We start from the raw sequence: 144,179 nt of genomic DNA on the forward strand, positions 1-144,179 counted from the left end.
AGCTTCTTTCAGGGTTTCTCTTTGTCTCTGAGACATGTAAGTTTTACTATTAGATGGTGGGGTGTTGACCTATTTTTATTGATTTTTGGGGGGATTCTCTGTGCCTCCTGGATTTTGATGCCTGTTTCCTTCCCCAAATTAAGGAAGTTCTCTGTTATAATTTACTCCATATACCTTGTGTCCCTCTCTCTCTTTCTTCTTCTTCTGTGATCCCACTTTTTCTAATATTGTTTCATATTATTCTATCACTTATCTCTCAAATTCTACCCTCATGATCCAGTAGTTATTTATTTCTCTTTTTCTCAACTTCTTTTTTTTCCCATCATTTTGTTTCTATATCACTAATTCTCTCTTCTGCCTCATTTATCTTAGCAGTTAGAGCCTCCATTTTGGATTGCCCCTATTAATAGCCTTTTTGATTTCGACTTGATTAGATTTTTAGTTCTTTTATTTCTCCTGAAAGGGTTTCTCTAATACCTTACATGCTTTTTACAAGCCCAGATAGCATCTTTTTTAATTTTTTTTATTTTTTTAAGATTTTATTTATTTATTTATTTATTTGAGAGAGAGAATGAGAGAGAGAGCATGAGGGGGGGAGGGTCAGAGGGAGAAGCAGGCTCCCCGCTGAGCAGGGAGCCGGACGTGGGCCTTGATCCCGGGACTCCAGAATCATGACCTGAGCCGAAGGCAGTCGCCTAACCAACTGAGCCACCCAGGCGCCCCCAGATAGCATCTTTAAAATCATCATTCTGAACTCTAGTTCCAATATCTTACTAATGTCCATATTGATTAGGTCCCTGGCATTTGGTACTGCCTCTTGTTCTTTTTTTTAGGTGATTTTTTTTCTGTCTTGTCATTTTGTTATTTGGTACTGCCTCTTGTTCTTTTTTTTAGGGTTTTTTTTTTTTCTGTCTTGTCATTTTGTCTAGAGGAGAATAGATGAATGAGAGAACAAAATACTAACAGGGTAACAACGTCCCCAGAAAATATACTCTAAAGAAATCAGAAAAGACCTGAAACCGGGGGTAAAGAAAGGGAAAGAAAGAAAAAATAAAAGAGAAAAAAAGAAAAACAAAAAGATAAAAACAAAAACAGAACAAAACAAAACAAAAAACAAAATATGATCAAATACGATCAGGATGGTGCATAGATCAGTGCCACACACTAGATTTTGGGTGTATTTTGGTCTGTTAGAAAAAAGTGGCTCCCAAAATTTTATTTTATTTATTTTTTTTATTTTTTTAAAGATTTATTTATTTATTTTGAGAGAGTGAGAATGAAAGAGAGAGAGAGAGTACATGAGAGCAGGGAGGGTTAGAGGGAGAAGCAGGCCCCTCGCCGAGCAGGGAGCCCGATGCGGGACTCGATCCTGGGACTCCAGGATCATGACCTGAGCCGAAGGCATCTGCTTAACCAACTGAGCCACCCAGGCGCCCCACCTCCCAAAATTTTAAAGAAAGAAAAACTTACATATGTACAAAAATAAGGGTCAGTACAATGAAGGGATGGAATATGACTGTAAAGGTGAAAATTATAAAAGATTTTATAAAAGGAATTGAGAAAATAAGAAGTTGTTTGAAAAAAAGAAAGAAGAGGATTTTTTTAAAAAGGGGGGAAAAAAGGGAGAGAATGTAATCAGGCAGGAGACTAGAACAAAGCCATACACTAGAGATTTAGGGTATATTTTGATCTGTTAGAAGAAACTGTATCTCAAAATTTTAAAGAGAGAACAACTTATATATATATGCCAAAAATAAGGGTAACTACTCTGAACGGATAGAATATGACTCTAAAAATGAAGAATAAAAAATATTTTTTAAAAAAGGGATTGATAAGAGGTTGGTTGAAAAAGGGAAAAAGAAATTCAAAAAAAAAAAGACAGTTAAAAAAATTAACTTTGAAAGACTAAAGAATCATGGTAAAAAAGCCATGAATTCTATGTGCACTATTCCCCTAGAGCTGGAGTTCTGCCGTTCTTATTGATTGGTAAACTTGGTTTTGGCTGGCAGTTCTTGCAGATCTTCTGGGGGAGGGGCCTGTTGCCATGGTTCCCAAAGGTCTTTGCCAGAGGCGGAATTGCCCTGCCCTTGCCAGGTCCGGGCTAAGGAACCTGCTCTGGTTTGCTCTTGGGAGCTTTTGTTCCCTGCAAGCTTTCTGTACAGCTTTGAAAGACTAGAGTGAAAATGGCAATCTCCTAATCTCCACCCTGGAGGAGCCAAGAACTTGGGGCCCCACTCTTTAGTGAGCCCCCTGAGAAAAGCAATCAATCACTCCCGTCTCCCCGGTCTCCAGCCACACTGCATGCTCACTCAGGCTGTGACCTAGTGTTTCTCTCTCTGGCACACGACCCCTTGTGGAGTCTCCAAACCCAGCAGAATCCTGTGGTGTGCTCCCGTGCCACTCCTCCCGGGGGAAGAAGGGGAGTCTCCCTAGATCTGTTGCTTGTTGTGTCCCTGCTGGAAGAACAGTGGCCCAACTGTGTCACAGATCATGGTTTATGGCAACCCTAAGCTGAGAGCCCACTCCTCAGCTCCGTCTCCGCTCCAGCTTCCTTGCTCTGATACCGGGGAGCTCTGCTGCACTCAGGCACCCCCAGTCTTTCTGTGACCCTGAGGGTCCTGAGACCACACTCTCCCAGCAAGGGTTCCACCCCCCGCTTAGCCACTGGAGTGATGTCCCTCCGTGGAGCAGACTTCTAAAAGTTCCTATTTTGTGCTCCGCTGCTCTTATCACTTGCCAATAGCTGCTGACGGAGGCCCCTTCCCCCACCTTCTATCCTCTTGAATATCACCTCGGATTCACTTCTTTGCATGTCTTACCTTCCAGAAAGTGGTCACTTTTCTGTTCAGAGAGTTGTTGCTATTCTTTTCTTTGATCTTCTGTTGAGTTCAGAATGGTGTGATCCCTATCCAGCTGAATTCCTGGGACCAGACGAAATCCAGGTCTCCTACTCCTTCACCATCTTGCTCTGCCCTCCAAAGCTTTCAACACCCAGTGTTTTAAAAATGCCATTTACAACCACTCAAAATAAATGAAATAGTTATATATGTGCCTATTAAACTTGTATAGAACTTAATATGCTGAAAACTACAAACACTAATGAAGGAACTCAAAGAACTAAATAAATTGAGGGGCATGCCAAGTTCAGAAATTGGAAGATTCACCATGGTAAAGAAGTCAATTCTCCCCAAAATGATATACAAGTTTGACACCATTTCTATCAAAATCCCCAAAAGATATTTCTGTAGATATAGACAAGAGTATTCTAAAATTTATATGGAAAGGCAAAGGAACTACTAACATAATTTAAAACTAACATAATTTAAAGAAAAGAGTAAAGTGAAAGTAATTGGTCTACTTTGTTTTAAGACTTATTACATAGGTACAGTAATAACTGTGGAATTGGCAGAGATATAGACACATAGATTAATGAAATAGAACAGAGAATCTAGGAATAGATCCACACAAACAGTCCAAAAGATTTTCAAAGAGGTGCAAAAGCCATTCAATGGAGGAATATAGATTGTTCAACAAATGGTGCTGGAGTAATGGGGCATACATAGACAAAAATAAACCACAACAACAACAAAAGAACAACAACAACAAAAAAAAACCTTGACCTACAATTTACACTTTATCCAATAATTAACCCCAAATGGATAAATGAATCATTGGACATACATGTGAAATGTAAAACTATAAAACTTTTGGAGAAAAAACATAGAAGATCTTTGGAATGTAGGGGCAGAGGAAGAATTCTTACTCTTGACCCTAAAAGTATCATCAATCAAAGGACAAGTTGATAAAAAAGACCTCATCAAAAGGCAAAATTTTGCTCTGCAAAGATACTATGAATACAACAAAGAAACAAAATATAGAATTGGAGAAAATATTTGCAAGCTATATATTAAAGGGCTAAGATATAGAATATTTATATCTATAGCTATAGATAGAGATTGATGATATAGATTAAACAGACATAGAGATATAGATATCTCAATACAGAACAGTTGGAAAACAAACAATTCCCTGAGAACATTGACAATAGGCATAAAGAGACATTTCACTGAAAAGGACCTACAATTGGCAAATAAGCACATTAGAAGATGTTTAACATCACCAGCCATTAGATAAATGCAATGAAATATTATTACAGACCTATCAGAATGGCAAAATTAAACAGTAGGACACCAAACGCTGGTAAAAATGTGGAGAAACTGGATCACTCATATATTGCTGGTTGGAATAAAAATGGTAGAACGACCCTGGAAAAGAGGTTGGCATTGTCTTCAGAAAGTCAACATGCAACTACAGGGGCACCTGGGTGGCTCAGTCATTAAGCGTCTGCCTTCAGCTCAGGTCATGATCCCAGGGTCCTGGGATTGAGCCCCACATCAGGCTCCCTGCTCAGCAAGTGGCCTGCTTCTCGGTCTCCCACTCCCCCTGCTTGTGTTCCCTCTCTTGCTGTGTCTTTCTGTGTCAAACAAATAAATACAATCTTAAAAAAAAATAAAAAAATAAACACGTAACTACTATATGACCCAGAATTGCACTCCTGGGTTTTCTTCCCAGAGGAATGAAAACAAGTTCATACAAAAACTGGAACATGAATATTCATAACAGCTTTACTCACGATAGCCCAAAACTAGGAGCAACTCTGATGTTCTTCAATGGATGAATGGCTAGATAAACTGTTAATGATTAAGTATACTTATCATATAATACTACTCAGCAATCAAAAGAAATAAAGTATTAGAGCAGGGGGTCTGGTTCAGGGTATATGGTTTAACTGCAGGTCAAAAGACATAAGGTATTGGTATGTGCAAGAAACTGAATTAGTTTCCAGAGCATTATTTTAAGTGGAAAAGCCAACCCAGGACGGTTGCATATTATATGATTATATCTATATAACATTAATGAAATGGCAAAATGAGAGGAATGGAGAAAAAATGGTGGTTATTTAGGGATGAAGGCAGGTGTGAAGATGGAATGAAAGTAGGTGTGACTATAAAAATACAATGGAGATTCTTGTAGTGATGTTCTGTTTCCTGACTCTATCAATGCCAATATTCTGCTTGTGGTATTTTATCACAGTTCCAAAGGATGTGCCATTGGGGAAATCTGGGTAAAATATGCCCATGTACTCTATGTCTTATTACTGCATGTGAATCTACAGTCATCTCAAAATAAAAGTTTAATTTAAAAAAGTAAAGTGCTTTAATCAGGAAAGGATGCTGTATTTTGTCAAATGCTTTTTCTGCATCAATTGAGAGGACCATATGGTTCTTCTCTCTCTTCTTATTAATGTGTTCTATAACACTGATTGATTTGCGAATGTTGAACCACCCTTGCATCCCAGGGATAAATCCCACTTGGTCGTGGTGGATGATCCTATTAATGTATTGTTGGATCCTATTAGCTAGGATTTTGTTGAGGATTTTGGAATCCATATTCATCAGGGATATTGGTCTGAAATTCTTTTTTGATGGGGTCTTTGCCTGGTTTGGGGATTAAGGTATTGCTGGCCTCATAGAATGAGTCTGGAAGCTTTCCTTCTGTTTCTATTTTTTGAAACAGCTTCAGTAGAATAGGTATTGTTTCTTCTTTGAATGTTTGGTAGAATTCCCCATGGAATCCATCAGGCCTTGGATTCTTGTTTTTTGGGAGGTTTTTGATCTCTGTTTCAATCTCGTTACTGGTTATTGGCCTATTCGGGTTGTCAACTTCTTCCTGTTTCAGTCTTGGAAGCTTATAGGTTTCCAGGAAGGCATCCATTTCATCCAGATTGCTCAGTTTATTGGCATATAGTTGTTGATAATAATTTCTAATAATTATTTCTCTTTCCTTGGTGTTAGTCATGATCTCTCCCTTTTCATTCATAATTTTATTAATTTGCATCCTTTCTCTTTTCTTCTGGATAAGTCTGGCCAGTGGTTTATCAATCTTCTTAATTCTTTCAAAGAACCAACTTCTAGTTTCATTGATCTGATCTACTGTGTTTCTGGTTTCTAATTCATTGATCTCTGCTCTAATCTTAATTATTTATCTTCTAATGTGTGACTTGGGCATCACTTGTTGCTTTTTCTCTAGTTCTTTAAGGTGTAGAGTTAATTGGTGAATTCAGGATTTTTCTATTCTTTTGGGTGAGGCTTGGATGGCTATGTATTTCCCCCTTAGGACCACCTTTGCAGTATCCCATAGGTTTGGGCCAATGTGTTTTCATTCTCATTGGTTTCCATGAATTGCTTAAGTTTTTCTTTGATTTCCTGGTTGACCCAAACATTCTTGAGCAGAGTGGTTTTTAGCTTCCAAGTGTTTGAATTTCTACCAAATTTTTTCTTGTGATTGAGTTCCAGTTTTAAAGTACTGTGGTCTGAGAATATGCAGGGAATAATCTCAATCTTTTGGTATTGGTTGAAACCTGATTTATGACCCAGTATGTGGTCTATTCTGGAGAAAGTTCCATGTGCATGCAAGAAGAATGAATATTCTGTTGTTTTAGGGTGGAATGTTCTGTATATATCTCTTCAGAGTATAGGGATAGAGGGAACATTCCTCAAGTTCATAAAATCCTTCTATGAAAAACCCACAGTGAATATCATCCTCAATGGGGAAATGCTGAGAGCCTTTCCCTTAAGATCAGGAACATGTCAAGGATGCCCACTCTCACCACTATTGTTCAACATAGTACTAGAAGTCCTAGCAACAGCAATCAGAAAACAAAAAGAAATAAAGTGTATTCAAATTGGCAAAGAAGAAGTCAAACTCTTTTCACAGATGACATGATACTTTATGTGGAAACCCAAAAGACTCCACCCCCAAATTACTAGAACTCATACAGCAATTCAGTAATGTGGCAGGATACAAAATCAATGCACAGAAATCAGTTGCTTTCTTATAAACTAACAATGCAACTGTAGAAAGAGATATTAGAGAAATGATTCCATTTACAATAGCACCAAAAACCATAAGATACTTTGGAATAAACTTAACCAAAGAGGTAAAGGATCTATACTCTAGGAACTACAGAACACTCATGAAAGAAATTGAAGAAGACACAAAAAGATGGAAAAATAGTCCATGCTCATGGATTGGAAGAATAAACATTGTTAAAATGTCCATGCTGTCCAGAGCAATCTATACCTTCAATGGCATCCCAATCAAAATTCCAATGACATTTTTCAAAGTGCTGGAACAAACAATCCTAAAATTTGTATGGAATCAGAAAAGACCCCAAATCACCAAAGAAATGTTGAAAAAGAAAAACAAAGCTGGGAGCATCACGTTGCCCGATTTCAAGCTATATTTCAAAGCAATGATCACCAAGAAAGCATGGTACTGGCACAAAAACAGATATATAGACCAATGGAACAGAAGAGAGAGCCCGGATATGGACCCTCAACTCTATGGTCAGCTAAACTTCGGCAAAGCAGGAAAAAATATGCAATGGAAAAAAGACAGTCTCTTCAATAAATGGTGCTGGGAAAATTGGACAGCCACATGCAGAAGAATTAAACTCAACCATTCTCTAACACCATACATAAAGATAAACTCAAAATGGATGAAAGACCTCAATGTAAGACAGGAATCCATCAAAATCCTAGAGGAGAACACACCCAGGAACCTATTTGACATCGGCCACAGCAACTTCTTTCAAGATACATCTCCAAAAGCTAGTGAAACAAGAGCAAAAATGAATTTTTGGGACTTCATCAAGATAAAAAGCTTCTGCATAGCAAATGAAACAGTCAATAAAACAAAGAGGCAACCCACAGAATGGGAGAAGATATTTGCAAATGACACTACAGATAAAGGGCTGGTATCCAAGACCTATAAAGAACTTCTCAAACTCAACACCAAAAAAAAAAAAAAAAACCCACAACAAATAATCAAGTCAAAAAATGGGCAGAAGACATGAAAAGACACTTCTCTGAAGAAGACATACAAATGGCTAACAGACACATGAAAACCTGTTCATCATCATTAGCCATCAGGGAAATTTAAGTCAAAACCACATTGAGAAACCACCTTACACCAGTTAGAATGGCAAAAATGGACAGGGAAAGAAACAACAAATGCTGGAGAGGGTGTGGAGAAAGGGGAGCCCTCCTACACTATTGGTGGGAATGCAAGTTGGTATAGCCACTTTGGAAAACAGTGTGGAGGTTCCTCAAAAAATTAAAAATAGAGCTACCCTATGACCCAGCAACTGCACTCCTGGGTATTTACCCCAAAGACACAGATGTAGTGAAAAGAAGGGCCATACACACCCCAGTGTTCATAGCAGCAATGTACACAATAGCCAAACTGTGGAAAGAGCCAAGATTCCCTTCAACAGATGAATAGATAAAGAAGATGTGGTCCATATGTACAATGGAATATTACTCAGCCATCAGAAAGGATGAATACCCAACTTTTACATCAACATGGATGGGATTGGAGGAAATTATGCTAAGTGAAATAAGTCAAGCAGAGAAAGTCAATTATCATATGGTTTCACTTATTTGTGGAACATAAGGCATAGCATGGAGGACATTAGGAGAAGGAAGGGAAAAATGAAGAGGGGGAAATCGGAGGGAGAGATGAACCATGAGAGACTATGGACTCTGGGAAACAACAGGGTTTTAAAGGGGAAGGGGGTGGAGGGATGGGTTAGCCCGGTGATGGGTATTCAGGAGGGCACATACTGCATGGAACACTGGGTGTTATATGAAAACAATGGATCATGGTTCACCACATCAGAAACTGTTGATGTATTGTATGGTGATTAACATAATATAATAAATAAAAGTAAAATGCTCAACGTCTGTCTCTTCCCCCAGACCCATGCTCTATGAAGGACCACATCTTCCTTTATATTATCACATACTGCTAAGAATGTAGCTGCTAAGTAAGAATTTGTCAAATGAATCTCTGCAGAGTTCTACCCTTTTTTGTTTGCTTACCAAATTTGAGTAAAAAAACTTGAGGGACAAATTACCAAAGTCCTGACAGGAAAAAAAGACAGAGCGGGAGAGAGAAAACACAAACAGACAATTCACATGCACACACACACATACACACACAAGCATGCATACACACACAAATATAAAAATGGCTCTTAGCATTTCAAAAATACTTAAAGTTACAGTTAGATAAATGCAAAATAAGGTAACACTGAAAAATGATGTTTGGTGGAAATGAAAAAGTATGACAATATAGCCTGTTTGCATGGCTGTGAAAAATTAGTACTCTCTATATATTGCTGACAGAAATGTAAAAAGCATAACCATTGGGGAGAGGAATTTGTCAATACTTAACAAAACTATAAATGCACTTCCATTTTGGGGGCAGAGCAAGATGGCGGAGGAGTAGGAGACCTAGATTTCGTCTGGTCTCAGGAATTCAGCTGAATAGGGATCAAACCATTCTGAACACCTACGAACTCAACAGGAGACCAAAGAAGAGAGTAGCAACAACTCTCTGAACAGAAAAGTGACCACTTTCTGGAAGGTCTTTTCTGATTTGTATACAGTATATTTGCTGGGGACGTTGTAAACCTGTTAGCATTTCGTTCTCTCATTCATCTATTCTCCTCTGGACAAAATGACACGACGAAAGAAATCACCTCAGCAAAAAGAACAAGAGGTAGTACCTTCAGCCAGGGACCTACTCAATACAGACATTAGTATGATGTCGGACCTAGAGTTCAGAATCATGACTTTAAAGATACTAGCTGGGCTTGAAAAAAGCGTGGAAGTTATTAGAGAAACCCTTTCTGGAGAAATAAAAGAACTAAAATCTAACCAAATCGAAATCAAAAAGGCTATTGATGAGGTGCAATCCAAAATGGGGGCACTAACTGCTAGGATAAATGAGGCAGAAGAGAGAATCAGCGATATAGAAGACCAAATGATGGAAAATAAAGAGGCTGAGAAAAAGAGAGAGAAACAACTACAGGATCACGAGGGCAGAATTCGAGAGATAAGTGATACGATAAGACGAAACAACATTAGAATAATTGGGATCCCAGAAGAAGAAGAAGAGAGAGAGAGGGGGGCAGAAGGTATATTGGAGCAAATTATAGCAGAAAACTTCCCTAATGTGAGGAAGGAAACAGGCATTAAAATCCAGGAGGCACAGAGAACCCCTCTCAAAATCAATAATAATAGGTCAACACCCCGACATCTAATAGTAAAACTTACGAGTCTCAGAGACAAAGAGAAAATCCTGAAAGCAGCTCGGGAGAAGAGATATGTAACCTACAATGGTAGAAACATTAGATTGGCAACAGACCTATCCACAGAGACGTGGCAGGCCAGAAAGGACTGGCAAGATATCTTCAGAGCACTAAACGAGAAAAATATGCAGCCAAGAATACTATATCCAGCTAGGCTATCACTGAAAATAGAAGGAGAGATAAAAAGCTTCCAGAACAAACAAGAACTAAAGGAATTTGCAAACACGAAACCAGCCCTCCAAGAAATATTGAGAGGGGTCCTCTAAGCAGAGAGAGAACCTAAAAGCAGCAAAGAGCAGAAACGAACACAGACAACAGACAGTTAACAGTCACCTTACAGGTAATACAATGGCACTAAATTCATACCTTTCAATAGTTACCCTGAATGTAAATGGGCTCAATGCCCCAATCAAAAGACACAGGCTATCAGATTGGATTAAAAAACAAGACCCATCAATATGCTGTCTGCAAGAGACTCATTTTAGACCCAAAGACACCCCGAGATTGAAAGTGAGGGGGTGGAAAACAATTTACCATGCTAATGGACACCAAGGAAAGCTGGGGTGGCAATCCTTATATCAGACAAACTAGATTTTAAAACAAAGACTGTAATAAGAGATGAGGAAGGACACTATATCTTACTTAAAGGGTCTATCCAACAAGAAGATCTAACAATTGTAAATATCTATGCCCCGAACATGGGAGCAGCCAATTATATAAGGCAATTAATAACAAAAGCAAAGAAACACATTGACAACAATACAATGATAGTGGGGGACTTTAACACCCCCCTGACTGAAATGGACAGATCATCTAAGCAAAAGATCAACAAGGAAATAAAGACTTTAAAAGACACACTGGACCAAATGGACTTCACAGACATATTCAGAACATTCCATCCCAAAGCAACGGAATACACATTCTTCTCTAGTGCCCATGGAACATTCTCCAGAATTGATCACATCCTAGGTCACAAATCAGGTCTCAATCGGTACCAAAAGATTGGGATCATTCCCTGCATATTTTCAGACCACAATGCTTTGAAACTAGAACTCAACCACAAAAGGAAAATCAGAAAGAACTCAAATACATGGAGGCTAAAGAGCATCCTACTAAAGAATGAATGGGTCAACCAAGAAATTAAAGAAGAATTAAAAAAATTCATGGAAACCAATGAAAATGAAAACACAACTGTCCAAAATCTTTGGGATACAGCAAAGGCAGTCCTGAGAGGAAAATATATAGCAATACAAGCCTTTCTCAAGAAACAAGAAAGGTCTCAAATACACAACCTAACCCTACACCTAAAGGAGTTGGAGAAAGAACAGCAAATAAAACCTAAACCCAGGAGGAGAAGAGAAATCATAAAGATCAGAGCAGAAATCAATGAACTAGAAACCAAAAGAACAGTAGAACAGATCAACGAAACTAGGAGCTGGTTCTTTGAAAGAATTAACAAGATTGATAAACCCCTGGCCAGACTGATCAAAAAGAAAAGAGAAATGACCCAAATCAACAAAATCATGAATGAAAGAGGAGAGATCACAACCAACACCAAAGAAATACAAACAATTATAAGAACATATTATGAGCAACTCTATTCCAGCAAATTAGATAACCTGGAAGAAATGGGTGCATTCCTAGAGATGTATCAACTACCAAAATTGAACCAGGAAGAAATAGAAAACCTGAACAGACCTATAACCACTAAGGAAATTGAAACAGTCATCAAAAATCTCCCAAGAAACAAAAGCCCAGGGCCAGATGGCTTCCCAGGGGAATTCTATCAGACATTTCAAGAAGAATTAATACCTATTCTCCTGAAACTGTTCCAAAAAATAGAAATGGAAGGGAAACTTCCAAACTCATTTTATGAGGCCACCATTACCTTGATCCCAAAACCAGACAAAGACCCCATCAAAAAAGAGAATTACAGACCAATATCCTTGATGAACATGGATGCAAAAATTCTCACCAAAATACTAGCCAATAGGATCCAACAGTACATTAAAAGAACTATTCACCATGACCACGTGGGATTTTTTCCTGGGCTGCAAGGCTGGTTCAACATCCGCAAATCAATCAACGTGATACAATACATTAACAAAAGAAAGAACAAGAATCATATGATCCTCTCAATAGATGCAGAAAAAGCATTTGACAAAGTACAACATCCTTTCTTGATCAAAACTCTTCAGAGTATAGGGATAGAGGGTACATACCTCAATATCATAAAAGCCATCTATGAAAAACCTACAGTGAGTATCATTCTCAATGGGGAAAGGCTGAGAGCCTTTCCCCTAAGGTCAGGAACGCGGCAGGGATGTCCACTATCACCACTGCTATTCAACATAGTATTGGAAGTCCTAGCCACAGCAATCAGACAACAAAAAGAAATCAAAGGCATCCAAATCGGCAAAGAGGAAGTCAAACTCTCACTCTTTGCAGATGATATGATACTTTATGTGGAAAACCCAAAAGACTCCACCCCAAAACTGCTAGAACTCATACAGGAATTCAGTCAAGTGGCAGGATATAAAATCAATGCACAGAAATCAGTGGCATTCCTATACACCAACAACAAGACAGAAGAGAGACAAATCAAGGAGTCTATCCCATTTACAATTGCACCCAAAACCATTAGATACCTAGGAATAAATCTAACCAAAGAGGCAAAGGATCTGTACTCAGAAAACTATAAAATACTCATGAAAGAAATTGAAGAAGACACAAAGAAATGGAAAAACGTTCCATGCTCATGGATTGGGAGAATCAACATTGTGAAGATGTCAATGCTACCTAGAGCAATCTACACATTCAATGCAATCCCCATCAAAATACTTTTTTCAAAGAAATGGAACAAATAATCCTAAAATTTGTATGGAACCAGAAGAGACCCCGAATAGCCAGAGGAATACTGAAAAAGAAAAGCAAAGCTGGCGGCATCACAATTCCGGACTTCCAGCTCTATTACAAAGCTGTCATCATCAAGACAGTATGGTACTGGCACAAAAACAGATGCATAGATCAATGGAACAGAATAGAGAGCCCAGAAATGGACCCTCAACTCTATGGTCAACTTATTTTTGACAAAGCAGGAAAGAATGTCCAATGGAAAAAAGACAGTCTCTTCAACAAATGGTGTTGGGAAAATTGGACAGCCACATGCAGAAGAATGAAACTGGACCATTTCCTTACACCTCACACAAAAATAGACTCCAAATGGTTGAAGGACCTAAACGTGAGACAGGAGTCCATCCAAATCCTAAAGGAGAACACAGGTAGCAACCTTTTCGACCTTAGCCGCAGCAACTTCTTCCTAGAAACATCGCCAAAGGCACGGGAAGCCAGGGAAAAAATGAACTATTGGGATTTCATCAAGAGAAAAAGCTTTTGCACAGCAAAAGAAACAGTCCACAAAACCAAAAGACAACCGACAGAATGGGAGAAAATATTTGCAAACGACATATCAGATAAAGGGCTAGTATCCAAAATCTATAAAGAACTTATCCAACTCAACACCCAAAGAACAAATAATCCAATCAAGAAATGGGCAGAAGACATGAACAGACATTTCTCCAAAGAAGACATCCAAATGGCCAACAGGCACATGAAAAAGTGCTCAACATCGCTCGGCATCAGGGAAATCCAAATCAAAACCTCAATGAGATACCACCTCACACCCGTCAGAATGGCTAAAATTAACAAGTCAGGGAACAACAGATGTTGGCGGGGATGTGGAGAAAGGGGAACCCTCCTACACTGTTGGTGGGAATGCAAGCTGGTGCAACCCCTCTGGAAAACAGTATGGAGGTTCCTCAAACAGTTGAAATTAGAGCTACCGTTCGATCCAGCAATTGCACTACTGGGTATTTACCCCAAAGATACAAATGTAGGGACCCGAAGGGGTACGTGTACCCCAATGTTTATAGCAGCAATGTCCACAATAGCCAAACTGTGGAAAGAGCCAAGATGCCCATCGACAGATGAATGGATAAAGAAGAAGTGGTATATATACACAATGGAATATTATGCAGCCATCAAAAGGAATGAGATCTTGCCATTTGCAATGACGTGGATGGAACTGGAGGGTGTTATGCTGAGTGAAATAAGTCAATCAGAGAAAGACATGTATCACATGACCTCACTGATATGAGGAATTCTTAATCTCAGGAAACAAACTGAGTGTTACTGGAGTGGTTGGGGGTGGGAGGGATGGGATGGCTGGGTGATAGACATTGGGGAGGGTATGTGCTACGGTGAGCGCTGTGAATTGTGCAAGACTGTTGAATCACAGATCTGTACTTCTGAAACAAATAACGCAACATATTATAAGAAAAAAGGAAAAGAAGAAGATAACAGGAGAGGAAGAAAAGGGGAGTATGTCAGAGGGGGAGACAAACCATGAGAGATGATGGACTCTGAAAAACAAACTGAGGGTTCTAGAGGGTAGGGGGGTGGGGGGATGGGTTAGCCTGGTGATGGGTATTGAGGAGGGCACGTTCTGCATGGAGCACTGGGTGTTATGAACAAACAATGAATCATAGAACACTGCATCAAAAACTAATGATGTAATATATGGTGATTAACATAACAATAAAAAAAATTTAAAAAAAAATGCACTTCCATTTTGATCCAGCAACATGACTTCTTGGAATCTACACTAAAAGTACACCTTCAACAATGTGAAGGTACACATACACAAAGCTATTCATTGTGGAAGTGTTTTACTTTCAAAATATTTGAAAGAGACTAAATGTCCATACTTGGAAAAATAGTTAAATAAACAATGACACATCCACAAAATGCAGTACTATGCAACTGTAAAAAAAAAAAAAAAGATGTGGAAGTTCTCTTTGATGAACTATTGAATGAAAAAAGAAAAGTCAAGAAGAGTACCTGTATTGTGCCTTCTTTCATGTAAGAAAGAAGGGGATATATGAAAACTTACATGTGTCTCTTCATTTTGTGCAAAAGAATTGCAGGAAGGATAGATCAGAAATTAATTAAATTAAACTTAACCAGGATGTGGATGGAACCCAAACTGAACACCAGTTGTAACAAATGAATCTGTTTTGCAAATAAATCACATAATTACATAATCACAATGAAAGGAGGTGGCAAGGAATAGAACTAGCCTAAATAACTATGAAAAACAGTAGTTCAACTGTGTACTCTAAGGCTTATGACAAAAAGAACTGTACACAGTTAATATTTCTCAAAGGGTTAGTTTTACATGTATGTTAGTGTTGAACAAATACACAAATATATTATGGATAATAAAAACCAGGTGTCTCACTTGCAGAAAGATGTCACAATAGTGTAATATTGAATTGTAATAAAGTTTCAAATACTGAAAGGAGGAAGGTTATAATGAAACTGTGGTATTGGAATAGAGTCAGAGCTACCAGTATGGATTTATGGTTTAAATATATATGCAGATACATTGAGACAGAAATACAGATGTGTATATTATGCATGTGTTGAAAAACCACATACAATTCCCAGTTATTTCTACCAGGAAAGCCTAGACGCAATGATATTCCAACACTGCAACAAATACATCTTTTACCCAGATCTTGGTTTCTAAATATATGTCTAAATATCTGATCAAAGAAACCAGAGCTCCTTGTAGAAATGACTGGGTCTGAAACTGGGAAAGCAAAATATAAAATGAGCCCAAACATCATGTGCTATCTTAAAGTAAGGAAATGCTCAACAAATGACCAGGGCATATTGAAAGGACACAGAAACAACTTGAAGGAAGTTTCAGTGGCCAAAGCTGGAATAATCTGAGCCACAAAATAAACAGTGAGAGTATTGAATTATACCTATAGATAGAATAAATATCCATGACTCTATTACTGATGTAAATCAATATTTGAATACACATTTAAGGAGGAAAGGAGAGATCTTCCTCACAATAGAATCACAATGAATAAATAGAAGGAATGAAGAAAATGGGAAAATCACCATTATTCCAATACACAATAATAATTACTACAGACAAAAGTTATTAATGAATACTAGCATAAGTGGGTGAAAGCATGATAAGAAAAAGAGTATTTGCCTAGCCTCAGAGTATCGCCTCCTGAGTATTAATTCATTGCAAAAGTCAAGATGGTAGCTTCACAGTGGAGAAACCCTGAAAATATTACCTTAACCACGTGATGAAAGTTAATACCATCCCGTAATAAGCCATATCTATATCATGCCCCCTTGATGATGCAGTGAGAACATCTTGTCTGAACTACTCTTGCCAAAAATGTATAACTTGAACCTAATCATGAGAAAACATCAGACATAGCCAAATTGAATGATGTTCTACAAAATAGCTGACCAGTATTCTACAAAAAGTGCAAGATCATAAAAGATAAACCTAAAAACAAATATTGTTGGAGATCAAGGAGACATGGCAACTATGTGCAAGTGACATCCTGGATTTGGTCCCAGCTCAGACAAAAGGACATTATTGGAATACCCTGTGAACTTGTAAGGTTCTGTACATTACTTAACAGTATCAATGTTAATTCCTAGTTTCCATACTTGTGCCATGGTTATATAAGATGTTAACATTGGTGGAAGCTGGATGAAATTTATATGGAAATTCTCCACCATTTCTGCAAGTTAAAAATTATTATTTTAAAGGAGCTCATTTTATTTTTTTATTTTTATTTTTTCATTTCTAAATCTTTTCTTTTTTTAATTTTAATTTTACTTTATTATGTTATGTTAGTCACCATACAGTACATCATTAGTTTTTGATGTAGTGTTCCATGATTCATTGTTTTCAGATAACACCCAGAGCTCCATGCAATATGTGCCCTCCTTAGTACCCATCACCGGGCTAACCCATTCTCCCACCCCCCACCCCTCTGAAACCCTCTGTTTCTCAGAGCCCATAGTCTCTCATGCATCATCTCATTTTAAACAGTTTGAGTGAAAATGGCTCATTAAATATCCCAGCTAGATAAAATCACCCAGGTCAAGTATTAGATAAAGCTTGTGGCCTTCACATTCAAGCCCTATTCTTTTTTTTTTTCTACAGATTTTATTTATTTATTTGACAGAGAAAGACACAGCGAGAGAGGGAACACAAGCAGGGGGAGTGGTACAGGGAGAAGCAGGCTTCCTGAGGAGCACAGAGCCTGATGTGGGGCTTGATCCCAGGACCCTGGGATCATGACCTGAGCCACCCAGGTGCCCCTCAAGCCCTATTCTTAAGGAAGCCTTCATAAATACAGTGAGGTACACAGAAAAAGAAAAGTAATTAAAGAAAACATATATATTTATTCATATATATTCATATATATATGTACATATATTTGAAGATGTGATGGTGTATAGGACTGACTGGATACAAAAACACTGTACCCCTTCTAAGTTTTTTAGAGAAATGCATTGCCAGAGAAAGTATAATTCTGAACTAAAAAAGCCTATGATTTTTTGAAACTCTGATCTCAATTTTTCACCAACAGAGGAGCCAATAATGCTATGCAAGGCCCAAGGAAACCATAGGCCTACTTCAGATGTAGTCAAGCAAGGTGATGGAAAACAAAAGCAAAGGCAGAGCCAGAAGCTATGTGGAACATGGTACAATGTTCCTTTCAGAGAGAAGAATCGGGTCTTATCTGTCTTCAATCGTGCCCTCTCTTTATTCAAACTGTTCACTGATGCCTCACATGTCATGTCGGCTCCTTGAGAAGACACTTAGAAACAGCTTTATAATAAACACACTGAACATGTCAGGATAAGTTATGATCACAAAATATTAGTGGCTTGACACAATAAAGCTTTGCTTCTTGCCCATATCCCACAACAGCATGTGTTACAGGCAAGCTTCTGGGCTCCCCTCTTTCAGTGGCTCCACCATCCCCTAGGGCTATAGAGCCTTCTACTGGATCCCCTGAGTCTATCCAGAAGTGGGAAAGAGAGAATGGGTGGAGGATCCTGCAAGAGGTTTGAATGGCTCAAGTTGGAAAATGGTAAAGGGGATCTCTCCAGTATAATTCTGACCAGAACTCAAGTCACAGGGTCGCACCTCTCAGTAAGGACAACTGGGGAGTGCCATCTGCATGCCCAGTTTGGTGAGCTTCTACCTATCTTTCACACACACACAGACCCAAGGAGTTTTCCCAACCACTCTTCTCTTCCTGATGTTATTTACTTAAAAAACTAAATGCAATTTTTTTCTTTCAAAATTATATTTTGGAAATATATTTCTAGTAATACACATAGATCTGGTTCTTTCATGTAAACTACTATAAAATCTTATGGTATGAATACTACAGTTTAAGTAACGAAGCCTTTATAGGTGAGCATATTGGTTATTTTCAATTTGTAGCTATTACAAGAGAGGCTGCAATGAGCACCCTCTATATGTCTCTGTGTGCCCACATAGGAGAATTTCATTTATATAAATTAATGTACACATAAGAAAATACTACATAATATGCATGGATGCATACATGTATACTTCAAACATGCATGGTAATATCATACACTGATTTCTTAATAGCGCTTTGAGTAGAAAGAAAGGGATAAAGGATGGAAATACGGTGGAAGATTAAGCTAAAAATTTTAAATTGTATTTCTTTAAAAACACTAAACAAAATATGCCAACATGTTAGTGTATGTTCAATGAGCAGTGTATAACTGAGCATCTCTTATTGCCAGCATATTTAAAACATTTTCTCATTAGAAAGCAATGCTGCTATCTGAATTTTAACCATTTTAATCATTGCTGACCCTTTGTAATCTCACGATGATTTCCTCTCAGTCCCAGCCACCATCCCTCTCTTCGCCAAACTTCAAGGTCCATATTTCATTTGCAAATTCACATTGCAGCCTCTTGCTTGACCTTCAAAGCCAGCAAGACAGGCCAGAAGGAGTTCAGAGAGCTATTAATCAGCCAGGTCTTTAAATCTTGTGCCAGCAAACAAGCTTATAGGAGACATTTCCTAGTTCCTTCGATTTTTGATGCACACAGCTGGAACACACAAATTGAAATACCAGAATTTGGTTAATTGGGGGCACAACAGGTTTAATTTAATTGTGTGTTCAATTTTATAGCCTCTATTTTTAGAAGGCAAAAAAAAAACTAAATAAATATAAGCATAGATGCAGAGTAAACATCCTGTGATAATTTTACCCCATCATTTAATTATGAACATTTCAGTACAGCTTTCTCTTTGTCAGCCTTGAAACCCTGAATTTCATTATGGCAGCAACAAGAGTTTTCTTTTCTTTTTAATTAAGTTTACTTTTCGATTTGGAGCTGATCACACTGACAGATGCTTTAATTAACTTGGAGGTCCACATTTTACTTTGCATTTATCTCCTTCTTGCTTCTGGGAACTTGTACATAAGAAAATTGTCCAGGGATGGATGGGCTGCACACAAATGCTTAGGGGAATACCAGTGAATTAGATTTGATTGGGAAATATTTGCCTGCAGGCACCAGCCTCCCTTCCCCCATAGGCCAGAGATAGATTATTCTCAGAGGCTAACTCATCACTGTCACTTACCTACTTCCAGTGTCATATATTATATTAGAATCTCTATGTACATTTCCAGAAATCCTTATAACAACCATGCCTGGTAGATATTAATGTTTCCATTTTACAGATGAGGACATGGAGGCTAATGGATATTCAAGCTATCCCACCTAATACGCAGCAGAAACAACAGAAACACCGATCTGTCTGACTCTAAATTTGCCGTGCCCAACTCCACACATCATCTAGCATGTTTTAGGGGAAGTCGAAATAAACTTATTTTGCAACTAAGACAAGATAACCAGTGAATACAACATTAAATCTGTTCAAACCTTTGTTGAGCTTCCCCTAAATTAAGATTTATCCATCTTCATGCTAGGTGACTTCAACATACCAGGTTAACAAGTGATTTTTAAATATGCCCTGTGGTGTATCAAAGTTGGTTATTTCCTACATAGTAGAATTTCAGAGGTGCAAACCTCTTCTTACTCCTCCTTTTCTTTGCAGATCTGATTCATCAGAACAAGGAACAAAGCCTTTTGTTCTACAATGACAGACAAACATGCAAGCAATTTGGGGAGAAACAATGCAGATCATCTAACAACTGATCTCCTAACCAGGTTTTAGTGAAGGTGGTTGGGAGAGCAAAATAGCGCCCTCTCTTTTTGGGAAGAAGATGAAAAAATTTAGCATCCCTATAGTTTCATCCTCCAACGGCCTAAGAAGACTATCAGATTCTTCTTTTATATTAAGGTAAACATCTCTGAGGTCAGCACAGATCTATCATTCAGTGTCTCCACAGTCCACCACAAAAATACATACAAAGGGTTAAAATAACTTTGGTCTCTGACAGATGGACACAGAAAGAGTGTGCTTGTGCATGTGTGTGTGTGTGTGTGTGTGTGTGTGTAGTTGCATGTGCATGAGTGTGTCTGTATGTATAAACAGTCTTTATTGAACCTTTGAAGTCAGGGGATGTCAACAATCTTACCTCTGTGGGGAGAAGGCTGCAGACTCCAGGTGTCTCTCCACCAGCAGATGGAGTCAGCCAAAGGAATCCTGGCATGTGGTTAACATCTGGCTCTATTTTCCTTCTGTCTTCATCCATGTGTGTAGAGGCAAGATAACACCTATCATTGCAATGCTGCACAGGTCACCAAATGAAGAAAACCTGGATCGCCGACACATTCATTGTTGAAAGAATATACAAACATATAGGGGTAGGGTGGAGCCTCTGTCTTACAGAGAAGATATGCAAAGCAACATAATGAGATACTTCTAGCTAGTCCAGTCTGTGGTAGATAGTGTGGGAACAATCTCCCCTGCATCCTACTACTAAGACATTTTTTAAAAAATAACAAAATGAATAAAAAACAAGTCCTGAGGATCCTCCCACAATGTATCCCAGCTACCTTTTTGGCCCCATCAAACAACACCTCAGCCTGCCTTTTTATCCCAGCCAGTGCTCTGTCACTGAGTTGCACATGTGTAACCCTACAGGATCTCCCCTTAAGGGTACTGCATCTCTCCCACTTTTTGCCCATGGATTTTTCTATCTCTCTGTGCATTTCCTTCAAGGACCCCCTCAGCCATTATGACAAAGTTCAAAGTGGAAGGACCAGGGTGTTAACAACCCATGGGCTTACCCTTCACCAAAGGAGGATGGAAGTTAATACATGAGTACTCCCTATCTTCTACCCTTGTTGTCCTGTGACAGATACATTACTCCCAGCTCTCCAAAAAGACCCCATAGGAATAAAATCCCCATTGCTGACAGACCATGGTGATCAGCTCCATAATGTGCTCTTGGAGCTTCTTTCTCTCTTCTTTTATTTCACTCATCCCAGTACCCAATTCCTGTGCTTTAGGACCAAGTCCCAAAACAAGTCACCAGCATGGAAATTCCTGTGTCAAGCTCTGCTTTTTTTCCAGGAAACTAGGCCAGGACACCTGTCATATTGGACACATCATGGCTTCTCATTGCTCATATTTCTTAGTTTTGTTTTGTTTCCTTTTGGAAAGTTGAAGTAGGTGTCTTTTCAGTGAGAACCAGAGGTCATAACTGGCTAATTCTACTCTACTGAAAAGTTGGTGGTTGCAATTACTTTGAAGCTTCTTGCCTCCCACCCTGAAGGTAAATGTAAACATTTAACAATTTTGCCATATATTTAATGTTTTTGAACTGATGCCAGAATAAAAGCTTTCCAAGGTGAATTTCCTCCTTTATGTGTGTCTGCATTTACAACTTTAATATTGTGTTGTTGGGGTTTTCTCTCAACAATAAATTTAAAAATGATGTAACCATATGCCCACCCAGGTTTCCAAATGCACAGCTTCACATCAGAAACTTAGATCTTTGGGTTGCATTTGTATCTGCTTTTTCCTTGTGTCAGGCCATGAAATGGCCATCAGCAAACCCATCTCCAGGTGGCACTAGAGGAGTGATTAATGTCTGTTATTTCTACAATTAAGACTTAATGTTCCCTTAAGTGATTTACTCTGTTAGTTCTGGATGACTTACTTTTGTTTTTATACGTTCTCATTACTGATTTGTATTTTTGCCAACCTCCTTTAAAGGAGTGTAAAACAGAGCTGCCATAAAGCAAATTATTGGTAGACATTATTCAAATCATATCCTGGTGTGTATATTTTAATTTACAAATGAGAGGACAAAGATTCATGAGGTAGTTTTCATTGCATGGCCAAAATATCCTTGAATATTTGCAAAGCCAAATTCCTTTACTTATCTAGAGAGCCCTCCAAAGGAAGGAGCTCTGACACTTGACCTGTACATTCCCTCGGAGTTTTGTTGGGTACTTCTGGACTTCTAAATGGTCCATTATGCTGATGCATAAGATGCATCATTCCTAAAAGTAAAATGGGTACATTATCACCTGGTTCTCTCATGTTTCAGCATGGAATTGAAAAGTTCAATGCATCTTCTTCATCCTTGGAACCACTATTTCCAATGTAAAACTTTGCACTTGCATCATTACACTTTATAGAAATGAAATGAACGGATTTTAATATAATTACCTTCTAGAATAGTTGGATAAAGAATTTTTGCTAGCCTGGAAATGTGCACCTTCTCTATATTTATAGATAGATTTAAAGAGTTCAATTCTTCCTCTGCTTTGGAGGGTCACACCAATTCTCTGCTCTTCAGATTCTACAAAGTGAAGGACACCTTGAATAGAATAAAACTTAAAAAATGAAGGATACCTTGAGAAAAACATGTCAGTCTGAAATTCATCATAATATGACTCAGAAATGTTATAGTTTTTCTCATCATCTGCCATTAGGTATTCTTTTTTTTTAATTTTATTATGTTATGTTAATCACCATACATTACATCATTAGTTTTTGAGGTAGTGTTCCATGATTCATTGTTTGCGTATAACACCCAGTGCTCCATTCAATACATGCCCTCTTTAATACTCATGACCAGGCTTACCCACCTCTCCACCACCCTCCCCTCTAGAACCCTCAGTTTGTTTCTCAGAGTCTATAGTCTCTCATGGTTCATATCCCCCTCTGATTTCCTCCTTCATTTTTCCCTTCCTACTATCTTTTTTCCTTTAACATATAATGTATTATTCATTTCAGAGGTACAGGGTTGAATCACAGACCTGTGCCATTAGGTATTCTTGATTATATATGGCAGAGAATCCCAGAAGTTGTTATCACATTCAGAAGTCCCATGATAAGATATGTCATAATATCTAACTATTTATATAAAAATTCACTGAGACAGAGATATGAAGATGGATCTTCTGTCCGTTATCTATGTGCTTTATCTCAAGGCAATTGCAACCATATTGGACTAGCAAAGAAGGATGAGCAGTATGGATTACATAGGATCTTATCTAGAGATATAATTTCAACAGCAGGACTTGACTTCCAGCTGGAAGTCCATATGACACTAAAAAGAAGGCAAGGAGAACCAAAACTCATAATCAGAGCCAGCATCTATATGCAGAAGATTAAGATCTGGTGTATAACAGCAAGAGACTTTAGGAAATACTTCTATAAAGTGGTCACATTCAATGTCAGTGTCATGTCAGACTAGTGTTTCCCATATAAAGTGAGAAGAGTCCCATTTATAAAAGAACTGGAAATGCAAAAGCCAAGTACAATGTCTTGATCCTAACCAAATAAGCTGAGTCAAAAAAAAGGTTCTGAATCCAGAGATAAGTAGTAGATTAATCAGAAAATTAGGGGAGAAGCCAAGTAACGAGACAAAGTCAGGCCAAAGAAAGTGGCAGCTTGTTATGCATAGATACATCAGAACCCAAGAGCAGGGCAAACCAATCAAGTTCACAGCCAACACATACATTGGTCCAAGTTTTCTCAAACTCTGTCACCCTTTGCAAGTAATGTCAGGTGATATGCTTGGGGCTGAGTTTGCTTGGGACAATCTTTCCATGAGCTCCAGAGGTAAGTTTACAAAGAAGTCAATAAAGTTTAAATGTAGGGCTGCTCAATTGTATGGGTTAATTCCAAAGCCCTGTACCTATTTTTAAATATAAAACATATTCCTTTTTCACAAAAAGGGCCCTAAAATAAACTTCAGGCCTCACTAAACCTTGATCCACCTCTGCTGAGACCCTATCAAAAGCTTGAGTCTGCAGTCTTCAGGATTATCAGACCATACATGACCCTTCATGGGATCAGTTTTGCACATAGAACCTCCCTATGGAAGTTTTAACTTTTTACAACATACAAGGAATCTAAAGCCTCACAGGAAAAGAGCTGGTTCATAGCACTCAAAATAACAGATCTAAATATTTATCTCAGTTGATCAATCCGAAAGAAAGAAGCTATAAGGAGATTTACAAGGTATTTGCCTTTAAAAAAGAAGACAGTGCAATTTTATATGTAGATGGGTATTGAAATGAGTCACTCAAAACCTAGAAAATAGCCAAGTGCTATAATTGAAAACAGCTAAAAATTCCTCAATATCCCATCAAGTAAACTGTCATGGAACTGTTGCATACGCCTTGAACATTTAGTCAAGTGTGGTAGTCCTACTAAAGACTAATAGGAACATAATACAATGGAGGAAACCTAGATTGACAAGTTATCTGTCCTTAATGTCTAATGGGATGAGCAATAATAAGAGGGAAGAAAACAAAATAGTAAAAGTACCAACAAAAACAAAAAACTCATTAGCGGCAGCAAGCAAGGAAATTAGGTATAACACCATACTATCACTTTTAAAAGTTGTAACCAAAGAAAGAAGATTCCAGAATGACTCTGGGAAACTTGCAAATTCTCCAGTCCTCTCCCACACCTCCTCCCAGAATCAGAATAAGGAAAGAAGTTGATAAAACAAAAATCCTGAGAAACTGAACTAATACCCATCAACCCAGAGAAAAACTGGACTGAAATGGTGAGTAGGATTACAGGTAAATTAATCAGTGAAACCCATGAAAATAGAGGTCCCTCTAATCTCAGTATATCAGCTAAGATATATATAGGAATTAAAAACCAGCAAGGTTAGTCACTTTCAGTGTTTCATATTGAATTTGAGAATCATTTGAAGGCCAGAATTATTCCTTCATTAGAATAAACTCACCTCAAACTAGTGGCATTAACCCCATCAGAAAGAAATTAACCCATCTCAGGGAGAGAAGAGCACAGAGCCAAGAATGAAGGTGCATGCTGCCCAGTCAATGTCTCCTGGGCTCCTGACCTATAAGTTTATAGGGAAGCAAATAGAGCCCAAGGACACAATCTTCAAATTACAGTGTAGGGCAGAAGAAAAAAAAGCCTTAGACAGAAGGTGAAGACATGTCTCCAATCCTGTACCTATCAAAGTACATATTGTCTGAAAGGACATTAAGTATGAGCTAAAGAATTAAAAAGAAACACATAGCAACTATGCAAAAGCACTACAGTGGAAAGAAGGAAGAGGGAAGGAAGGAAGAAAGGAAGGAAGGAAGGAAGGAAGGAAGGAAGGAAGGAAGGAAGGAAGGAAGGAAGGAAGATGATAAGACACAGATAAAGAAGCCCTGTAAGAGAAAATGTGATGAAAGAATACACATAAAATTTACCATGAGTTATTTACCACAGAAAATAATTTTGAATAGAATTCAGTAAAATGTAATCTCAGAGACAAAAATGATAAAACAATAACACAAAAAAGATTTCAGAGCTAAGGGTTCAAACTGAGGATGAAAATGACATAAATACTGAGCTAACAAATACATTAGAAACATCAAGGAACAGAACAGATATGGCTGAAAAGCTGGACTTCTGATAGAGGTGAAAGCCTTGAGATAATCATGGTAGATGCAATGGGAAAAAGACAGCAATTAATGTAGTTAGAGAGAAGATAATATAAATGGACAGCAAAGATGACCCAATTTGTACATGGTAATTTCTCTGAAGAGAAGCCAACACATAGAACAGAAAAATATTTACATATGTAATAGCAGAAAATTTCCCAGTCACTTTAAGTATCCTGTTTAAGTGATCATATGTCAAGAACAAAGAAAGAAGTTTTTATGTATATTAATGCAAGATAAATCAATAAGGAGATGATGGTAATTGTGAGGAAGTATAGGGGAAATGAACCCAAGAGGTGTAGAAAAAAAGAACATGGGCACAAATTGCCTCCAAAGTAATGGTGCCACAAAACATGGAAGAAATGTCTATAAAGTCCTGAATCAAAAGAACATTAAGGAGATAGGAGTCATGGTCTAAGCCAGGGGCTCTCAACAAGTGGCTCTTGGAGGATCCCCAAGACCATTTCAGGGCATCCTCAAGGCCAAAATCCTTTTTATAATAATATGGAGACAGGATTTGTCTCCCCCTCCTCTGATGGTGCAAATTATGACATTTGTTTCCACACACAAAAAGGAAGGGGCTGCTTTAGAAAAGGAGGAGGAGGAGGAAGAGAAGAAGAAGGATAGGAAGAAGGAAAGGAAAAGGAAGAGGAGAAAGACGGGAGGAGCAGGAGAAGAATGATCTAGACAGTGTTTCTAGAGAGAAAGGTGCAGCACTGAAGAAAATAATAAAACAGAGATTTAGGGGAAGGGAGAGGTTGGCATGACTTTCATAGAGAAGATGAAATTCTTCTATCCCTAAATGAACATTCTAAATAAGATATGAAGAGAGAATAAAAAGGAAGAAAGGAGCAGATACAGGAGGAGATGAAGGGAAAGGAATGGAGGGTGAACTTACCTCCATCTTAGCTATTTAAATCCAGAACTAACTGTCCTCAAAGGCCTCTTTTGATCACATTTGCACCAGCTCTTAGAATATTGCATTTTTCGGGCCAACAGACACATGAAAAAGTGCTCAACATCGCTTGGCATCAGGGAAAACCAAACCAAAACCTCAATGAGGTACCACCTCACACCAGTCAGAATGGCTAAAATTAACAAGTCAGGAAACGACTGGTATATATATACATATACACAATGGAATATTATGCAGCCATCAAAAAATGAAATCTTGCCATTTGCAACAATGTGGATTGAACTAGAGGGTATTATGTTAAGCAAAATAAGTCCATCAGAGAAAGACATGTATCATATGATCTCACTGATATCAGGAATTCTTAATCTCAGGAAACAAACTGAGGGTTGCTGGAGTGGTGGGGGGTGAGAGGGATGGGGTGGCTGGGTGCTAGACATTGGGGAGGGTATGGGCTATAGTGAGTGCTGTGAATTGTGTAAGATTGTTGAATCACAGACCTGTACCTCTGAAACAAATAATATATTATATGTTAAAAAAAAAAAGAAGATAGTAGGAAGGGAAAAATGAAGGGGGGGGTGAATCAGAGGGGAAGATGAACCATGAGAGACTTTAGACTCTGAGAAACAAACTAAGGGTTCTAGAGGGGAAGAGTTTGGGGGGATGGGTTAGGCTGGCGATGGGTATTAAAGAGGGCACGTATTGAATGGAACACTGGGTGTTATACGCAAACAGTGAATCATGGAACACTACCTCAAAAACTAATGATGTAATGTATGGTGATTAACATAACATAATAAAATTAAATTAAAAAAAAGAAAAGACTGAAACTCTAATTATCTCTTTGTATATAGATGAGATGTCAGAAAGTTAGGGATGCAAAACAAATTTTCCACGTCACATAGCTGGTATGTAAGTAACCATTTTTGAATACAGGTATGTGTGGCTCCAAAGACTTGCATCCCACAAATGATCCCTTCTTTTAAATAAGAGAGCTGAATGCTTCCACAATCAGGTCTACAATTCTTGGTCATCACATGTTTTGGAGATCTCCTTTCTTCGACTAAGTTTATGATGTTAATTCTATCAACCTGTGGGAACAGCTGGATTCTTGTATTCAGTGGCAAAATCAAAACTTCCCTGTAAGTCAGAGGAGAAATAACAAAATGCTTATGCATGGTGCCATTTGCCTCTGCAAATCCCATACTGGGAATTTTGATTTAGAAGAACCCCTTGGGGTGCCTGTGTGGCTCAGTCATTAAGTGTCTGCCTTTGGCTCAGGTCATGATCCCAGGGTCCTGGGATTGAGCTCCACATCTGGTTCCCTGCTCAGCGGGAGGCCTGCTTCTCCCTCTCCCACTCCCCCGGCTTGTGTTCCCTCTCTCGCTGTGTCTCTCTTTCAAACAAATAAATAAAATCTTTAAAAAAATAAAGAAGAACCCTTTGATCTGCTTCTTCAGACAATCAAATTAAAACATATGGATTTTCATATATATATGAAAAAATATATATATAGGTTTTCATACTTACATACCTTACAGTATTTGTGGAAGAGGCATCTGACATTCAAACCACTCAGAAGTCAGCAGTATCTATCTACAATGTCATATTTCCTTTTTAAAATGCTATTATTTCAGAAAGTAGTTATCATACAACCCTGTCCATACTGATCCATCCTAGTATTATTTCCATGAATTTGCTAGATAGTAACAATTTTGGGTGGAGTAAAATTAATTCTAGAATTGAAAAACATGTCAGAAATTGTAATATATACCCAGTTAACTGGCATAATCTGTCATTTCTTTCAAGACAAATAATCAGGAAAATTTAACCAAGACTCCATATTGATTTTTTCAGGATTCTTTTAGAGGAATATTCCTTTTTTCTTTTCTTTTTTCTTTTCTTTTCTTTTCTTTTTTTCTCTTTTTTTTTGGTAGGCATAAACATGTTTATTAAATTAAATGTATCCTCTAGAGATACAAAAGGAAAGCCTGTATATAAATGAAGTTGTGGATTCAATTAGATAGAATTTATTCTGACTTGCATCAAACCACACAATGTGGTTTGAAGTCTTGTTAGTGTAATCTAAATGGACACTCCAGAGTCTATTTATGAATTGCATTGTAGGATCTCTACTTTCTACTTTCAAAAGGAAAGGGGATTGGGATGAGAGTTGTCACATAAGCTAATTTTCAACATATCTCAAGTTTTGTTGGGTCTAGGAACAAATACTGCCATTGATTAGTGTTCAAGTACATCAGTTTATCTTTCCTGTCTCTCTCATGCCCCACCTTGCCCTGGCATTTGGGTAGGGAGGCTGTTCATCCTTCAGTTGATGATGACTGGTTTTTCATCTCCAATTTTAATAGACATCTCCTCAAGGAGTTACTAAGTCCATCTTTAAGTTCAGTGGCAACAATCATAGTTTTGTACAAGTTAATTAAAATTAAAGACTGACTAGGCTGCATTATTTCCAATGGTGGACCTTTAACTACTGTAGCTCATTTTAAGGAACCTGTGGTTAAGCCTCATCACCACTCTGCCCCAACACCTTCAAGAAAACAACCAAAATGAAAGGATCGTGCAGACCTCTCAGAACCAAATAGTCCTATTAACCTATTATTGGAGTGATTTCTAAAGACTTGCCCTTAGACTTCTGAACCAGCCAAAGACTTGAAGAAAATTGGAACATATTCTTAATGTTCATTTTCCTGTATCTACTCACTTCACCTTTTTTAGCACAAGATTTAATACTTTCTAAAATTGAATCACCACTCTCTTACCCTCAAATGTCTAGAGAACAGTGGACTATAGTGGCACCTCCACAGTAGAGTTATTTCTACAGAATTATTTCTCTGTCAAGAGAATTTAACAACAGAAAAAAAATTCACAAGTTCTTATCAAGTTCTCTAAGATTTCTGAGTATTTGTGAAAACTGAAAATTAATTGAAACAATTACTTCTTGTGCAAGGGCTACAATAGTTTAAGAGAGGTGTATTAGCTGGGGCCATAGTGAGAAACAGATGATGTACTTATATTAGGATAATTCAAGGTAGGTTTAATAAGACACTATTTACAACAGTGTGAGCAGGATGCTTAGCTCAAGAGATAGTGCAGTAGCTCAAAACTAGTAATCATGGAAATGTAACCACCCCTACCCTCAAAAGGCTGAGAGGAGGGGACAGTTATTGGAAAGCATATGAGCATATGGAGAAAGTTTATGGACAGGAGTGTCTTGAGAGGGGCAGTGACCTTCATCAAAGGACTCATCAACCCAAAGCAACCCTGCAGGAATGGACCTAGGAGAAAATGTATCCTAGCCTCGCTCCCTTTCTTCCCTGATCTGCTGACGGTCCTTTGGTTGAATAGACTAGGAATTGGAAGACAAAAGAGCCCAGTCACGTATCCATCCAGTGGAGTCTTCCAGAGCAAAATGGGGAGCTAGAAGTATGGAGGGTGGATCTGGAGAGGCTAAAAACTGTGACTTCCTTAGTACAACATAAAGGCAGCCCTGTAAATGGACAATTTTTAAAGATTGAGCAAGAGGTGACAAAGATGTGTAGGATTAATATCAAGGCTCAGTCCTTTGGAGTTCCTGCCCTTGCCTGTGTTTGGGGTAGAATTACTCTCAGATAATAGTGTAATAATCAATCATTATATTGATAAAAACTTGTTTGATGCTTCTATTATTTAGTAATACCCTATCAAAAAAAAAATCCAGGTAAGCACTTGGAGGTTAGTTTGGTGCCGTCTCCAATCAAGAACAAACCACAGGGATCAGAACCTGACTCATTATGTTCTGACAATGCAGGGTGAAATGCAGAACAATTAGGGCCCAGGTTTAGGTCAAAAAGATCCAGGTACCACCTTTGTGGTCTGGGGCACCTGTGTGGCTCAGTTGGTTAAGTGGCCGACTCTTGATATCAGCTCAGGTCATGGTCTCAGGGTCCTGGGATTGAGCCCTGTGTCAGGCTACACGTTCAGTGGGGAGTCTTCTTGAGGATTCTCTCTCCCTCTTCCTCTGCCCCTCCCCCACCCCGCTTTCTCACACACACACTCTCTCTCTCCAAAATAAATAAATAAATCTTTAAAAATAAAAATAGGGGGCACCTGGGTGGCTCAGTCATCTGCCTTCAGCTCAGGTCATGATCTCAGGGTCCTGGGATCAAGCCCCACATCAGGCTCCCCGCTTGATGGGAAGCCTGTTTCTCCCTCTCCCATTCCCCCTGCTTGTGTTCCCTCTCTCGCTGTGTCTCTCTGTGTCAAATAAATAAAAAAAAATCTTTAAAAATAAATAAATAAAAACAGAGTCAAAAAGATGTCAATAATTACAGATCTACATATATATCTCTATTTACATATTCATAATATTAAACCACTAGATATATTAAATATCTTGTCATTGTGTCTCTTTAATCTTCCTTTATATCATTTATACAGAAGAGCTTACTTCCTTTATGAAATAAATTCTCATCACTCACATATATTTAGTCACATTTATTACATTTATAAGCCTGGGTATGCATGTGCTTTTTTGTCCTTTTGGATTTCAAATTGATGGAATTAACAGTTGGGCTTCTTTTAGATGCTAAGCTCGTTGAAGACAGAACCATAGCAAATGCATTCTATCTATGTCACCCATAGCAGTTCTGCACTTGCTGCACTGGGCTGCTCTCTCATGGCTGCACAATAAATTTCTACAGACTGACTTGTTTACTGAAACTCTCAGTACACATTTAAGGTATCCTGCCTGTTCTGGTTCCCAAATCCATCACTTACTTGATCTCTGACTTATATTTGTGACAGATGAGACAAGGTGTAGAAACCCGTTTGTTTTTACTCTAAATACAGTTCATAGGAAATGAAAAGATCAGAGTAAATGTTCTGAATACAAAACAAACTCCCAGAGGGTTAATACTCAGATTTTGTGCTGTTGTTGTTTGTATTGTTAAAGGAATAAATGCAGGTACAATAAGTCAAACTCTGAAAGAAGTGAAAAAGATCCTACATCAGAAAGATGTTTTTATCTTGGCCTGAGACATAGGAAGAATAGGTTCTAGCATGGCATTTTTCAATAACTAATTGTCTTACCTTGGGAAAATTGTTTAACTAGTCTGAGACTCTGTTTTTCTGATGCTAATTCAGAGGGGTAGGTAGACAGGTCGGTTGATGAGCTTTCATGTCATATTCAGCTCCAAAGTTGTGCTTGTAACATAAAAACATAAATCAACTGACAATAAGAGAAATGCATGACTGTAAAAATAAAAGGGGCCCAAAAAGCATTAAGGAATAGCACAAATTACTTAGTCACCAGATGTTAATAATGTTAGGATGCCATCCAGAGTCCTAGAATAAGGAAGTCATATGGCGAAAGCCTTGGAAACAGCAGCCTAAGGGAGCAAATGAATAAGATCCTTCCTGATGGACATCAAAATTCAAGCAATGAAAAAAACACTGAGTGATGGACGAGCCTGAAATAAAACCCAAGGTGATGTTGGACGAGATGACTAATGATGTGAATTTCTTCAGTTTGTGTGAGCTAAATGTCAGGGAAGCCTTGCTAAATAGATGGTGCAAGCGTGGCATTTAGAGCTCATGAACGATGCTGGAAAACAGACCCCCTGCCCCACACCCAATTCATTCGGAAAGGGTTACCATGAGGAAGTGTAAGTTGCTACAATGGCAATCGAAGTATGCTTTTTTCTTGGGGGCAGAGGGATAGAGAGTTGAAAGGGGGCAGGGGGTCTTGAGAAACCTAATTTTGTTCAGAAAAAGCTTCTCTTCCAGAGAAGGAGAAAGATGCCATTCCCAAAATGAACGCTTGACACATCTAAAGTCCCTATGATTTACCCAGGGATCAGAGTGTTAAGACAACAAAACAGATCAACAACCAAGATAAGTGGAGACTCAGTAATGGTTTTCTAAAAATCCACAGAGGGTATCTAGCTTCAGAGTCTACAGCAAGCCCCCAAAAATGTCCTTTCCTTTTCACCCACTCCTACCACATTCTTTTTGTTTGTTTGTTTGTTTAAAGATTTTATTTATTTATTTGACAGAGAGAGACACAGTGAGAGAGGGAACACAAGCAGGGGGAGTGGGAGAGGGAGAAGCAGGCTTCCCGTGGAGCAGGCAGCCCGACGCGGGGCTCCATCCCAGGACCCTGGGACCATGACCTGAGCCGAAGGCAGACGCTTAACGGCTGAGCCACCCAGGCGCCCCTCCTACCACATTCTGATACTATTTCATTCTACAAATTAAACCCCAAGACAGCACTTCTCCTCCATCCCTTTCCCGCTTATTCCCTTTCTCTCTGCTCTCAGCTACCTGGCTTGGAGTAACCTTTCTTAGGCATGAAAGAGTATCTTCCATTTAGGATGTGGGAGAGAAGGGATATTCCAGGGTTCTCTCTGATGGCTAGTGGAGGATGGAGGATGAACATCAGCCCTTTAACATTAGATTATGAGCAGCCTCAGCAGGACACATATGTCAACCCAAATGGTTCAAATAAAAAGATACTAATGAAATGACGAGACACTAGATATGGAAGTATGGAGCAGGTTCAAGGAAAAAACAAGGGGTGGGCCACCCAGGAACCAGCAGTTACCCAACCCTACCCTGAGCAGTAGTAGCACAGAGGGAGGAAATAGTTTTATTGGAGTACAGTGGTGGCTGGAATAGGGGCTGCCCAGCAGGAGCTGTAATCAAAGAAAGACCTAGCCACTGGCAGGGACCTTGAATCCATGCACACTGCAGTGGGAGAAAGGCACTTCAACCTCTTCCCTTGCTCATTTTTCTGCCCATTCTCTTCCCGGTGGCCAACTGGCAAGACAGCGCAGGTGACACTGGTGGGCACAGAGCCAGGACAGCAGAGTAAGGTAATGGGTGGAGGTGGAAACAGAGAATAACTGGCATAGTTATATATATATATCCCCTTCCTACTTGGCCAGAAATCATGGTTACTTCAATAATGGCCAGTGTTACCTGTCTAGTAAACTCCTTTGTTGTTGTTGTTCTTTCTTTCCTTACTATTCCTAGACTATACCTGGGCCCAGATCTCCATCTGAACCTGAAAACAAGCACCACAGGAATTGCTCTGAAGGAAAATACAGATGGCACTTCATATGCACCCTGGACTATGAACAACATCTCTGATGGTGACCACCTCCTTGCTCCCAGCAGCTGTCTGCTTGTCCTGCTGCCTGTACCTGGCCAGTGATAGAATGACTGCAGCCAGAGCCCTGGTGAGCCCCCAGGTATTTGCTCTATCTGCTTTTTTATAAGATTCCATCTTAAAACTCTACTGTGTTGCTGTGGAGGTTTTGTATGGCCCTGAATCAACTCCTTTGTCCTCTAGTGTTTATGGGGACAGTGCTCCCTGCTCAGACAGTGTGGGATTTCCATCAAGGATTAAGAGAGATTTAGGCTAAGGGCTCAAGGGTTTTCAGGGGTCACAGGGTCCCTAGCTTGAGGCTATGTTACATCAGCTCACTTTCATCCTACCATATGTATGTTAAGATTTGAGGGTATTGGCTTGGGTACCCCAACCATTATTCATAGTAAGATTTCTGTGGAAAAAGATGAATTCTTAGCTCAAACCAAATGACATATAAATGATGTTTTAGTTTCGGCATCACCTCCAGCTGGATGTAAAGCTGACTATCACATGTTCTAAGATAAAGAGGGCGAACAATTTAATCTGAAACAGTTAAAAAAAAAGTGAGGAAAAATGTTTAGGTTTCCTGAACCTGTTTTACTTGCTGAATCTTACTTTTAAAATCTCAAATTGGGCTCAAATTCACTAAAAATTGATTCATGAAAAGCATGGATTTTGCTTAATCACTTGAATTTTAAAAATGCCTCTTGTTATTGCATATATCAAATATTCTGATATTTGACAGCTAAAAAGAACCAACTGTGCTCTAGCACTTGGAAAATCCTTATGAAATACCAGGTGGCAATCCTGTGCTAATTCCTACTTTCCAACAGCAGATGCTCTCCTTAGCCTCAGCTACTTTTTTTTTTAATTTAAAATTATTTAAATATTAATTTAAATATTTAAACATATAAAACATATAAAAATATTTAAACATATAGTACATCATTAGTTTCAGATGTAGAGTTCAATAATCTATCAGTCGAATGTAACACCGAGTGCTCATCACATCATGTGCCCTCTTTAATGCCCATCACCCAGTTACCCCATTCCCTCCATCCACCTCCCCTCCAGCAACTCTGTTTGTTTCCTATAGTTAAGAGTCTCTCATGGTTTGTCTCCTGCCCTAATTCCTTTGATTTCAGTTTTCCCTGCCTTCCCCTATGATCCTCTGTGCTGTTTCTTATATTCCACATATGAGTGAAACCATATGACAATTGTCTTTCTCTGATTGACTTATTTTGCTCAGCATAATACCCTCCAGCCTCAGCTACTTTGAGTGGGTATTGTGTGAATTATCTCTAGGAATGTCCATCAGCTTTTCACCCTGCTAGATCCTGTGACAATTTTTAAAGATCTTTTTTCATTGTTTTGTTTTTGCTTATTTTTAAACCTTCGCAATCTGATCCTTCATGAAAATCTCATCTACATTGGCATTCTTCTTAGGTCGTCAACAACTCATGCGGACAACTCCTAAAGCTCACTTCCTCTCCTCCTCCTGTCTCTCATTCCTGCACACACACACCCAACTGCCCAGACCTTTGTTTGTTTTTTATACCCTAGCTTGTCCTCTGTGTTCCAGCCCCACCTTTCCCACATTTTGGGAATGTCATCATTACTTTCCTAGGCCTGCTGTAACAAATTGCCACGAATTGAGTGGCTTAAAAAAGGCAAATTTATTCTACTACTGTTCTGGAGTCCAGAAGTCTGTTCTTAGACTTCACCGGGTCTAAGGTTTCACCAGGTCAAAACTACCCACAGAGACCCTATGGAAAAATCCACCATCTTGCCTTTTCCAGCATCTAAAGGTGCATGCCTTCTATCCTGTGAACCATAGTTGAGCTCATGACCCCTTCTTGCATCTTCATGGCCCACAGCATAGCATCTTTAAATCTCTCTCTGCTGAGCCAGACTCACCCTCTAGCTTCGCTCTCCTGTGGGTGCTCCATCTCCTTCTGCCTGTCTTTTATAAGGACACACACATTACAGCCCATCTTGATCATCCAGGGTCTCATCTCATATCTCAATATCTGCCACTTAATGTCATTTACAAATATATTTTTTTCTTTTTTACTATATCAGGTACCATTTATAGGTTCTAGGATTTAGGATGTGGATATCTTTTCTTTTCTTCAAGTGAAGTATAGTTGATATACAATATTGTATCAGTTTCAGGTGTACAGCATAGTGAGTCAGCATTTATATACATTACAAAATGATCATCATGATAAGTCTAATTATCATCTGTCACCATACAATATCATTTCAGTGATATTGACCATATTTCCTATGCTTTACAATATAATCCTGTGACTTATTTGTTTTATGAATTGAAGTATGCACCTCTTAATCCCCTTCACTATTTCACCCATTCCTTTTCTGCCCTTTCCTCTGACAACCATCAGTTTGTTCTCTGTCTTTATGGGTCAATATCTATTTTGCTTTGTTCTTTGTTTTTTAGATTCCACACATAAGTAAAATAATACAGCATTTGTCCTTCTGAGTCTGGCTCATTTCACTTAGCTTAATATCTTCTAGGTCCATTTGTGTTGCAAATGACAAAATTTCATTCTTTTTCATGGCTGTGTAATATTCTATCGTGTATATATACTACATCTTCTTTATCCATTCATCTTTCAATGTATACTTAGGTTGCTTCCATATCTTGGCTATTGTAAATAATACTGCAATGAATGGTGGGGGGGTGCATATATCTTTTTAAATTAGTGGTTTTGTTTTCTTTGGATAAATACCCGGAAGTGGGATTGCTGGATCTTATGATAGTTCTATTTTTAATTCTTTGAAGAACCCCCCATACTGTTTTCCATACTGGCTGTTCCCATTTACATCTCACCAACAATGCACATGGGTTCACTTTTCTCCACATTCTCACCAACACTTCTCATTTCTTCTTTTCAGTACTAGCTATGCTGACAGTTGTGAGGTGTTACCTCATTATAGTTTTGATTTGCATTTCTTTGATGATTAGTAAGGTTGAGAAGTTTTCCATGTACTGTTGACCCTCTGTCTTCTTTAGAAAAATGTCTATTCAGTTGCTTTGCCTATTTTTTAATTGGGCTGTGTGTTATTTTGTCATTGAGTTGTAGGAGTTCCTTATATATTTTGGATATTAACCCCATATCAGATGTATGATTTGCAAAAATTTTCTACCATTCTATTGGTTGCCTTTTCATTTTGTTGATGGTTTCTCTTGCTTTTTAGTTTGATGTAGTCCCATTTGTTTATTTTTGCCTTTGTTTCCCTTGCCTGAGGAGATCTAAAAAAATATTCTCAAACTGACGTCTAAGAGTTTACTGACTGTGTTTTCTTTGAGAAGTTTAATGGTTTCAGGTCTCACATTTAGATCTATAATCCATTTGAGTTTATTTTTATATATAGTGTAAGAAAGTGATCCAGTTTCATTCTTTTTGCATATAGCTGTCCAGTTTTCCTAACACCATTTATTGAAGAGACTGTGTTTCCCCATTGTATTCTCACTGTTTTTTTGTATATTAATTGAATATCTAAGTGTGAGTTTGTTTCTGGGCTCTCTATTCTGCTTCATTGATTTATGTGTCTGTTTTTGTGCCAACACCCAATGTTTTGATTGCTATAGCTTTGTAGTATAGTTTGAAATTGCAGAGTGTGATATCTCCAGCTTTGTTCTTCTTTTTCAAGATTGCTTTGGTTATTTGGGGTCTTTCATGGTTCCATACAAATTTTCAGATTATTTGTTCTAGTCCTGTGAAAAATACCATTGGTCTTTTTATAAGGATTACATTGAATGTATAGATTACTTTGGGTGGTATGGACATTTTAACAATATTATTTCTTCCAGTCCATAAGTATGAGCTTTTCACCACTGAGTCATATACGGACTATGTTATTTTGAGATGTGTTCCCTCTATATCCACTTTGTTGAGAATTTTTATCATAAATGGATGTTAATGTCAAATGCTTCTTCTACATGTATTGAGATGATCATATGACTTTATGCTTAATTTTGTTAACGTGGTGCATCATATTATTTAATTTGCCAATAATTGAACCATCTTTGTGTTCCTGGAATAAATGCCACTTGATCAGGGTGTATGATCTTTTTGATGTATTATTGAATTTGGTTTGCTAATATTTTTGCATCTTTGTTCACCAGGAATATTGACCTGTAATTCTCTTCTCTTGTGATTTGTTGGTTTGGGTATCATGGATAGATTTGTAAGTGTTCCTTGCTCTTCAGTGTTTTGAAATAGTTTGGGGAAGATAAATATTAACTCTTCTTTAAATGTTTGGTAGCACTCACCTACGAAGCCATCTGGTCCTGGACTTTTGTTTGTTGGGAGTTTTTTATTATTATTATTATTACTGGTTTGTCTGTTCAGGTTTTCTATTTCTTCCTGATTCAGTCTTGGAAGATTCTATGTGTTTGGGAATTTATCTGTTTCGTCTATCTTTTCCAAATTGTTGGTATATAATTGTTTATAGTAGTCTCTTATAATCCTTTGTATTTCTGCAGTGTCCATTTTAAATTCTCCTCTTTCTCTTTTTTTCTTGATGAATCTGGTGAAAGGTTAATCAATTCTGTTTATCTTTTCAAAGAATCAGCTCTCAGTTTCACTGAAGAATGTGAATATCTTTGGGGAAGGCCATTTTTCAGCCTCCCAGGCTTCACTCAGGGTAGTTTGGAGCATCCCAAACTCAATGTGTATGACTGGTTTCACTGAAATCTAATTCTTTTGAAGACTTGAGTATTTCTACTAGTAACACTTCAGCCTCCTGGCTTGAAACCTCAGTCCCTCTTGCCCCATCTTCTTCAGTGCTCACATCCAGCACATATTTATTCCTTTCTTTCACAGTTTGCTCTTCTCACTTCCACTAACTTAGCTCAGGTCTCTAATCCTTCATTCTTGGCTCGCTTAGGTAAACTCTTACTAATGCTGCTGATGGTACTGTTCTCCATAGTGGATGCCACTACCAGACAAAATGCTTCTAAATCACCCCGTCCATCATGGCACAAAACAGACTTTCCAGAGCAACCTAACTGCTTTGAGCTTTATTTTCCTATAATCTGCCAAATAAGGTTCAACTCTCCTTCTCAGGTATTCAACCATCCTATTGTGTCCTTTTAATCCGTTATAAATCCACTCTTCTAGTTAAACCCTATAACTCAACCAAGGTGAAATTTCAATTTTCCAATTCTTGTCCGCCTTAAATAACCCATTTCTCATGACCCCTCCTCCTTGAAGTCTCCCCTGATTACTTAAGGAAGCAATATTTCCTCCTTCTCCTGAACAACCTAGTTCTTATTGACACATTTCTCATACTGCTTTGCACTTTAGTTATTTGTGTTGATTTCTTTTCTTCTCTTATGTGATTTCAAGTTCTATGGACAATTATATCATATTCTTCTAACTTCCACTGACTTCTCATAGAATGTTGACTTACATGTAGTAAATGTTTATTAAAACACTTGTTAACTAAACTAGGGAATTAGAAAATGAATGGTTTCCCCTTTGCCTCTTTCTAGCTAAATCTTAGCACCGTGTTTACTACTTTGGCCACTTTGGTCCCCGACATATCAATAAGGCTAAGTAAGGTTATCCTTAGAATTTCATTGAATATGGCCTTGAGTTCTTTAAGAAAACTCAAAAACAGAGTGAAGACACTTAGAGTTGCTTGACTTCATTTAGAAAGATTTGGGGGAACTTCTTTTTATTGATAGTTCCCTCATTGTTTGAATATTGCATCACTCCCCAAAAAACAGTTCATTGCTAAGTTGGGACATGCAAAAACTGCTTTTCAATTCGATGAACTTCAGCACACTTATCAAGGGTGATTAGTCACTTATGTGTGATGACACAGATATTGCATTGCTGTTCTTTATAAATGAAAGCACATGACCAGAAAAGGGGGCCATTACACAAGAATTATACTCCAGGCTGCATGTTAAAATCTAAAATCAAATTACAGTTTAATTGACTATTTTATAGTAATTGCAGCATTTTTAAAAAGCAGTGACATAATTATTTAGAAGAAAAGTGATACATAGAGGATTGATAAATCCAATATGTAATGTAGGGGAAGAAAGAAGGAAAAAAATATACCTCTCATTCCTTCTAACTCAGAAGTGACAAAAGCAGCAGTAATATTTGAATATGATTCCCCCTAGTCTCCTGTTGCCTCTCATGGTGAGACAAACAATTAGTTATTTTTACATGGAATTTTAAACAAATTTATGCCTATTCTACATAAATGTAGAATGAGGTGCTTGGTACAGAGTAAAGGACAACGGAATTTACCTTGTGTAATAGCCTAGACTTATGCTATTCACTACACATGGCTATGGAGCACTTGAAATGTGGCTAGTCCAAGTTGGGATCTTCTGTAAATGTAAAAGCACACTGGATTTTCCAGATATTGTACAAAAACTGTAAAGTATCTCATTAATATTTTATATTATTACTTTTGAAATGATAATATTTTAGATATATTGGGTGAAATAAAATATACTATTAAATTAATTTTACCTGTTTCATTTCTAATGTGCATCACATTATATTTCTACTGGACACCTGGCATGGACCATGCTCCCTTCATTTAAGTAGTCTACAGCATACAATTCTTGGTCTCACTAAATTATGAATTCATGAAGTACCCCAAAAACCATTGGAATGGCCCAAAATAAACATCATGATATGAGAATTAGATATCAGTACTTAGGTAAAACAGATAAATTTTTTTGAGTTTAACTGCATCCATTAAGAGCATTTCTTAGGTGACATAGCATATCCTTTCCATCTGATCCACACAATGTCACTAGTCAGGTATCCCCAATAAGCAGATGAAAACACCGAGGCTTGGTGAGGAAGACTGACAGAGGGTCACACAAACAAATGGCAAGGCTAGACTCCAAACCCAAATCTTTTTCTTCCAATTTTTTGTCTCTGAGTTCTTTGCAATTAGGTCTAAAATTTAATCACACACTATATCAGTCAAAAATCTCCAGTGGGCTCAGAGAAGAGTCACAGAGCTCTGTAAGAGTGCAGATAGTTCACCTAACAAATGTATTGTCATTGTTGTGGCGAATGGTGGATCCTCTGGATTCCTTCAGGTGGGTGACCAAGTATTACATGATAAATTCTCTTTAAAGTTTCAATCTCCCTAAGCCTTCGGCTAACTTCTGTTATAGTATATTAAGGTAAGTTTGTCATTCCAACTTAATTTAGCATAGGCCATCTTTTGGTCCATATTTCAGCCAACTAAACAAACAAACTGGCTGCAACATTAAACCTAGAATCTTTGCTTATACGCCCATATCAATAAATGTGATCTTATCCAACTTTGTATTTCTTCCACCATTATCCCACACCATTAATATCCATTCTTACTCATGTTCCTTGCATATCTGCCTATATAAATTGGAAAAATAAGGTAGTTTTTTTGGAGTATAGTGCACCTTCTCATGGATCATACTTTATACCTCACCTTTCAGAGCCTTTTGGGACTTCAGCCTAGTTATAGGTCTAGAAACAATGAGGGGTGATGGGGCAAGTTCTGAGGAGAATTAGCAGTGTTTTGCAAGGAAACTACCTCAGGTGAGACCATTACATACTCCTCAGGCAAAGCAGTATTAACCTGCTCAAACAGGAATGGAAGGGCTGTTTCTACTGGCAAAAAATGGTTCCACAGAATTTAGCAGATTCCTCAGTTTCATCAGGATCTTCTAAATATCCCCATTACAATTATCAGGATTCCATTTCATCCCAATCAATGCTTTCACTTTAATCATAGATACCTTGACAAGTTGAAAATGCAATCTGTGTTTTAAGTCAGCCACTTGTAGGATGAGACTCTAGGTCTGATTTCAGATCTGTGGTGATAGGATGTAAAGGTTTCTTTCCAGCAGACATAGAAATTTTCAAATCATTTATGCAGCTTTTGGGCTGGGAATTTGAGTCCCTGAGCTCATCCCTTTCTTTTCTCATTTTCTTCAGTTAAATCAGGAGCAACTAGCCAATCTCATTATGCTTGTTGGTTTGATAAAAATCTTCTAAGCTATGAAATGCATGGTCACTAAGAACCTTGCTTCTTGTGAATATCAAATTAAGAGTATCCAGTGGTGATACGTTGTATATATCTATTGCCACATCACACCATGGACTATCAGTGTTCTCTTTACTACTGGAAATAAAGTCATTAGTGTCATCAAATGTAATCAGATTAAAAAACAATTCCAGAAACAGACGAACCAATTCAGAGAACTCATCCTTTAGATTCTTTACTTCAAGAATAAATCTCAGTAAAATCTATATTAGTCAGGGTTCTTTAGAAAAACAAAAAAAATTTTTTTTAAAGAGAGATTTATTTTAAGGAATTTGCTCATATGATTGTGGGGGCTGGCAAGTCTGAAATTTGTAAGGCTAGTCAGCAGGCTGGAAATTAAGGTAAGAGTTGACATTGCAGTCTTAATTTTGAAGTGCACAGGGCAGGGCAACCAGACTGGAAACAGGCAGTGTTTCAGTCTTGAGACAGAATTGCTTCTTCTTTGGAAAATCTTGTTCTTTGCTCTTACAACCTTCATCCGATTAAATGAGGCCCACCCACATTATGAAGGGTAATCTGTTTCACTCAAAGGCCATTAATTTAAATGTTAACCTTATCCAAAAAATAGCTTCACAGAACATCTATACTGATGTTTGACCAAACTAGACACCATAGCCTTACAAAGTTGACACATAAAATGAACCATCACATAGGCCTTTAATGATACAAATTTAAAAGCTTATAATTGAGCATTTGTTTACTAGTTTTGAAAACAGTACCATAAATAGTGGACTTACTGGATTGTGATATTCTACACCCACTTAATAACCCACTTCCCTAAATTATGGTAGAGAACTTAGAAGCCTAAAGATAATAGTAACAAAACAACAACCAACATTAATTGAGTGCTTACTAGGTACCAGGGTTTATGTTTCATATTATATACTCAGTAATTAATTTTAATCCCCACAAAAACTCTATAACAGTTGTCTCTAATTTATAGAAAATGGACACACAAAACAGCTAAGGAAATTATACATAAGTCCTAAAGCTAGTAAGTGAGAGAGTTGAGAATCAAACCCAGGCAGTCTGATTCCTGAGTTGATGATCTTGGTGGGAGGTGGAGAGTTGTGGCAGGGAAAAAGGAGCATAATCATCCAAACTACCTGTGAGTCTATTGGGAAAAAATTCTCAGTATTCTCACATTAACCTTGATGGAATGTATGATAACTAATATTCAGGTGTTTTCATTTATAAAGCCAAATAAGAATTCAACTTTGGATAGCACATATTAAATCTCTGGAGTGGGAAAACAAAATCTTTTTTTTTTTAATTTTATTATGTTATGTTAGTCACCATACAAATGCATCATTAGTTTTTGATGTGGTGATCCACGATCCACTGTTTTCGTATAACACCCAGTGCTCCATGCAGTACGTGCCCTCCTTAATACCCATCACCGGGCTAAGCAATCTTCCACCCCCTCCCCTCTAAAATCCTGTTTGTTTCTCAGAGTCCATAGTCTCTCATGGTTCATCTCTCCCTCCTATTCCCCCCCCCTTCATTTTTCCCTTCCTTCTCCTAATGTCCTCCATGCTATGCCTTATGTTCCACAAATAAGTGAAACCATATGATAACTGACTTTCTCTGCTTGACTTATTTCACGTAGCATAATCTCCTCCAGTCCCATCCATGTTGATGTAAAAGTTGGGTATTCATCCTTTCTGATAGCTGAGTAATATTTCATTGTATATATGGACCACATCTTCTTTATCCATTCATCTGTTGAAGGGCATCTCAGCTCTTTCCACAGTTTGGCTATTGTAGACATTGCTGCTATGAACATTGGGGTGCATATGGCCCTTCTTTTCACTACGTCTGTGTCTTTGGGGTAAATACCCAGGAGTGCAGTTGCTGGGTCATAGGGTAGCTCTATTTTTAATTTTTTGAGGAACCTCCACACTGTTTTCCAAAGTGGCTGTACCAACTGCATTCCCACCAACAGTGTAAGAGGGTTCCCATTTTTTGACTTTATTATTTGTTTTTTTGGGTGTTGGGGTTGAGACGTTCTTTATAGATCTTGGATACCAGCCCTTTATCTGTAGTGTCATTTGCAAATATCTTCTCCCATTCTGTGGGTTGCCTCTTTGTTTTATTGACTGTTTCCTTTGCTGTGCAGAAGATTTTATCTTGATGAAGTCCCAAAAGTTTATTTTTGCTTTTGTTTCACTAGCTTTTGGAGATGTATCTTGAAAGAAGTTGCTGTGGCTTATGTCAAATAGGTTGCTGGCTGTGTTCTCCTCTAGGATTTTAATGGATTCCTGTCTCACATTGAGGTCTTTCATACATTTTGAGTTTATTTTTGTGTATGGTGTTAGAGAATGGTCGAGTTTCATTCTTCTGCATGTGGCTGTCCAATTTTCCCAGCACCATTTATTGAAGAGACTGTCTTTTTCCAACTGCATGTTTTTTCCTGCTTTGTCAAAGATTATTTGACCATAAAGTTGAGGGTTCATATCTGGGCTCTCTATTCTGTTCTATTGGTCTATATGTCTGTTTTTGTGCCAGTACCATGTCTTGGTGATCACAGCTTTGTAATATAGCTTGAAATCAGGCAACGTGAAACCCCCAGCTTTGTTTTTCTTTTTCAACATTTCCTTGGCGATTTGGGGTCTTTTCTGATTCCATACAAATTTTAGGATTGTTTGTTCCAGCACTTTGAAAAATGTCATTGGAATTTTGATCGGGATGCCATTGAAGGTATAGATTGCTCTGGGTAGCATAGACATTTTAACAATGTTTATTCTTCTAATCCATGAGCATGGACTATTTTTCCATTTTTTTGTGTCTTCTTCAATTTCTTTCATGAGTGTTCTGTAGTTCCTAGAGTATAGATCCTTTACCTCTTTGGTTAAGTTTGTTCCGAGGTATCTTATGGTTTTTGGTGCTATTGTAAATGGAATCATCAGAGGCTTTAATATCATCCTATTTGATGCCAGAATTCTGCTTACCATTTATTATTCATTTTTGCCAGTCTAGGTGTAAAGTAGGTTTCTTCTGCTCTAGCTAGCAGTGAATTCATTCAGCTGAGAAGTGACATTCTTTCAGCATCCACACTAAGACAGACACATTTGGAAACTACTGGGAAGGGATATTCAGAAGTGCCAAAATAGAGCTTTGCTAGTGTCAACAGAGGTCCCCACCCCCCCAACCCCAGCCCGGGGAGTTTGACTAGGAATCACATGTTGTAGCAGCCTAGATTGTTAAATAACTTATTATATATTAGATGTTGCAATCCCTTCACTAATTATCAAGAGACAATTTTAACACCCACTATAACCAGAGCATGTTACTCTAAAGAGCATTATAGGATTTCAAAGGTCTTTCCCATTTCTCTGCCTGATGAGAGTATTTAGCAATCTGGAGTCTACACAAATGGCATTTCCTATGTGAAATGATGTAATCCAGAAAAGGAATTCATTCTTCCCAGCCCTATTCACCCACACTCCTTTGCACATATCTTAAATATAACATTACCATTCGGTAGCATGATTATCACATAATGTCAATCTCACCAGTTATGACCATGTGTCACTTAGAAAACAATTCATAACCTAGTTATGTAGGCATTCCCTGAACTTAAGAGTTTGGGGGTTTTGTTTTCTCAATTTGATAAGAGTAGAATTCCATGTGTTTTTTTTTTAATTAATTGGAGCATAAATAAAGTAAAAAAGGGTAGAGAGGTCAAAATATGTGAAGGAAATTTTCACACAATACAATATCTAGAAAATATGTTATTTCTTTTCCTCAGGTATATTAATGTCCAACAGAGAAATAGGAGAACAAGATGTCCATCTTTGAGGAATTACAATCAGTAACAATAACAATGGTAAATAATAGCTAAAACTCATTGAATAGTTTCTAGAAGCTCATTATGTGGCTTATAATTAATGCAATTCCTTACAACCACCTTATGAGGTAGGTGTCATCATCCCAACTTAATGGGTAATAAACAAAGGCTTACAGAGGTTGATTTCGTCCAAACCTTAATACCTAGTGTGCAATCCCTGGCCTTTGGACCCAAGCCATCAGATGCCTTAAGCACTACTCTGGAATGTGGGAAGTTTCAATCCGTGTTTTGAATGAATTGCAGAATGAGAACATGTGAAACCTTTAGATGCATAGAAGAACTAAATGTTTATGATTCGTTCTTTCCTTTTTGGAGTGGGGGCAATACTACTGGGAAGGAAAAAGGTGACCTTGTTAAATCTAGGACAAGGCTAATGACAAACAAATTAACAGTGTTTGCTAGTAGGAAAGTCCTTATCAATGGGATGTTTTCATCAGGATGCACTTGGTTATGTAGGATTGCTAATAGTAAGGAACTGTATGCATTTATGAAACATAGCTCCCTGGAAAATGTACCTCTGAATATATCTGAAGGTAACTGCAACTATGCAGCTATCTGAAGGTATTTCATAATTTAAACATCTCTTATGTGTAAATGTTGTGAATGCACACATCTCTTAGAGACCATATATGTTAATCTGAGCCAGAACATGATATAATTCTACAAAAACCAAGATAAAATGAAACAAAAGCAGTAGTAGGAATGCTCTAGGAATCCCAGACTCTCCTTACTTCATCTTTGCTTTGCATTTACTTAAATTCCAAACATTATTAGTGCAGTGTGATATCAGGTAAGAGCTCTGGTTCATGTGAGTTTGATTTGATAACATGAGTTTTGTGTTATAAAACATGCACAACATTTATGAAGTACTCATTTGTTATGAGAACTTAAGTATGTTGCTTAGCTTCTCTATGGATTTGTCTAGTAGAAATAAATAAAATATATCTTTAGATACTTTTATGTAGACCATAGGTTGTCAACCGTGACTGAACATTAGAATCACTTTAGAAGCTTTAAAAAATATATGTAATCATTGAACTCATAGCAACTGTGACAGAACCTATTAGTTGCACACCAAGATCTGTCCTGCTCGGAGGGGAAGAATGAAGGGGAGTAAGTCAGAGGGGGAGATGAACCATGAGAGACGATGGACTCTGAAAAACAAACTGAGGGTTCTAGAGGGGAGGGGGTGAGGGGATGGGTTAGCCTGGTGATGGGTATTAAGGAGGGCACGTTCTGCGTGGAGCACTGGGTGTTATGCCCAAACAATGAATCATGGAACTCTACATCAAAAACTAATGATGTAATGTATGATGATTAACATAACAATTAAAAAATACCAAGAAAAAAAAATCTGTCCTGCTCTTCTTCCATAGTAATTATAGTCAGGTTATGGTTGAACAACAAAGAATTATACTTCCCAGCTTTCTTTGCAATGAAGTGAGTGCTGTTATTTAGTGGAATATGAACAGAAGCAGTATGTGTCACCTTGGTCCACTCATGCACTATGTCTCCTCAGAGTAATCTTTTTTTTTTTTGACTGACCAGAACCTGGACAAAGAAATCTAGCTTTGACTATGCAGATAATTAAAGGGGCATAGGTCCATGCTGTCCACGCTGTTCAAAACAGTAATTACTAACTACATGTGGCCATCTGAATTTTTATTTTTTTATTGTTATATTAATCACCATACATTACATCATTAGTTTTTGATGTAGTGTTCCATGATTCATTGTTTGTGCATAACACCCAGTGCTCCAGCAAAACGTGCCTTCTTTAATACCCATCACCAGGCTAACCCATCCTCCCATCCCCCTCCCCTCTAGAACCTTCAGTTTGTTCTTCAGAGTCCATCGTCTCTCATGGTTCATCTCCCCCTCTGATTTCCCCCTTCATTCTTCCCCTCCTGCTATCTTCTTTTTTTTTCCTTAACATATATTGCATTATTTGTTTCAGAGGTACAGATCTGTGATTCAACAGTCTTGCACAATTCACAGCGTTCACCATAGCACATACCCTCCCCAATGTCTATCACCCAGCCACCCCATCCCTCCCAGCCCACCCCCACTCCAGCAACCCCTCAATTTGTTTCCTGAGATTAAAAATTCCTCATATCAGTGAGGTCATATGATACATGTCTTTCTCTGTGGCCATCTGAATTTAAATAAGTTAAATTTAAATCAAATTTAAAATTTGGTTTCTCAGTCACACTAGCCATACTTTAAGCACCAAAGTGACACATATGGTGAGTGACTATCATATTGGAGAGCCTGAATATAGATTATTGCCACCATTGTGGAAAATTCTCTTGGACAGCACTGTTCTAGGATGTTAAGTAGCCACATGATAGAAGGAATCTGCTTCCATGAATCTCCATGTAGAGAGACTCATCAGATTATCTAGAATTTTGGACTTTATATGAATAGGAAATACTTTCTTTTATTAAACCACAATATTTGGGGGCCTATTTGTCACAACAATTTTGTCCACCTTAACATTCAAATCAACACAATCTAATTTTCTAGGGTTGGGGTCTGTACTTTAGTATTATTAAAATGGTAACTATAATGAGTAATACAGTATTTGTTTGTTTTTGTCATAGCTATCTGCATCCCTTCATGAGACATTGCAGTTTCAGGAGTTATTTCAGTTTCTTCTGCTTCTTTCTCTGCTATACCCACCAGGATAAATAGAGCAACACAGGGCTGCTCTCTTGGGTTTCATCACATTATAGTTTATTTTTATTTACTTGACTTCTATTCACATATAAAAATTCCTTTCAAGTTTTTATAATCACAAAATACATTATTAATAAATCCTTTCTATGGCAACTTTCCCTGCAAACAGGATTTCTTAAATACAGAAACTGCATGTAATCCAAAATATAGAGAATTGATGTCAGCAAATTGGCAAAGTAGGTAGCTCCAAGCTTCTGTCTCCACAAAACATCAAGAGAAAGGGAGAAAGAGAGAAAGAAAGAAAGAAAGAAAGAAAGAAAGAAAGAAAGAAAGAAAGAAAGAAAGAAAACAAAAAAGAAAGAAAAGAAGAAAGAAAGAAAGAAAGAAAGAAAGAAAGAAAGAAAGAAAGAAAGAAAGAAAGAAAGAAAGAAGAAAGAAGAAAGAAAGAAAAAAAGAAATGGTCAGAACCAACTTTTTCAGAAGTCTAGAAAACAGTCAGTAGTTTGCAGCAATCAAGAAAAAAGACTACTTAAAATGTTAGGACAGTTTAGTGACATTTTTATTTGCCTTTGCCCTGCTCTCATCCTTGGTTAGGTGGCAGTCATGAAGAATGTGCCAATGTATGTAGCACCTTGGTCTCTGGTTCTGGAAAGAGCAACAAAAATCTCATTAGCAAATTATTGTACATACCTATTATAACCTACCTAGGGACGACCTGAAGGATGGACACAAGGTTCTCATATCTGTGTCATCAAACCTGGAATTCACTGAGGCTGGAGAAGCTAGGGGCATTGCTCAAAAACCTTGAAGGCAGACTAGCAATCCACAGATGCCTGGAGCAAAAGATTATGGATGAGATGTAGAATAACCACTTAAAATCCTAAGGAACAGCTGGGGAGAGTTTCTTTGGTAAATTGGGACATTCAAAAGCCCCCCTGTGTACAAGAGAATTTAGAAAGCTATGCACATGCTCAGAAAAGCCCTAAGAAGATCCTAAGCTTTCAGATTGGGTCGATCCCTATGCTCTGCAAAACTCCTAATGTTGAAGGAGTGTCCCAGAACAAATTCTGAAAAAGATTGGGAGATGTGCTTTTTTTTCTTGTGTATATGCTTTTCTAGTTGTTGTTTGGTCTCTCTCTCTTTCTCTCTCTCTCTCCCCTTCCCTCCCTCCCTCTCTCTCACTAAAAAGTGTTTGAGGGAATCTTTGTCAAAACACTAGCTGAATATAAGCTAAAAAACAGACTTCAGAGATCACACATGACGAGGAACACAGTCTTTGCCAAATAGTTTGGAAAAGTCACTGAACAAATGAACTACCATAATTGTAAAGAATAAAAAATACAGCAAAACCAAAAGAAGGAGGAAAAGGCTGATTTACAGACTTAGCACATTATAATGTTCAAAGGTCCAGTTTTTAACCAAAAAAAAATCTCAAGGAAGACAAAGAAAGTATGAACCATTAAAATGAGTAAATCAAATTGTCCCTATGTATTATTTCAATAAATTAACAAAAACTGCCTCTGAGGAAGCCCAGATATCAGACATAGTCAAGTTTTTTAACTAGCTGTATTAAATATACTGAAAGAGCCAATGGGATACATGGATAAAGAACTACAAAAAATCCTAGAGGAGAACACAGGAAGCAACCTCTGAAAGGCAAAAATAAACTACTGGGACTTTATCAAGATAGTAAGCTTTTGCACAGCAAAGGAAACAGTCAATAAAACCAAAATACAAGTGACAGAATGGGAGAAGATATTTGCAAATGACATAGCAAGTAAGGGCTAGTATCCAAAATCTATAAAGAATTTATCAATCTCAACACCCAGAGAACAAATAATCCAGTCAAGAAATGGGCAGAAGACATGAACAGACATTTCTCCAAAGAAGACATACAAGTGGCCAACAGACACATTAAAAAATGCTCAACATCACTTTGTATCAGGGAAATACAAATTAAAACCACAATGAGATACCACCTCACACCAGTCAGAATGGATAAAATTAACAAGTCAGGAAATGACAGATGTTGTTGAGGATGCAGAGAAAGGGCAAACCTCCTACATTGTTGGTGGGAATGCAAGTTGGTGCAACTACTCTGAAAATAGTATGGAGGTTCCTCAAAAAGTTGAAAATAAAGCTATGACCCAGGAATTGCACTACTAGGTATTTACCCTGAAGATACTAATGTAATGATCTGAAGAGGCGCCTGCACCCCAGTGTTTATAGCAGCAATGTCCATAAAGCCAAACTATGGAAAGAGTCCAGATGTCCATGGATAAAGATGAATGGATAAAGAAGATATGAGATACACACACACACACACACACACAAATGGAATACTACTCAACCATCAAAAAATGAAGTCTTGCCATTTGCAATGATGTGGATGGAACTAGAGGGTATTACGTTAAGCAAAATAAGCCAATCAGAGAAAGACAATTATCATATAATCTCACTCATATGTGGAATTTAAGAAAAACACAGAGGATCATAGGGGAAGAGAGGGAAAAATAAAACAAGATGAAATTAGAAAGGAAGACAAACCATAAGAGACTCAATCATAGGAAACAAACAAAGTTGCTGGAGGGGAGGGGGGTGGGGGGATAGGGTAATTGGGTGATGGACATTAAGGAGGACACCTGATGTAATGAGCACTGGGTATTATATAAGACTGATAAATCACTGAACTCTACCTCTATAATTGGTAACACATTATATGTTAAAATTGAATGTAAATAAATAAGAAAATTTTTTAAAAATAAAAAATGGTTAAAATGGTAAATTTTATGATATATACATATGAAAGTTTTAAAAATTCCTTTGGAAATTTTTGTTATTATTATGAAGAATTTTATTTTTAGAGAAGTTTTAGATTCCTGGTCAAAGTGAAGGGAATGTGAGAGATTTCTCATATATCTCCTCACGCCATACATGTATAGTCTCCCACACTATCAACATCCCCCACTATAGTGGTACTTTTGTTAGAACTGATGAACCTACATCGACACATTATAATCACCAAAGTCCATAGTTTACATTACTATTCACTTTTGGTGTTGCACATTCTATGGGTTTGGACAAATGTATAATGACATGTGTCCATCATTATAGTATCATACAGAGTAGTTTCACTGCCCTAAAGATCCTCTGTGCTCCATCTACTCATCCTTCTCCCTACCCTCAACTTCAGACAACCACTGGTCTTTTCACTGTCTCCACAGTTTTGCTTATACCAGAATGTTATATAGTTGGAATCATGCAGTGTGAAGCCTTTTCAGATTGACTTCTTTCACTTAGTATGATGCACGTAAGTTTCCTTCAAGTTTTTTCATGACTTAATAGCTCATTGAAAACTTCTTTTTCACACAGATGAAGTTGGTCCCTATTACTAGTGTTAGGATTTATATGTTCATCCTAGGGGTGCCTAATATAATTCCTAACACATAACATGCTCTTAATAAATAATTGTTGAATTAAGTAATGCATAAATGCAAAAATATTGACTAAAATACAGATATACACATCTTGAATGTCAAAGGAGCAGCTTGTACTGGCCAAATCACCTCATACTATCATTGTTTCCTCTCCCTCAAACTCCTGCTCCTCACCTCTGTATCTGTCTCTGTCTCTCTAATACACACATATGCATTTTATTCCCTGCTTAATTCTTGCAATTCCATTTCAAGTATGACAGCAGTAAATAATAGGAAAAATTAGAAGAGTATAATTGGGCATGGAATAAAATTCTAAAACAACATTGTTATAAGTGTTTTAGAAGCTCAAGATGGAAGATGACCAATGTCCCAAGATCAAAGTTTACATTCAGGTAGAAATGAGAGAGCACGATCCCTTGCATTTGGCCAGAAAACAAAAGAGAAAGGAGAATGGATGTAAAGGTAGTGACTGTACACCTAGAAAGAAAAACTAAGAAGATTTAGAAAGCTATAAAGCTTAGAGCTGAGGGTAAAGTCTATACCACTCTATTTTAGTACTCAATCTATAAAATGCAGTCACTTATCATATACAAAAATAACAAATAGCTCCCAGAGATATAAAAGTAAATAGAAGGTATAAGATGAAATATTATTATATACTTGCAAAGTTCCAGCAAAACACTGAGCTCATAATAAAATTTAATAAATATTTGATGATTGATTGATGTACTAGTTCATGAATCCTTAGAAAGTGATAAAGCCATTCATTTGAGGTTAAAGTAAAGGAAAAGAAAAACGATCATGGAGAGAAATCACGATTTATACTGTCACTGGGTTTGATAGCACACCAGGGATGGAAACTGAGAAAGAGGAAATGTACAGGGGCCAGGAGAGAGAAGAGAAAACCATCACAGGATTCCTAAGAAGCCTAAAGAGGTGAGGCAGAGCCAGCAAGACCATCCTGAAGAATGAGGATAGAACTTGATGTTAAGAAAGCATGTTGAATAAAGTTAAAGCTGGAGTGGCTAAATCAATGAAATATAAAATTATAACATGTGCAATTGCCAGCAAACTACATTTTCCTGAAAAGAAGTTTGGGAATAAGACTGATGTATGCTGGCAAATGAGATCATCATGATATTCATAATATCATATATTATCACATAAATAATTATGAAGACCTTGAAACATAGGAGTTACTATTCTAGAAAGTGAGGAATATGCAGATTGAGAGTAAAATAGGCAAAAGTTTTACTTGTTTTGTTCAATAAAGAATTTATAATAATCTCTGTGCATAGATTCATAAGCAGTGCTGAACATAGATTATAATGAATTGGCAAAAAAACACAAATGGATCAGTATAACTAATGGCACTAGTTAAGAATATTGAATTAGAGCTTTTTGCAAAAAATACAGAAAACAAGTTATTACAGTGATTCCTGTGGCCTTTCTTTCTTTCTTTCTCTCTGTTTTCTTTTCTCTTGCTGAGTTTTTTTTTTTTTTTTAAGAAATATAACAGGTTAGGGGAAGGAAACTGGTGTAAAATTGAAAGAATGTCAAACCCTTGGGAATAACAATATGCTTCTAGAACACAATGCAGTCCTGGTGCAGGGCAGAATCAGGATGTCTTGAAATTGGATCCAAAAAATGATCTTTCTTAAAAAATATTTTTATATGCCTTGCTGGAAAAAGCTCTAAATACAAAATCATCCTGCAGTTATTCATGTTACTATTACTATAGTTTTGTTTTTCTTTCTGGTCCTTAGGAAACTGTGTTGTCAAACTCAGTGAAGGAGTCACGTGCTCACATTTATTTCATTTGGAAGAGCAAATGAAGAAAACCCGAGCTAATCCTAGGTTTGGATTTAATAGTAAAATTAATTTACTTGCATCTGAACTATGTAGAAGTATTCATTATAAAGTGAGCTCTGAAAGAATGTTAGCTTAGTAAACTAGACAAAAGTGTTGGGACTTTGGATTGTGCGTACCATAATAATTTAGGCAACAAATAAGAAAATCACAAACAAAGCCAAATCCAAGGAATCCAAAATCCATCCCTATGGCTGTCCACCAGTTCTTCATGAATACTCACAACACTTTGGAAACGTTAAGTAAATAGTATTTTGTAGAGGTACAATGATTAAATATCAATGAACTGCTTGATCATAAAACTGAAGGTGACGTGAGGCCGGGTGCAGATAATTTCTACAGCCATGTTCTGCCTTTACACACTCAACTCTTTCTTAAATAAAAGCATCCAAAATGCTGTAAGGCACCTTGGGGGAATGGAAACGATCCCCCTGAACCCAGACTGTTCCCTTATGAAATCCTTTGTATCTTGTGACATGATTTCTCTTCTTTACAGGAACTAGTAAAATCCATGGTCTCCTATGAATCTCTGTGTACAGCCTCTTGTCTTAAAACTACTTAAAATTACATCTCTACTTTGCCAAAAAGCAAAATCAGATGTTGGTGAAAGTTTAAGACAATATTTTCTGGAGAGATAAGACAGTAGCAATTCAAGGTCAGGCCTCCAAATTCCTGCTACTCCCACCCACAGGCCTAGAGGAAATCTATCCTGAAGTTTCTTTGATGTGTCATCTAGATTCATTAGGAAAAGTTTTTCATTTTTCAGCTTATGATGGAGCTACAATTACTTGTTTTTCTAATAAATCCCAAGTAAATTTTCATTTTTCATGCTATAGTTCTTGAATTTACTCATAAAACTACAGGATATGTCCAAGAACTGACTCTGCATATCTTATAATAAAATGAACCTAGTCATACCATAAGCCATTTTTATGAATTCAGAATGTAGCCAAAAGAACCAAAAAGTGCAACAAAAGAAAGAAGATTACTAGAGGTTAAATGACACTGCCAGGACATGATAACAACCTGTTGGTTTGTATTCTCATCTTTGTAAAAAGATATGTGCTAATCACAGAGCAGAGAGACACATTACCATAAAGAGTCTAAGAGATTAGCAAAGACTCATTCCAAAATAATTTGGAAAATATTTTCTTTATTTTTATGTTATGTTAGTCACCATGGAAAATATTTTCTTTGAAAAATCCTTTGCTATGTAACTTGAAATCCATTTTTTCATAGTGGTTAGATTTTCAGGTTCTTAGACCAGCTGCAGCACCCAACATGGCCTTCTTATTTTAACTACCCTTTGGGACTCCCAAAACGATGACTGGCCACATCTGACACTGGCTGTTTTTAGAGACACGGGGCAGGAACCCCAGTGCCCCAGCAAGGGCATCTGTCTTTGCTCCTCAGTGGGGTCAGTCCTCACAACTGTCCACCTAACCATCTGGGATCTGCTTTTTCTTGCTGTCCAGGTGATGGCTCATGTGAAACTCTTAGAGGAAAACATAGCATGTGTAGTTTCCACTACATATTATATTGCACATTATATGCGACTAATCTCTGAACATTTCACACTGTCCATTTATCAAAAAGAGCAAGAATCTACTGCCTGGTGCCATTTTACTAAAACTAGTGCATGATGTTATTGCAGTTGAAATTTTAGCATTATATGGAATTTTTAAATAAAAAGGACTTCTTTGATTCTTCTATGCCATATCACTGAGCCTCACTCACTTTTAGAATTTTCTTGGACTCAAGGCTATATCTTGATTTGAATTCTGCATAAAAAAAATCAGGAATCCAAATGAGTCAGTCAGGAGAGCAATAGAACTGCAATAAATCATTTTGGTTTGCATTTTGGTTTCACCACATGGGATTGCACTGAAAGAGAGCTTAATACACATTAAATTAGAGTGACTGGTGTGGACCCAGGGTAATTTAAAACTCTGTAAAATAGAAAATCTGAATTGGAGGAGATGAACAATTCTACACATCTCTGTGTAGAAGAGTGTGACAATAAATGCAACCCAGTTAGGCACAAGTTCCAGAACCAATATCTTGCTGTCCTCTATAAAACTGTGCTCAGTATTTTCTCAGTAATTTTGTACACACTGCTCTTGATGTGCATTTGTTGAGAAGAATTTTTAAACTTGGCTTAATTGTTTTTTAAACCAGACAAACCCGTAAGGATATATGCAAGAGAACATGAATTTGTGAAGAAAATAAATCTCCATGTATCAATGATGCTATGGGATTGAAGATGTCTTCAAATCTTCACAAATATTCCTTCAATAGGAATTCAATTAAAAGATAAACTGGACAGAGTAGACTTCTCCTTGTAGTGTATTAAATTGAATACCTGATTCCAGGGAGTTTAGTGTTGATGATGCCCTTAGACATGATCACACCACAGCCAGCTATGAAGAAGGAAGAACTCCATAAAGGGCGGTGCTGGAGAAAATGACAGGTTCCCTTTCATCTAATAGGCCAATACAAAAGTAGAGTTTATGGCTACATATTTCAAACCTTGATCAGTGGGAAATCTTGAGTCTTGGCACAAATATAAACACGGGCCATAAATTAGCCATTAAAAGGGCACTGTACTGTTCAGGATTTGGGGCCCTGTTTAAATTTACAAGCTGTTTGCAGAGCCTCTGAAATTAATGGATGAATAAAATATTCCAACCAACTAGGAAAATAAGTATTATGCATGATTGAAAAGAACAGTAGCTGACTGCTCTGATTAATGAAGGGTAAATTACTGTTAATGTTTGTAATAAATGTCACGGGCCATATTTCATGGGGCAGAAACCAGGGCACTGTACGGGCTCCAGTGATTTAAGAGGTATGGATGAAACAATGACTAATTAATCATTGGGAAGTTTTAGAATTCTGCAACACTGTCTGGCTAAAAGCAGAATGGCCTTTTATATGCTGCCTAGGGTGGGGGCCATTCTCCCCCCACCCAACCACCAAGGGCTAGGGGTGGAGTTTTCATCACCTTCTTGACTCTGATTTTGTTCTGAGGTCACTTATAATATGACCACAATTAAGGAAACCTACATCTCTTTAAGAAAAGGATGAAACTGAGTAATAAGTTGCCCTAATTCATTACAAGTTCAGAAGTCATCTTGACACCTACCGCCTGCACAGAATAAATCTGCCCTGATGAAGCCTGAATCATGGACCCAGATATAGCTGAGGCCTCTGAGCAGGGGGGCTCAACATAAATGAAGGAGGCATATGCAGAATGCCAAGTAATCAGGTTCCAGGAGCCAGTGGTGAAATCCTCCTTACTATTTCTTCCCCAGGAGAGCCTGGCTGGCTTAAGAAAGGTCAAAGATTGGTGGTGTGGGGTTTGGTGGAGGGAGGGGCGGGGGTGTCAGTGCAGACAATTGGGTAGGCAGAGGCCTGTTCAACAAGCCAAAATCAGAGCCAGGGCGGGCAGGGGAGGGTGAAGTGTCAAGACCCCATCCAATCCAGACAGTGATGTGTTTAATATACAGAGTCTTTTAGTATCTTATGGAGAATCTTGACAGCCCTAACCTAGGGTGTAGGTGTAGCCAAGCCTGTTGTCAGAGGTGTGGTAGAAAGTGATTGGGGCTACATTCACTGGGTTGCCAAGGAGCATCCTCCAAGGAAATGACCTGTGACCTGATATCTGATCCATAGGAAATCGGGCGCAGCAAGGACGGGGTGGGGGTGGGATTCCAAGCTGAAGGAAGAGGAACTATATAAGAGCAAAAGCATCTATAGAGCAACAAGATGAGTGAGTTCAAGGAGAGGTGAAGGACAAAAAGGAATTGAAGAGAAAATAGATTCAAGAGAGGGGCAGGAAGGATCATGAGACCTTCCACAGAGGAAGAAAGGGTGGGGGAGGATTTATTTCTTTGCTTCTCATCCTTTCCAAGACACCAAATAGGAGATAGGTTGAATGGAGGAGAGAGAACACAGGACAAAAGGGAGGGACATTCAGCACCTTTTATTTCAGTCACATATTCTGTGGCAAATTATGAAATACCACGTTAGTTTTTATATCATTTCTCCTACAAATGATGAATACTAATTTGATATAGTTGGAGATCACTGAGCTAAATACCACTAGCCCACCAGACAAAATACAATGTTAGTTTCTTTTTTTTTTAAGATTTTATTTATTTATTTGACAGAGAGAGAGAGCAGGGGAGCACAAGCAGTGGGAGTGGCAGAGGGAGAGGGAGAAGCAGACCCCCTGCCCAGCAGGATGCTCCATGCAGGGCTCTATCCCAGGACCTGAGCCACAGGCAGTTGCTTAACCACTGAGCCACCCAGGTGCCCCATGGTGTTAGTTTCTAGACCATCCTTCACTTCCTCCTTTCCTCCCCTGCCACCCCATCTCTTTAGAGGACATGATATGGACATTTTTCAAAGCCCTATATTGGCATTTTCTGCCAAATACTCCAATCAGTAGTTTATCTTAGTCTCTAGAAAAATGTTCTTGCCTACTGATCAAGTGAATTCCTTATTCCTTCAAATGTGTCCTGGACATCTTTTAGGCTGACTCTCTGAAATTACAGAATACACCAAAGTGGAAATAGAAATGCAACTAGAGTTGCTGGAAACATTCATTCAGCCTGTGCCTTAGACAGAGGCTCTTCTTACCTGTGTTGATATTGTTTCCATTCAGTTTCTAAATCCCCTAAATCTCAACTCCTTTAGTTCTCTGTTTTTATACTAATTAAGCTCACCTTTTCTCTTTGCCATTCATGACAGCCCTGGCTGTCTACCCTTGTTTGTAGAAGTTCCTAATGCTGAAGTGTCAGGAGCCAGAGAAGAAATCATGTAAAGCTATGCATGAAAGGGATCTTGTATGTTAATTTCAACCCATCCTCTAATTCTACAAAAGAGTAAAGTAGAATCCCAGGAGCAAGTGGTTTCCCTCCATGCTTTACTGTGAGGTGGTGACAGAACAAGGTTGAGGCCACCAAGACCCCAAATCTGAAGGTCTCCCCTCTTCAAACAGGATGAATGACAGGGGGTTATCTGCAGGGGAGTAGGAATGCAGGGAGCTGTTGGCAAAGTAAGATACTCCAAAGACAGGGGCTGTGCACACTCCAAAGACAGGGGCTTCCTGAAGGTTTTGGTCAGGCCATCAGGCCTGTGGGAAGTCAGGAGGTAAGCTGTGTAGAAATGAAGAGTAATTTTTTCCACTCTACAAAAGGTGGTCTTTACATTAGCCTGCTATTCTCTCTCCTTTCTGCTTGGTATTCTGGAGTATGCATACTTCCAGTCCTGTTCTGCTATGTGCCGTGGGCAAAGGGGATGCAGAACATGAAACCACAAGGGAAACCTGACTTATTTTTAAAGTCCCAATTTTATTTGATTTAAAGCAATTTAAAACATTACTACTAAAACAGGGTATATTGGGAAAAAGAATATTATATTCAATTGAATTTTTAAGATAAAAAATGAGACTTGAAAATAATTATTGACTTCAAGAGGGTCCCTTTGACCTACTTCCCTTGTACCCCATAACGTATGACTTCATTATCCTATGTAAGGGTTTGGGGGCCGAGAAGCAATAAGGAGAATGTCAAATAAAAAAATAATAATAATAAATTTAAAAAACAAATAACAGCTGGTATGAAATTATCTGATCAAACAAATAATATTCTAAATCACATTTCATAACGAAACATTTTGGATCTCAAAATCATAAAATGTATACATTCAAGGCATTTTTTAAACCTTATAATTGAAAAATAGCTTTTTGTATTTTCTTCAAAATCTCCTCTGGAGATGTGTCAGTTCTGACATTTTATAACAGCCTGCAGGGAAACCTTCCAACCTCCAGTCTGACAGCAGATCTGCCAGCCCACCCATCAGCCTTTTGACCACAGAAATGTCACACATGTGAAGAAGAGGGTCCTTGAGGAGTCAGAGAATGAGTAATAGGATGTTTCTCAGTTATGGGCCTTTTTTCTATTTTTAAATATACATTTATTCATGCAGAGAGTAAGCAACTAAATATTGAGAGAGCTTTTCTGATTCAAGTTAAGTGATTATACCTATCCATATGATTCTAAAATAATACTGAATACCTACTATGTACCAGCTACTGGGCTGAAAAGTTGCAGTACTGTATTTGTTCCTGAATCTTTGAAGTCTTTCAACTGCACAGAATATTTCCTATGAAAGGCTTTGAACCCATGTAGCAATTTAGCTTATTGGAATATACCCTATTATAACTAACCTGCTCTCTGCTGAGAAGACTAAAATAATTTGACCAAGGAAGGGAAGAGAAGAATGAGAAAGCACATCCTCATGAGACAATTGTCACTTGGAAAATATGACAAAAGTCCTTTATTCTAGGGTCCTCTTGGAAGACTAACAGGCAAACTATATATAGTAAAGAAATGCACTGGTAACATACCACTAGAAAAAAAAAACATACAGTCAAGCTTTCTTTAATAGGTCAGTACACTTATAGCTTGGTTTCAATAGACATCTGTCATTTTAGTTCAGCTCCTCCTTAGTCTTGCTGCCTTAGCATCCATTCTTTGTGGCCAGGGGGAGCCTGCAGGGACAGACACTGACACTAATGCCTTGTGCAAACTCATGCCCTAGACAAAAGCCACAGGGTCACATGTAAAGGTACGTTCCTGGTATGACTTTCCCAACAGCTCTGGTATCAAGTGTCCCCGCCTCCCAGGGCTTTCTCTTTCCTTGCACCTTAGATAAGACCCCCTGGGTCTTACCAAAACCCTGCTTTTTTGGTTTGTATTGACCAACCTGCCCATAGTCCAGGAGCCTCATGGGACTTTGCCCACAGACCTAATAAAGGCATGTGCCCCAAGTCCTGCCTTTCTATACTGTGTCTGTACTCTGCCTTGACTCCCCCTATGGCCTCTCGAGGTGTGCCATGTACTTTCTCCAGGACCTGTGAGTAATAAACTTCTCCGTTTCAATTTCTCTTGTTTGTTGTCAAGCTGAGACTCACCATCTGGCACCCTGTGCTCCACTTAATGAATATTAATTTAACAAAATCGGAACAGCATAAATTTCAGGTATTTTCCCAAAGCTACTGGAAGGAAATACTGAAAGTAGGAAAGAAGCAGGTATGAAATGCCTCAGTCCTTTGAAGGGGTGATTAAGAGAAAGTGGACACTGTGAGAGTGGAGCTATGAACGTGGATCAAAACCAAAATCTATATAACTTCTTAAAACTCTAACTACCAGCACTCTGACAAAAGCTAGAAGAATATCCAGTGTGGTCCCGTCCCCCTCCATTCCTGGGTTTAGTAGATTTCCTCATTATCATCATGAAGAATGAGAAAAATATTGTTAATAAAGTAACACTAGAAAAGATATGAAGTTACTGTTTTTGGTAAATGGATTAGGTTAAATTGTCTCATCTTCATAAACACACTCGTGTGACTTATCTGGTAATGCAATGATCTATAGCAACGCACAGCTTAGTAAATGTTATTTATCTATGAGGACCAGTTTCCTTAATCATAACAGATCGAACAGAAGTCAGCCAAAGGATCAAATTCATTACTTGAAACTTTTACAGAAAACAAACAGGCAAACATATGGCACTTTCATTTGTTCATTATTTGATGATTTTTCAACAAACATTTATTGAGCATCCACCAGGTACCTGGACATTGTACTAGGTACTGGAGCTGCAAAAATAAAAATCAGAGCCAGTCTGTACCCACAGGGAACTCACAAACTTTTGTAAAGGAAAGCATATGAAGAATAAATTTGTAGTAATATAAGACACATTATAATTAATGAACTGGGAGGGCACATAGGGGCACCTAATCCTAAATGAGGAGAGGGAGTCAATGGTCAGCAAGAACCTGATGAATGCAATTGAAGGGATAACCCTAGCTAGACCTGAGTCTTACAGTATAATTTGGAATTCTCCAGAAGACCAGCTAATGAGTAAGCCCAACCCAAACATAGTGGGTTCATAGAAGAAAGTGCCAAATAATGACAATAATAGTAATAATAAAGTAGGATAAGCAGCCAGATCCTAGATGGTGAAGTCTTTGTATGGAATGCACAAGCACTTTTGTGTGGCTGGTGGGGAGCCATGATGCCTTTTAGGAAGAAGGGTCATATCATCAAACTTACATTATTATAATGGTCCCCACATCCGGTACATGGATGATGACATGGAGGAGAGGAAACTCAAGGTCAAGGGACATTAGGAGGGCAGTGAAGTCTCGCAGAGGAAGAGGTGGACTGGCAGGAAAGCAGGCAGTGGCCAGAGGGAGGCAGTGCAGAGTCAGAGGCCAGAGGGCCCAGGAGATGGAAGCACCCAGGCCTGGTATACAATCTACTTGTGCACTGAAGAGATCATGAATTGAAAAACTTTAGGTCCAGGGACCTAAGTAGGCCAGTAACAATAGGGGAAATTAAAATGCTAATAAAAATTTACCACTATTATCCAAAAGGCACTGTTCTAGACAATTCTATGGGATATTTCTACCAAATTCTCAAGGAATTGGTTGTTCTCCCCTTACACAAATTGTTTTAGAAGATGGCAAGACACAAAACTTATTTTACAAAGTAGGTGTAGATAGGCACAATCTGGTTAACTACTAAAGCCCAACAAAAAGAAAGAAAAAAAACCGTTGGTGAATACAATTCATGAACATAGAAAAATGAAATAAGAAGGAAGAAAGAAAAGGAAGGAAGGAAGGAACATTATAATAGTAAAACAAATCAGTCTATATTTTAAAATGATAATATATCTTAACTCTTTAGTCAGGGTTTGGTATTATCAGTACCAGACTTACTCCAAGTTGTTAAAGCATTTATTATTTCTTTAGGAATTTACTAAAGGATATTAATTCCCAGAATTAAGCTTGGAATCTATACCACCAGGAGCAGTTCCAAAGTTATAATCAAAGACTGCTCCCCTGGAAAATATAATGCAGTCCTGGGCATGCACACTTGCAGTTGATACCAACAAGCCTGGGAGAAGGCCCCCACACACTGGGAACTCCACCACTACTTTCCCCAAAGGCTGATGTGCCATTTCTGACATACTCCACAGCCTCTTCTTACCCTCTCTGGTGACTGCATCTTCCCCCAGGTGCATGACTGGCTGAGTAAGTCATGTACCTGTGTCCTAGTTGCAAGGAGGTGACAAGGGTAACTTTCTCAATTCCATTTAGAACAGGCAGAAGCCATTGGTGAGAAGTTCCTCACAGGAATCGTGGTAGAAAGGTTTTGGAAAGCTGGAAAAACAGAAATGGAAGGATATTTCAACTTAGTAACTCTATTAACATACTTCACTGTACTATGATACTAAAGATGAGTCATGTGTCTAAACAGGAAAAATTAAAAATTACATAGATTGATAGAATACATTTGTATAATATATAACAAATGAGTAGATCCACAATTTAAACAACTCTTAAAAAATTAACAGAAAGACAAGAATCCCAATAGAGGAGTGAACAAAACAGGAACATGCAAGTCACAAACAAGAAGATTAAAATCGTCTTTTTATAAGCATATGAGAGAGATTAAAATTCATTAATGATAAAAACAAATATTAAAACCAGTAAGATAATATTTTTCACTCATTAGATTGGAAAAATTTAAAACTGATAATAAGTAGTGGGATGTACACAACTAGGTTCTCTTTTAAACTACTATGGATATAAATTAGAAGCAGCCTTACTTCATGGCAATCCAGCTTCAAAATCTCTTAAAGTGCACATACTATGATTCAGAATTTCTCTTCTTGGTATCTGTCCTAGAGAAACATTTGCATATGTGCACAATGAGGTATGTACAAGGATAATCGCTAGAGAACTGCTGAGAAAACTAATGCCTTAATACTCAGCCCTAAGGAAACAGTTAAATAAATGATCATTTATCTAGACTACGGAATAGGACTAAAATAAGGGAGAGAGACCCATATGTGCTAATTTTTTACAAAATGCAGTATTATTCAATTCATAATATGATTCATATAAAACATAGATTCTTACCTACAGACACGCATAAAACATTTATTCCATGGGTCCCTGCATATATTATGTGTAAATGTAAAGAGGGCAGAAACAATTCACAAGACTGATTACATTATTCATCCCTGGAGTAGTGGAGTGAGAACAAATTTGGGAGTTGCAGTCAAAGGAAAACAGTATGAAAATTAATTTTGAAATGGTGCTTAAAGATTAACAATCTTTCTGGAACTCATAAATCAATTTAACCTTCCAAAATTTCCCCAGTACGCACAATTATTCGTTTGTTTGTTTGTTTCGGTAAAAAGAAGACAAACTGCAGGGAGATGATTAAAGGCTTTGTTATTAACTAGCTGCACATCCTGACCAAGGCTCCATTCACCTCGTTGGACTGGATTCACCTCTTCAGTCCCCTAAACAACATCACAAAAGTCTATCAAAGTGATCACCTATAATAAGGCTCCTTCAGCCATATAATTTCATTTCAGGTGGCATCTATTTTGATTTTGTAAAAATTGTGCAAAGCTTGTACTCTTTGGTGGGGAAGGGGCTACTATTTCAGTGCCTTTAAATCAACATCAACAACACTGCTATAAAGATTAAATTTTAAGAGATAATATGTAAGACAGTATCTTCAATGTAAAGCTTATATAACTATCAAGGGATTTTTCTTTGCCTAAATTTAACCTGTTTCAAAATAAGTCCATTTCTTAAAGAACTGTAAAGTAGATTAGAGTACCCAAACTTCATATTCTGGCATATTTTTCATCTAATTCATAAATATTTTATGTTTGTAGATCTGACTATAAAATGCCTTAATATCTAAAGGTAGTGTTGTGAGATTTTCAGTTGAAAGAAACTATACATACACCTCACAATATTACAATTAAGTAAATATATTAATTACTCATTAAATTAATGTAAAGTTAACAGAATAAATAAAACTATAGAATACCACTACTTGTCAACCTTTACTTTTTTTTTTAATTATTGCTTTATCACAAATGAAACCAGAGGAAGTTGAAAAACCCACAGGAAGTTCACAGGATGAAATCTAGAAACATGAAGTGCTAACACCAATATTGTTTGAACAGGAAGGACAAATGACATCTAGTACTCAAGATTTTTGAAGCCTGATTGTATAGTCTGTATGAAAGAGAATTTTTGTCCCATCCTCTCTCCCCAGATTGTTCTCCTGAGACACCTTCTCTTGTCCTGTCATTGGTATGGGATAACACGGGGTCACCACTAACTGTTGCTCATGTGCCAGGATACAGGCCCTATTATCATACCTGTATGTGATTTCCCTTGGGGACAACAGCAGAAAAAGTTGACATTTGGATAATTTCCAGAATATCTTGGATTGCTTGTCACAGGCTCAGGAAATCACAATGTTAAAGTCAAACACAACAGAAGCAACACTACATCTGGCTATAAAAAAAAAAGTGAGTCTCATCTTTAAGAAAATAATTTCCTCATTATTGATTTACTTAATTAAATAATGATTAACTTTTATAATGCACAACTGAAGCCTTAACCACTTACTGGAATTCCTTTTTTTTGAGTATCTATAATTAGTACCTAAAGGAGTACCACAGAAAAGGTCTGGAAGTTAAGTATTTTGGAAGATTAGCATAAAATTTTAAATGTTTATGGAACAAGGTGAGAAGGAAGCTTTCAAGCATCACTATATCCCAGATTTTTCAAGTTACATGTGTGCTTTTGCTAGATGAATTTAGAGGTACCTCTGATGCAGAGGAGTCTCTCATTTACTTACTTCTAAACCCTTTTTGCTGGTTTATAGTAAGAAAGTTTTCAGTATACAGCTGACCCTTGAATAGTGTGGGGTTGGAAGCAGTGACCCTCCACTCCCATGCAGTTGAAAATTCTGAGTATAACTTCGGACTCCTGAAAAACTTAACTACTAATAGCCTACTTTTGACCAGAAGTCATTGACCAATGACACAAACAGCCAAGTAACACATATTTTGTATGTTGTACATATTTTATACTGTATTCTTACAATAAAGTAAGCCAGAGAAAAGAAAATGTTATTAAGGACATCATAAGGAAGAAAAAATACATTTACAGTCCTATACTGGGTTCATTGATTCCATAAGTTTATGTCATCTGTTTGTAAGATGAGTTGTTTGTCAGTACCTAGTCAATATTGTCTTATATGACACAAAACACTGTAGATGTTATACATATTACTAACACTAGACATCAAAAATGAAAAGATAATATGAAAAATTTCCTATTTATTTACAAACGTAACGATTTATGCATTGATCAAGAAGAAGCAGCAATATGATTGCTTTACAGTCACCTAATGTAATTGATACAATTGCTTCATGGTAGCCTAGACTATACACTAATAAATGTGTATTTTATGGCATACAGTATTACAGTCATATTCATAATATAGCATTGCAAACATTGTTACATTTAAAAAAACTCACCTGTGATGATGATAGGCTGATATGCAGTTTCTCCAACTTCAAGAGAGAAGGCATACTGTTGGTAATTCTTTGAAAGCAAAGTTATAAAACCATAAGAAACTAACACATTAATTTTGTATTAAATATCATTCACCTTAATGTTTATGTAAGGATCGCCTATTCTATTCCACAAAAGTCTTGCACAAGATGTTCTACAGGATGAATACTTAGGCCATGATGATGACAGTGACACAAAAGTGTCTCGTACAGCTCTTCCCATAGAGTCACACTACATAAAGATAAACATGCTCACCAGATAAGTTTGTTAACTACATAGCATGTTGATTATTTACCATTCACTAAGTGGAAGTGGGCCATCATAGAGGTCTTCTTTGTTGTTGTCCACTTGATTTCTGGCACTGCTTCTTTTTTTTTATTTTTCTTATTGTTATGTTAATCACCATACATCATTAGTTTTTGATGTAGTGTTCCATGTTTCATTGTTTGTGCATAACACCCAGTGCTCCACGCAGAACGTGCCCTCTTTAATACCCATCACCAGGCTAACCCATTCCCCCCACCCCCCTCCCCTCTAGAACCCTCAGTTTGTTTTTCAGAGTCCATCGTCTCTCATGGTTCGTCTCCCCCTCCGATTTCCCCCCCTTCATTCTTCCCCTCCTGCTATCTTTTTTTTTCTTAACATATATTGCATTATTTGTTTCAGAGGTACAGATCTGTGATTCAACAGTCTTGCACAATTCACAGCACTCGCCATAACACATACCCTCCCCAATATCTGTCACCCAGCCACTCCATCCCTTCCACCCCCCGCACCAATCCAGCAACCCTCAGTTTGTTTCCTGAGATTAAGAATTCCTCATATCAGTGAGGTCATATGATACATGTCTTTCTCTGATTCACTTATTTCACTCAGCATAACACCCTCCAGTTCCATCCACGTCGTTGCAAATGGCAAGATCTCATTCCTTTTGATGGCTGCATAATATTCCATTGTGTATATATACCATTTCTTCTTTATCCATTCATCTGTCGATGGACATCTTGCCTCTTTCCACAGTTTGGCTATTGTGGATATTGCTGCTACAAACATTGGGGTGCATGTACCCCTTCGGATCCTTACATTTGTATCTTTGGAGTAAATACCCAGTAGTGCAATTGCTGGGTCATATGGTAGCTTTATTTTCACCTGTTTGAGGAACCTCCATACTGTTTTCCAGAGTGGTTGCACCAGCTTGCATTCCCACCAACAGCGAAGGAAGCTTCCCCTTTCTCTGCATCCCTGCCAACATCTGTCGTTTCCTGACTTATTAATTTTAGCCATTCTGACTGGTGTGAGGCAGTATCTCATTGAGGTTTTGATTTGGATTTCCCTGATGCTGAGCGATGTTGAGCACTTTTTCATGTGTCTGTTGGCCATTTGGATGTCTTCTTTGGAAAAATGTCTGTTCAGGTCTTCTGTCTGGCACTGCTTCTTCTACATCTTCTTCCTCATTGTCCAGCACTGGTTTGGAGACACTCCTCACCATCAAGTCTGTTAATTCCTCTGATGTGGTATCTATTAGCTCTTGAATTTCATCAAGACCCATACCTTGAAAGCTTTCATCCCCACCTTTTTTGCCATATCCATAATCTTTTTTCAGGATTTCCTTGATTGGTTCTGTCATAAATCCTGTAAGGTCATTTGCAACGTCTGGACAGTTTTCTCCAGCAGGAATTCATTGTTTTGGGCTTGATGGCTTTCATGGCTTTTTCTATAATGATGGCATCTTCAATAGTATAATCCTTCCAGACTTTCATGATGTTCTTCCATAGCATTGACAATCCTTTCCACAAAGTACCATATGTAAAGAATCTTTATGATCCTTATGATCCTCAGATGTAGAGGCTGAGATAGAAACATTGTGTTTGGGGGCAAGTAGATCACTTTGATACCTTTATTGTTGAAGTCATGGGATTTTGGGTGGCCAGGGGCATTGTCTAATATCAAAACAACTTTAAAGGGAAGTCCTTACTAACAAGGCAATTCCTGACTTCAGAGAGCATCAGTGGAACCAACGGAAAAAGATTACTCATTGTCCAGGCTTTCTTTTTGTGCAGTCAAAAGACAGGCAGCTGATACTTACTTTTCCCTTCTATAACAGCATTATAGATAAGGGCAGTCCTGATCATAAACCTGACTACATTTGCACAAAACAGTAGAGTTAGCCTATCCCTTCCTGCCTTAAATTCCAGTGCTTGTTTCTCTTCCTTACTAATAAATGTCCTTTGTGACATTTTCCCCCCAGAATAGGGCACTTTTCATCTGCACTAAAAGCTGTTCAGGCAGACATCCTTTCTTCTCAATGATTTTCTTAATGGTGTCTGGTAACTCATCTGCTTTTAGCTGGCAGACATGCTTCTCCTGTTATCTTGACATTTTTTTAAGTTCAGTCTCTTTCTAAAATTATCAAACCATCCTTTACTGGTATTAACATTCCCCAGCTTTAGATTATTCACCTACCTTTTGCTTTGTCATATGACTTTGCTTTTCCTCAAATTATATTCAAGTCTATAGGTATGCCTTTTCTATAACAATTCTGCGCTGACAGAAAAGCTGAATTTTTAATATGAGATAAAAAATTATGTTGCAAAAAGTCCAAGGTTTTTTTACCTGCTGGTATAGCTGCAGTGACAGCTTGACAAATTTCCCTTTCCTTTTTTATCTTTTTTTTTTTTTTTACAGTGGTCCTTACTTTAGATTCATTTATTTTGAAATGTGGGCAACTGCAGTTACAGACCTCAATCTATGGTATATATCAAGCAATTCAACTTTTTCTTGTAATGTTGTGACTTTTCTCTGCTTCTTGAGACCACTTCCAGCACCACCAGTGGCACTTCATATGGGTCCCATAGTGTTACTCAAAGTTTACGATATTGTACTAAACACAATGAAAAATATGGGAGAACTACAAGAGATCAATTTTTACTGGGATATACAATTTACTGGAGAGATGAACTGCTCATGTAGAGATGATTAGTGTCACAGGGTATTTTAAGCAGATACTTGCAATACTTAAGCTCACTGAAATAGCAACAGGAGGTGGCTGCTAAATTATTACAGTAGTACAGTATGAACTACAGTTAATTTTATGCAGTTATGACTTAATACAGCATGTTTGCATTTCTCTAGACTTCAAATGGTGCTATTTAAGTCTGTGTTTGTGCACATAAGTTTTGATAAGCTAACTTTTTATATGGATTTGTGTATATTTTATGGCAGTAAATGATAAAATAGACTAGTAGCTACATATATTTTGTGCATTCATGACATATCTGACTTTTTCTTAATTTTTTGATATCCTAAGCTATGCAATTTGTGTGAGTTTTTTCAAATTATTTCAATTGTCCAAAATTATTTTCAGTATATTTATTGAAAAAACAGAGTTCAAACTCATGTTGCTCAAGGGCCAACTGTATATTCTTAAATTTGGTATGCTTGGAGACATGGAAGTATTACTGTCACTTATCAATTGGATATCTATTGTATAATGTATAAGCTTCATCCAAACACTAACACAATAGATTCTCCTCAATATAGAGGCATAGTTCTGGCACCTGGGTGGCTCAGTCTGTTAAGCATCTGCCTTCGGCTCAGGTCATGATCCCAAGGGTCCTGGGATTGAGTCCCACATCAGGGTCCCTGCTCAGCTAGGAGGCTGCTTCTCTCTCTCCTTCTGCCTGCCCCTCCCCCTGCTTATGCACGTGCTCTTGCTCGCTCTCTCTCTCTCTCTGTTAAATAAATAAATAAATAAATAAATAAATAAATAAATAATAAAATCTTTAAAAAATATAGAGACATAGGAATTATAGGTTATTTTAGTCTTCAAAGAATTTATAATCTAGGATATTGAAAAACATAAGATATTTTTCCCTTGTCATGCAAGCATTTCCTTGTCCTCTGTGAAAAGATAATTGGAAGAGGATATCCGTGGTACAAATACAATATGCTCAAAGACATAATATCCCCTGCATATTGGATCTTCTATCTGATATGGAACATATGGATATGACCTTCCCATGAGGGGAATTATTCCTAGCTGCTTTGTGGAGAAGTGATTGGGAGTTGGGCATGGTTTCTAGGTAAAAAGTGAAAACAACACCTACTAGAACATGGTTGTGCCTGCCTGGTGAATGTAAGCAATGGCTTGGAGTGGGGTGGGGTGGGGGGATGAAGATTGCTAGTTATGAAACATTTTGGAGGTAGAATTAGAACAATTTGTGTTTGTAAAAGACCTATAAAATGAGTGAAGGGGAGGGATTCCCAAGTTTAGGTTTTGAAAATCATGAAGATGGTGATACATTTTATTGTCAATGAGACTACCAGAAGGTGAGCTAGTTGGGGACAGAAGTTATGAACCTGAGAGCCCGACATGAAGTCCACAAATAATGAACTCAAGTAAAAGATTTGCTACCCCATTTAGGTCTTAGAGGAGAGGTCTGGATGAAGATGTATGTCAGGGAATTACCAGCATATATGAATGGATTTTTGAGGTTAAGAATAAGTAAGTAAGTTTAAAGAAGGAGTACATATAGATGTAAGAAAGAGCCTGGGAATGAGCCATGAGGACTCCAGGATGTAAATGCTACATAAAGAAAGAGAAACCAGCAAAGGAGTGGCATGTGAGTTAAAAGAAACTAGAAATGTACTGAAAAGAGGAGTGGTCAACACATTGAAGGCATTGTTTAGTGGGAAAATTTGGGGGGGGGGGAAATTATCTATAACTGATACACCTTGCCGGTACAGTTTGCATCACATATTTCTATGGACAGAAAAGAACAAATAGAAGCAAAATTCTTGCAGTCCTGCCCCCCACCAACACATGGCATTAGGGTTCATTGCTGTAGGGCCTCCTTGGCCATGGGAACAAATAAAAGGAAATTACTAACATTTTGTATGAACACTTGTTTTTCAATATGTTAGCACTTTTAAAGTTAGTAGTACTTTTATATTAAAAATCCACCACATCAAAAACTAATGATGTATTGTATGGTGACTAACATAACATAGTAAAATTAAAAAAAAAAAGAATCACTTCAAAAAAAATTTCTTTATTGGTATTTTTTTAATTGAAGCATAACTGACATCATATTAGTTTTGGATATACAACATAATGATTCAATATTTGTATATATTGCAAAATTATCACCACGATAAGTCTGGTTAACATCCATCACCATATATAGTTATGGAACTGCTTTATCTTATGATGAGAAATTTTAAGATCTACTTTCTTAGCAACTCTCAGATATACAATACAGTATTATCAACTATAGTCACCGTGCTATACATTACATCTCCAAGACTTATTTATTTTGTAACTGGATGTTTGTACCTTTTGACACCTTTATCCATTTCCCCCACCCTCCACCTCCCATCTCTGGCAAACACCAATTCATTCTCTGTATCTATGAGCGTGTTTTGGGTTTGTTTGTTTGTTTTTTTTAATTCCACATATAAGTGAGATCATATGGTATTTGTCTTTCTCTGTCTGACTTATTTCACTTAGTATGATGCCCTCAAGGTCCATCCATGTTTTTACAAATGACAAGGATACATTCTTTTTTATGGCTAAATAATATTCCATTGTGTGTATTTGTGTGTGTGTGTGTGTGTGTGTGTATCACATTTTCTTTATCCGTTCACCCATTGATGGACACTTAGGTCCATAACTTGGCTATTGTAAATAATGCTACAATAAATATGGGGGTGCTTATAAATGTTTTGAATTTAGTGTTTTTATTCCTTCATAGATACTCAGAAGTCAAATTCCTGGATCATATGGTAATTTTATTTTTAAATTTTTGAGAAACCTCCATGCTGTTTTTCATAATGGCTGCACCAATTTACATTCCCACCAACAGTACACAAGCATTCCCTTTTTTCCACATACTCGCCACCATTTGTTATCTTATGTCTTTTTGATGATGGCCATTCTAACAGGTGTGAGGTGATATCTCATTGTGGTTTTGATTTGCATTTCCCTGATGGTTAGTGAAGTTGAGCATCTTTTCATATACCTGTTGGCCATCTGCATGTCTGCTTTGCAAAAATGTCCAATCAGATCCTCTGCTCAATTTTTTTTTTAGTTGGATTGTATCGGTTTTCCAGTATTCAGTTGTATGAGTTCTATATATATTGTGGATATTAATTCTGTACCAAATATATGATAGGCAAATTTTTCTCCCATTTAGTATGCTGCTTTTTCATTTTGTTGATGGTTTCCTTTGCTGTGCAGAAACTTTTTAGTGGGATGTAATGTCACTTGTTTATTACTGTTTTTGTTGCCTTTGTTTCTGGTGTCACATCCAAAATTCATCACCAAGACCAATGTCAAGGAGTTACTCACCTACATTTTCTTCTAAGAGTTATATTGTTTCTGGTCTTACATTCAAATCTTCAAGTCATTTTGAGTTAATTATGTTTATGGTTTAAGATAGTGGTCCAGTTTCATTCTTTTGCATATGGCTGCCCAGTTTTCCCACACCACTTATTAAAGAGACTGTCCTTTCCCCATTATATATTCCTGTCAACTTTGTCATAGTTTAATTGACAATATAGCATGGGTTTATTTCTGGGCTCTCTATTCTGTGTTACTGATCTGTGTGTCTGTTTTTTGCCAATACCATACTGTTCTGAACATAGTTTTGTAATAGAGATTGAAATCAGGGAGTGTGATACCTCCAGCTTTGTGTTCTTTCTCAAAATTGCATTGGCTATTCAGGGTCTTTTGTGGTTCCAAACAAATTTTAGGATTGTTTTTTCTATTTCTGTGTAAAATGCCATTGGACTTTTGATAGGGATTACGTTGACTCTGTAGATTGTTTTGGGTTATTCAGACACTTTAATGATATTCTTTCTTCCAATCCATAAGCATGCAATATCTTTCCATTTATTTCTGTCTTCAATTTCTTTCATCAATGTCTTACAATTTTCAATGTACAGATCTTTCACCTATTTGGTTAAATTTATTCCTAGGTATTTCATTTTTTCAGTGCAGTTGTGATTGGAATTGTTTTCTTTACTTCTCTTTCTGATAGTTTGCTATTAGTGTATAGAAACACAACAGATTTTTATACACTGGTTTTGTATTTTGCAACTTTCTATAATTCATTTATTAGTTCTACAAGTTTTTTGGTGGAGTCTTTAGGATTTTTATATGTAATATCATGTCATCTGCAAATGACAGCTTTACTTCTTCCTTTCTGATTGATTGCCATTGATTTGTTTGTTCATTTAATTAATTAATTAATTTACCTACTTGCTCTGATTAGGACTTCCAAAACTATGTGGAATGAATGTGGCAAGAGTGGGCATCCTTGCCTTGTTCCTGACCTTAGAGGAAGAGCTGCCAGCTTCTCATCAGTGAGTATGACCTTAGCTGTAAGTTTGTCATATATGGCCTTTATTAAGGTGAGGTATATTCCCTCTATATCCAGTTTAAGAGTTTTTATATTAAATAAATGTTGGATTTTGTCATATGCTTCTTCTGCATCTATTGAGATGATCATATGATTTTAATCCTTCCTATTTGTTAATTTGGTGCATCATATTGGTTGATTTACAGATGTTGAAACATACTTGTATCCCTGGGATAAATCCTTCTTGATCAAGATATATGATCCTTTTAATGTATTGTTGAATTTGGTTTGCTAATATTTTGTTAAGGATTTTTGCATCTACTTTCATCAGAGATATTGGCCTTTAGTTTTGTTTTCTTGTGGTGTCCTTGTCTGGTTTTGGTATCAGAGTAATACTGGTCTTGTAAAATAATTTTGGAAGTGTTCCATCCTCTTTTATTTTTTGGAAGAGTTAAAGAAGGGTGTGTATTAATTCCTCTTTGAGTGTTTGCTAGAATTGACCAGTGATGCCACCTGGATCTGGACTTTGGTTTTTTGATTACTGATTCAATCTCCTTACCAGTAATTGATCTGTTCAGATTTTCTATTTCTTCATGATTCAATATTGATAGGTTGTATGTTTCTAGTAATTTATCCATTCTTTCTAACTTGTCCAATTTGCTGGCATATAATAGTTCATAGCAGCTCTTAGTTGTTTTGTATTTCTTTGATATCAGTTGTAATATCTCATCTTTCATTTCTCATTTATTTGAGGCCTTTATTTTTCTTGGTGAATCTAGCTAAAAGTTTGTCTTCTCAAAGAATGAGCTCTTAGTTACACTGAGGTTTTCTATTGTCTCCTTAATCTCTAGTTCATTTATTTGCACTCTGATTTTTATTGTTTCCTTTATTCTCCTAACTTTTGGCTTCATTTGTTCTTCTCTTTCTAGTTTCTTTTTTTAAATATTTTATTTATTTATTTGATAGAGAGAGACACAGAGAGAGAGGGAACACAAGCAGGGGGAGTAGGAGAGGGAGAAGCGGGCTTCCCATTGAGCAGGGAGCCCAATGCAGGGCTCGATCCCAGGACCCTGGGATCATGACCTGAGCCGAAGGCAGAAGCTTAATGACTGAGCCACCCAGGCGCCTCTCTTTCTAGTTTCTTGAGGTGTAAAATTAGGTTGTTTGAGATTTTTAGTTCTAGAAGTAGGCATTTATTGTTATGAACTTCCCTCTCAGAACTGCTTTTGCTACATCCCATGAGTTCTAGTATGTTGTATTTCCATTTTCATTTGTCTCAAGGTATTTTTTGTTTTCTCTTTTGATTTTTGCACTGGCCCATTGGTTGTTCAGTACTATGTTGTTCAATCTCTACATATTCATGAATTTTCCAAATTTTTGTAATTGATTTCTAGTTTTATACCATACTTGTGGTTAGAAAATATGGTTGATATGATTTCAATATTCTTAAATTTGTTAAGACTTGTTTTGTGGCCTAACATATGTTGTATCCTGGGTAATATTCCAAGAGCACTTGAGAAATATATATATTCTTTTGCTTTTGGATGGAATGTTTTATATATATTTGTTAAGTCCATATGGTCTAACATTTAAGGCCAGTATTTCCTTATAGATTTTTTTTTTGTCTGGATGATCTATCTACTGATGTAAGTGGGGTGTTAAAATTGTCCACTATTATTGTAGTGCTGATACTCACTTGAAGTTTGTTAATATTTGCTTTATATATTTAGGTGTTCATATTGGTATTCTTTTTAAAGATTTTATTTATTTATTTCACAGAGAGAGACACAGTGAGAGAAGGAACACAAGCAGGAGGAGTGGGAGAGGGAGAAGCAGGTTTCTCGCTGAGCAGGAATGCCATTAGTATCTCCATGACCTGAGCCGAAGGAAGACACTTAATGACTGAGCCACCCTGGTGACCCTGTATTGGTATTTTTTAAGGACAGAATTTTCTAATCTTTTGGGCACTGTCACAATGCTTCCTTTGCTAAAACAAACAAATCCCACCTTAACTTCTTGTCCCACCAAGATGGAATAACCCCATTTCTTTCAGGTCTTCCCATTTATAACTAAAAATGTTGAAACTGATACATCAGATGAGGATAGGAATAGGCTGAAAGGTGGAAAAAAGAAGATGGACCGAATTTGAGGAGCAACATGAACTTGAATTCCTTGAGTTTCCTTGTCACACCCATATGTCCTGGACAGGGGGCTACAGAGCTTCCAGCTGAAACTACCAATAGACAAAGACAAAACACCTCCAAAAAAAGAGTCTGTTCAAAGGGCTTGGAAAAGATGGTCTAACAACAGAGAACTTTTTTGTTTATGTCTGCCTTCTCCAGCCAAACACCAACAGTAAACCACATATTCCCACATGGTTTTAGTGGGACTGAGAAGAAAGCGCTCTTCCTCCTGATTCTCCTGACAGAGCAGGGTACTAGATGCCTCTGCCAGTGTGTTGGTGGGGCTGGGAAGTGCTATCTTTCTCTTTGGTCTGGTAAAAACAGGCAGTGCTCTGATAATCTAGCCAAAGGAGTATCAGCAGAGTGTGGGAGCCTGCAGCAAAGAGACATACTCAGGCTGTATGAGGTACTAGGCTTCTCACACTTCTCATGTCAGCAAAACCTTTGGGGGAGCTGAGCTTCTGTCCCAGCCCTGCAACAACAAAGTGAAGTGGCTTATGCTAGGCCCTTCCCCCTTCCTGGTGGCAGCTAGGCTCAAAGAGAAGTTATTCTTCATTAGAGCCAATGAGATGGTGTTGGTTGATGCTGTTTTCATCCAGAAGATGTCCAGCAGAATGGAGGAGGGAGATTAACTTCCACACACTTGTCTGCACTAAGGCAGCAGGAGTCTGTCCTCCATTCTGCTACGGTGATGTTGGCAAGGTCCAGTGGGAAACTGAAAATACACACCCACTGATCCTCACACTATAACTCAACAGAGATACTGCTCAAAAAGGGTTTAAATAACATCAGGATTCTCTCTCTTTTTTAAAAAATATTTTATTTATTTGACAGAGAGAGACACAGCAAGAGAGGGAACACAAGCAGGGGGAGTGGGAGAGGTAGAAGCAGGCCTCCCACCAAGCAGGGAGCCCGATGTGGGGCTCAATCCTAGGACCCTGAGATCATGATCTGAGCTGAAGGCAGATACTTAATGACTGAGCCACCCAGGTGCCCCAACATCAGGATTCTCTTAACATAATATTCAGTATGTCCAAATCACTTATCTGGCAAGGACTAGTATCTATTATATATAAAGAATCCTCAAAACTTAATAATCAAGAATCACCAATACACTGAAAATGCACTCATCTTACCAAGAACCAGGAAAACTACAACATGAATGAGAAAAGATAATCAACTGATACCAACATCAAGATGAATCAGATGATAGAATTCCAACAAAGATTTTTAAACAGCTATAAAAAAGCTTCAACAAGAAGCAAAGTTTTGTATGCTTCCAAAGTTAAGTTGCATCAATTCAAACTACATTACTAGAAGCTTAAGATGTTAATTATAATTTTCAGGATAACTACTAAGAAAATACATTTTAAAGTATACAGAAAAGGAAAAAAAGGAAGGAATCAAAATGGTACACAAGAAAAAAAAATCATTTAAACACAAAAGAGGACAGCAATGGGGGATGTGAGAAACAAAAAGATATGACAATTATATGGGGCACCCGGGTGACTCAGATGTTAGGCTTCTGCCTTCAGCTCAGGTCATTATCCCAGAGTCCTGGGATCAGGCCCCGCATAGGGCTCCCTTCTCAGTGGGAAGCCTGCTTCTCCCTCTCCCTCTGCCCCTGCTTGTGTTCCTTCTCTCACTGTGTCTCTTTCTGTCAAATAAATAAAATCTTTAAAAAAAAAAGATATGACAATTATGAAACAAAACAAAATGGCAAAAATAAGTGCTGTATGAATCAGGGCCCTCCAGAAAAACAGAAACAACAGAAGCTATATCTATAAAGAGATTTATAAGAAATTGGCTCATGCAATTTTCTAGACTGAGAAGCCCTAAGATCTGCAGACAAAGCATGAGAGACTATGGACTCTGAGAAACAAACTGAAGGTTCTAGAGGGGAGGGGGGTGGGGGGATGGGTTAGCCTGATGATGGGTATTAAGGAGGGCATGTACTGCATGGAGCACTGGGTGTTATACACAAACAATGAATCATGGAACACTACATCAAAAACTAATGATGTAATGTATGGTGATTAACATATAAAAAAAAAAGATCTGCAGTCAGCACAAACTCGAGCTTCAGGAGAGCTGATGGTATAGATTCTGGGATGAAAGGCAGCCAACTCACAACCCAAGAGGAGCCGGTGTTTCAGTTGGAGTCGGAAGACAGGAAAAGACCAATTTATGCAAGAATTATTTTTTGAAATTTACTATCTTGTCGAGTAATTTGTGAGACATGCTGAAGGCTACATAAAATTCAATGTTGAGAAACATGTAACCAGGATTTTTTATAAAAAGTCATGCAGCATCTTAAAATAATAGCAACACTCCCCCAAACAGCTTCCAGTGACATCTATACAAAGGAAGAAAATGAAAATTATTTTTCTCACCTTATCTTCTAGGTTTTCTCATAATGCACTTTTATTTTAAGCTTAGCTAATGCAAATAAGTGATTCACTGTTGAAAGGCTCACAAATATCCTTCATAAAATACTGCACTGATTTAGTATGAATCCTCTCAGCAATGTCTTCTCCCACCATGACTGAGTCTATTAAAAGTTGTTCAGGCTGACCTCTTACAAAGAAAATTACTAGGGAAGTAAGTCCCTGTGATAATTCATGTCTCTACGCATTTCTGAGAACTGTCATTTTCTCAGGCAAGAAAAAGGTATCCTGTCATCTAACAGGAACTTCCTATCTGAGAAGTGATTTCACAGCCTTTCTTTTCACAAATGTGCTAATAGTGGCTGGTCCCTGTGCACATTCTTAAATGTTTTAATTGCAGACAAATGATGAAAGGACATGATTTTCTTGTTTCCTTTTTCCAGAATGATTGGCACCAGTAACACATCCTGAAATAAGTGTATGTCTACAGGGTTACTGCAGGTTCATTCCTACCCATATGAAAGTCACTTGGATTTGCTCTGATTTCCAGTAACTTCCTTTAGATAAATGCCTGGAGATAAGCACCTGTAGACCTAGGTATGGTCTACATGGGAGTAGATATGATCAGTAACTTTGTCTTCCAGTGAACTCTGCCAGCCACCTCTACCTGCCCCTACTCTGACTCTAATCTGCACTGAAATCATGCTTTATGGTAAACAGAATTCAATTCCATAATTGTGCTCATGTTTAATCTTGTATTTAACAAAGAACTCTAATTTCTACAAATGAAATCCACATTATGAAAGTGGAAATACCTGTATCAGAAAAGATAATAATACTGGAAAACAAAGTGTGAGATTTTCTGACCTAGATCCTTTTGTTGTTATGATACGAACTAGAATGCCCAGTGGCCCCTCCACCTGCAAACTGGTGTTGATCAAAGGGGTGAATATAGCCAGTTGCTTCCATATTCTACCCCATTGTCGCCAGCCCTCCCAGCTGCCTTCCTTGTCAATTCTCTCAGTGGGTGCCACATGCATCAGCATCATTGTCCTGTCAAACTAATGAGAAAATTATCTCATAACCTCTGCCTGAGACAGGAAAATCAAGAGGATATCATCAACATCAGTCCTTTTAGACAGACACAGATTAAATAACTTAGTCAAAGATATAAAGTTCATCACAAGTGATGGAGGAATTCCAGAAACCAATTTGCCTGCCTCTTCACATTGTGTTCTTCTCAATTATGCCTGGTCTTAGCTGATAGCATCTTCTTTATTTCTCATGTTGTTATTTACTTTTCACTTTTCTTATTTCTAAACACACATATTTTATAGTTTCTGTCCATATTACTTTCATTATCTGTAATTGTTAGGACACAACGTTCTGTTATTTGTAGTTTGTGTTGATTCTTACTCACTGTAGCATGTGTACCCGTGTTTTATAATTTTGGATTGTGAATACATTTCCAGTAGGGTTGTACTTGTAGAATAGCATGCTACCTAGATTTAAAAAGTATGGCTCCAAATAAATTACTTATTTGCTTTTGTAGGCACCTCACTGGCTATTATGTTACTTTTTCATTTGGGAGATTTAGGATCATAAGATAATATAAACTCAAACTTTAAACCCATTTTTATGGGAGACCTGTGATTACAGACTTTTAGGGAGAGTATGGATAGCTTTATTGCACCGAGCCCATATAATGATAAACAATCTTTCACATTTTCTCCTTTCATCAATGAGCAATTTCTTTTTACTTAAGACTTCCACTTGAAGGCCAAGGCTTAATGCGAGGTTCTCAGTTCCAGTCCCCCATCTTGACTGTGTACATAATTTTCTTTTAATGGCTTCCTGGTTATGGAAATGATGAAATTTCCAGGGCAGCTGTGCTGGGTAACTGCTGACCATTGTTTGTCATTTTCTCCTTGCTTTGGGTCCTTGGGAATTTCTTTTACTTTCTTACAAGTTCAGCTCTGCCTTTAAAAGTATATTTGCTGGGGGTGCCGGGGTGGCTCAGTTGGTTAAGCGTCTGACTCTTGATTTCAGCTCAGGTAGTCCGATCCAGCCCATGTTGGGCCCCATGGTCAGTGTGGAGCCTGCTTAGGACTCTGTCTCCCTCTCTCTGCCCCTCCCACATCCCTCTCTAAAATAAATAAGTAAATCTTTAAAAAAAATAAAATAAAAGTATATTTGCTGCATCGCATCCAGCATTTCTAGGTGTCTTGATAGCAGGAATATTTCAGATTACCTAACTGGCCAACTTACTTATGTAGTGATCCTACCATTCTCCCCCACCTCTCCCTGCCACACACACACACACACACACACACACACACACACACACCATGGACCCACACTGTTGTGCCTTTACTCTGTGTTTTTTGATGGTAAGGTATCCCAGAAATAGTTTCTATTTACTCAATGATCAATCATTCCTCTTAGACATTATTTAGACAGCTCCTCCTTCTGTATATATTTCCATTTTATAGCTCACTGATACCTCCTCCAGAGGAATGGCAGAGAAAGGAATGAGATAAACACTGACAAGTCTCATTCTATCAGAAATAGTAAAAAAAAAAAAAAAAAGTAGCAGAACTCTTAACAACAGCTTGCCAAATTATCTGAAGATCAAATCATCTGGTTTCTCTATTTTTAGCTATAAATTGTTTAGAAATCACTAAGTCTCTTTAGCATAGGTAAGTCTTTCATTATGCTGTGTCTCTCTCTATTCTGTTCATTGCACCTGTCCAAGAAAAAAAGTCTCATTAGTGGACGCATAAGAGTAGCAAGCAGATTATCTTTGTTTTTCATGCATTGAGGGGAGGAAAAGCCACTGTTAACCTGAATTGCAAAGGTGTGCCTGGCCTTAATAGACCTGTAGAAATAAGGAAGTCCTTTTGCACTCTATAAAGTGACTGAGCCGGGGGGAAACGGCAGGGCACATGGCATGTGGTTGCACTCAGAATGTGTCATTAAAAAATAAATTTTCTCCTCAGGAAAGGTGAGCCCTGACCCTGATGGGCCCTGCTCCACACAGGTATAATCAGAGGGTTATAGAGGTCTGTGCTACAGAAGGAGAGACAAAACTCATCATGTTTCAGTCATAAAGAGCTTGGTTCTGTTATTTAGTTAACAAAAGGCTGCCTGTGTCATCTCCTGGCAGGTTCCTGAGAATCTTTGATTGTATTTTCATCCCACCTCTCCCTTTTCTCAGTACCATCAGTCCCTCTTCTAAACTTATGTATTCAACATTACCCCTCCTAGTCTTATAAACATCTCCTGGAATTTTAGGGCTTTTTATTTTGCTTTATTTTCTGATTTTTTTTATTTATTTCTCAAAATAGCTCTGGAAGTTCTAAATCCATGCCTGTGTTTTTCATTCAGATTTCTTTTTTATTTAATTTTAACCGTAAGCACCCCAGGCAATTCTGATGCAGATGGATCTCTAAAACAGTCTTTGAGAAACATTGCATTTCTACATGTCTACCTTGAAATAAAAATATCATTTTTAATTAAAAAAATTAACAAATTAACCAAAGCACTTCTTACTGTAAAATAATCATGAAATGTCACAAAGAGTATCATAACTGGTGACTGAAGGAGAAAGTATTGAAGTTCTGCATCTGGCTGAGTTATGATGAGAAACAAATTGCAGTTTTCTCCTCAGTATTAACTTGAAGTCACTGCCCAGAAGGCATTTCTAATATAATCACTGATTTCTAATATATTATATATATATCAGACTTCCCCTTGGATTGACAGGGAGTCAGGGATGGGACAGTTCAACCTTGTGAAGGAAATTCCAAGCAGCTTGGTTATAACCTCCATGTGATCCTCAGGAAAATAATTGTGATATTTACTACACGCCTAGAATGAGTTGAAGTTGTAGATAAAAAAACAATAATCATTACTGATCACGTGATATGTACCAAGGAGTATATTATATACTTTATCTCATTTACTGTTCACCACAGAACAAATAGCAATATCCTTGTTTTATAGATAATGACCATTAACAATTGTAAAACCCTCCATGTTCCATGTATTAACCCATTTATCCTTCATGACAACCGCATGGCATATTCTATTACTATCTCCATATTTCCAGGTAGGAAACCAAGGCCCAGAGAGGTTCAGCAACCTTCCCAAGGTTACAGAGCTAATAAATGGGGGAGGGCAGAGGGAGGGATTCAAACTCAAGCTCTATCTAGCTCCAGATTCTGTCTCTAGCTTCTGGAGTGGTTGTTCTCAAACTTAAGACTATGCTGTATCAGAAGTGAAGGGCCTGAGAAAGCACACAATGCTACTCTTCGTGCTGGGGTTTCTGATGCACGAGGCTTGGGTTGTGCCTGGGAATCTGCATTCCTAACAAGTTTTTAGATGACCCCGGTGCTGTTCCTCCAAGACCGACACTTTGAGAACCTCTCTACTAGACTACATTGTTTATCAGATTTTTTAAACCTGCCTTCTGAATTCTAGAGTGAAGGTGTAACTAGCTGAAATGACTTCTGACAATAAACACTTCCCAGGTTAGGATCACAGTCTTCCACAGGCCAGCCCTGCCTTCAGACCCGAGTCACCAGCTTGAGGTTCTCAGGGCCAACCTCACTTCTGACCAACAGGCTACAAATTTGAGGGTTCCCAATCACTGATGTCCAATGATTCACTAGAATGATACATGGGACTTTTTGTTACAGGGAAAAGGATTCAGTGTAGGACCATTCAAGAGAAGAGATGCTTACATTGAGGTCTGGGAAGCCCTGAACACAAAGCTTCTAATGTCCTCTTCCCAAGGAATCAGTACATATCACCTTCCTAGCACACCAATGTGAACAATACCAAAGAGTTTTATCAACCAAGGAAGCTCACCCGAGCTTTGTTGTCCAGAGTTTTGGGGTTTAATTATGTAAGTATGATTGATTGAATTATTGAATGATTGTACTGTTTCTTCAGCCCCTGCCTTTCCCCTGAGGTTGGGCTGCTATCATGTGGCTCAAAACCCCAGCCCTCAAATCACATAGCCCAACTTTCCAGCTGACCCAGCCCCTTCCTCAGGCACTTCCTGCAAATAAGCTACCAGGGTCCACCATGAATAACAGACATTTCTGTTGCTCAGTAAACTCCAAGGATTTAGAGGCTACCTCTCTCCCAGGAACAGAGGACTGAGGCCAGCCAGTCTTTATTTTACAAAACTAGCCAAAGTCAGACCTTTGGCCACAAGCTGAAGTCGCCCAAAGTTAAAACATGTTAAGTGCCGTGGGAATGACTTGAACCTGTGTTTCTCAGACATAAAGGCTGGGTTCATAGTTGTTATATTTTCTAATTCCTGTTATCTTTTTATTGTAGTGAAAAATGTGTCATAAGTTATTAACAAAGTAGGTGATGTTGAGAGTCTGGATGGCGAGGGAAGGGCAAATTTGGAGAATTATAAATTGCCCCTGCCAAGGCTTATGCTGAATTTTCTTTTTTAAAGCATTTCTTTCCTGTCTACCTCAGAGGATAAACCTTTCTCACTGCCTTTTTCCCCACTATCTGGGCAGCTCTAACAACACTGAAACTGGTTAGCACATTACCTGCAATTTTAATTAATATCATTACCACCAGCAAATATCCTTCTTGCCCTTTTTTGCAGCACTGCTATATATAAGTCAAGTGAAGCCCATCTGTGCTGAGTGGGCCCTCCAAATATTGGTACAATAGATTCAAGAGCTAATTATGAGTGGCCTATATCTCAGAGTGGCAGCAAGCTTCTCCAGTGCAATTATTTTCCCTTTCAGTGCCATGATAAAATATAGATAAAATATAAGGAAGTAATAAAGCATAACATTTATTATGTACTTACTATGTCCCAGGCCCTGTACTTCATATATCTTACCTCATCCAAAGATCACAACCACCTCAGGTGGGAAGTACTATCATTGTCCTCATTTTCCAAACAAGGAAGCAAAAGCACAGACAGGTTAAGAAGATTGTCAAAGTTGCACATCTTGTAAATAGCAGAACCAGGACATGAACCCACGTGGCATGGTCTGGAACCCACATTCTTAACCACGGTGTCTACCCTCTACACTAATATCAAGATCCCTATGCTTCCATTAGCTCCACAAACTAATTCTCTTCATATTTGTGCTGCATTGTTTCACTTATTATATTCTCTGTGGTGAGGAGGAGTCTATATAGAAAAGCAGTGGCAGGTGAAGAATGCAAAAAGAGAATCTGTCTGCTGATGTTTCTGGGAGCTAATATGGGTACAGTGTGTCTGCCATTACACAGGTGGGGAGGCAAGGTCAGATCCCTACGGTCAGTCCTAGACAGTAAATGCCAAGAGGACAGCAGCTGAACTATGTCCATCTCATCTGCTCCTTTTTCCAAAGAGCCAGACACAGTGCCTGTGAAGACAGACTTTGTTTTGATTACAAACAACATCATGAGCTGTGATGTTCGCCATGATACATGGCTGTCGTCTTTCTCATCTGCTGCAATGAGAAAATACCAGATGGGGGTGGGGGAGGGTGGGGAGTCTCACCAGCAGAAACTTACTTTCACAGTGCTGCAGGCTGAAAGTCTAAGACTGAGGTGCCACCTGACTGGTTCCTGGTGTGACCCTCTTCATGGCCTGTGGGAATGACTGCCTTCCTGTTACGTGGGGAGAGAGAGAGAGAGCGAGCAAACTTTCTGATATCTCTTCGTCTAAGGGCACTAATCCCATCCCGACTGACACCATCACACTGAGGGTTAGGGAATTTGACGTGGGGTCAGATTCCATCCCTAGCATGGTACTTTTATGTAACCTTTGTCCAGTGATTCCATATTCCCAGTGAGATGTGTACACCAAGGCTACAGTGTGGCTGTCACAGAAGACATGAAATAGGGGGTGTCCACCCCAGCTGCTGTGACAGACGAGGCATCCAAAAGCTACAGGCAGCCTCCCTGCCAGGAGCCTCTGTCTGCGTCCTCCCTCTGTGGCCTAAGGATGGTCAGATGGTCATTTAAATGCTCAGTGCCTCTTACGGGGAGAAGCTTTGATTTGGGCTTTGCTCTGGGAAGTTACTGGAATATATTAGTGTGTTGATAGGGAATATGCTGAAACCTGTCAAGAAACTCTACCCTGGGAAGTTTGATAAGGAGGCTGAATATAAGATGTAGCTCCTTGGAACTCTTGGGGAAAACACTAATGTGTTCATGGCTTATAAGGAAATCGTGCACAGCCACAGAGGGGTTTTATTAGCGGCCAAGCCTGCCAGGTAACTTTTTTTTTAAACAATCCTGAACCTGTGTTTATATTATCAAGTCATGATTCTTCTAACAACGGCACTTTATTAACTATTTATTTGAGTCTTCTGCATTAAGAATTCACTTTTGGCCTGTCAGCCCATGCCCATCCTGAGTTTGCCTTATCAAAATGTGAAGATGTCAGAAAAATGAAATGCTGGCACACTGATAATTAACATAAAGCTCTTGAAAAGCATTCGCTAATGGGGAAGTTCAGTAAATACAGCATGTGTTTTCTTTAAATACAGCAATCTGACAGTCACGTGCTCTATTCACTTGGTATCAACAGCATCCAAGTGTTTGAGATAAGGCAAAGGATTCCATTAACACAGAGAGAGGGAATCTGGTCCCATCACACCCACTCCCTCCTGGCAGGAAATCTGCAGAGGCTTCCCAATCAGGCCATGTCTCGGTGGCATGGTCAATGTGTCTGGCAGCTGAGCCATGCCCTCACATGGCCCTTGGCACTGCTTAATGCACTCACACCCTGTTGGACTCGCTGCCGGCTGGGTAACTGACCAGCGCTCACAACTCAAGTCAGATGCCCTATGCCAAAATAGCTGTGTGTTGACTGGTGAATACACACTTCTAGTTTGTTAATTACAGGTCACTTGCTTTAGCCAGTGTCATGTACAGTTATGTCATTCATCTCAGTCAAAACAGTGGGCTGAGTTACATTCTGAAGCATAGCCCCGTGTTTAATATTTAGAGAAGTCCCTATGACGAAAGCAGGTCATGAGTTGGCTATGTTAGCCATTAAAAGGAAGTTCCCCTCTTAATGTTAATTGTATCAGTTTCCAGATATAAACAACCAAGTGTCCTCACCGATGTATTTGATAAAAGTCAGGCCAGCTCTGGGATGGGTATAATTCATCCTGACAACCGTTAACCTTCTCAAAAAGGCACATACAATGATATGGCTTGTTAGTAAGTGTTACTTAAAATACATTTTCAGGCTTGCAGCTTCCTGAAATAATGGACCTTTGGTTTACACATAATACATATATAATTATGTGTTCACAAGAGTTCCTGGCATCTAGACTCCAATATGAAATGTCAATACTTGACATGGAGATGTGCAGAGTGAGAGGGGTGTTTGCCAGCTCCCAGGAGGACACACTGAAGCTTTAGCTCAGGGATACATTTCTGTGGGCTCACAGTTGTTCTTGCAAAGCACCTGACAAAGGGACAATTGTCCTGCGGAAACTCCATGTGGAGGTGTTCGCCCAGCTGAGATCAGCTGCAGGTAGGAGGTCTGTCCTCCAGGTTGGTGTCCAGAAGTGGCAGTCTGTGGGCTGCAACCTGGTCACAGCAGAACAATACACTTTGTGCAGCTCACCTGGGCCTCAAGCTTCTCGTGCAACCTGGAATGCAAAATAGAGGGCTTGGGCCCTATCATCTCAGCTATATCACCTACCTCCTAGAAATGTTGCCCTCACATGCAGCCTCTGATCACAGCAAATGCTGTCTATGTAGCTCAAGTCAAGAAGGAGGAGACCTGAAAACTGTGAGGAACCCACACACAGTCCTGACTCCTCATTTTCTGTGCCACAAGTAAGAGGCTAGTATATCTTTCATGTGATTCTCTGTCAGTGAGGGTGCCAAGCTGCTTGCTTCTAGAGGCAGAATGTGAGCATGGGAAGAAGAGAGAAGGAAGATGTTTCTGAGAAGGGAGGAATGGAAAAGAAGAGAGATAATTTATGGTGGGAAGCTTTAGCTTCTACAGAGGAGCCTAATTGTTACAAAGCCTTAGTGGGGGAAACTTTTAAAGATAAATGGTTTATTTAATTGAACTACACATAAAATCATGTCTGGAGTAGTCCTTATACATCTAGCTGAAGCTAGAGATCCAAGAGGAAAACAAGCACACAAAAAACATGTCCCTGGATGTCTATCGTGAAAGTGGGGAAATAAATTCTTCTATTCTGCCTATCAGAGTGGGTTAGAAGAATTTGGTCCTGGATATGTTTAAGAATAAAAAAAGAATTATAATTTCAAAGCTTCTGCAAGTTTTTCATATTGTTGCAAGTGGACAACATGTATTTTTAGACATACAAAGTAGGCCCAGAACATGAGTGTTTATAAGACACTATCTGATGCAGAGATAAGAGAAGGGAAGGAGGTGAGTCAGTAACATGGGGGTTACCAGGCACAGTGGAGAAAGGAGAGCCAGGGAGGAATGATGGGTAAGGATGAGTGAAGAACTTTCCAGAACAGTAGCATCAGGTTTCCATTGTAAGTTCTTTCTCTGGCTGTATCAGACTCCATCTGGCATTTTCCAAACCTTTGCCAAGAACCCACTACCACCATAGCACTGGGATAGAGATGCTGAGGGAGAAGGAAGCAGGGGGGTGAATGTCCAGCCTCCCAGGGAGCAGTGCAGAAAAATTCAGCACTTCTCCAACGTCCTCTCTACCCAACACCCCTCACCAGGTCCTCCAGCTCCTGGTCTCCTCTCGGCTTCTCAAACCCAGGACAGGGTCCTCTGCTCAGGAGTCTGATGTTTCCTGGACCTCTCAACATCCCAGGTTCCTCTCATATGTCACCTTCTCAACAGCACCCTACTGGAAGAGCCCACCTCAGCTCACTCCATGTCACCCGGTCTTATGCCATTATACCACTCGTCATTACCTGAAGTTTCTTTGTGTCTATGTTCTTTTTTATATTGCTCACCTCTGTACCAAAAGTGTCTAGTCTCATGCTCCATGGATATCTGCCAAATGAGTATATCCAGGAAGAAACATGACAGTCGAAAGCCAAAACTAGAATAAGAGCCTAGTGAGGTTACAGAGGCAGGCAACAGCAAGCAATAATTCAGCACAATTTAACCACTGTGAATATCCAGATGTTATATATAGGATGAAAATGCTATGGAAATCCATTAAAATATTAAAGAAAAGGCTGACCTCAGAAGACCAGAGGGCTTGGGGACACATGGGATGCATATCTTTCTTTTGTTTTAGACCTAGAGCCTTTTTTTTTTTAATTTTTGAGTAGACTCCACACTCAATGTGGGGCTTAAACTCACAACCCTGAGATCAAGAGTTTCATATTCTACTGACTGAGCCTGCCAGGTGACCCTAGACCTAGAGCCTTTTTATCTATCCAAGTCCTACTCAATTTCATCCAGTTCTTAATAAGAATGGCTATTTGCTTTTATTTTTATGTATGTATGGTTTCCTATAGTCACATTTATTTATTAATACTTGCATAGCACTTCTTATATGCCAGGCACTAAATACTTAATACTATTGTGTGCAGTCTTTATCATAACCCTATCAAGTAATTCCTATCATCATCCCTGCCTTATGGATGACAGAACAGATAAAAACAATATCTTGGCCAAGAACACAGGGCGAGGAAGTGGCAGAACAGGGTCCACACCAGGAAGTGTGGCTCCAGAGTATACGCTCGTAAGAATTTGGACACCTCTCCTATGGAATTATCCAAATGGCATCCAACCTCAAAGTGCATGATAATGTTAAAATGCATCCTCCCTTAAAGTACATCCCCAGAAGACACTCATCGCAGAAAAGTGCTGTGCATGAACAAGGCCCACACTCCTGAATATTCCATGCTGAAAGGGCTTCAGGATTCCAGGCAAGTCAATGATCCTAAAAAAAGTGATGGGTTGAATGTGGTGTGCAGTCTTAGGTGTATGTTTGTCAAACAAAACCTACAAATTGCTTCTGTTTTAATATGTGATGGAAATTGCTGAATATGTGTGACCCTCGGGGCTCTGACCAACATAATGTCTGCAGAGACTAATACCAAGGAAACCCCCAACGATGCCCTTAAAAGTAACACCATTAAAGTTAGTAAAGGGAACACATTTATTAAGTTGATGGCAGAGCTTAATTTAATGCTATCTAACTCTTTGACAAGACTATCAAGTCTCTTAACAGTGTTTTATCCTGCCATTAAATTGTTATAATTATTCAGTATTTGACCAGATGGCAAATAATTTCTAAAGTAAGACCAGGTGTTCAAGAAGCAGAGATAATCACAAAGCTGATGACTGTGGTGAAACTAATTTAAAATGCTGTCACTGTGGCACAGTGGTGCCTCCAGAAAGACTGACCAAAAAAAAAAAAAAGTAAGAAAAAAATCGATACTTCCTGAAAATGAAGCTAAATAAAGGCAGGCGTGAGAAAGGAGTATATAATTCCGCTGGTCCTAATGCTGAGTTTTATGTCAGTCAACAAATGCTTTCACAGGTGTAATGTCTATCTGAGCCTCAAAAAGGAGGGCTGGCAATAAACACTCAAAAGAGCTTAAAATTAACACCAGTGGCAGACAGTGCCAACCCAAATAACTATCAAGCTTCAATGCAACCTGACTTTTCTCACATCCTCATTTCAAGCATAGAAGCATGGATTTCATGGTCACAATTGGAAGTCACAGAGTTCTTAATTCATTTTCAAAGGAAGAGTTCCCACGAGGCAACCTTCCTAGCTTCCTATCCTTAGTCCCTGCAGGGATGACCTAAGCAATACTGGGATTGAACCAGAAGAGGGCTTGCTTTTTGATTGTCCAGAGTGACAAGAGTCCTTGGAAATATCGCATGATGCTCTGTTAGATGAAACTATTGGCAAACTATAGAGCACTTCACATTTTTGGTAAAGGATCATTTTAATAAGGCCATGGTTAGATTGGCTCCAAGGGCTGGCTCCAACCTGACCGGGTACTTGTCCAGCTCTGTGGATGTGGGTCCCTTGCCCAGAGACACACTTCAAAGGGCCCCATGCTCAGATCCAGTTCTCTGCTGTCACCATGCTGGAATTCTTAATAATTTTTTAACAAAAGACCCCACCTTTTCATTTGGCACTGAACCCTGCAAATTATGTAGCTGATCCTGATTGGGTGAGTTATTTAATCTCTCTGAATTACAGTTTCATTGTCTGTAAATTACAGAATAATTCTAGTACTTATCTCACAGAGATGATTTGAAGAAAAAATGAGGTAGTCAAACTCCTAGCACATAGTAAGCACTCAATAAAAGCTACTACAATTGAAGTTTGTCATTGTTATTTGTTGTTATTCTTAGTAGTAGTATTGTGAGTTTTTAAGGTAGAGGTAGCTAACTTGTCTCTCAAGAGCAATTGGCAAAGTCGATCACTCTCTCTTCCTAGAACCTTTGGCTACTTCCTTTCAGGACACCCCACCCCCCTGACTTTCTTCCTACATCTCTGGTCTCTCATTTTCAATCTCCTTTTCTGGTTCCTTCTCATTTCTTTAGCCTTTAAATATTGTAGGGCTTCAAGGCTTGTCCTTATTTCTTTGATATTTTCTTTTTTAAAAAGATATTTATCTATTTATTTATTTGAGAGAGAGAGTGTGTGTGTGGGGAGAGGGAAGAGGAGCAGTGTGGAAGGAAGAGGAAGAGTGAGAGAATCTCAAGCAAACTCCACAGTAAGTATGGAGCCCAATGCAGAGCTTGATCTCACAACCCTGAGATCATGACCTGAGCTGAAATCAAGAGTCAGACACTTAACCAACTGAGCCACCCAGGCACCCCTTTGCTATTTTCTATCTAAACCCATCCTAAATGGTCTTATCTAGTCAGGTTTTAAAAACCACATATGGTATGTCATGGGCTGAACTGTGCCCCCCCATTCATATGTTGAAATCAATCTCTGGTACCTCAGAATATGACCGTAGTTGGAGATAGGGTCTTTAAAGAGATAATTAAGTTAAACTGAGGTCATGAGGGTCAACAGATCAAGAAGTCTTGATCTTAGACTTCTAGCATCCAGAATTGTGAGAAAATGAATTTCTATTTCTAAGCCACACAGCCTCTGGTACTTTGCTATGGAAGCCCTAACAAGCCAATACAGCCCACAACTCTCAAATTTTTATCTCCAGCTCAGACATCTCTCCCAAAATCTAGATACATATTACTGTCTACCTGAAATCTCCACTTGCTGTCTGTTAGCCACCTCAAACTTAACATGGGTTCCTTAAACTTTGATCTGTACCTCTTCCCTATCTGAATTAATGACAATATCAGGCTTTCAGTTGGTTAGAACAAAAACCTTGGAATCATCCTTGGGTCTTCTCATTCTCCCATACTCTGCTTTGTGTCAGTCAGCAAATTCCACAGGATATGACCGCATACTGTATCCTGACCTCTTGGTACCACTTCTTCACTATCACTCACCTGGCTAATTCCATTTGTCCCCTCAGTCTAGTCTCATCACAGCAGTCTTAGATCATCTGAAAAATCTAAGGCAGATCATATAACTCCTATTTTCAGAATTCTGCAGTGGCTTTCCATCTCATTTAGAGCAAAAGCCTAACTCCTGATTGTGACCTTGAGGTCCACCACACTCCCATTATCTTTCTGACCTCAACCATCCTTGCTCAACCTGCATGGTGCCATTCCTCCAACACTCCACATATGTTTACGTACAAGGCATGTATACACTGTGTTCCCCTTGATATCCTCATGCCCTCCAGCACTTCCTTCTAGGTATTTACATAAAAATCAACTTCTGAATGGGGCCTTCCTGAAAGTGAGGACTAAATTTTAACCACTATCACCTAAACACTCCCATCTACTTTATTTTATATTTCCTCCCCAGCACTCACTATTTTCCAACAGACTATTTACTTATTATATTACTCATTGCCTTTCTCCTCTTGCATAATTCTAAGTTCCTTCAGGACAGGATTTTTGCTTGTTTTGTTTACTGTCCTATCCACAAGATCTAGTGTAGGATCTCGTACATACTACGTTGTCAATAAACACTTGTTGAAATAAATACTTGTAGATGAAAAATAGTAAAGGTACCTTCTTTTTTTGTCCTATACACTTAAACCACATTAGAAGTATAGTCAAACATGGGCATTAACATTATGCTTACATGATACCATTCACAACATACCGTCTCTCTTCTGGGCATGGTCAGTTTATTTTTTATGAAATTCTGTTGGCTTTTAAAAGATATGCTTTATTATCCAGAGAAAATGATGTATAATGAGTTATTCTGACCTTAAAAATTCAGTATCTTTTATTTATAATGCACATAGACTTAGTGTATGTCATTGTATCTATAACTAAGTACCAAACTATCTCAAAATTTAATTTTTATCACCCAAATCACAACAGGAGAGAGTTGGTTCTGCAGCAGCATAAAATGGGTAATTTTTCCTAGTCTTCAAATACAATTTAAATTGCCTGGATTTTCTCCTGAGCCTTCTCTGTGGCCAGCTCAGACTTCCTCTCGTGGCATCTATAGTCCAAGAAAGCAAAAAGGAAGACATGGCCTTTGGAGGTCTCAGCTTAGAAGGCTCTCAACATCCCATATCTTGTATTCTGTTGGTCCAAGCAAATCACAAGCTGGGCTCAGATCCAAGGAGGTAGAGGAACAGACTTTATCTTGAATAGGAGGTGGTGGATAGGGACCACAGGAACTTCTGGTCATACTGCAATTTACTATAGTCCACCATCTGTCCTAAATTATTCATGTTACTTCTGTCACAAAATGTTCATATCATCTCTGAGACTCCATAAGTCCCATCCCAATTATAGCATTCAACTCAAGTTGAGAATCTTTGCCCTGCAAAGATATGGATATGGAGGAAGTTCCTCAGGTGCAGTTCCTTAGATACATCCCATCTTGACTCAGAGCCTATGCACCAATTAGACATGTTATCAGCTCTCCATATGTGTAAGGAGTCAGGGAGAGGAAAACTACAGCAGGCATTCCCCTTCAAACTGGGGAGGAAGAGAAGCCCAAAGCTGCATTAGCTTATAGAAATTCTGAAGTGCAGCCCAGACACGTGGCCAGAGCCCACTTCTCTGGCCACAGGGAATGTTCCTTGAATGCTTCCAGTTCTGTTCCCTGAGAGTGACCCCCTTATACATCATTCCCCTGTGTTCTTTGGCTGTAGCCTCTGAGATATCGTTCTTATTCAAAAAATAATTATATGTTTGCAGTTGCAAAGCTTTCTCTCAGCTTCTTGCCCACGGAAAATTGGAAGTCCAGAGATCTCTTTACAGTTTTAAATGTTTCTGGACCTTTTTGTTCAAGCAATAAGGACTAGCACAAATATGCCTTTTTTTTTTTTTTACATTTTTCTAAATTTCTTTTGAAACTTATTAGTGTTGACTCCGTGCCCCAAAGCCACATCCACAACTCTTTGCAAGACTGATACCTGTTCTGGGCATGTCAGGTTATTGCAGGAAGCATATTTAAGATTCTTACAAGGCAGGAGCACCTGGGTAGCTCAGTCAGTTGAGCATATGACTCTTGATTTCCACTCAGGGCATGATTTCAGGATCATGAGATCTAGCCCTGCATCAGGCTCCACACTCAGTGGGGAGTCTGCCTGAGATTCTCTCTCTCCATCTCCCTTTGACCCTCCTTCCCCAGATCTCTCTCTCTCTCTCTAAAATAAATAATCTTTAAGAAAAAAAAAAGATTCTTACAAGCCATTTGTCTAGCTTAGCAGGCCTACTTGCCATGGACTTAAACCTGGCTAGGTCAGTGCTTCATAAAGCGTGGTCTTCAGACCAGCAGCATCACCTGAGAATTTGCTAGAAATGCAATTTTTCAGACCCCACTCTGAAACAACTTAATCAGAATCTCTTAGGAAAGAAAAGAGACCCTGTGTTTTAACAAGCTTTTCAGATAATTTTGAGGGACACTTACGTTTCAGAACCACTATTGTACATAAGGGTCTTACATCCACACCTTTGACTGGGTCCTTCTCAGAGAACATATTTTACAAGGATAATCATTTGCAAACTAGGCAAACTGGGGGTGAAAAGCAGTTTAATTTTCAAATCCAGCAAGTATCAGATACACTATACTCCCTCTAAATTCTACTTGCAAGCTGAAAATTTCCTTCTTTGATTTGTCTCTCTCATGCATTTAACAGACCACATGCAGGTAGAAGAACCTAACTGAGTTTTCAACATTCTGCCCAGAGAGCTGCTTAGCCAGATCTGCATGTTTTGTTAGGGACCTCTTCTACCATCTAAGTTCTTCTACAACTAAATGCCACAGGTTGCCCATTTTTAGCCTTCAGTAACAATTTTCTCACAGATTTTTCAGCCCCCATAATAGTTTGCCACTTATTTTTTTCTGTTCTGGTTAACAATTTCTTCACTATCTCTCTAGTCTTTGGTGTCCACCTTGACTACCGCTAAAGCAAAGGCCACATGTTTTCAGTGATTGGTACAGCAGCATCCTACTTTGAAGTACTAAATTCTGTATTCATTAACTCTTGCTGTGTGCCAACCACCCCAAAACTTAATGTTTAAAAAAATAACTTTGTATTTCTTCCCAGCTCTTCGGTTGGCAACTTGGGTACAGCTGAGCGAGCACCAGCAGATCTCTCAGGCACTTGGAGTCACTTGGCAGTCCTGCTGCTGGCTGGCTCAGAGCAGGTAGCCTCACTCATGCACTGACAGTAGGTTGGGGCTATGGGTGCAGGGGCTTCTCTTTCCCATGCTGTCTCAAGCAGGCTACACTGAGCTTTCTCACATGGCAACCAGGTACCAAGAGGGCAAAAATGGACACTTCAAAAACTCTTAGAGCTTCATAGCATCACTTCTGTTGCATTCCCTTGGCCACCACAAGTCGCAAGCTAAACCTAGATTCAAGGGAATAGAGAAAGGGACCACCTTTTGTGGAAAGGAGCAGGAAGATCACATTACAAGGGAGCCTACGTACAAAGACTAGAGAAACATGTAGCCATATTTTGCAGCACACCAATTATGCTTGGGAAAATTATTTACACAATAAGTTCAAAGCCAGTTTGAGTTAATGACCTTTCATATAACCTGGAACCTTGGTTTAACTACTGCAGTAGATTTTAATAATTCTCTAAACCAAGAGACCTATGAATAGCTTTATTAAAGGCATAATCTCAATGAATAATTATAAGCCAGTGTGTTATGGCACCAAACACGGCAAGAGGTGAACAAAGTGATACCAACGGTGACTTTCAAAATGGCAACTCCCAGCATTTCTTAGGGATCATATACCACTTGATTGATTGAAAATTGAAAGCCAAATAAAGTAAAGATAAGAGGGAGTTAAAAGAATATTGGTTAATATCCTGAAAAATATGATTAAATCAGAAGATGCACCTAATGAGACTGGAATTGCAAATATAATATGAAGAAGAATACATATATGTAGTCCCTGGAAATTATAGGATCTTCACATACTTTCACCTAAAATTAGAGGGGAACTAACCAGGAAGTGGTAGATTCCTACTTATTGGATAATGTGAGACACATGCCAGGGACACTATAACATAAAACCAGCAAATGAAATCAATTATAATGAAATGTGAAGAAAAGGGAACACCAAAGGAAAAAAAAAAAGAAGTATGAGAAGGAGAAAAAAGGGAGCTGGCAAAGAAAACAGAATGGAAAGAAGAAAGAACCTTTGGAACAATTTGCCAGGTCTATCCCAGTTGCAAGGAAGATCAGTTTGCTCCACAGACATATTCCAGTTTCCACCCTGAGCACACTCATGTGCATGTGGGTCTAGTAGCTTGAGAAATGCAACTTGGATCCATAAAGGTATTTCCATGTGAAGTACAGTCTCAGAGCTTCCTATGACCCCACATACTTACCCTTAAATATGGACAGACAAGAAATGGCAAAAACCTAACATTTCACCATTGCACTTGCCAAAACACAGCCAGAATGATGTTTCAGATGTACTTTTTTATTGTGTCAGTCCTCCCCTCCCAGGCAAGAACTGTTTCTCTTTGGTTCAGTCCTTTGTCCTGAGTCTGGACCAGAGCCTGACGGAGTAAACACTCCTTGTTCAATAAATGAACAAATAAATGAATGGAGCGTGCAAGTGTGTGGCAATCTGGTGAGTATGTATAACATTTGCTTAATTGTTTAATTCAAGAAATTACAAATTGTTATGTTAATTAAGTTATATTCATATCTATTCTCTCATCTGGATCCTGGAATAAATTCCCCTTTAACATAAGACTGAGAGTTAAAAATAGAAATGGAAGGAAAACTTTCAAACTCTTTCTATGAGGCCAGTATTACCTTGATCCCAAAACCAGACAAGGACCCCACCAAAATGGAGAATTACAGACCAATAGCCCTGATGAATATGGATGCCAAAATTCTCACCAAGATACTAGCCAATAGGATACAACAGTACATGAAAAGGACTATTCACCATGACCAAGTGGGATTTATTTCTGGGATGCAAGTGTAGTTCAACATCTGCAGATCAACCAATGTGATATACTGCATTAATAAAAGAAAGGACAAGAACCATATGATCCTCTCAATAGATGCAGAAAAAGCATTTGACAAAGTACAACATCCTTTCTTGATTAAAACTCTTCACAGTGTAGGGATAGAGGGAACATACTTCAATATCATAAAAGCCATATATGAAAAGCCCACAGTGAACACCATTCTCAATGGGGAAAAAATTGAGAGTCTTTCCCCTGAGGTCAGGAACAGGGCAGGGATGTCCACTATCATCACTGTTGTTCAACATAGTATTAGAAGTCCTGGCCTCAGCAATCAGACAACAAAAAGAAAAAAAAGGCATCTGAATTGGCAAAGAAGAAGTCAAACTCTCACTCTTCACAAATGACATGATAATCTATGTGGAAGACCCAAAAGACTCCACCCCAAAATTGCTAGAATTCATACAGGAATTCAGCAAAGTGGCAGGATATAAAATCAATGCATAGAAATCAGTTGTACTTCTATACACTAACAATGAGACAGAAGAAAGAGAAATTAAGGAGTCGATCCTGTTTACAATTGCACTAAAAACCATAAGATATCTAGGAATAAACCTAACCAAAGACGCAAAGGATCTGTACAAAGAAAACTATAGAAAACTCATGAAAGAAATTGAGGAAGACACAAAGAAATGGGAAAGCATTCTCTGCTCATGTATTAGAAGAACAAATATTGTTAATATGTCTATGCTACCTAGAGCAATCTATATATTCAAAGCAATCCCTATCAAAATACCAACAACATTTTTCACAGAGCTGGAACAAATAATCCTAAAATTTGTATGGAACCAGAAAAGACCCCAAATAGCCAAAGGAATGTTGAAAAAGAAAAACCAAAGCCGGTGGCATCACAATTCCAGACTTCAAGCTCTATTACAAAGCTGTAATCATCAAGACAGTATGGTACTGGCACAAAAACAGATCAATGGAACAGAATAGAGAGCCCAAATATGGACCCTCAACTCTGTGGTCAACTAATCTTTGACAAAGCAGGAAAGAATATCCAATGGAAAAAAGACAGTCTCTTCAACAAATGGTGCTGGAAAAATTGGACAGCCACATGGCAGAAGAATGAAACTAGACCATTTCCTCACACCATACACAAAAATAGACTCAAAATGGATGAAAGGCCTAAGTGTGAGACAGGAATCCATCAAAATCCTAGAGGAGAACACAGGCAGCAACCTCTGTGACCTCAGCTACAACTTCTTCCTAGACATGTCTCCAAATGCAAGGGGAAAAGGCAAAAATGAACTACTGGGACTTTATCAAGATAATAAGCTTTCGCACAGCAAGGGAAACAGTTGACAAAACCAAAAGACAACCAACAGAATGGGAGAAGGTATTTGCAAATGACATATCAGATAAAGGGCTAGTACCCAAAAATCTGTAAAGAACTTCTCAAACTCAACACCCAAAGAACAAATAATCCAGTCAAGAAATGGGCAGAAGACGTGAACAGAGATTTCTCCAAAGAAGATATCCAAATGGCCAACAGACACATGAAAAAATGCTCAGCATCACTAGGCATTAGGGAAATACAAATCAAAACCACAAAGAGATACCACCTCACGCCAGTCAGAATGGCTAAAATTAATGTCAGGAAATGACAGATCTTGGTGAGGATGCAGAGAAAGGGGAAGCCTCCTACATTGTTGGTGGGAAAGCAAGCTGGTGCAGCCACTCTAGAAAACAGTATGGAGGTTCCTCAAAAGATTGAAAATAGAGCTACCCTACGACCTAGCAATGCACTAGTAGGTATTTACCCGAAAGATACAAATATAGTGATCCAAAGGGGCACATGCACCCCAATGTTTAAAGCAGCAATATCCACAATAGCCAAGCTATGGAAAGTGCCTAGATGTCCATTGACAAGTAAATGGATGAAGAAGATGTGGTATATATATACAATGGAATACTACTCTGCCATCAGAAAAATGAAACTTTCCTATTTGCAATGATGTGGATGGAACTACAGGGTATTATGCTAAGCAAAATAAGTCAATCAGAGAAAGACAATTATCATACGATCTCCCTCATATGTAGAATTTAAGAAACAAAACAGAGGATTATAGGGGAAGAGAGGAAAACAATAAAACAAGATGAAATCAGAGAGGGAGACAAACCATGAGACTCTTAATCATAGGAAACAAATTGAGGGTTGCAGGAGGGAAGGGAGTTGAGGGATGAGGTAACTGGGTGATGGACATTAAGGAGGGCACATGATGTAATGAGCACTGGGTATTATATAAGACTGATGAATCACTGAACTCTACCTCTGAAACTAATAATATGCTATATGTTAATTAATGGAATTTTTAAAAAAGAGTTAAAATAATCCAAATCACCTAGTGTTTTTGAAATTCACAAAATATATTAGTCTTAGGGATAGTAATCTTTAGGATTTGGGAATGAGACATCAGAATTCCCTGAAATGCTCAGGAATTTCTAAATCATATTACACTGAATTTTTCACAAAACTTTATTTATCTTTCAAAATAATGATTGGTAACTATAATAACAAACAGTGAATAATTTTTCTGAAACTAAAAGTTTTAGAGGTTTTCTATTAAAAAGAGATAAGTAAATTGTTTATTATTATATATGGAGACAATATTATATATTTCAATGTATAAAAATTTCTATTTGATTTGAACATTTAATAATAGAAAACATCAAAATAAAATAATACTCACACAGAATAAACTTCAATAAAAAACATTCGGGGGTGCCTGGGTGGCTTAGTCTGTTAAGCTCTTGATTTGGCTCAGGTCATGATCTCAGGGTCATGAAATCCAGCCCAGCCTCAGGCTCTGCACTAAGCAGGGAGTCTGCTTGAGATTCTCTCTCTCTTCCTCTGCTCCTCCCCCCCCATCTTGTATGCTTGAACACATATACTCTCACTCTCTCTCTAAAATAAATAAATAAATGTTCTTTAAAAACATTTAAAACTGAAACATAATACCACAAATATTCAATATTTAAGTTATTTTTAAAATGAAATCTTAAAAAGCTAACCGTTCTGATAGTTTTGGCCTTGCTTCATCACAAATATTCCAAAACAAAACAAAATAAAAATGCCTATCTTTTGTTTTAATCATTTCTTTTTAAAGATGAAAATATTTTTATCTACTTGCTTTGATTTGGGTTTTGCCATTGGAATTGATATTGCTCTGGCTAATTCAGATTTTAGATCAGCTGCTGATTTTACATCACAGTATCACTCATCAGTCCCATTTGTTCTTTGCATTTCTTCTATTAAAGAACAAATACCTATGCTGAATATTTTAACATGAAAACACCAACAAACCTGGGTGTCATCTGAATAATGCAACATCCAGGTCCTCTAGCAAAGTCAGCAGCACTACACAGAATCAGAAGTTGAAATTGTCAATTTCGGGGCTCACTTCCTTTCAATACTTATCTCTTAGAATATCACTGTGTTGATTGTTAATTTTTAATTCCCACAGGAGAGTTATGTTACTTTTTTCATTTTTCTCATTTCTTGATTTTTTTTTTACAACTTGGAGTTCTGAAAAACATAAATTTCCTGAGAAATACTAAGAAGAAATTTTCCCTTAGAAACACTACATTCACTTTGCCATATGCTGTTCTATAAAAAATCTGGAAATCTTGACTTTGTGCTTTGAAACAATTATCCGGGGCGGGGTGGGGGTGTTTTTTTCTCTGTAATTCATATGAGGCTATTCTGGAATAAAATAAAGACCCATATTCTTTTGGATAAGATTAAATATCTGTTATCTGGTATTTTATTTTCTCTCCAAGCTGCACCTTGCTTTGTAGAGATGAAGTCAATTTTATGCCTTAATCTCAAATTGTTCAGATGTCTGCAAAGGTGCAGTCCAATATTTTAGTTCACATTTTATTAGCGCTTAGATTATGAAAATAGGTATTTGTCAGTTGGTAAACCTGTTTCATTGCCACAAATGGGTCAATGAAAAGGCTGAATAATAACAAATTTCCCCTATTAACACTTAAACAAAAATTCTCAAACATTCCACTTGAGTATATAAAATGTAAGCATGATTTTTGTACCTGTCCAAAGAGAGAATCTTGTAACTTTTTCTTTCTGGCTTAAAATAATCCTGTGCTATTTCTTTCTTTTGTTGTGCCCTTTTATTCCCTTCTGTTAGCGAATACCTTACCAAAATACCTTTTGGGATACTTAGGGTTTGTGTCACAGGAAATTTTCCCAAATCTGATCAATGTGGTTGTTATTCTTTCTTCTACCTTATAAAACGTGACATTTTGAGTTATGCAGATACCTACTTGCCCAGAAGCCCATTCTGATAACCCTCCCATTTTTAGATCCCAGGAAATTTGGATGATCCTCCTGATGCCAAGAAACAGCCAAAGGCCATCAACAGTGGCTCCTTTATGACATGTTCTTGGAGAGAGCACAAGGAAAGACCCCTCTGGATAAAAATGAAGGGCAAAGCTCAAAGCGTTGTTAGATCTCTCCTTGTTCAAAATGCCTTTAGAGTAGCTTGGTGCAAATGTTTAAGTCCCTTTATTTATTTGTCCTGATGTTGGAAATGGTGGAGGATGGGAATGGGGTGTCCTCATAGCTCCATAATGGATGCAGAAGTGCTGGCACTTTACAAGGAGCACAGATTCTACAACTTCCAGTGTCTCTCAATATCCACACAACCCCAATACACAAACTTACCTCCAATCTCACTGGCCAAGTGTCTATATTTATTCTGCAGTTGTCTGTATCAGGAAGCCAGCAAGCCAGTCTCCCTCTGCATATGGAACTCAGAATGCAGTCTTGCCATTACAGTGCCTGCAGCTAGCCACAGATCTCCCACTTCCAGCTTCAGGAAGAGCCACGTTCTGCCTCCCACACTGGTCCACCCTGACAGCTAACATTCCATCCAGTCATGGCTTTTGTAGAGTAGCCTCTGAAAAGGTCACTGGTTTGCTACATAAGTTTTATTATCCTCCTGGGTATTGACTTCCATTTTGCCCTACAGTGCTCTCCTCTGGATCCATTCTCAGCTTCAAACTGAGAAGTCCTGTCACTTGGCTGGGGCCCCAGTCATCATCTTGACTGAAAGGAGATTTCAAATAGCAGGGGCAACTTGGTGACAATGCCACAGGCTCCATAACCCCCTAGGGCCAACCCCTCTGCTCCATGTCTCCCCTCAACACAAAAGGCCCAATTATCATTCTCAACAAACAAGGCAACTTCCAACTAAAGATCCTAATTTATGGACTGTGGTAGAACACGAATGCTATGAACATAATGTATACAAGTGTGGATTAAGCAAAATATAGCAATTCTGATATCCCTATTAACAAACATATGCAAATAGGATTCAGAGCAGAAGCCTCACTAAAAGAATCACAAAATGCATTTTATGAAACAGTATAGAATAGTAAGTGCTCTTATGTATAGAGAAGATATGATTTTAAAGCTCAAATCCTTTTTTTTTTTTAGAGTGGTAGGAGTTTACTAAGTGAATCTTTAAATACATTTTCACCTTGCATTTTCTTCTTCAAACCATTCCCAAAGATTACAAGTTCAATATCAGCACCACCATATTCTGGAAGTTGGAAAGGTGATAGCCACTATGTTGTTGTCTACATTCTTCTTTAACTGTATTTAAATTCAGACTTACACCTGAATTATGTATGCCGTCCATGTCCTCAGGTATCATAGCTGCTTCCAGGTCACCAGGAAGTCTCCACAGCCTGAGGTTGTTGCTGTGCCTTCTCTCTTCACATTTCTTACTAGAAAACATAAGTTACCGAGAAGTCAATGGGTAAATTCCCCAATTACTACTGGAAAGGAACACAATATTTTCATCTTATTTGGTGTTCACATCCAGTAGAACACCTGTTTTACCTTTTTTTTATAAATTTTTTTAAGATTTATTTATTTATTTATTTGAGAGAACGAGAATATGAGAGAGAGAGAGAGTATATGAGAGGGGGGAGGGTCAGAGGGAGAAGCAGACTCCCCACTGAGCAGGGAGCCCGATGTGGGACTCGATCCCGGGACTCCAGGATCATGACCTGAGCCGAAGGCAGTCGCTTAACCGACTGAGCCACCCAGGCGTCCCCCTGTTTTACCTTTGATGCTCTGTTTTTGTTGACAGGACCTAAATAATAGCAAGCAGCAACAACAACAAAAGCCCAAATGTGTCCTAAGGGCTAATAAATGTACAAGCAGTTAGGAGAAAGTAGCACCCATCATTACTGTTACCATCAGCATTATTTTCAGCTTCACCATCAGGAACATCCAAAACTGAGAGTGATTGCTGCCAGCCCCACAGTAGGGATTGTCTACATAAATCATCCCTTACATTGTCATAAATGCCTAAAACTCCATATGGTCAAGTGACATTTTAAAATTTTTAAAAACTACACAATATCCCACATATTAGAGTAGTTTTATATTTTTAGTGTTTATGTTTTCATTATATGTAATAAAATTATATCAACATATTATATAATATACATTATATGTCATAACATATTAATATATCACATTAATATTACTATATTAATATTTATTATTTAATATATATTAATAAATATATATTCAGTTGTTTATAAGTGATTGTGCCTAATTTTTCTGGGCATTGAGCTCAATTTGGCTCAAATTGTATTTATTCATATGTATCATGTCCCAGATTGTTTTGAAATGGGTGCTTATTAATTAGCATTATCATATGTAGCATGATTAAAACTGAACAGAGAGAGAGAGAGAGAGAGAATGGAAAATAGTTCCACCCGCACCAGGAATGGTATGGCATGAGATAAAAATCAAGTTGAATCACATTGAGTGTCAGCTAAAAGCCTGCCCTTACTTTCATGTCACACCAGGGAACCAACATTCGAGCTGTATTGTTCAGTTCATTAGGTTCTTAAAGAACTAACTTCTTTTTAAAATCAGATTCAGATTCTAGCTCAACCAATCAGGAAAAGCCCAGTGGTCCTAATTCTCATTACAGCCCTCATATCTACTACTCCTGAGTGGGAAAGCTCATCAATTTCAAAAGTTTCCTTGGGAAGCGGCACAAGGAGGGTCACATGACACTGGGGTCATATGACCTCTTCTAGGAACTATTGGAAAATTCTAATATAAAGCAAGCAAAGTTTCTAAAAGATCAAAATCTCTTTGATTAAAAGTGTCAGAAGTGGGGCACCTTGGTGGCTCAGCTGGTTAAGCGTCCGGCTCTTAATTTCCACTCAGGGTCATGAGCTTGAGTCCCACATCTGGTCTGCTTAAGATCCTGTCTCCCTCTCCTTCTGCCCCTCCCCTCCTCCACCCCCCACCATGTAGGCCCTCGGTCTTTCTCTCTTTTAACAACAACAAAAAAATGTGTAAGAAGTAAAACCCATACCAATGAACATCAGGAAATTGTCCTCTAGGACTGCCAAATTATTTTACCAAGGTTAACAGATCTGTAATATTTTGAATTGGTTCATTCTTATCTTCCCTTGGTTATTTAACCTCACACAGCCTCAGAATTCATGCTAAGAAAGATCCTGTATTGGTACATAATGTTCCTGTTGACTCTGGCTTGACTAACTCTAACACAGTTGTCAGACTTGCACTGACTCAGTCAGGTTTCTGACCTGTACCCAAGTAGGTACAGCATAAAGAGAAAGACAATCTTTCCATCCTGGGGCCTAAGTAGAGGAAATCTTCCTTGTTCTCTGGAAAAAATTACTGGAAATCATTTTTTGATGTGGTAGTTCTAGAGGTTTCCCTGGTTTGTTTTGTCATTTGTGTCACAGAGGGGTGAGAAGAGAGAAACTTTTGTTCAAAAGTGATGCTACCCATTTTTCTGCCTGAAATGTTTGAAAATTTCATCTTACTGTTTTGAGAATGAAGGCCTGGATTCAATGAGAGGGAAAATTTGTTTATATTGCCTTTGTTTTCTCAATGAAGTTATATTTGGGGGATATTGCAGAGAAATAATGAATCACCACAATTTTAATTATTTACTTAATGAGAATAAACAAGTGCCTTGATTTCTATACAAATGGAAGCAGAAAAATAGCTCCAATACAATAAATCATTCTCCAAAATGATTCCTCTGATTCCTTTTCAGAGATGTACAACCAAAGGTCCACAACTTCCAGGATAAACTACCCACCAAAAGATATCAAAAAAAATTTTTTTAAAAGTCACAACATTTTATCAAGATCATTCTGGATAATCCCTAACCCTCTGGCTCAGGCACAAGGGAACACATGAGCTCAGGTAACTGACACAGCGAGGCACACCCAGAGCAGTGCTGCTGTCCAGGTAGGCCAGTGCTCTGCTGGCCTCTGTGGGCTGGTTCCCGGATCACAGCTTCTCCCCTTGTACTTACAGATTCTGAGACAGAAGCTATAGATCTCACATCCTTTCAAGTTCATGTCCAGTAACAGGAAAATGTCCTTTTCAGAAATCTCTTTTTGCCCACAAGTCAGCTCGTGTGCTTCTCCCTGATCAATCCCTGTAGCCAGGGAAATGCAACATCCAGGGTCCTTGTTGCACACTTAGATTCTTAGCTAAGACATCCACTGAAGCCTCGTGGTCTGTGACTAGAGGACAGGGTAGCTTTCCACAGGAAAATGAAAGTATGGTTACCAGGAAGCAAGCAAACGCTTTTTGGTGGGGAAACAAGACAAAACAAAACATGCTCACACAAAGACATTTTTTTCCCTTCTATGGAGAATTTGGGATATAAATCAAGAAGAAATCTAACAGTATCCACTGCCCCAATATCCAGAAATATATTCTATTAATATTTTGATGTATTTCTTTTGAAGATACCTAATTTTTTTTCCAACATAGCCCTATCTGCTTTATTTCTAACCAATGGACTTGTTTCTTCACAAAGTTAAAATCTACATGTTTTTCAATAATGTACTTATCTTTATTTAACATTATTCTGTGAAGACTTTTAGAAGTATCAACAGAGTCCTCTTGTTAATTCACCCTAGAGCAAAATGCATATCAGAAAATCTGATACTTAAGCTTATTGTGCTCTTAGGGCAAAGTAGTTGTGTGTGAAAAGGGTGCAGAAATGCCTCTTTACCAATCATATATATTTAACATAATTGAGAACCTGCTCTTGAAATAGCTCCACCACCATGCAGCATTGTATTTTGATTGTTTCCACTATGTGTCACTGAATGATATTGACAACATGAATATTAATAATACTTTGTATCCCTTTGTCTGGATGTTCCATAATTTATTTGGCTGATCTCTACTCTGGCACTTCAATTATTACAACTTTTAACTATTATATATAAAAAATAACTTCAATGAATATTCTTGAATATAAATCTACACTTGCATCTCTAATTACTTTCTTAGGATAAATACTTCAAAGCAGAATTACTGGGTAGGATAGTCTCAAATGTTGTTAAGTCTTTTGGTACATATTACCAAAATGCCCTCCAGAAAGATAGTTCCGTTTATATGCACAATCCCACTCTTGCTAACACTCAGTATTAAAATTATTTTATCTCAAATTTAGAAATAGTGTATTCATATAGTTAAGAAATTTCAAACAGTCCCATTATTTCAATAAATTCTACTTTCAGTGCATCTGCTGATTAACACCATAAATCTATGGAATCTCATTTTGTTTCCTGATATATCAAATTTGAATTGCATTTATTAACTTCTCTGCTATAAAATAAGAAAAGTAGTTTAACACATATACCACCTCCTTCTCCATCCCTTCTAGCAATTTTTTGTATTATTATATTTAGATCTCAATATAATTTGATCTAAAACCATCAGTTTTAGTTTTATCCTTTAGGGTTTTATTAAATTTGGACAGAATCCTACACCCTCCACTAAGGAAGTTAGAAAATTTGTTCAGAGTAACTACTCTCCACCACCAGCTCCCCTTTGCCTCCTGCCTCCATATTGGCAGCATTGTTCCTCCATTAGGGAGGGGCCATGCAAAAGTGTGGGGGTCAACCGAGGGACATGCTTTAGACCACATCCTGGATACAGTGGAAGCCACAAGATGAAGGCATGAAGAGCATAGTATATTAATAAGATAATATTAAAGCTTTTTACTTCATCCATAGCAGGGCTTTTCCACCTTAGCTCAATTGACCTTTTGGACAAGAACTTCTTTGTTTGGGGGTCTGTGTTATCCCTGCAGGGTATTTTCAGTGTCCCTGGCCTCTGTCCCTCAGACACCAGTACAAATCCTCCCACTGTGACAATGGAACATGTCCCTGGGTATTGCACGTCCCCTGCTGGGGCAATATTGCTGGGTGGCAGAGTACTGGTCTATACAAATTCCCCTGTAGGTCTATCCATACTGCTATTTTTTATTTCAGTAGGAAGAGTAGCCCGACTCAAAGCACACCAGATGGACACCTGGGTGGCTCAGTCGTTAAGCATCTGCCTTCAGCTCAGGTCATGATCCCAGGGTCCTGGGATCAAGTCCCACTTGGGCTTCTGCTCAGCGGGGAGCCTGTTTCTCCCCCTCTGCCCCTCCCCTCTGCTCGTGATCTCTCTCTCTCTCTCTCTCACGCTGTCTCTCAAATAAATAAATAAATCTTTTTAAAAAAAACATACCAGATGCAGTTGGGGGCAGGTATCATGATAGAGCAACAGAGGAGTGAAGCAGGCAGGCTCCTCTGCTTGGTGCTTTTCTTTCCTGGGAAGAACTGACTGTTTTTTTCTCTTTTCCTCTTCAGTTTTGCTGTGGACACCTCTGTTCTCCTTTTTCCTCAAGGGACACCCCTACCCCGGAGCCAGAGCAACAGCTTTCAATATTTAAGTTCCCTTACAAATCTATGTGTAATGTTTACCTCCTAATGTTTTGCAGTTCCCTTATGGATTCAAGCCCTACCTTCAGCATTTTGAATAATTTAAGCACATGTCTTTAAAATTGTTTTCAAATTGCTCTGAATTTATAGTTCCTTCATTGTGAATTCCCTCTGTTACATTTTTTACTTTTAATTTATGACTCTGAACTTATCTTTGATGTGAATCATTTTCTATGGGAGTCTTGCTAGGGTCTGGTGATGAAGATATTAGTGCAGAGAAGTTTTTGCCTCTCACTAGGCACTCTGAGTTTTATCAATTCCACTAATCAAGTATTTAAGGTTAATTTCTCAGCTCATTATTTCCTCACCATGTACAAAAGTCAAGATTGGATCCCATCTTCCTGCAGAACACAAATTTGCATATCTTCTTGCTCCTGGAGGCTCTTCCACAACCAGGGTTCAAGGCAGATGGCATGCTCCATGGGACACCTCTGGCCTGGTGAGTCCAGTTTCATTTTAGCTCCCATTCCTGTATAGAACACCTCTTCCCAGCTCCCTCATTCAAGGACCTCAGTTCTATTTCGTATGGAGCACAGGGAATGCAGCCTTAACTCTTCAGTAGAGAATGGGTCTGAAAACACACTTTAAGATAGAGACCAAATTCTAATAACTTTTTGGGTTAATGGACATTCTATTCTAGTTGTCAAACACCTGAAGGTGTCCCCTACTTAACTTTAAGTTCAGCTGTGCATTTTCTTTTATATTGCTTTATTTTGTGCTATTGTTATAAATTGTTCAACTCCTCTCTGTGTTTAGAATGGAGGTAGGAGTCAGGCAGGGCATATCAGTCCAGTCTGCCATCTTGACTCAGAGTCTCCTAGAAGTGGTCCAGCAAACATGGTGGGGAAAGCCAAGTTAGCATAGTTAGAGATTAGGTGCATGAGGAATGGGATGCACAAGAGCTGAAGTGGTGAGGTAGACACCAATCAGGTGTCAAGGTTCTCACAAAGCACAAAAAGAAATCCATGCTTTTTTGTCCTTGTAGGACAAGAGGTCAATGGAAATTTTAAGTAATTAGCAATGTTTAACCAAAAAAGTTTTTTTTTGAAGCAAGCTCTGACAGTGTGTAAGATTGATGACATGGAGTACAAAACATCTAGTGAGCGAAGACAATAAGAGGGTGGATGATAGTGTCGGGCTGAGATAAGATAATAGGGAAGAACATTAATGCAGTGGTAGCCATGATGGATAGGAAACAAAATTTAGGGACACTTCCTGAGATAGACTTGCAGTGTTTAGCAGAACCGAGATTCAGTCCATGGCAATACCAACAATTAAGGGGCAGGTGGGGAAGGAAGAATGAAAACCACAGATAAAAGACACAGACCCAGTAGGAGAAGAGTACAGGAAACATGGCCACACTGAGGAGAAGCAGGATGTTCAAGAAGAAAGGCTCCATCAGCATCATCGGTGCTGCAGAAAGTGAAGAGAGATGTACTGAAGTTAAGAAAAAAGGATGAGGTGAGGATTTAAACAGACTGAACCATTTTATTTCTTAAAAGGGGAATACTGAAGAAAATACGATAAAATATTAATATAAGATAAAATCTAGATAGTACATTTGTGGATATATTATTTGTATATTTCCTATACTTTCCACATGTGTAGAAATATGTCATATGTGATTATTAAAATTTAATAGAAATATAAAGTGAAAAAAATTAAACCACTGATTAGATCAGGTAATTAGAAGGTATTAGCTACCTTATGAAAACTCTTTCCACAATAAGAGTAGGCATGCATGTCAAGTCATGGTAGATACAGGGAGATTGGCAGTAGAGTAAGTGAGGACAAGGAAGGCCAGTTATTCTTCCAAAAAGTTTAGAAACATAGAAATGGTGGGAATTAAAATAGTTCCTGAGGTGGCAATAGGATTGTGGGAAAGATTTTTAGAACAGGGCACTAGTTGGTTCACTCATGGAAGAAGAGAGGTGGAAGATTTAGTAGACAGAAATTATTGATGAAGAATCATGGAGAAGACAGGCTTCTTCAGATTAATAACTAAAAGCCATGTGGAAAAATTTTAAATACATTATTCAAATCATCAGTTACTGCTGTGTAACAATTTGAACCTAAACACCAGTTTTTTTGGACACAGAATATATTTTAAATTGAGATATCACACCCCAGCTTTACAAAAGTAACTGCCAGTGGGCTCACTCTCAGAAAACACCTCCTCTTGTCCCGAAGGTGAGTTGGAGAGGGCATGTTACATTGATGCTCTGCACACCTGAAAGGGTGGGAGGACAGAATTAACACTTTGATACAATGTTCATCATCAAGTGTACTGGTGAGTATTCCCTGTTTAGCAGACCCTCAGTGAATACAGGCATTCAAAATAATCATGATCCCAGCAAAATGGATCTTCCAAACCTCCTTCAATTTTAATTTCATCAATATGTAAAGTTTATGTTAAGCATGAACTACAGTAAAAGGAATCTAGTTTTCATGATTTAGTTTCATTTGATTCACATTTTTTGTATATTTGTCATAAACTTTTAAACTCATTCAAATAGAACAGAGAGCTATATGGTGTAGTGTCCAGGGAATATTATTTTTATCTTTGCTTTGTAAGCATCTTCATTGACAAACATTGTTTGAACATCAGCTATATAGGAAGCACTGAACTAGACATTGGAAAGATTATGATAATAAAGGTATGCCTTCAAGGAGTCTACATTCTAGCAAAGCAGACCAGAGGTGCAGTGCCAATGTAACAAGCAGGTGAAGGCAAGCAGAGCTGAGTGTGGGCTGAGCGTGGAACTAACTTGTCAAAGTTTCAAAATGGAAACATTGAACTAATTTTATATTTCACCTCTATCTAGGTGTAGAGGTAAGAAAAAAGTAAGAATGTATGGGTTACCTATAAATGTGTGCATAGTCCTTGAGTTGAAGGGAAAGATGCAGATGGTTAACATGTGGTGCTCACCATAAGAAGGGTCTAAATGGCCATTGACATTTGGAGGGCCTGAAGGATGCCAGACTTGACACCACAGACTTGAATTTGTGATTTGTATCCTGCTTTGGCACTTACTACCCCAGGTGAGTTTGGGAAAGAAATTTAATCTCTCCAAGTTACTGCTTCCTCATCTGTAAACGGGGTAGTGATTCCTATCTCCAAAGTTATTCTGAAGATTAAGTGAGATAACGTATCTTAAACTGTCTGGTAAACACAAAGCTTTATGTAAATGTTAATTATAGATAAATATTAAAGGAAGTTATAAAGAGACAAATTCCTTAAATATGAATAAGCTAAATATATCTGTAGAGAATATGTGTCTTACATGAAAGTGAACACTTTATATGTATTCAGAAATAAAAAATTCATTAGCTTAATAAAAGCAATGAAAATTATGTCATAAGATTTCTCTCAGTATCCCCAGAAATCATGCATAACTTTGGATTTGGTATGGTTCCATATAGCAGACGGTGTTTTTAATCTCTAGCTGCATTTTAAATTTTAGAATTAGTTTACCAGGAGGTGGGGAAAGTGGGCTCTTTCCAATACATTTTACATTTTGATAAACCTAGACATAGCCAATAAAACTACAAACCTTCAAGCAAAGAAAACATTTTCTTCTTTGTGACCATAAAAATAAAATTCTGATTACACTGACTAGTATTTAAATTAACTCACAGTTCCAGATTTAATCACATTTGATGATAATATAAATTATCATTTATTGTCTCTGTGCATGCCATTTTTTTCTCCCTGAAAGCCATATATTTTCAAGTTTCCATGTATCATTTCTGCACAGAGCCAACTATTAATTTACTTGTATTTTAAACAAAACCTAGCTTGCTTGCATAGAAAAGATAACAATATATCAAGCCATCCAACCTTCAATAAGCCACAGTGTCAGAGACAACTGAAGGATTCAAACCAGAATGGGCAAAACATAATTGGATAAATGGAGGGTAATTGTTCTCTGGATGAGGCCACATGTTCTTATTTGAATTAATGGCTAACTCATTTCTGCAGTCTAATGGGCTTGCTTTTTTTTTCAGGGTTGAAATGCAAGGATTTGTTCCATATTACAATGGAATGACTTAAAACATCTTAGAAAGAGTCTTTGGAATGCATACATTTGCTTTCCAGATCATAAAACCAACACGAATAATTTAGGTCAGATTGGAAAGACTGTAGCTCACTGATCACCAGCAAAGCCCAGTGCTAATCCATATTTTATGGAATGTACATATTTAATGAAGCAAGAACAGTTTTCCATTTCAGAATGAAATGAAATGCTGGTTGTTCTGTAATTAAAGGGAAGGGTGAGGACACCCACCGCCGCCTTTGCTTTTTACCATCCAGCTTCCCAGTGGCGATGCATCCTAGGGAAAGGCCTGCTTGGGTCCCCTTCTGCCACAATTCTTTCCATCCTTCATTAAAGCTGCAGGGCCAGGGACAGGGACTGTGTTCACTCCTTCAAGTGCAGTAGACCTTTGCACATACTAGTCAGCAAATATTTAAAGACCATTCCAGATGTGTTTGCCTTAATAGCCCAGGGAGATCATACCAGAAGTCTACACGGCTTTTCTCTCCAAGGGCCAATTTTGTATTCTTCTGTAGGTTTTGGTCCACATCTGAGATAGAACTGGGCAAAGGTTTGCCAGTGCCTGGGTGTGGGAAGAAAGGACAAGATTTTTTCATATAGAACAACTCATTTCTGGATCTCACAGAGTGAGACATATCAAAACAATGGACCAAGCCTTAGTTTGGATACAGAGACAGAAGATAAACAGTCTCAGTAATTGACTCAAAGAACTGTTCTCAGTGTCTTGCCCCAGTGTCCAGAATGTCACCTTTAATGTTTTGCCCCACTGTGTAAAAATGCATGTGTGTATGGAGGTTCCTCAAAAAGTTGAAAATAGAGCTACCCTATGACTAGGAATTGCACTACTGGGTATTTATCCCAAAGATACAAATGTAGTGATCTGAAGGGGCACATACACCCCAATGTTTATAGCAGCAATGTCCACAATAGCCAAACTATGGAATGTCCATCAACAGATGAATGGATAAAGAAGATGTGATATATATATATATGTATACACACACACACACACACACACACACACACACACACAATGGAATATTATGCAGCCATCAAAAAAATGAAACCTTGCCATTTGCAATGACGTTGATGGAACTAAAGGGTATTATGCTAAGAAAATAAGTCAATCAGAGAAAGACTATTATCATATGATCTCACCGATATGTGGAATTTGAGAAACAAGGTGGAGGATCATAGGGGAAGGAAGGGAAAAATGAAACAAGACAAACCAGAGAGGGATACAAACCATAAGAGACTCTTAATCTCAGGAAAGAAATGAAGATTGCTGGAGTGGAGGGGGGTGGGAGGGATGGGGTGGCTGGGTGATGGACATTGGGGAGGGTATGTGCTATGGTGAGTGCTGTGAATTGTGTAAGACTGATGAATCACAGACCTGTACCCCTGAAACCAATAATACATTATGTTAATAAAAAAATTAAAAAAAGAAAAAAAATGCATGTGTGTCCAGAAAGATCCCAGAAATGTACAAAACCTCTAAAAATCATCATTTTTTTAAATTAATTACTTTATTTTAGAGAGCAAGAGAGAGCATGTGAGTGGGGGAAAGGGGCAGATGTCGAGAGAGAGAAAAAATCTTTTCTTTTTAAGATTTTACTTATTTATTTGACAGAGAGATAGAGAGCACAAGAAGGCAGAGAGGGAGGTAGAGGGAGAAGCAGACTCACAACTGAACGGGAGCCTAATGTAGGGCTTGATCACAGGACCGCAGGATCATGACCTGAACCAAAGGCAGTTGCTTAATGGACTGAGCCACCCAGGCTTCCTGAGAGAGAGAATCTTAAGCAGACTCCCTGCTGAGCATGGAGCCCTACATGAGGCTTGATCTCATGGCCCTGACATCATGACTTGAGCCAAAATCAAGAGTTGATGCTTAACCAGCTGAACCACCCAGGTGCCCCTCAAAAACAACATTTCAAAGCATGATGGGTCATTTATACCTCAGTATGTGTTCATGACCACGTTACCTACTGGATTCTGGGAGAATAGAGCTATAGAACAAGTGGGTTTTTATGGGAAAACCTAGATAGATCCAAGGCACAGGATGCCACTCCAAGAAGAATGATGGGTGGGTGTAGCACATATGGTGGGTGATGTGGGAAACAAAGGCAAAAGAAAAATTAAATTTCCTTACAACTTACAGCCCACTGATATACTCTCATGACTAAGGTCTTACTAGAAGCAATAAATGACCTTCCTTAACAATAGCTAGCCCCCTTAAGGTCCTGGAAACCTTGCTTCCAAAAATTCCTTAAAGACTTATGCTATCTCTAACCCTTTCCCAACTTGAAAATATTTAATTGGCCACTCCCTATGCACTCCTCATGCACTTCTTTCTGCCCAAGGGTCCTGTCCCCATACTTTAATAAAACCAATTTTTTGCACCAACGATGTCTCAAGAATTCTTTCTTTGGCCGTTGGCTCCAAACCCCAACATTTCCTATGTCGGTGGATATACTAGTAACTATGGATCAGCATTGGGACACAGGCTCTTGGAATGCAGGATGGAAGGAACCCTGATTGAAGGGACCAGAGAGGAACACTTCAAAAGCAATTAAATGTACGTTTCTTTCATGTCTAACTGATGAGCGTCCTGTTATAATGCAGGAATCAAGTGAGTATGTCTAAAGGACTCAAGTGCAATGCACACTGAAATGCTTTTATTGGGATGGACAAACTTAAAGCTATCAGAATGCGAGAGAGAGAGAGAGGGAAACTGCTCCATCTGTCAGTACCTAGGAGGAGAAAAAGAAGCAGGTATTTCTGAAGAGAAACATCACCTCGTTTAGATCCTTGCCTAAAGTCAACTAGTTACTCCATTTGTAATAAGTTTAGTCCATGTTACTCATTTGTTTATTTTTCTTTTTAAGGAATGGAGTCACCCTATCATTTTCAATTGCACATGTCCTCTTCAGAGAGAGGGGTGTGTAGGGGAAGGGATGGATTGACAGGTTTGGCAAACAACAGGGTGCTCAATCCCTGATGCCAACTCTTAAGGCCAGATGAATTGAGATCTCTTTTCTTTCAAAATATACTCAGTCATTCAATCCCCAAAAGGGATAAGGGGAACCATGTAACTGGCAAGTTGCCATATTATTTATTATTATGAGTGCACAGAAACTGTATTTACATTTTCATTCCTTACAATGTTCATGGCTGAACACCAACTCAAAACTTTTAAAATTCCAATATACAGTCTATAAGCAAGATGAAATTTGGGGCACTAGTAAGGAAGTGATTTCATTAGGATATTTCCAGCAAAAATCTAGGGAAGAGCAGAAGGAAAAAAAATAGTTGTGAATGCTTTTAATTAACATAAAAATAGAAGGCATCAAATTCAATCAGTAATCAGCTCCTAGCCAATGGATGCATTGACTGAATTATCCATAACAAGTTTATCCTCAAGATGAGGGCACAGAAAAACAAGCATCTTAATTTACTTCACCATTAGTTTTGAGATTTGGACCTGAGTTGTTTTTAGAAAAGTATGGAACACTAACCCCAATAGGTATTGGGTTTTCTACATAATTTCTGGCTTTGCTTCTTTGAAACCTTTTCCTCTACCCCCCTCTAGTGAGTCAAAGGTAATAAAACAGAAGAAACATTAACAACTCATTCTGTTAAAAGTTTAAATTGTGGGGAAAAAAATAAAAACAGAGAACCCTTGGGACCCTTTGCTAAAGGTCAAAGTAACTTGCTTTTAAGCCTACATTATTTTCAGTTTGGACATTAATTCTATTTTTGTGGGGATTGTTTCAGAATAACCATGATTGAGATCTTTTAAAATGCTATTTAATAAGTCAGGACTAGGAAAACTTCACTGAGGCAGAGTGGGCTTTATCAGAATAAGATGGTTTCCATACAGGAGGAAAAGATGGCAGAGGAGTAGGGGACACTATTCCAACCGGTCCCCAAAACTGAGCTGGATATCCACCAGACCACTCTGAACACCCACGAAATCAGCCTGAGATGTAAGATATATCTGGTATTTACAAACAGAATATCGCAGGTGGTTGGTTTCAAGGTATGAAGTGGAGAGCCATGATTCCACGGGCACATATCTGAAGATAAACAGAAAGGGGAGGGAGCCGTGGGGATCCTACACCGCTGGTGAGTGATAGCCTCCGTGCTGGGATAAGACACAGACCCAACAGACCAGTAGCAGCAGGGAAAGGACTTTAGGGCAGGCCCCTGGAGTGGCAAGGCCATGCATGTGAACTGGGGGTGGTTGGCAGTTTTAGAAGCAACAAAGGGCAGAGACATGCCCCTGTGCCGTAACCTGGAGGCAAGGACTAGGAGCCCTGCTGAGGGGTGCACAACCCAGGATGCTGCAGTTTATAGCAGCACAGACAGAAACAGAGATAGTGTGACCTGGAGGGCTCACTGAAGAACAGACTGCAATCTCTCTGCTCTGAGGCAGAGGGTTGGAAACGCTCTCTTCTGGTCTGATTCTTGGAAGAGACGTGGAAAGCCACCAGGGAAAACAGCCAGAGAACAAAATCCCAAAAAAACCGGTTTTCACTGAGCCCATCCCCTCCAGAGGGAGCAGGGCAACTCTGCCCAAACAGGGTTGCCTGAGTAACAGCACGGCAGGCCCCTCCCCCAGAAGACAGACTTGGAGAACAAGAGGCCAACAACCCTAAGGTCCCTATAAAACAGAGCCATCTTTCTTGGGTTGTAGTGAAAATTTGGACTCTTTACATTCCCCCAACCACCCCTCAACAGAATGACTAGGAGGAGGAAGCCCTGAAATAGGAAAGACTCAGAGACTGACTTCTGCCACAGATTTACAATTGGATACAGATATAACCAAGATGTTGGAGATGGAATTCAGGGTAGCAATTGTGAAGACAATAGCTAGAATGGAGAAATCGATTAACGGCAACATAGAGTCTCTAAGGGCAGAAATGAAAGCTGAACTGGCAGAATTTAAAAATGCTATCAATGAGATCCAATCCAACCTAGATAATCTAACAGCTAGGGTAAGACGGGCAGAAGCACGAATTAGTGATCTAGAAGACCAACTGATAGAAAAAAAGGATAAAGAGGAGGCCACAGAGAAATAACTCAAAATCCATGAAAACAGAATCAGGGAAATAAGTGACACCATGAAACATCAGAATTTTTGGAATCCTTCAGGGAGTGGAGAGAGAGAGAGGGCTAGAAGATATATTTGAGCAAATCATAGCTGAGAACTTCCCTAATCTGGGGAATGAAACAAACATTCGCATCCTAGAGGCAGAGAGGACCCCTCCCAAGATAAGGAAAACAGGCCAATGCCCTGGCATGTAATAGTAAAACTTGCAAATCTTAGAACGAAGGAAACCATCTTAAGGGCAGTTAGGGGGAAGAGATTCCTTACGTACAGAGGGAGGAACATCAGAATAACGTCAGACTTATCCACAGAGACCTGGCAAGCCAGAAAGGCCTAGCAAGACATATTCAGGGTACCAAATGAGAAGAACATGCAGCCAAGAATACTTTATCTGGCAAGGCTGTCATTTAGAATGGATGGAGAGATGTAGAGGTTCCAAAACCAGAAAAAACTGAAAGAATATGTGACCACTAAGCCAACCCTGCAAGAAATATTAAGGGGTTCTATAAAAGGAGAAAGACCACAAGAGAGATATAGAACAGAAATTTACAGAGACAATCTATAGAAACAAGGACTTTACAGGCAACATGATGAAAATAAATTCATGTCTTTCAATAATCACTCTCAATGTGAATAGACTAAATGCTCCCATAAAAAGGCACAGGGTTACAGACTGGATAAAAAGACAGGACCCATCCATATGCTGTCTACAAGAGACTCATTTGGAACCTAAAGATACATCCAGACTGAAAGTGAAGGGATGGAGATCCATCTCCCATGCCAACGGACCTCAAAAGAAAGCTGGGGTAGCAATTTGTGTATCAGACAAATTAGATTTTAAGCTAAAGACCGTAACTAGAGACACAGAAGGACACTATATCTTAAAGGGTCTATCCAACAAGAAGATCTAACAATTGTAAATATCTACGCCCCAACATGGGAGCAGCCATCTACATAAGCCAACTCTTAACAAAAGTAAAGAGTCATATTGATAATAATATGTTAATTGTAGGAGACCTCAATACTCCACTCTCAGCAATAGACAGATCATCTAAGCAGAAAATCAACAAAGAAACAAGAGCTTTGAATGACACACTGGACCAGATGGACCTCATAGATATATACAGAACATTCCACCCTAAAACAACAGAATACTCATTCTCAAGCACACACGGAACTTTCTCCAGAATAGACCACATACTGGGTCACAAATCAGGCCTCAACTGATACCAATGAGATTATTCCCTGCATATTCTCAGACCATATTGCTTTAAAACTGTAACTCAATCACAAGAAAAAAAATGGGAGAAATTCAAACACTTGGAAGCTAAAGACCACTCTGCTCAAGAACGTTTGGGTCAACCAGGAAATCAAAGAAAAACTTAAACAATTCATGGAAACCAATGAGAATGAAAACACATTGATCCAAACCTATGGGATACTGCAAAAGTGGTCCTAAGGGGGAAATACAAAGCCATCCAAGCCTCACTCAAAAAAACAGAAAAATCCCAAATTCATCAACTAACTTTACACCTTAAAGAACTAGAGAAAAAGCAACAAACGATGCCTAAGCCATGCATTAGAAGAGAAATAATTAAGATTAGAGCAGAGATCAATGAATTAGAAGCCAGAAACACAGTAGATCAGATCAACGAAACTAGAAGCTGGTTCTTTGAAAGAATTAATAAGATTGATAAACCATTAGCCAGATTTATCCGAAAGAAAAGAGAAATGACCCAAATTAATAAAATTATGAATGAAAGAGGAGAGAGCACAACTATCACCAAGGAAAGAGAAACAATTATTAGAAATTATTATCAAAAACTATATGCCAATAAATTAAACAACCTGGAAAAAACCTATAAACTGCCAAGACTGAAACAAGAAGGAATTGACAACCTGAATAGGCCAATAACCAGTAAAGAGATTGAAGCAGTGATCAAAAACCTCCCAAAAAACAAGAGTTCAGGGCCTGATGGATTCCCTGGGGAATTCTACCAAACATTCAAAGAAATAATACCTATTCTCCTGAAGCTCTTTCAAAAAATAGAAACAGAAGGAAAGCTTCCAGACTCATTCTATGAGGTCAGCATTACCTTAATCCCCAAACCAGGCGAAGGCTCCATCAAAAAGGAGAATTTCAGACCAATATCCCTGATGAATATGGATTCCAAAATTTTCAACAAAATCCCAACTAATAAGATCCAACAATACATTAAAAGGATCATCTACCACAACCAAGTGGGATTTATCCCCGGGATGCAAGTGTGGTTCAACATTTGCAAATCAATCAATGTGATAGAACACATTAATAAGAGGAGAGAGAAGAATCATATGGTCCTTTCAATTGATGCAGAAAAAGCATTTGACAAAATACAGCATCCTTTCTTTATTAAAACTCTTCAGAGTATAGGGAGAGAGGGAATATTCTTCAAGTTCATAAAATCCATCTATGAAAACCCACAGCAAATATCATCCTCAATGAAGAAAAGATGAGAGCCGTTCCCTTATGATCAGGAACTCGACAAAAATGCCCATTCTCACCACTACTGTTCAACACAGCACTAGAAGTCCTAGCAACAGCAATCAGAAAACAAAAAGAAATAACGGGTATTAAAATTGTTAAAGAAGTCAAACTCTCTCTCTTTGCAGATGATGATACTTTATGTGGAAAACCCAAAAGATTCCACCCCCAAATTACTAGAACTCATACAGCAATTCAGTAATGTGGCAGGATACAAAATCAATGCACAGAAATCAGTTGCTTTCCTATACACTAACAATGTAACTGTAGAAAGAGAAATTAGAGAAACGATTCCATTTACAATAGAACCAAAAACCATAAAATACTTCGGAATAAACCTAACCAAAGAGGTAAAGGATCTATACTCTAGGAACTACAGAACACTCATGAAAGAAATTGAAGAAGACACAAAAAAATGGAAAAATAGTCCATGCTCATGGATTGGAAGAATAAACATTGTTAAAATGTCTATGCTACCCAGAGAAATCTATACCTTCAATGCCATCCTGATCAAAATTCCAACGACATTTTTCAAAGTGCTGGAACAAACAATCCTAAAATTTGTATGGAATCAGAAAACACCCCGAATCGTCAAGGAAATGTTGAAAAAGAAAAACAAATCTGGGGGCATCACGTTGCATGATTTCAAGCTATATTACAAAGCAATGATCACCAAGACAGCATGGTACTGGCACAAAAACAGACATATAGACCAATGGAACAGAAGAGAGAGCCCAGATATGGACCTTCAATTCTATGGGCAAATATTCTTCAGCAAGGCAGGAAAAAATATGCAGTTGAAAAAAGACAGTCTCTTCAATAAATGGCGCTAGGAAAATTGGACAGCTATATACAGAAGAATGAAATTCGACCATTCTCTAACACCATACACAAAGATAAACTCAAAATGGATGAAAGATCTCTATGTGAGACAGGAATGCATCAAAATTCTGGAGGAGAACATAGGCAGTAACCTCTTTGATATCACCACAGCAACTTCTTTCAAAGTACATCTCCAAAGGCTAGTGAAACGAAAACAAAAATGAACTTTTGGGACTTCATCAAGATAAAAAGCTTCTGCACAGCAAAGGAAACAGTCAACAAAACAAAGAGGCAACCCACAGAATGGGAGAAGATATTTGCAAATGACACAGACAAAGGGCTGATTTCCAAGATCTATAAAGAACTTCTCAAACTCAACACCCAAAAAACAAATAATCAAGTCAAAAAACGGGCAGAAGACATGAACTGACACTTCTACAAAGAAGACATACAAATGGTTAAAAGACACATGAAAAAATGTTCATCATCATTAGCCATCAGGGAAATTCAAATCAAAACCAGATTTAGATACCACCTTACACCAGTTAGAATGGTAAAAATTGACAAGGCAAGACACAACAAATGTTGGAGAGGTTGTGGAGAAAGGGGAACCCTCTTACACTGTTGGTGGGAATGCAAGTTGGTACAGCCACTTTGGAAAACAGTGTGGAGGGTCCTCAAAAAATTAAAAATAAAGCTACCCTATGACCCAGCAATTTCATTCCTGGGTATTTACCCCAAAGACACAGATGTAGTGAAAAGAAGGGCCATATGCACCCCAATGTTCATAGCAGCAATGTCCACAATAGCCAAACTGTGGAAAGAGACAAGATGCCCTTCAACAGATGAATGGAGAAAGATATGGTCCATATATACAACAGAATATTACTCAGCCATCAGAAAAGATGAATACCCAACTTTTATATCAACATGGATGGGACTGGGGAGATTACTAAGTGAAAAAAGTAAAGCAGAGAAAGTCAATTATCATATGGTTTCACTTATTTGTGGAACATAAGGAATTGCATGGGGGACATTAGGAGAAGGAAGGGAAAAATTAAAGGGGAGGGGAATCAGAGGGGGAGATAAACCATGAGAGACTATGGACTCTGAGTAACAAACTGAGGGTTTTAGAGGGGAAGGGTATGGGGAGATGTGTTAGCCCAGTGATGGGTATTCAGTAGGGCATGTACTGCATGGAGCACTGGGTGTTATATGAAAACAATGAATCATGGATCACTACATCAAAAACTAATGATATATTATATGGTGACTAACATAACATAATAAATTTAATTAAATTAAAAAAAAGATGGTTTCCATACAGGTAACATGTTTTGAGTACCCAGGGAGATATGTGATAATGGAAGACATGCTCTTGGATCCACCATATAGATGACCAAGAAATCACAGAGAAGAGGCCATGCAAAATCAGTTAGATAATCATGGCACCATGTTTCTACAAGCTCCTCAGAACCTGAGATCCCATGAGAACAAATCGACCAAAGGAGAAGAAGTGGAGCTATACGCCAATTAAATTCAACAAGTTCTTAGTGTCTGTGCTTCAAGTTGAAAGAAAGGAAAAATGGAACAGAAAAGGACTTGTATTATGTCTGTGGTTGCTGAGCTGTGTCAGTCAGGGAGGGAAAGTGAAAACACTGCCACTTTAACTGTGGGGTTTTTTCTCAGAGGACATGGAGGGTTGAGTTACAAGCAAGGATGGGATGGATTTTTTTCCTATTCTCTCTGAGTCTGAGCTTAGGGTCTTCTTGGTGGCTTATTAAGAAAATAGGTAGCTCTAGTTGTTCCCAGCTGGCACCGAGCAAAGAGAGAATAACCCTCTAAAATAGAAATGTCCAGTGATATAAATATGGTTTTTCATTAAGTATATATCTTAAATTTTTTATAGATTTTATTTATTTATTTATTTGACAGAGACAGAGATAGCAAGAGCAGAAACACAAACAGTGGGAGTGGGAGAGGGAGAGCAAGCTTCCCTCAGAGGAGGGAGCCTGATGTGGGACTCGACCCCAGGACCCTGGGATCATGACCTGAGCTGAAGGCAGACGCTAAATGACTGAGCCACCCAGGTGCCCTCTATCTTAAATTTTAAGAAGAAAAAAAAAAAAAAAAAAAAAAAAAAAAGATTTGCAGTATTTTAAAACCTAGAGATCTGTTAAGCCCTCTAATTCATTTTTTTATAAGTAAGGAAATACAGACCCAGAGACACTAATGATTTATTAAAATGACAGTGTGCCACTGTCCCTGTTGCTAAGAGAGTCTTTAATCTTATATGATGCTGAAAGCTAGGGCAGGTTCTTCACACCTCTGAGTATCTCAAACCAATGTTAAGTAGAAGCCAAGTCTTTGCTGATCCACCAAGCCAAACACATGATCAAAGGTGAAATGGGTAAGCCCTGTCCTCCTATTGACATTCAGATATGCCAACTCAAGGTATTTGTTTGTGAGGGGTCAAATTATTGAGATGAAAGCTAGGCTATAAAAAGGCTAAGCATCTAAGTTTAGAATAAATATAGGAAACACATACAATTTGAAATTATTTTGACATAATTAAGTGAGGCCACCAGGAACTTTAATTTAGTAAACAGCAACAAATATGTCATTTTAGATGTCACCAAGATGGTGACCTAGGAGACTCTTGAATTTTCCTTCTGCCACAGACACACCAAATGTAAAGCTACACACAGAACAATTTCCTCTGGAAGAAATATGGAAACTAGTTGAATGACTCCTATACCTCAAGTAACTGAGAAAATACCCACATTGAAATGGGTAGGAAAGGCTGAGACACACTCTTGCTATAAACAAGATGCCCTTCACAGGGCCTTACCACAGGGAGGGACCCTCTAACTCCCATCTTCTCTCTGAAGAGCACAGGATTTGTGTCTTACATCCAGTGCCCCAACTTTTAAGGCTGATAGATAAGTGTCCAAATCACTTAGCTCTGAAAGCCAACAGGACTTGTGGTCACAAGTCCCATAGGAGTATAGCAATCAACAGGCAATTTTTAATGGGCACATGAGCACTCACCACATCTATCCTCCCAGGGCTCTGCACAGAAGAAGCAGGCAAAAAAAAAAAAAAAAAGCCCATTTCCAGTCTTTCCCTGAAGGAGTTTGACTACATACATTTTAAGCTGCTGCCTGAGGGTCAAGTTTCCAATTAGCATGCACCTAGGTACTGTCTGTAATCTTCCTGGGAGAACAAAAAAGTCAGTGAGCACTTACGCCAACTTCTCCACCTGGCTCATTCCAACAATAAAACCAAACTTGCAGCTTCATCCTAGAGGGAGCTTGTCTATATATTTAGTGCCCCAAATTTAGTGGCTGCCATGAGAAGAATGGGCCCCAAATTACTTATCCCTGAAAAACAATGGGTCTTACATTCATGTGAGTTCCCAGGACTATAGCAAACAAAGAAGCAGTTGTCAAATAGCACACAATCACTCTCCCCATATAGCTGTTCCCCTGGGCTTAGCACAGGGACTGGGCAAAAACGCCCATCTCCCTATTTCTCCCCAAAAGAACTTGAGTGCATACTTTCCCAACTACTGCCTAAGGTTCTGGCTTCTAATCTGCCTACATATGGGAGCTGACTTCATTCCCCCCAAAAATCTATTAGAGATAGTGGGTACATCCCCTGATGTCTCCCTTCAGCTTGCTCCAACCGTAAGACTAAGTCTCCACCTTCTCCCTGTAAGGAGCTTGTCCAGACATAAGTACCCCAACTGTTATGGATGCCACCCAAGCGACTGGCTCCCAAATCACCTAACTCTGAGAACTGATGGGGCTCAACATTCAGAAGTCCCCTGGACCACACAAAAGAGACAGTTCCATTTGGGAGCCCAGTGACTATTCCCTCTGGCTCAGCACAGAGTAAGTAAGCAAAACACCCAGGTCTCAGTTTTACCCAAATAAGGGGTAGACTACATACCTAACATCTTGCCTTTCCCATGTGCTACACAAAAGTGGGGTTTCTTATTAACCTGCATCAGGGAGCTGAAGGGGCAGGCAATTAGTCATCTTCCAGGAGCAATCAATATGTGTATGAGTATTTAGTCCACCTTTGGGACACCAACAGGTCCTGTCACCCTCAACTACTAGGAGTCACTAAAAACAAAGACTACGGTTTGCACAGTCACAGAAGTTTGAGTGGTAACCAGGACTTGGTCCCAGGCTGACTGATGAAGCTCTTCCCCCTACCAGTCAATCAAGATTGAGACAGGTGGCTGTTATATCTAATGTGTAGAAACCAACACAGAGACTCAAGTGAAATGAAGACATATAGCAATATGGCCCAAACAAAAGAACAAGATGAATCTCAAAAAGACAGTGTTAGTGAAACAGGGATGAGCTGTTCACCCAAGAGAGTTCGTAGTAATAGTCATAAGCATGCTCGCTGAGGTCAGAAGAGTGGTTCGTGGACAAAGTGAGAATTTCAACAAAGAGAGAAAATGTTAAAAAGTGCCACACAGAAGTCATGCAGCTGAGGAATAGAATAAGTGAACCTAAACATTCAAAAGGTTTTAACAGCAAACTAGACCAAGTGGAAAAAGGATCTGAGAACATGAACAAGACACTGGAATTCATCTAATCAGAGGCATAAAAGAGAAAAAGAATGAAAAAGAGGGAAGATAGCTCCAGGGTTTGATGGGACACCATCGAGTGGACCAATATTCACATTATAGGGATCCAGAAGGACAAGAGAGAACAAAGGGCCAGAGAGTCTACTCAAAGAAACAATGGCCAAAAACCTGGGGAAAAAAAAAAACAAAAACAGATCCAGGAAGCCCAAAGAGTACCAAAAAAGATGAACCTAAAGAGACCACATGAACACACATTATAATTAAATTAACGAAACTTAAAGACGAAGAAACACAAAAGCATCAAGAGAAATGCGCCTTGTTATACACAAGGGAACCCTCTCATAGGACCATGAGAAGACTTTTCAACATAAACCTTGTAGCCAGAAGAGAGTAAAATGATATATTGAAAATACTGAAAGAAAAATAAATGCCACTCAAGAGTACTCTACCCAGCAAAGCTCTCATTGGAATTGAAGAAAAGATAAAGAATTTCCCAGACAAAGAAAAATTGAAGTTCATCCCCATTAGACTAGCCTAAAAGAAAAGTTAAAGGAAGTTCTTCCAAATGAAATGAAAGAATGCTAATTAGTAACAGGAAATGTATAAAGTATAAAACTCACTATTAAAGGTAAACATAGTGTTAAATTCAGAATACTTTAGCATAGTAATGATGGTGGGTAAATCACCTATATAACTCTAGTATAAATGTTAAAAGATATAAGTATTAAAAATGACTATAACTACAATAATTTGTTAATTTGTTAATGGACACACAATATTTTTTAAAGCTTTTTTTTTATTTATTTATTTGAAAGAGAGAGAATGAGAGATAGAGAGCATGAGAGGGAAGAGGGTCAGAGGGAGAAGCAGACTCCCTGCTGAGCAGGGAGCCCGATGCAAGACTCGATCCCGGGACTCCAGGATCATGACCTGAGCCGAAGGCAGTCGCTTAACCAACTGAGCCACCCAGGCGCCCAATGGACACACAATATTAAAAATGTAAATCATAACATCAAAAACATAAAATGTGGGGGGAGTGTAACAATGTAAAGTTTGTGTACGTGTTCAAAGTTAAGTTGTTATCAGCTTAAAATAAAAGTGCTTTCAATGTAAAATTCATGGTAACTAGAAACAAAAACTTACAGTAGATATACAAAAGATAAAAAGATAGGAATCTAAGCATACCACTACAGAAAATCACCAAGTCACAAAGGAAGAGAGCAAGAGAGAAAGAGAGGAACAAAGAAAATACAAAAAGCCAGAAGACAATAAAATGGCAATAATCATTCCATATCAATCAACAATTACTTTGAATATTAATGGACTAAATTCCTCAATCAAAAGACACAGAGTGGCTGAATGGATAAGAAAGATAAAACAAAATAAAACAAAAAAACACTCAACTATATGCTGCCCACAAAATTCACATAAGCTTTGAGGACACAAATAGACTGGAAGAGAAGGGATGGAAAAAGATACTCCATACAGACAGAATAAAAAAGAAAGCAGTGTTAGTTACACCTACATCAAACAAAAGTATACGTTAGCCAAAAACTGTAACAAGATACAAATAAAATAATTATATAATGGCAGAAGGTCCAATTCATCAAGAGAATATAATTATAAATACTTAGACATCCACATTACAGCACTTAAATATATAAGTGAATATTAATAGACATGAAAGGACAAATAGACATCTATTAAATAATAATAGGGAATGTTAAACCCCACTTGCACCAATGGATAAATTTTCCTGGCAGAAGATCAATAAGAACATATTGGACTTAACTATACATTAGACCAATGGACTTAACAGACATGTAGAGAATGCCCCATCTAACAGCTGCAGAATATTCTTCTCAAGCACACATGGAACATTTTCATGTGTTAGTCCATAAATCAAGTCTTAATAAATTTAAGAATATTCAAGTCATATAAACCATCTCTTTGGACCATAGTGACATGAAACTAGAAACCAATTATAAGAAGATTGGAAAGTTTACAGGTATGTGGAAATTAAATGTGCTCCTAAACAACCATTGGGTAAAAAACAAATCAAAGGGAAATGAAAAAAAAAATCCTGAAACAAATGAAAATAGAAACACAACATATCAAAACTTGTGGGATGCCCCAAAAGCAGTTCTTAAAGGAAAGTTAATAGTAATAAATGAATACTTACATAAAAGAAAGATCTCAAACAAATAACCTAAGTTTGTACTTCAAGGAACTAGAAAAAGAACAGATGGAACCCAAAATTAGTAGAAAGAAGGAAATAAAAAAAGATAACTGAAAATAAATAGAGACAAAAAAGAAAATAAAAAAGATAAGTGAAACTAAGAGCTGGATTTTTGAAAAGGTATACAAAATTGACAAACCTTTAGCTAGACTACAAAAATAAGAGAGAGGACTCAAATAAAATAAAATACAATAAAATAAAATAAAGAGAAAAAATTACAACTGATACCACAGAAATACAAAGGATCATAAGAGACTGCTTTGAACAACTATATGCCAACAGATTAGATAACCTAGGAGAAATGGATAAATTGTTGAAAACATACCACCTATCAGGACTTAATCATAAAGAAATTGAAAATCTGAACAGACTAATTACTGTTAAGGAGACTGAATCAGTTTTCAGAAAACTTCCCTCTGCCCCAGCCGCCTCCCCCGCCAAAAAAAAGTCCAGAACCAGATAGATGGTGAATTCTAGCAAACATTTAAAGAAAAATTAATGTCATTCCTTCTCAAACTCTTCCAAAAATAGAAGAGGGAACATTTCCTAATTATTTTTCCATATCAGCACTACACTGATACCAAGTCAGACAAGTTCACTACAAGAAAAGAAATTACAGGCTAATATCTCAGATGTACATAGATGCAAAAATACTCACCAAAATATTACCAAATCATGGAGGGTGGAACAAGATGGTGGAGGAGTAGGAGACCTGGATTTCGTCTGGTCTCAGGAATTAGGCTGAATAGGGATCAAACCATTCTGAACACCTACAAACTCAACAGGAGACCGAAGAGAAGAATAGCAACAACACCGAACAGAAAAGCGACCACTTACTGGAAGCAGGGACCCAACAAGTGGCAGAGATGGGAAGACACCCCTTCCTCCCCCGGGAGGAGCGGTGGGATCTGCTGGGTTTGGAGACTCCACACAGGGTCAGGTGCCAGAGATAGAAACACTCGGTCACAGGCCAGGTGAGCACGGAGTGCAGCCAGAGACCAGGGAGACAGCAGTGATTGACTGCTTTTCTCTGGGGGCGCACTGAGGAGTGGGGCACCGAATTCTCGGCTCCTCCGGCCAGAGATTGGGAAGCCACCATTTTCACTCTTGTCCTCCAAAGCTGTACGGAAAGCTTGCAGGGAACAAAAGCTCCCAAGAGCAAACCGGAGCAGATTGCTTAGCCTGGACCGAAAAGGGCGGGGCAATTCCGCCTCTGGCAAAGATATTTGGGAACTACAGCAACAAGCCCCTCCCCCAGAAGATCAGCACGAACAGGCACCAAGCCAAGACCAAGTTTACCGATCAAGGAGAATGGGAGAACTCCAGCGCTAGGGGAATACTGCACATAGAATTCATGGCTTTTTTAACATGATTCATTAGTTTTTCAAAGTTAATATTTTTAACTGTTTTTTTTTTTTATTTTTCTTCTTCTCTGTTTCAACCAACATCTTATCAATCCCTTTTGGGAAAAAAAAATATTATTTTTCATTTTTACAGTCATATTTTATCCCTTCATAGTAATTACCCTTATTTTTGGCATATATATATAAGTTGTTCTCTCTTTAAAATTTTGAGATACATTTTCTTCTAACAGATCAAAATATACCCTAAATGACTAGTGTATGTCTTTGTTCTAGTCTCCTGCCTGATCACATTCTCTCCCTTTTTTTTTCCCTTTTTTTTAAAACTTCTTCTTTGTTTTTGCAAACAACATCTTATCTTATCAATTACTTTTATAAATCTTTTATAATATTCATCTTTACAATCATCTTCCATCCCTTCATTGTATCAACCCTTATTTTGTACATATATAAGTCTTTCTATCCTTAAAATTTTAGGAGTCACTTTCTTCTAACAGACCAAAATACGCCCAAAATCTAGTGTGTGGCACTGATCTAAACACTAGCCTCATCATATTTGATCATATTCTGTTTTTTTGTTTTGTTTGGTTTTTGTTTGTTTTTATCTTTTTCTTTTTCTTTTTTTTTCTCTTTCTTTTTTCTTTCTTTCCCTTTCTTTTCCCCTGGTTTTAGGTCTTTTCTAATTTGTTTAGAGTATATTTGCTGGGGACGTTGTTAACTTGTTAGCATTTTGTTCTTTCATTCATCTATTCTCCTCTGGACAAAATGACAAGACGAAAAAAATCACCTCAGCAAAAAGAACAAGAGGTAGTACCATCTGCCAGGGACCTACTCAATACGGACATTAGTGCGATGTCAGACCTAGAGTTCAGAATCATGACTTTAAAGATACTAGCTGGGCTTGAAAAAAGCATAGAAGTTATTAGAGAAACCCTTTCTGGAGAAATAAAAGAACTAAAATCTAACCAAGTTGAAATAAAAAAGGCTATTAATGAGGTGGAATCAAAAATGGGGGTGCTAACTGCTAGAATAAATGAGGCAGAAGAGAGAATGGGCAATATAGAAGACCAAATGATGGAAAATAAAGAAGCTGAGAAAAAGAGAGGTAAACAACTACAGGATCACGAGGCCAGAATTTGAGAAATAAGCGATACGATAAGACAAAACAACATTAGAATAATTGGATTCCCAGAAGAAGAAGAAGAAGAAAGAGAGAGAGGGGCAGAAGGTATATTGGAGCAAATTATAGCAGAGAACTTCCGTAATGTGGGGAAGGAAACAGGCATCAAAATCCAGGAGGAACAGAGAAACCCTCTCAAAATCAATAAAAATAGGTCAACACCCCGACATCTAATAGTAAAACTTACGAGTCTCAGAGACAAAGAGAAAATCTTCAAAGCAGCTCAGGAGAAGAGATATGTAACCTACAATGGTAGAAATATTAGATTGGCAACAGACCTATCCACAGAGACCTGGCAGGCCAGAAAGGATTGATGTGATATATATTCAGAGCATTAAATGAGAAAAATATGCAGCCAAGAATACTATATCCAGCTAGGCTGTCATTGAAAATTGAAGGAGAGATAAAAAGTTTCCAGGACAAACAAAAACTAAAGGAATTTGCAAACACAAAACCAGCCCTCCAAGAAATATTGAAAGGGGACATCTAAGCAAAGAGAGAGCCTAAAAGCAGCATAGACCAGAAAGGAACACAGACAATATACAGTAACAGTCACATTACAGGCAATACAATGGCACTAAATTCATATGTTTCAATAGTTACCCTGAATGTAAATGGGATAAATGCCCCAATCAAAAGACACAGGCTATCAGATTGGATTAAAAAACAAGACCCATCAATATGCTGTCTGCAAGAGACTCATTTTAGACCCAAAGACACCCCCACATTGAAAGTGAGGGGGTGGAAAATCATTTACCATGCTAATGGACACCAAAAGAAAGCTGGGGTGGCAATCCTTATATCAGACAAATTAGATTTTAAACCAAAGAATGTAATAAGAGATGAGGAAGGACACGATATCCTACTTAAAGGGTCTATCCAACAAGAAGATCTAACAATTGTAAATATCTATGCCCCTAACATGGGAGCAGCCAATTATATAAGGAAATTAATAACAAAAGCAAAGAAACACATTGACAACAATACAATAGTGGGGGACTTTAAAACACCCCTCACTGAAATGGACAGATCATCTAACAAAAGATCAAAAAAGAAATAAAGACTTTAAATGAAACACTGGACCAAATGGACTTCACAGATATATTAAGAACATACCATCCCAAAGCAAGGGAATACACATACTTCTCTAGTGCCCATGGAACATTCTCCAGAATTGATCACATCTTAGGTCACAAATCAGGTCTCAACCGGTACCAAAAGTTTGGGATTATTCCCTGCATATTTTCAGACTAAAATGCTTTGAAAATAGAACTCAATCACGAGAGGAAAGTTGGAAAGAACTCAAATACATGGAGGCTAAAGAGCATCCTACTAAAGAATGAATGGGTCAACCAGGAAATTAAAGAAGAATTTAAAAAATTCATGGAAACCAATGAAAATGAAATCACAACTGTTCAAAATCTTTGGGATGCAGAAAAGGCTGTCCTAAGAGGAAAGTATATAGCAATACAAGCCTTTCTCAAGAAACAAGAAAGGTCTCACATACACAACCTAACCCTACACCTAGAGGAGCTAGAGAAAAAACAACAAATAAAGCCTAAACCAAGCAGGAGAAGAGAAATAATAAAGAGCAGAGCAGAAATCAATGAAATAGAAACCAAAAGAACAGTAGAACAGATCAAAGAAACTAGGAGCTGGTTCTTTGAAAGAATTAACAAGATTGATAAACCGCTGGGCAGGCTTATCAAAAAGAAAAGAGAAAGGACCGAAATCAACAAAATCATGAATGAAAGAGGAGAGATCACAACCAACACCAAAGATATACAAACAATTATAAGAACATAGTATGAGCAACTCTATGCCAGCAAATTAGATAACCTGGAAGAAATGGGTGCATTCCTAGAGATGTATCAAATACCAAAATTGAACCAGGAAGAAATAGAAAACCTAAACAGACCTATAACCACTAAGGAAATTGAAGCAGTCATCAAAAGCACCCAACAAACAAAAGCCCAGGGTCAGACGGCTTCCCAAGGGAATTCGACCAAACCTTTCAAGAATTAATACCTATTCTCCTGAAACTGTTCCAAAAAATATAAATGGATGGAAAACTTCCAAATTCATTTTATGAGGCCACCATTACCTTGATCCCAAAACCAGACAAAGACCCCATCAAAAAGGAGAATTACAGACCAATATCCTTGATGAACATGGATGCAAAAATTCTCACCAAAATACTAGCCAATAGGATCCAACAGTATATTAAAAGGATTATTCACCATGACCAAGTGGGATTTATCCCTGGGCTGCAAGGTTGGTTCAAGATCTGCCAATCAATCAACGTGATACAATACATTAACAAAAGAAAGAACAAGAATCATATGACCCTCTCAATAGATGCAGAAAAAGCATTTAACAAAGTACAGCATCCTTTCCCGATCAAAACTCTTCAGAGTATAGGGATAAAGGGTATATACCTCAATATCATAAAAGCCATCTAAGAAAAACCTACAGTGAATATCATTCACAATGGGGAAAAGCTGAGAGCTATTCCCCTAAGGTCAGGAATGCGGCAGGGATGTCCACTATCACCACTGTTATTCAACATAGTTTTAGAATTCCTAGCCACAGCAATCAGACAACAAAAAGAAATCAAAGGCATCCAAATCGGCAAAGAGGAAGTCAAACTCTCACTCTTTGCAGATGATATGATACTGTATGTGGAAAACCCAAAAGACTCCATCCCAAAACTGCTAGAACTCATACAGGAATTCAGTAAAGTGGCAGGATATAAAATCAATGCACAGAAATCAGTGGCATTCCTATACACCACCAACAAGACAGAAGAGAGACAAATCAAGGAGTCGATCCCATTTACAAGTGCACCCAAAACCATAAGATACCTAGGAATAAATTTAACCAAAGAGGCAAAGGATCTGTACTCAGAAAACTATAAAATACTCATGAAAGAAATTGAGGAAGACACAAAGAAATGGAAAAACGTTCCATGCTCATGGATTGGAAGAACAAATATTGTGAAGATGTCTATGCTACCTAGAGCAATCTACACATTCAATGCAATCCCCATCAAAATACCATCCACTTTTTTCAAAAAAAATGGAACTAATAATCCTAAAATTTGTATGGAACCAGAAGAGACCCTGAATAGGCAGAGGAATGTTGAAAAAGAAAAGCAAAGCTGGCGGCATCACAATTCCGGACTTCCAGCTCTATTACAAAGCTGTCATCATCAAGACAGTATGGTACTGGCACAAAAACAGACACATAGATCAATGGAACAGAATCGATAGCCCAGAAATGGACCCTCACCTGTATGGCCAACTCATCTTTGACAAAGCAGGAAAGAATGTCCAGTGGTAAAAAGACAGTCTCTTCCAACTAATGGTGTTGGGAAAATTGGAGAGCCAAATGCAGAAGAATGAAACTGGACCATTTCCTTACACCACACACAAAAATAGACTCCAAATGGTTGAAAGACCTAAACGTGAGATAGGAGTCCATCAAAATCCTAAAGGAGAACACAGGTAGCAACCTCTTTGACCTCAGCCGCAGTAACTTCTTCCTAGAAACATCGCCAAAGGCAAGGGAAGGAAGGCAAAAATGAACTATTGTGATTTCATCAAGATAAAAGCTTTTGCACAGCAAAAGAAACAGTCCACAAAACCAAAAAACAACAGACAGAATGGGAGAAGATATTTGCAAATGACATATCAGATAAAGGGCTAGTATCCAAAATCTATAAAGAACTTATCAAACTCAACACCCAAAGAACAAATAATCCAATCAAGAAATGGGCAGAAGACATGAACAGACATTTCTCCAAGAAGACATCCAAATGGCCAACAGGCACATGAAAAAGTGCTCAACATCGCTCGGCATCAGGGAAATCCAAATCAAAACCTCAATGAGATACCACCTCACTCCAGTCAGAATGGCTAAAATTAACAAGTCAGGAAACGACAGATGTTGGCAGGGATGTGGAGAAAGGGGAACCCTCCTACACGGTTGGTGGGAATGCAAGCTGGTGCAACCAGCTTGGTTGGAAAACAATATGGAGGTTCCTCAAACAGTTGAAAATAGAGCTACCATACGATCCAGCAGTTGCACTACTGGGTATTTACCCCAAAGATACAAATGTAGGATTCCGAAGGGGTACGTGCATCCCAATGTTTATAGCAGCAATGTCCACAATAGCCAAATTGTGGAAAGAGCCAAGATGTCCATCGACAGATGAATGGATAAAGAAGAAGTGGTATATATACACAATGGAATATTATGCAGCCATCGAAAGGAATGAGATCTTGCCATTTGCAATGATGTGGATGGAACTGGAGGGTGTTACGCTGAGTGAAATAAGTCAATCAGAGAAAGACATGTATCATATGACCTCACTGATATGAGGAATTCTTAATCTCAGGAAACAAACTGAGGGTTGCTGGAGTGGTGGGGGGTTGAAAGGATGGAGTGGTTGGGTGATAGACATTGGGGAGGGTATGTTCTATGGTGAGCCCTGTGAATTGTGCAAGACTGTTGAATCACAGATCTGTACTTCTGAAACAAATAATACAATATATGTTAAGGAAAAAAAAAGAAGAAGAAGATAGCAAGAGGGGAAGAATGACGGGGAGTAAGTCGGAGGGGGAGACATACCATGAGAGACGATGGACCCTGAAAAACAAACTGAGTGTTCTAGAGCGGAGGGGGGTGGGGGGATGGGTTAGCCTGGTGATGGGTATTAGAGAGGGTATGTTCTGCATGGATCACTGGGTGTTATGCTCAAACAATGAATCATGGAAAACTACATCAAAAACTAATGATGTAATGTATGGTGATTAACATAACAATAAAAAATTTTTAAAAAAATATTACCAAATCAGGAATGCCTGTGTGGCTCAGTCAGTTAAGCATCTGCCTTCTGCTCAGGTCATGATCTCAGGGTCCTGGGATGGAGTCCCACTTCCTGCTCCTTGCTCAGCAAAGAGCCTGCTTCTCCCTCTGCCTGCCTCTCCTTCTGCTTGTGCTCTCTCTCTCTCTCTGACAAATAAAATCTTTTTTAAAAACAAAATATTAGCACCTCAAAAGGATCACACATTATGATCAATTAGAATTTATTCCTTTGATACAAGGATGTTTCAACATAAATGAATCAAAATGAAGAACAAAAAAAATGATGTTCTTAATAGATTCAGGAAATGCATTTGACAAAATTCAACATCTTTTCATGATAAAATCACTCAACAAATTATGTATAGATGTAATATACTTCAACATAATAAAGATCATATGTAATAACACCACAGCTAACATCATACTCAATGGTAAAAAGCTGAAAGGTTTTTTTCTAAGATCAGGAACAAGATAAGTGTGCCCACTCATACCCCTTTTATTCAACATAGAAGTCCAATCAAGAGCAAACAGGTAAGAAAAATCATTCTCAAAAGCATCTAAATGAGAAAGGCAGAAGTAAAATTGTATCTGTTTGCAGATGACACAATCTTATGCATATATAGAACCTTAAAGACTCCATCAAAACAACTTTTAGAACTAATAAACCACTTCAATAAAGTTGCAAGATAGAAAATCAACATACTAAAATCAGTTATGTTTCTATACACTAACAATAAACTATCAGAAAGAGATTAAGAAAACAATCCCATTTGCAGTAGCATCTAAAAGAATACACTACTTAGGAATAAATTTAACCAAGAAGGTGAAAGAACTATGCACTGAACACTAGAAGACATTAATGAAAGAAACTGAAGAAGACACAAATAAGTGGAAAGGTACCTCATGTTCATGAATCAGAAGAATTAATATTGCTAAAGTGTCCACACAGATTCAAAAGAATCCCTACCAAACTTCCAATGGCATTTTTTACAGAAATAGAAATAACAATCTTAAAATTCATGTGGAGCCACAAAGACTTCAAATAACCAAAGTAATCTTGAGGAAGGAAAAAAAAAAGCTAGAGGCATCACACTTCCTAATTCCAAACTATATTACAAAGCTATCTTAATCAAAACATACTGGCATAAAAGCAGACACAAAAATCCATAGAACAGAATAGAGAGCCCAGAAATAAGCTTACCTGCATATGGTCAAATAATTTATAAGAAAGGGGTCATAAATATACAATGAGGAAAGGACCACTATCTTACACAGTACACCGAAATTAACTCAAAATGGGGTCAAAGATGGGCACCTGGGTGGCTCAGTTGGTTAATCAACTGCCTTCGGCTCAGGTCATAATCCTGGAGTCCTGGGATCGAGTCCCACATCATGCTTCCTGCTCAGCAGGGAGTCTGCTTCTCCCTCTGACCCTCTTCCCTCTCGTGCTCTCTATCTCTCATTCTCTTTCTCTCAAATAAATAAATAAAATCTTTAAAAAAATGGGGTCAAAGTCTTGAACATAAGACCTGAAACTGTAAAACTCCTAGAAGAAATCTAAAGGGGTAAGCTCCTTGACACTGATCTTGGCAATGAGTTTTTGGATTTGATAACAAAAGCAAAGGCAAATATAAATAAGTGGAACTACATCAAATTAAAAAGTACTGCACAGCAAACAATCAACAAAAGAAAAAAATCTATAAAATGGGAGAAAATATTTGCAAACCACATATCTGATGGGGGTTAATATCTGAAATATATAAGAAACTCATATAACCCAATAGTAAATAATTAAACAATTAAAAATTTTTTATGGGCAAACGACCTGAATAGACATTTCTCCAAAGAAGACATACAAATCGTCAACAGTGCAAAGATGCTCAGTATTATTAGTAATCAGGGAAATGTAAATCAAAACCACAATGAGTATCACCTCCGTCCTATTAGGACATTTCTTAACAAGAATACAAAAGGTAACAAATGCTCCTGAGAATATGGACAAAAGAGAATCCTTGTACATTGTTGATGAGAATGTAAACTATACAGCCTAAATGGAAAACAGCATGGAAGTTCCTCAAGAAATTAAAAATAGAAACACCATATAGTCCCACAATCCCACTTCTGGGTTCAAATGCAAAGGAAATGAAATTATTATCTTGAAGAGATCTGTATTGCCATGTTTATTGCAACATTATTCACAATAGCCAAGGTATGCAAACAACCTAAGTGTCCACTGAGAAATGAATAAAGAAGATGTGGTGTACACATACAATGGATAATATTCAGCCTCAAAAAAGAATGAAATCCTGCCATTTGTAACAAATGGATGAAACCGGAGAGCATTATGTTAGGTGAAATAAGACAAGCAAAGAAAGATATAAACTGCATGGTATCACTTACATGTCAAATCTTAAAAAAAAGAAAAGAACTCATGGAAACAAAGGTAATATGGTGGTTGCCAGGGCCTCGGTTCCATTATAGGATTAATAAGGTCTGAGACTTATACATTAGGTATAACATGGTGACTATAATTGATTATATTGTATTGCATAATTCAAATTTGCTAAGAGTAGAACTTACATGTTCTCACCAAAAAAAAAAATTAAGTATGTGAGGTGATGGATGTATTCATTAACTCAATGGTAGGTACCCTTTCACAATGTATATGTATATTAAATAATCGTGTTGTACACTTTAAATATATTACAATTTTATTTGTCAATTATACCTTGATAAAGCTGAAAAAAAAATCTATCAATCTCACTGCATTTAATAGCTATACTCTCGACCCAGTCCTGCTTTCCAGCCTGCAGACCCGAAGTGTAGGTCCTTATGTTTCTGAGTCCTAATCCTATAATGCTTTAAGAGTACTGGGTGTGGAGAAGGTGGGGATGGAGGGTGGAGGGCCCCCCAAAATGTCATTTTTATCCTTCCAAAATTTTAACCTGTTTTCATTTCTTATGTAGGTTTACCAGCAGAGGGCCCCCCAATACCTTTTTTCTTCTTCCCCAAAAACAAAACCATTAAATAAGGACCTGAAAAATCAAATTCCACTTGATTACAACATATTGGTCACTTATCATCCTTACAAGCAATTAGAGATGCTCTTCATGGCACAGATTGTTATGTGTGTATCCTTCTGGAAAAGGAAGCAAAGCTGCATTTTATGGAGAACATGCTGAGAGGTGGTAGGTAGTTTACAGCTAATTCAACAAATGTAACAAATTTGAACTAGCATTGTAAAGTCACTTTATTTAAGATGAAAATTCTTGCAAATGATGTTTCAGAATTAACATTAAAATGCTTCTTTTTAAAAGGATCTGATTTCTGTGTATGTTAACAAAATTTAGTCTTCAATCAAGTTGGAGAATCCAAGATTATTATTTTTTTTAGTCTAAGCTAATCAGTTAAATGAATGTTACTGGCTTCCAGCCTACTTTTATTTTTTTTTTTAAGATTTTACTTATTTATTTGACAGAGAGACACACACACACACAGAGGGTACACAAGCAGGGGGAGTGGGAAAGGGAGAAACAGGCTTCCTGCGGAGCAGGAACCTGGGATCATGACCTAGCCCAAGGCAGATGTTTAACGACTGAGCCACCCAAGTGCCCCCCAGCCTACTTTTAATTAGTAAATTTAAACTTTATAAACACAGCGTGCTATCTTATTGTCTCTTTTGAGAGTAAACTATTCTAAATCTGTAAACTACCTTATTCCTAAACTGGATTTTGTTTCTCAAAGCATTTAATGGTGATTAAGGACTTAATCCTGTCTATTTCATTTTCCCTGGGAAAACCTTGTGGTCTCTGAATTTTGACTTACTTAAGATTCAGTTTTGTGTTATATATAGCACTGTACAACAGAAAAAGTCAGCCCTAATATGAATTATGGACTTTAGTTAACAACAGTGTATCAATATTCTAACAAGTATACCACACTGAGACAAGATAATAATAGGGGAGACTGAGTGATAAGAAGAGAGGATATATGGGAATTCTTTGTACTATCTGCTCGATTTTTCTATAAACCTAAATCTGCTCTAAGATGTAAGGTCTATTCATTTTTTTTAAGGATAGAGGAAGAAATATAACAAGATTCTAACACCGCCCCTCAAGGGAGGGAGAGACTGTATGGTAATGCTTGCTTCCACTAGATCCTGGGCAGAGCCTTGGAGAGTGGGGCCTCAGAGAATTTTCAGTCTGCTGACTGTTTTCATCAGTTGTTGACTTAGGAGGTTATTCATGGGGAGGGAAAACACTACAATTTACATTTCTAACAAGTTCTGAGGTAATGTTTCAAATATGTCCAGGCTGAAGGGCCACCTCACAGAGATTTCTGCCACATCAGAGGGCAAGGAAGTCACACACATTCCCCAACCCTCAAGCCAGGCAGTTGCCGTGATTGGAGAGGCCAGGCCTGTCAGCATGAGAAACCATGAGACTGAAAACCAAACACCAGAATGGACAAAGAACATCTCAGAATCCCTGTGGGGACCAGTGATGCTAGGACCAGATTAACACAGCCCTAGGGAGGAGAGAGGGCTCCCGTTGATAAGATTATTGTCACTGCAGCTGAGTGGGGGCTTGAAAAATAAAGTTCAGTTACAGAAAAAAATTCTATTTGTTACACATTTATACAAGATATTGAAGATTTGGTTAACTCTCTCTTTACCAAAATTAAGATGAAAGGGAAAAAATCTTAACAGGTTAAAGAGAAATTCCTTCTTCATCATTTGTGGTATAAGATGTATTAAAATAATTTCAAAGATTTCATACTTCTCAAGCTTAAAGAAACATCCTTATTTAAGCAGAAAGACTGGTACAAATTGATATTTGTTTATAAATTTTGATGTGCTTGTCAATTAGAGACAATATCATAAGATTCAGCATATAAACCAAAAGGCCCTAGAAAATTTTTGATGGTCTCACTGTTTATAAGTTGTTCTTATATAGAGGGTTATTAATGATTACATCTTTCCAAATTAATTGTTTTTCCTAAGGAAAGGATTCCACTCTCTTCATTCTGATAATGCTGGCTAACATAATTCATTAGCTAGAATTGTTCAATTTTATTTTGAGAGCAGAGAGAAAACATGGCTGCAATCTTAAGCCAGCATTGACAGGGCAATTTCATTCAGAATTGCTGAGGATGTTTCTGACCATGTTCCACTTGCCAAACTCATAATCCTGGCAAAATTGTAAAGGTGGGATGTAGGAAAGAACAAAAGCCCTAAATTTATTTGAACATTTGCAGTGAATTTTATACAGTTGCTCCATTCAAATGGATGTCAGTATATTCTTACCTCTGTCTATTTTCTGGATGGCTAGATGATTTTCCCTGCCAAAAGTCAACTGTCTTCTCTAGACTTCGTATGTCTCATATGGGATTATTTTCTTATTTGTGTAGAGAGAGATTTTACAAATGTCATAGAGAAAGTAACTTAAAAGAGCTTTGTAAGACCTGGCTCATCATATAGGAACTCCATTATCTTATCATCCTTGGTCATCAGAGAAAATTGAATCAGCAAATGGCACCCTTAAATAAGCTTACAAAGCTATCTGAAGACTTACTGTAAAGTTTTGTGCAGGTCACCCCAGTTTACAACCAGCAGGTACAGACAAATTTTCCTGCAGGCAAAGTACAGGAACCCTTGCAAGAACTTCAGCTCAGAGACCTAGAAACATCACTGGTGTATGACTGCCTTTGAACCTCATAGGAAGAGATCACAGGTACTGTTGGGGGAGGAGGAGTGTACTATGGTAAAGGTCCAAGGATGATTCCCTTAAACTCACATTTCTCAGTTAAAAAGACATGACACAGCCATTTCCTGGACTCCATGTCTGTGGGACTTGTAAACTGAGAATCTCTTGGGATTCTCGAGAAGCAGATTATAACCTGAAGGAGAAAGCTTTCCCAAGATTTTCCCAGACTATTAAGTAAGAAAGGATTCTCCCCAAACATTGAATCAAGACCTTGAGTACCAGGAGCCTGTAACTACACACCCCACTTTCTCTCACTCTCTTCCTCCTTCCTCTAGCTGTCTTTCCCTCTCTGTTAGTTTAACATTCCGGACTGTTAATTATCAAGGGTGGAAACTTTAACATATCTTCCCTTAATTCTCATGCTTTGGTCTCTAGGGCTAATCCCTGGTATTTTGACACCTGTCTAGTAGGAAGAAAACATGAGCAAGTTTGGAGATTAGAAACAGTGCCACTTTCTGGGTGGACCTGGGGACTCAGAGGCAGCATAGGGTTTGCTCTCCTGGTTGGGACTAGAGAAAATAGGCATGTGGCTGAGGGGAGCATTTCGGGGCACCTTGATTCTATTACCTCTCACCTTTCTCTACATCAAAACAGTCACATGCACTCCCATTCTTCACCATTTTTATTGAGTCTGGAAAATTGAAACAAAAGCAATTTCCTCTGATAATATTTCCAGACTTCATCAAAATCAGACCTCTTAGAAAGATGATTTCTGCCTTACACTCAGGTTAATTTTGAAAAATGAAATCCAATAAATATTATGTTTGCACTTTTATTATGTTTTCAATCTTCGAGCTGTTGACTCAATTGAGTTTTCAGATGATGTGGAGTTTGTTGACTTCCAACTATAAGCTTTTCTTCAAAAAACAAAACCTAGGTTGCAAGAAAACAGCTTTAAAGGGATACGTAGAGAGGTCTCTCAAGCTTTGTGGTTTCCATAATAATAAACATTATTAATTGAGTTCCCACTGTGTACCAAACTCTATACTAAGGGCTCTACCTTTATTATCTCATTTATTTTCAAAACATTATCTTGCAGTAAGATAAGGAAAGTGAGGTTCAAAAAGATTATGTAATTTGCCCTGTGTCAAGAGATTAGTAAGAAACTGTGAATGAGATCCTGTGTATGAGGTTCTATGTATGAACAGGATCTTTGTATGAAATATTAAATATCACTGATGCTGAAAAACATTTTTAAGATTTGTCTTTTGGCTAAGACAACACCTACAGTCCAAGCATTATGTTATCTACTGTAAAATTAGATTGTCAATCCAGAAATGCTTTGCTGCCACTCAGAAGTCAACCAAAACCTCAGTTGTAGATGTGAACACAGAGCTTTTGTGAAATTTCCCACTTCATGTAGAACTGTGTGGACCATGAGAAATTCCTCTAGTTTCAGAAGAACATTAACTGCTCTTCTTGAGCAGTCTCTACTAAATCGCTGTAAATCAGGTCTGTTTTGGGGGGCAGGTACACTCACAAGCAGGTCTCCTATATTGTAAATGAATCTCCTTAGCTATAGCTAAGCCCTGTCTCCCTAACCTTGTGTTCCCTCTCCAGTTACACTAGGGGATGGCACACTTTTTATGTCAAGGGTCAGATAGTAAATACCTTAGACTTTGTGGGTTATACAACCTCTGTGGCAATTTCTCGCCCCTGTCATTGTAAGGTGGAAGCAGCTACAAATAATACATAAATAAGTGAGCATGACTGTTTCCAATAAAACTGTATTTACAAAATTGAATAATGAGCTGGATTTGGCCTTTAAGTTGTTAATTTGCCAACCCTAATTCTAAACATACATTAAGGGACCTTAAATGAATTAAAACGTCTAAAACTCTTAAGACAGAGTCTGACACACACTAGGTTCTATATGTTAATAAAATAAAATAAAAATTGAAATATAGGTAATTCCCTAAATATATCATGCCCTCCATGTCCTCATGTTTTTGCCCATGCTACTTCTTCTTCCTGAAATTTTCTAGCCCATTCTGTACCTGGCTAACTTTTGTGACCTTCAAGACTAGATTTGATATTGACCTCCACCTCCAGGACACTTTCTTTGCTGTACCCTTTGATTGATGTTCTTGCCCTTTTACTTGCACAATACTTGGTGTCTGCCCCAAACAGAGCCCCCACCACTTGGTTCAGAGCTCCCCCACCAGACTGCAAGCTCATTCACAGCAGGGACTTTGTCTTTCCACCTAAAGTCCTCAATTCCTAACTGGAGAAACTTACAAATCTTTTTTAATCAGTGAACAATGAAAATCTTCAAGTGAATGAACTAAAAGTTTCATCCATAGGGCCTCAGTCACTAAAATCATAATCTAAACAGAAAGTTATAAACCTTTCTCCCAAGTCCCAAACTCATAACTTGATTCCTGTTCATCATGGACATCAGGAGAAAGAGGAGATACATCCACTAGGAAAGAACTCGCTCCTTTTATACCTTTGAGTAAATTCTAAAAAAGGAAATATTTTGAGAACAGAAAGTAAAGTACCCTAGAAACTAAGGAATATTAATATAATGAAGGTAAATATTTAATTAAAAAAAAGAAAATACCCTAAGGATGGAGTAATATGAATGTACAGGATGGGGAAGAACTCATCTAACATTTACCATGTATGTTCCTCAAAGGTTTGTTAGGACATTCTGTCCTTGTGTTTTTCTCTGTCCTATAAAAAGAAGTTACATTTATGTATAATTGCTGAAAAAAATGTGTGTGTGTGTTATGTGCTTGTGTGGTGAGAATCCAAAAATTAATAAAATGCAGAAGGTAAGATTTATCAACTATCTGTCATTAGAGGTCAAAAGTAATGGAGAACAAAAGTGTAGGGAGTATCTTCTGTTTTCTATAATTCAGCTTTCCCTTCCCTTTCTTTTGTTAACTGAATACCTTATTTTCCACAGGAGAACTAGCCCATTCCCACTGTTTTGGTGGGACTCCTACTCCTGGTAGGCACATCCATCATGGTATCCTCCCCTGCTACTCAAGCTATAGGTGCTTGACCCAGTGAGTTCAATCTGATACTCTCTCCAGAGGTTTCAGGATTTTAATAAACCTACAAAAGGATGGACAATAATTTGCCTGAGTATTTCCAATGAGCATCTTGAAGAGGCTCACCCTCTGTTCTTACTACCTAGCTCTCCAGATCAATCCAACTCTTCTTTTCCACTGAGTGAGTGAGTTACCTCAAACCTTTTCTTTTGACCTGAGTTAAAGACAGATCCTGTTGCACAAAACCAAAACATCCTAATTGGCACCAGAAAAGTCAGATAAAGTAGTATGAGAACTTAGAAGAGAGCTACTTTTGGTTCTCCATGGATAAATTAGCATTTTAGTTAATCCCTTAAAAATAAGTAGGATTTGGATATGAGAAGAAGAAGGAGGAAGAGGAGGAGGCAGAGGAGGGGAGGAAAGGGGTGTCTTGAGTAGGATAGTTATGTGAACAAAGTTATATGGGCAAGAAATTGTGGAAGATTACATAAATTCAGATACCAGAGTAGTGATATAACATGCTATAACATTTTTTCATTTGCAAGAACAAAGAAAATTTCTCTTTTCTTTTTTTTAATTTTTTTAAAAATTTTATTTATTTATTTAATTGACAGAGAGAGAGAGACAACGAGAGAGGGAACACAAGCAGGGGGAGGGTCAGAGGGAGAAGCAGGCTTCCCGCGGAGCAGGGAGCCTGATGCGGGGCTCGATCCCAGGACCCTGAGATCATGACCTGAGCTGAAGGCAGTCGCTCAGGCGCCACCCAGCGCCCCGAAAATTTCTCTTTTCTAAACAATATTCAGTATCTCAAAACATGTTGATGAATCCTGCAGTCTCATGAGTATACTTTTTGGTAAAGGGTAAAGATTAAGAGA

Source organism: Callorhinus ursinus, unplaced genomic scaffold, assembly GCF_003265705.2.
Source record: "Callorhinus ursinus isolate GAN/ISIS: 27379988/994484 unplaced genomic scaffold, GSC_fseal_2.0 scaffold10, whole genome shotgun sequence".
Taxonomy (NCBI): domain Eukaryota; kingdom Metazoa; phylum Chordata; class Mammalia; order Carnivora; family Otariidae; genus Callorhinus; species Callorhinus ursinus.